At 41.3% G+C, this 144,179-nt stretch overlaps 2 protein-coding genes and 1 long non-coding RNA gene across 3 annotated transcripts; 1 reads left to right on the forward strand and 2 right to left on the reverse strand.

The window, feature by feature from the left end:
• Positions 1 to 3,637: 3,637 nt before the first annotated feature.
• LOC146655638 (zinc finger matrin-type protein 4) lies at positions 3,638 to 83,994 on the reverse strand. Its single transcript, XM_085428339.1, has 7 exons — positions 83,563 to 83,994; positions 67,100 to 67,216; positions 51,038 to 51,130; positions 29,479 to 29,656; positions 24,574 to 24,831; positions 18,352 to 18,448; positions 3,638 to 3,773 (listed from the first exon to the last, which is right to left on the reverse strand). Exons 2-7 carry the CDS (start codon positions 67,208 to 67,210, stop codon positions 3,752 to 3,754), a joined length of 759 nt encoding a protein of 252 aa, XP_085284465.1. The 5' UTR covers positions 67,211 to 67,216; positions 83,563 to 83,994; the 3' UTR covers positions 3,638 to 3,751.
• Positions 83,995 to 118,044: 34,050 nt separating this feature from the next.
• Positions 118,045 to 137,297, reverse strand: sfrp5 (secreted frizzled-related protein 5). The gene is made up of 3 exons (XM_085428128.1): positions 136,268 to 137,297; positions 125,015 to 125,092; positions 118,045 to 119,892 (listed from the first exon to the last, which is right to left on the reverse strand). Exons 1-3 carry the CDS (start codon positions 136,821 to 136,823, stop codon positions 119,564 to 119,566), a joined length of 963 nt encoding a protein of 320 aa, XP_085284254.1. The 5' UTR covers positions 136,824 to 137,297; the 3' UTR covers positions 118,045 to 119,563.
• On the forward strand, positions 131,075 to 134,103 carry LOC146655640 (uncharacterized). The gene is made up of 4 exons (XR_014914334.1): positions 131,075 to 131,660; positions 132,443 to 132,595; positions 132,965 to 133,055; positions 133,642 to 134,103. It is a non-coding gene; the product is annotated as an uncharacterized LOC146655640 (long non-coding RNA).
• Positions 137,298 to 144,179: the final 6,882 nt, after the last annotated feature.

The raw sequence follows: 144,179 nt of genomic DNA on the forward strand, positions 1-144,179 counted from the left end.
ATACACTAGTGTTTGAAAGAATGAAGTCAGTGTAAATAGTCATCAGAACAGTCATGATGCACATCGACAAGCAAGAAACAGACTTCTTGTTTTTGTGGTTTTGTTATGGTATAAAAATATCCAGCGGTTTGTAGTCCCACTTTGTTGTTTTGGCAGCTTTAGGAATCCACTGGCATTTCAGATGTTTCTCTGCAGGGACTGTCTTTATAGCGACTGCAGTTTTCCTCACGAAAATGACGGCTATCAGAATCCCTCTAAATGAATGTGATGACTCACTGGCTTCCAAACACAGAGTTTTGGTCCATCATCGCCGACTCTTTGAGTCACCATTACTTTATTTTCACTTATGTTTATCTATGAAAAACATGACCCAACAAAAGACTCTCATCCCAGTGCCAACATTTCGCTTATCATCTGTGGCTCAGTGGAGATAAACACTATGAATACAAAAATCCTGTACTACTAAAAACACGAACTTCACCTGTCGCTACTGCTTTATTTACACAAACCGCTTTTTTTGCTTTGTTGAACTATTTCACTTCAAACCCACATTGTATGGTTGTTACTATTAGCACGATTGCATAAAAACCATATATCTCAACCATATATCTGCAGAAGAAAAATAGTTTCTAATCAAGTAATATGTAGTTCACTCTCTTCACCGCGAAATAAGCAAAATAGAAAAGCAACAACCTTTTAATGTGTTTACAGATGACCAACAAGAACAAACAGAGGGTAGCTTTGCATTGACTGCTGTATTTCTCAGTCTTTTCCCCTGCTCATAGCCAATGTGATGTGCCAGCATGGGAAAGTGGAGCACGTCTTCTTGTGGTGCTACAGACCATTGTTTAAATACACTTTTCAGCCTGAAGACACTTACGAATGAGGTTGTTGTGCAGTGGTTACTGGACTAATATCTAAAAAGGCTCTCCTCTTTATTTTTTTGATGAATTGGTAAGATGTTGAGATGAAGGCAGTTCAGCACTAAAAGGTGATTTCTTTGTTCAGGTACAAGCATGTGCATTAATTCATTACCTAGCTATCACTACAAAGCAGCGCTATTACCAAAATGCGCGAGAAGTAGGTTTCAAGAAGGCAAGTGAATGCAATGTTCTACACTTTGCATGCATTGAATTACACCCCAGTTGTATTGTACAGTGGCTGCTACATAAGTGTGAAGTTTCTTTATTCTGGCAGTAACAGAAAAATAAAAAACATATCTAGTGGGGCAAAAAAGTATTTAGTCAGCCACCGATTGTGCAAGTTCCCCCACCTAAATTGATGACAGAGGTCAGTAATTTGCACCAGAGGTACACTTCAACTGTGAGAGACAGAATGTGAAAAAAAAATCCATGAATCCACATGGTAGGATTTGTAAAGAATTTATTCGTAAATCAGGGTGGAAAATAAGTATTTGGTCAATAACAAAAATACAACTCAATACTTTGTAACATAACCTTTGTTGGCAATAACAGAGGTCAAACGTTTACTATAGGTCTTTACCAGGTTTGCACACACAGTAGCTGGTATTTTGGCCCATTCATCCATGCAGATCTTCTCGAGAGCAGAGATGTTTTGGGGCTGTCGCCGAGCAACACGGACTTTCAACTCCCGCCACAGATTTTCTATGGGGTTGAGGTCTGGAGACTGGCTAGGCCACTCCAGGACTTTCAAATGCTTCTTACGGAGCCACTCCTTTGTTGCCCGGGCGGTGTGTTTTGGATCATTGTCATGTTGGAAGACCCAGCCTCGTTTCATCTTCAAAGTTCTCACTGATGGAAGGAGGTTTTGGCTCAAAATCTCACGATACATGGCCCCATTCATTCTGTCCTTAACACGGATCAGTCGTCCTGTCCCCTTGGCAGAAAAACAGCCCCATAGCATGATGTTTCCACCCCCATGCTTCACAGTAGGTATGGTGTTCTTGGGATGCAACTCAGTATTCTTCTTCCTCCAAACACGACGAGTTGAGTTTATACCAAAAAGTTCTACTTTGGTTTCATCTGACCACATGACATTCTCCCAATCCTCTGCTGTATCATCCATGTGCTCTCTGGCAAACTTCAGACGGGCCTGGACATGCACTGGCTTCAGCAGCGGAACACGTCTGGCACTGCGGGATTTGATTCCCTGCCGTTGTAGTGTGTTACTGATGGTGACCTTTGTTACTTTGGTCCCAGCTCTCTGCAGGTCATTCACCAGGTCCCCCCGTGTGGTTCTGGGATCTTTGCTCACCGTTCTCATGATCATTTTGACCCCACGGGATGAGATCTTGCGTGGAGCCCCAGATCGAGGGAGATTATCAGTGGTCTTGTATGTCTTCCATTTTCTGATGATTGCTCCCACAGTTGATTTTTTCACACCAAGCTGCTTGCCTATTGTAGATTCACTCTTCCCAGTCTGGTGCAGGTCTACAATACTTTTCCTGGTGTCCTTCGAAAGCTCTTTGGTCTTGGCCATAGCGGAGTTTGGAGTCTGACTGTTTGAGGCTGTGGACAGGTGTCTTTTATACAGATGATGAGTTCAAACAGGTGCCATTCATACAGGTAACGAGTGGGGGACGGAAAAGCTTCTTACAGAAGACGTTACAGGTCTGTGAGAGCCAGAGATTTTCCTTGTTTGAGGTGACCAAATACTTATTTTCCACCCTGATTTACGAATAAATTCTTTACAAATCCTACCTTGTGGATTCATGGATTTTTTTTTCACATTCTGTCTCTCACAGTTGAAGTGTACCTCTGGTGCAAATTACTGACTTCTGTCATCATTTTAAGTGGGGGAACTTGCACAATCGGTGGCTGACTAAATACTTTTTTGCCCCACTGTACATGTTGCCCTTCTCAGAAAGATTTTTTTTATCACCTCCAGACTGCATCTGACATCAGTATTTAGTGCTATGGGAATGTTTTGAGCAGTAAATGATTCACAGAGTTGCACAGACCCTCTTCAGAGCAGAAGTTCAATAGTTTCTTTGCTACTTTTCTCTCCCTTTTAATCTTCAGGTTTTGATTATTTTGGCATATGTGAAAATGAGTTTCAAAGTGGCACATCCGCAATTGGTAGACAACACTAGATTCAAACCAACAGCTTTTTGAAGTTATGGAAATTCATGCAATCTGCAATGGCTGAGGTCATCGGGAAGTTTCTTGTCCTTGAAAGTCTGGGCCTGAGTAGGTCTCAAGTGGTCTGAAAGTGAGCCGCGCTCACGGCACCGTCAGCATCACTGCATATTAAATACACGTTGAAACACAAGATTCTGGTCAGACTTGGTTCACGGTCAGAGCACTTGGGGGCGGGGGACTGCTAGTTACATGGTTACTGTAACTGCTGTTCTGTGACGATCATTGTCATGGTTTTCACCACTCCGAGCAATGCGCTGACATCATTTCAATTTCAGGATTGTGGTTCACACTGGAATTACATGGCAATACACAGCCGCAGGTCTTCTGACGGACGCCGGTGTTTAGAGCTCGTTGAAGGTGCTGAATAGATCTCAAAGATATATTATTTTTTGATCAAAGATAGAAATTAACACACTCACAATGACCCACGCACTCGTACTGCAGATGTGTGCATAAGTGCCTATGACACACATATAGGCTATATACACAAACACACGCATACTGAAGTTGCACTGCACGACTTTCGCATACTCTCGCATACTAAGACAAGTCCTCTTTTCGGAAGTTGTTTATTCCAATAATCTCTGTCTTCATCACTTCTTCTTTCCAGAGTGGCCTGTCTCTCTGACTTACTGCTGGTGTTGCTTCAGGCTGAAAACAAAACACAGAAAAGAATTTGTTAGTCGTGTTCTGTCTCTGACATAGGCAGATCCGACAAGACAGGGCTCTTTAACCACAGGGAATATCAAGCCCATGGGGCGAAAGATATTTTAGTGTCTGATATGTTTGGTCCCGTGGAAGCAATTTAATTTACCTGTAAATCCGCGTCTCGTGCCGTTTTTCATATAGCGCAGTCGTCATTTGTAATATAACGAGACATTGTAACCTTGGATTGCTGTTATTATATCGTATTATCTGCTGCACTGAAAAGAATTCCCTTTTACCGGGAGTGACAGCTCGACTTTATGTAAAGCATTAACCAATAATCCGGTTTCACAATCTTCTCATAATTACAGGAGCCTTCTATCTGGCTATACTCCAAATTGAAACAAAGAGGAAAGATACGAGCATAAACCCTCATGTTTAAGGTGCGGTAATTACTGTGGATTTAGCCTTTATCTTGAACCGCTGATTGTTTTTCATGATGACGGCTGCTGCGGCTGCATTCTGCGGCTTTATCGCCACGAAACAAAGCAAGTGTGGCGGCAAACATGCCGCATTTAATTAAAACAAGGAGATAAATCGGATTGAAGATCACGCCACGCAACACACACCTAACTGAGTAGGCATTTTTAGGGCAGGGTGTTCAAAGGACTCGATTCTTGAGAAATCCCACAGCTGATATTGAGAAAATGAAATGAGTGCTTGGTATTTCACTTTTCTAAATGTCATAGCAGAAATCTCAACAATAATGCGCAACACTTCCTTCATCTCGGCAACGCTGTTGTGTAATTGTTTCTCACGTCAGTTTGAGGTGCCTTTTAACTTTCATGATGCTGTTTTGAGAGGTTTTCTCTCCAGTATGAGCTAAACTTCTACAAACTGAGATAAAAGTCAAGTGAAAATGAGATGTTTGGCTTCATACGTCTGTATCAGTCTGAGTCTGACAACGTGTCCCCCGAAAACCACAACAAATTCCACCATTTTCAGCTCAGTCCTTGTTAAACTGTCATTCCTGTCCTAATTGGGCTGTTGTCCCCACCCACCCAGCATCTCCTCCGCTCACACAGAAACACACACACACGTTGCCAGCTGAAATGGAGTGAGAGAAAGAGAGAGGATTCATGGGCACCATAGCTGTCAGCACCTATTCCGGTAATGGCTGTTAAAACAGTGGCCTCTACACCCTGTCTGGTCTGTCAGGACTCATCTAGCACGTTAGATTCTCTGAAGAGTGGAGGGCACGACTCTGGTAGCTTGCATTGTTCTCTCTGAGGGGACAGGTAGCAGCAAGGAGGGGCGGGAGGGCAACAAGGTGGGAGGGGCAGAGCGAAAACACTGTGGGGAAGAAGAAGGGGTCAAAGAAAGTCAACAGAATGATGTAAGCTGATAGAAAAAAAGGGCCTGAATCCAAATTCTTTGTACATTCTACATAAATATGTAAACATCATACACAAAAGGTGTTATTGATACACAAAGTAATTATCTAAACAAATAATTTTATCCAGAGATTTTTGTTTTGACCATTCTACAAATCCCAATACAAGCACTTGGGACACTGAACAAAACAAAATGCAGCCGTTTAAATACAGCATAAACAATTTATTCTGAATAAATAAATAATACCCATTTTGAATTTGATGGCAGGAACACGTCTCAAAGGACCATGCTCACCACTGTGTAGCATCCCTTCTTCATTTAACATCAGGTTTAAAGTTTACGGTTGATTCTAATTAGTTTACATTTATTGATTCTTGCGACCACTCAGATGTGGACTGATATTTATTCAAGCAATCTTCATATTTTAGGAGGTTCCATCAGCATATGTTTAACATTCTTTCTTGATCCAGAGCATTATTACCGTTAATGATGACAATGTTTATCCGGCTGATGATACATCACAGGTTACAGGTTATTTTAATGTGTCAAGTACAGAAAGACAGTGATACGTTTTATTGTTGGTTGGCTGCATTGCACAAACTAATGAGAATCACAATTCATTAAAAAGTCAAATCCAGTACAAATGCCATTTTGCTAACATCTGACCAATCATTCTGTGGAGGGACAGACGAACTCACCTTGCTATCGCATAAGTTCATTGGTTGTTAGCTTCAGCCTCAGGTAGTTGGCTAAACGACAAAGCTACCAGATTTTTTTTAAAAATCTTTGTGTTAAATAAATCATTAGACTGGTACAGTTAAGCGGACGATGTTTTTTTTCTTCACTAGCAGGAAGACTCACGTGTTTTACAATTTACAACCTGTCAGCAGGTACACCTTTTAACTCCATCAACAGTGACAGGCTCCACCTGGTGGCACAAATATGTACTACAGCAAATCCACAATAAATTTCCACCCCATGTCCTTCAGCTTTTACAGTTGGTTTTCATATGAACGCACAATAATATTGCTAGCACCATGTTCAGTGATGCACAAGGTCAAAACATCCTATTTCACAGTTTTCTTGTGGTTGCCATGTGAAGGGCATGTCTCCAGTTGTTTAATAATGCAATATGGAGTGCAGCCTTTTAAAAAAATAAATAAATAAAAAATTAAAAAATGTGTGCATGCAGTGCGCAAAGCCGTGCCAAACATTTCACAATCACTTCAAAGGGAAGTCATGCCTGTACAAAAAATAATTAATACACACTATAGCATGTTTGAGCAATTCTATCACATCTTATGGTGAGAGAGGTACATATATATTTTTTACTCAAGGAGCTTTTTCCCCTGATGCTTGAAAGCCAGTGGCATACTTTATTTATTTCTTGTAAGTATAAAGCAATTTCATAAAGGGCAGTGTAATAACTGATTCAGGGAGCTTTATTTTCCATAAAATAATTAAGTAAAGTAAAGGCTGTGAATGGTTTCTAGGATTTATATTATGGTTTGAAATTTTCCCTGGGTAAATGTGAGGGAATTGTAATTGTGTTTAAATTCAGGTCTGTATGTTATGTTTGCTCAATAATATGTTTGAACTTGCAGGTCCCAGCTTCCATTAATTACCAGGTTATTTATCATATTGTTTGGAAAATGTCCCTTGGCGGTTTCTATAGAGCAACATGGTCGAGGGATCTGCTGAGTGTGTAGTGAATACACAAACACCCAACATGTTCCTCCCTTTTGCATAATGCCTTCAACTTTTACATTGAGTGCTTTTGACATAGTAAATTTGTAAGCGCTTTTCTGTTTCTTTTTAACGTTTACCTAACAAAAAAATATTTATTATGATTGAATCAATTTTATCCAGTCAAGAAAACATTTTAGTGGTGATGACTATCCTTGAAAAAAGCCCTGCCATACTTTTATTAGTCCAGTGTATGAGCAAGGTGTTACATGGTGAGGAATAGAACGATGAAGGCTGGAAAGATGACAGAGCCAAGAAAAGCAGCAGGACACTAGAAGGTGAAGCTGGGGAAGGGGTACAAATAAAGGTCACGGTCTGTGAGTGGATGGGGTCGTTAATAAATAGACTAATCCAATAATCTCTCCCAGGGCCACACATGTGGGATGTAAGATATATGGGGATGAGAATGTGTGTGCGAAAGAGGGCAGAAGCAGTGCACGAGCCTGTGTGTCCGAGGGAGGTGTTGGTGAGGATGTGAAGGTCACCTTGGCACGCTTTGGATGCGTGTGTGTGTTTTTGCATGTCAGGTATACAGTTCAGCAGTGGCAGTTGCAAAGGGAGCAGCGATGTGAGTCATGGTTCACGCATGATCCGGCTAACCCCATCCCCCAACACAAACCACCACCCTAAAAAAATAAAAATCAAATAAATAAAACTCACCCTTACCTTATTAAGTTAACGGACAGCAACACCCAGGGCGGTGTATGCGTAAGCTTGTGTGTACGTGTGTGTGTGTCTGCATACAAAGTCTGCCTGTTTGTCTGATTTTCGGGTGAAAGGTGTAAGGGAAGACAAGGACAAATACCTTTGGGGGAGATGAAAAGAGCCCAAGGCATGAGCCTACCTCTGAGTGTGTGTGTGTTCAAGTGTGACAGAGGGGGCATGTGAGACGAGAGCCAACCGATGAATCCTGAATTAACCTTTTCCTCGCCTCAAGCGGTGAGAGGATGCACACACACATTGATGGGGCTATTACACATGCATGCATATAGCAAGCCTGGCCTATTAGCAGGTCGACAAGTCAACCATTTGCATGGGATTTATCTTACAATAAGCACTGTAATCTCCAACTGTTGTTGCCACCCTCTCTCTGAGCCTTTCCCTTTTAAATGTGCATTAGTCTATTTTGTGTCTGTGTTCTCTGACGCTAAATAATTACCAGGGTGAGTAGGCTAAATGGATTGTCCCAGACCTCACCATCATACCTCTGGGGCCTACGGCAACATCAGCATAAACACACATTAAAGCAAGCCAGAGGTCGAAATATATCAAAACAAAGCGCCCAGAAAGCAAAGGCCATGCAAACCTAGTGGGTGATGTGAATGGAAACAATATTAAATGGGCAGTTAAAGTTCAGGCAGTGTCATTGGTCAGAGAATAAGTATATATTATAACCATACTGACAGCTCACATCAAGTGAAATACACTCTACTGCACTTGGTTTTCACTTGTGGGTTCCAAGTAGGTAATTAGTGACGTTTCTTTGTTTACTTTTTACTTTCAGTGTATCTTTACACACATAGAATCTTATCTGGATCTGTCAGTATGCTTTATATTTACTGGAAAATAGCCTTAAAAAAGCCTTTAAGGTAGTCTTTATGTCAGTTATGAGTTCTTTTTTTTTTTTTTTTTTTTTTTTTTTTTTTTTTTTAAATGACATCAGAAACAGCAGTATGCGACATTACGTGATGGCAGAGCTTCAGTTCATCCTTTGTCATTTTTTTTTTTTTTTTTTTTTTTTTTTTAATAAATAGGACAGGGGGAATGAATGAGAGAGAGAGGGGGAGAGAAAGAAAGAAAACCAAAGGGGAGAAGAGACGGTGAGAAGGGGGGGGAAGAGAGACAAAAAAAAAAAAAAAAAAAAACTCCTGGGTCACCTGTATGGAGAAAAACAAACAAACAAACAAACAGAGGAGACAGCAAACAACAAAGAGCAACATAATAATAGAGAAAACAAAGCACCATCACAATAAACTAGCTAGTCATAGATATCAGTATTTACTAAGTAATAAACAATATTGTGCAGCACGCAAGATAGACAGCGCACAGTGTGCTTTGAGGCAGCAGCCAAGAAAGCTTTAGTCCGCGTCTGTGAATACCCATGTGTGCATACCTGTGTGGATCAGCATGCTTGCATTCCAAAGGTTTCTCCATGTAATGATCTGCTAGGGAGTGTGGGGGGGCCTCAGCCCCGTCCTCCAGGGTGTGAAGCGGGTATGGAGGAGATCAAAACTCCAGACATCCAGAGGCCCCCAGAACACAAAAGACCATGGAAGACCAACAGAGGGGCAGCCGCGCCACAGTTATGAGTTCTTTAATAGAAGTTTTGCAAGCCCAAACCACTCAAAGTAGTACTGTTGATTAATATTCTAGATTTGATTATAGGAACTAATTAATATTTAAAAAGACAGACATTTAATTGTGAAAAACACGTTAAAATATATAATAAAAATATTAAAAAATGCTTTCTCTGCGACCTGCTGGAGCGGGGGGGCTAGGAGGAGGAGTTGGCCGTCCGACTGCGGTCTGGAGTGTGGGGCCTCCCTGCTGCTGCTGCGGAGTCGGGGCGGTCTGCCTCCCCCCACCGCAGGGAAAAGGGTAACACCACCTGGGTCTGGGGGCAGTTCCCCCCCCTCCAGGGGCAAGGGTACCTAGACCCGGTTTGTAGAGTACGCTTAGGGAGTGTGATCGTGTGTACAGCGTCTCTTTATGTCTGTCTCCACGTTGGTTGAGTGTGGAGTAAGTGTATATGAGAGCATGAGGGTGGGAATGGATGTTTGTATATGTGTGTGCCTGTATTTCTGTGTCTATATGTCAGGTTGGGTGTCAGGCGCCACCTCTCTGGGGACATCTCAGGCCCTCCAAGGTTTGGAGGCCTATCTCCCCCTACCACCACTTCCCCTGCCAGTGGCGGACTCCCTCAGGTGTCGGTGCGTTGGTGGTTCTTTGTGTCCGGGGGTGGGCGTCCGGGTACACACCGGCTCACTCCTTGGCGGCCGCTTATTGGGGCCTGGAGCCTGGGGCTTGCTCGGGCCACTTCGGAGGTGGGGTGCCCCCGGCCTCTCGGCCTGGGGCTCGGTCACTCAGGCACGGCTGGCTGCCGGCGGAGCTCACGGGCGCGTCACTGCAACTCCCCCTGGCTTCTGCTCCGCGGCTGCTGAGTGAGCCCTCATCTGGGACTCTCCTCAGCTCTTTCTGGGACAGTGGTGCGGCTGCCCCTCTGTTGGTCTTCCTTGGTCTCTTGTGTTCTGGGGGCCTCTGGATGTCTGGAGTTTTGATCTCCTCCATACCTGCTTCATGCCCTGGAGGACGGGGCTGTGGCCCCCCCACACCCTCTAGCAGATCATTACATGAAGGAACCTTTTAAAAAACAAAAAACAAGCGCGTCCATGCTCACAGGTGTACACACGGGTGATCACACCCACAAACTACACCCTTTTTGGCTCCTACCTCAAAGCACACTGTGTTCTGTTGATCTTATGTGCTGCACAATAATGTTTAATATTTAGTATTTACTGTCATATTCCCATATATCATTGTGATGTTGTTTATTCTATTACTCTTGTTCTCTTCTGCTTGTTTTCTTTTTTCTTTCTCAGCAGGTGATCCAGGTGATTGATATGCATTTTTTTTTCTTTTTTTCTTTTTTTTCTTTTTCTGCTCATTCTGTTGGTTTTTGTTTTTTGCCTTTCTCCCCCGTCCCTCTTCTCAGCTGTTTCTCTTTCCCTCTTTCTTTCTCCCCTTCTTTCCCCCAGTCAAGTCTGTCCCGTATTCAGTAAGTGAAAATAAAATAAACAATAAAAGGTGAATCAAATGGACCATTATGGCAAGGCTGGGATGGTCAATTTGGTAAAGTAAATCCATTGGGCATCTTTCTTTGCCTTTAGACAACAATTCTGATGGCAAAAGAGCCAAACGGGACAGGCAAAAAAAAAAAAGAAAAAAATATATATAATAAAAATATTAAAAAATGAGATAGAGGCAAAGTTTCTGGCTTGTTAACTGAGTGCTATCCTGCAACAGCACATACTGTGTTGGTCAACTTTGAACAACTGTGTGGTGCACACCTAATGCAGCTCTCACTGCTCCAGTCTTCAGACACATCTCAGCAGGAGTAAAGACACACACAGAGAGAGAGCAGTGAATAATTTAGCTGGCTTTAATTAGAGAACATAAGCTGACGAACTGAAGGTAAAAGGTGTAAACTCAAAACAGTTATCTGGCTCTAACCTTTCCTGGAAGTTTTTTATAAATAAATAATAGTTAATACTAAGAGTAAAGCAATTAAATACATGAGCTAACTTAATGGATGTAAAATAAAACAATTAAAGATTAAAAATATGATTTTGTTGCCAATTTTGACAGCCCTGAAACCCATCATAGTGAATTTTATTTATGTTTACTTACTGCGTAATATAAAATCTCTTTTGTGGAAACTGTAAATAATGCAATATTTGTATTATAAAAGGGTAAATATGACACATTAGTGCTGGTGTATTTGGCTGTTTCTTGCAATTGACAACTTTCTGAAAAATTAGTGTTTCTAGTGCAAATCCTTGACAAACAGTTCACAGTAAACAGGAAGTTATACCCGTAGAGTAAATAACTGATAAATACTATAGTGTGTCTGTGTACCGGCACATCTGGACCAAGATTCAAAAGTAGCTGACTCCTGCTTCTTCATGGAAAACCGTCCAAAGTCCGTTCACCCTGCTGCTAACTGGCAGCAATACAAAGAAGCCGTACAACCAGACCTGCTCAGGATGGGAGACTACTCAGTTCCTCCTGCACACTTCACAACAAACTATTTCTTTATTTTTACATCCTAGTTATTAATTCAGTCATTTATAATCTTCGGCTTTGTATTTGTAGCATATACAGGCTACATCTGCATTAGATTAACTTGTGTTGTATGTCAGCCATCAAAATGATTTTTTTTTTTGTGGGGCAAAAAGTTGCATAGAAGTTTTAAAAGTTGATCTCATATTACCCGTGCTACGAGTGCAGGCTTGCAGTCTCTGCTGGGAGCTGCTTCCCATCATGCGAAGACTTCCCAGATTTTTGCACAGCAGTAGGGCTGCAAAAAATCCCAGCTCAGCTTTTGTTGGCTGATGGCCTTATGTTCCTTCTTTAATTTTCACTTTTTTCTACTTAGCCATTAGCACGCAGTAGTCGAGTTAGAAACCAACACGGGGATCTAATGCTCATCTGTCTGTTTCGGTTCTGTCTGCTGCCTACTTGTGTCTCTATCTCCTGGCCAGCTTGGTGCATCAATTTAATTGCAACATACTGTAAAGTGTGGAAGCCTTCCATCCAGTTTATCAAGTTATATCTCTGCTGTTATCATCCTGTACAGGTCCAATTACAACAGCCAGTCTGAAGCAACTGCTTGGACTCTGCAGCATTTCAACTGACCTGCAGCTGACTGTGTATGAAACAGGCAGTACTGATAAGCAGAGCTGGCAGGTTGATGCATCCAGCTGTTTAAAGAATACAGAAATCTCTTGTTGTTTTACGGTGACACATTCCTAATGCCAAACAGCACACGCTCGTACACAAACTCCCCAGAAACAGACACAGACGCACACACGCATTTTTCATGGATGTTTCTTCGGTGAGAGCTAATCCCCTGCCGCTGTCAGCCGTGCTTTTTGGAAAGCTCCTTACACAAGCCAAAGCTCATCCTGAGTGTGAAATAACACACACACACACACACACACACACACACACACACACACACACACACACACACACACACACACACACACACACACACACACACACACACACAGATTTAAACTTAGGGTGTAAGATTGCACATAAGTTTGCCAAAGTCTTGTCCATCCAGTCCTGTGAAAGGAACAATCATAGAAGATTCCTTTGCACGGGTTTTTTTTTTCATATTTCAACATCCATCCATCTATCCATTCTCCTCTGCTCATCCTTTTTGGGGTCGAGGGGATGCACAAAAATATAAAAGACATTTCATCTTGACAGCTTCTTTTTTTAAGGAAACAGACTTGGTAAAAACATTTGTACTCAAGCCATGTGCCAGCCAGCCAACAAAACCAACTAAAGCAAAGGAAAAAAACGCACTGCCCTCATTCATATCTAAACTAGCAATTCCTTAGAAGTTGTCTGGTCTTTTATTCGTGCTGCAGCCTTGGTGTGTGCATAGAACTGCGTTTGCACTTTTATGTCAGCAGGAAAATACTTTTCAAACGTTTTAGCACAATAAAACCTGAAAGTGGAATATTTTCTATCATACTCAAACCTGATGCTACACTTTTATTGCGAAGGCTAAAATGGTAAGCGTGCTGATGTAGAAACAGTTAGGAGATGTGCGTAACAGAGATTTATTGGTTTCACACACACACACACACACACACACACACACACACACACACACACACACACACACACACACACACACACACACACACATTCAGGCGGCTGTTTTCTGTTTCATCTGAGTGACTGGGTGAAGGCAGAGGAAGTGAGACTGATGAGGTGGAACCTTCGGTCTTGTTCTCTGTTTCCCAGAGGATTGATAACAGCAGTGCAACAGAGCTGGCAGGACTCTTTTTACAGTACCAGTTTTTTGCTTTCATAGACTCCAGAATTTAGCATGTGCACGCAATAACGCCACAAGGGCTCACAGCTGTCACACTTTTAAATTGCTTGTGCTATAAAGGCCCTCTCGTGGACTTTTGCATACTTTAAACGGTAGCAAGAAAAAAACAGAAGATGGTAATTTCGAATATTTTTGCATTATAAATGGTCAAGCCGCTACACTTCTTCTGTTGAACTACACACACGCGCACACACACATACACACACTGGAGCCTGATCCTGCCAATCATATGATTGAGTGATTATCAGCAAGTGTGAGCACCTCTATAAAGTCAGGGGTACTTTGCTGCTCTGGAGCATTTAGGTGTGTGTTTGTAGCACAGTGCTACAATTTCTCCAGGAGTGGACGTTCCAGCAAATTCACAGCAATACTTAAAGAAAACCCAAGAGTGGCATCTCAGACTGTTCAGGCATCAGTTAACATGATAAATGTTAAACCTTATGACAGTACATTACAAGAAGACTGAATAAGTATGGCTTGTTTGGTAGGGCTGTCAGTTTAAAGCCTGTTCTGTCCAAAAAGGACATGGCAGCGCGCCTTAGGTAAGCAAAGTACAGAGCAAAGCACAGAACTTCTGGAACAATGTCTTTTGAACAGACAAGACCAAAGTGAAGAAGCCTGGTGAAAATCAAACACAGCATATTAGCACGACTACCTCATGCCAACTGTGAAACGCAGTGGTGAAGCAGTGATGATTGGGGTTTATTTTTTTAGACAGAGGACCTGGACAATTTGCAGTCTCTGTGTAGACCATGAATTCCCCTGAATAACAAAGTAATTTAGAGTCAATTGTGAGGCAATCCCTCTGACAGATAAAGCTTGGCCAAAATTGGGTGCAACAACAGGACAGTGCTCCCAAGCAAACAGCCAATGTATAATACTGTGGCGGAAACTTAAGAGAACTGTGTACTAATGAATGTCCACAAATTAAATTAAACAAATCAAAGCTGTAAAGAAGAGTGGGACAAAATTCCTCCACAGCGATGTGAGACGTGGATAAAATCATACAGAAAATTATTATTTCAAGTTACTGCTGCTAATAAATCGTGGGTTTTTTCACAGGACTACACGGTGTCTTATGAGAGATTTATTTCATGCCTATAGGATTAAAGCACTTATTGCATTATAAACTTTATGCCCTAATGTTTTGAACAAACCTGAGTAAATGCCTTTGTTCTAAAAGAAATGACTAAAGACGAACTCTGCAGACATATCCAGCAAACAACCTTCCTGGAAGCCTGTCAGATAAAATGTGTGAGGGACTTCCTCTGTTTCTGTTCAGTGACCTTTCAGTGGTTTCCCTGTAAATCGTCCTGGTACCTCTCCCTCAGTGGCTCATCTATCATGCCCTGTAAATCCATCACCTCCATCTTAAGCAGTAAAACCTCACAGCTGTCTGCAACAATGGGTTCATCTCACTGTCCACTATATATTTGCTCCACATATCTCTGGTCCCACCTTTCAGTTCAGTTTAAGGAGATTTACTCTGTTGTGATTTTGTTTTATTCTGCATCTTTCTGTCTGTATTACTTCATTGCTGTATGTCTGTCTGTCCCTCCTTATCAGTTTTTTTCCTCAGCCTTTTGTCGTGTCCTGTATACCCGTTTTATTTCTTTTTTCCTCTGTCCCAAACGTAACGTGTCTGTTTGCATCTCTCGTCCCATCTGTCTCTTGGTGTCTGTGGTGCGTGCTGTCTCTCTAGTACATATCTGTCTTGCTTACTCTCTCATTCTCTCTCCTAAGTATGACTCTTCCAGTGTGTCTGCCCGCTTCTCTGCTTTGCGACAGTAAAACTGACAGAAGGAGAGAGTTATGAGCCACTGGTTCCCCATGATTTACCGTCTCTGGACAGAGACATTATACAACTCAACAATTGCACATGTCAGGAGTTTAGCTTATGCTCTTATCAAGGTTGACTAGATTGAGTTACCTTGCTTACTGGTATGTGGAAGTAAATGAAGAGTGACTTCTGAAATCACTTCTGTGACCTTCAGTCTTACTACCAAGTATTAAAAAATACTTTTTCCTCCGAGTAGCATCTCTTCTGAAATGTAATCATGGAGTTACTCAAGGTTATTACCCGAACTTGTCATGAAAGTTCAACAACTACAAAAACCTGCTAATTCTCATTTTCAAATCACACAAGCCTCTGATTAGTACATCAGATACTATTTGTACCGCTGTGAGAAGCTTCTTTGCATCTCAGTAAATCACAGTAGGGCCAGACAGCACTGTGGGTAGGAAAAAAATGTGGTTAAACTTTGCCTCTATCTCTGTGCCTGACTTGTAGACACACGTTCTCCTTTTTTTAAACAGCCATCAGATGATTAGTGAGATTTCTAGGGTTATGGGTGGGTTCTGGTTAACATCCACTGGTTTTTATAACATTTTTGCCTGAATCATTCAAATGAAAAATCAGAAATTGCATGAAGACTTTATTTGAAATGTAACACCGTCTGAAAATGCGCCTTTTTTGTGTCACTACAACAAAGGAAAAACTGGTTGTTGCAGTAAGTAGTTAATGTGAATTTTTGTGCATGCAGAAGGCAACAGATTTACAATTTTTGCCAATTTATCATAGTTAATCGCCTTGTTATCACAAACCGATTACATGCATTTGCCAACTTGACCCCATTTAATCTCATACTGATGGTAGCAGCTGATACCATCTTATTGGAGTTTCATCGCTGCAAGTTGCTTTGAAGATGGCAACTGACTCCCAGTTGTCACAGACCTGGACCCATTTTTAACGCAACTATTTCAAAGGCAACGAGACTGCAAGCTCATTGCACAGACTTGCACCAACTTTTTCACCACTGTTTTCCATAGTGTGACTTAGTTAAGCAAAGTAACTGTGCAGGCAAATGGGAAAACATATGTCAATTATTTTAAAGTGTCCTCACACTGTATGATCTTTAAAGCTGGCAGAACAGGCCTGATGTTTCTCATGATAAACATACAGAGCATCATCTGCTCTTTATGCTTACAGCCAAATACATATTTTTTAATGGATTAAAGAAAATCTTTGCTTTCTGTTTTTCTCACTTCTTTCTCTCGCTGCCTTTCTCATCCTTGTTATAGCTGCTGCTGCTTTTCTCACTACACCCACCAGTCTCTAAGAGTTAACTTGCTTACAGAAGTTTAGTCTGTGCAGCCCAGACAGCTATATGCTCTAGGGTAGTTAAATACCAAAAAATAAAAAAAAAGCTTCAAATTTCTAAAAAAGGAAAAACAAAACAGCAGAAAGCTGCACTAACAATATAATATCCTCAAGCGCCCTTTTATCTGACAAATACATTCATAAAATACTTAATTTACACTGTATTCCTTTAAATACAGACAGATGCATGCACGCACACAGACGAGCACCATTAACCTGCCTATAACCATGCTGACAGCTATCTCATGGCAAACGCATGAAATGTAACGGTTCCATATCACAGTCTCATCCTGCGGGTGGATATAATTTCTCAGACACCAGCTGTGATTCCTTGGGATTTTCTAAAACCAGTAATGACCCAAGCCTAATTGTGAAAGACTCATTATAATAAATTCCACATTGTTATTTTTGTAATTCTCAAATCTGCTGGAACTTTCATTATATTTCATTTTACTCACATATACATCTGATAAAACAGAAACTAATGGAACCATCAGTCCTTACTCTTTGAAACAACATACCGCTTCTAATGTTGGAGCTTTTTTATAGTATATTTTGTGACAGTGATAAATACAGCCCCAAATGGTTTTCCTCACACAGCATGGTAAAGTAAAAGTAATGTAAATAAGTGAACGTCAGTTTTTAGGCATTTACAATACAAGTCAGCTCTTGTCATTAAATCTATGTTGTTTTCTATTTTTGTTTCAAGTAAAGACATGAAAGTGTATGATGCCACCCATTAGTTGGTTTCTGTTCTGAATCTAATTGTATTTGCATTGCATTTGTCTTGCTTTTACAAATCAAATGTAACCATATTTGGATAAGAGGGTAGAAATTGAGAGTTGTAATAATAATAATAATAATAATAATGGATTGGATTTATATAGCGCTTTTCAAGGCACCCAAAGCGCTTTACAATGCCACTATTCATTCACTCTCGCATTCACACACTGGTGGAGGCAAGCTACGGTTGTAGCCACAGCTGCCCTGGGGCAGACTGACAGAAGCCAGGCTGCCATATCGCGCCATTGGCCCCTCTGGCCAACACCAGTAGGCGGTAGGGTAAAGTGTCAGCCTATGCTGGCTAGTTAGCTCTTGGTTAGCAAGCCACAACCTTTGGGCTGTATCAGGAAGTATAACAATCCACTGTAGTGACCTGTTTCTGAATAAGGAAGCAACATTTAGCTTGAAAGTATATATAACTGGAATGCTAACTTTGGAAAGTGAAATACAAACTTTAAACAAAACGTATTAACTGAACAGCACTCACATGTGAGTCAGCGTTGCCATGCTCTTGATGATGTATAACTACAAACTGTAATATAGTTTCATATAACAACTTTTACAAATGGGAAAATCAGACACCAAACAATTGTAAAAATGCGTATTTCCTGCTTGAAAGTATTAGCACTGGACTTTGAGCTGGAAAACGAATCGTTCAAAGAAATCATTAAAAGCCCAAAATGACTATGACATTTTAAAAAAAATGCCTGAAATATACTTGCACAGTGAATCTTTATAGATCTTTATACCCGTGCAGGCTGCATTGATGGCGAAGTGTAGTTGCTTATCCAAGGAAGTGCATGCCATGTCATTAAGGTGTAGAGTTAACACAGAAGTATAAATCTGCTGTATGTTGTTGTACTCACTTGTTCTGGTGCTTGGAGCCCTGGAGGTGTGCATGATACTGCTCAATGGAGTTGAGGACCACACTGCAGACACTGCAAGAGTAACTACTTCGCAGCCCTAGAGAGACATAAACATATTATAGTTACTGTAAGTCACTTTCTGTAAGTATGATTTATAACAATCCCTAAAAGCTGTCATCATCATCATCATCATTTGGATCACCAGCTAGTAGTAGTGAGCCCAACATGAGCAACAATAAAAATCTGTACTGACACTAAGTAACAGTCTAATTTTTACCCTCAGTAGTGCTGGGTAATTTTCCTAATTAGAGTGCATCTGGAAAGAGATTTGATTAGACTGATCATTAGCAGAAAACCAGTTACATTTTTAGATCCTTGGATCAGTGCCCCCTTCTTTTTAGTGCCTGCGTGTGTGTGAGGGGTTCCTTTTTAAAACTTGCACTAGAAAGGCGGGTACCGCAGAAGAATTTGGACTCTAGGAATCAGAAACGAACAGCACAGTGGGATGTGTGCATGTCTGCTTTGTGTGCATGCACAGTTGTATTGTGTTGGTGAATGCAAGCTTGAGTTGGTGCAGCTCAGACACAGATGTTAACTAATTAGAGGGTTTGCAGGTGGTCGCGATGAACACCCAAAAATAGATCGATGAATTTGGAGATACTCATGGAGTGGGGAGAAGGGAGAGTTGGTGGTGCGGAGATGGGGATTAGGTAGAAGAAGCGAGTGAAAGAGAGGAAATATCCAGAGAATAATACGATGGTTTAAACAGAGGAGGGAATGGATAATGATTTATTACACTGCAGCATTGATGTAGCATTCACGCTGGTGTTTAATGACCACAAAAAAATGTGTATCCAAGCCCCAAAATAACGTCCCGTGGTAACTAGAGCACCGATTTTAAAATCGTCTTTCTTTTTCATAAAAGGAAGCAGAGGAAATGATCTCTCTGGGTAATCAGCAACACGCTATAATTGCCCGTGTTTCCCCTGTTAGAGATACAATGAAGAGCTATTTTTGTTTTCTCACTTTTTGCACACTGCAGAGCCATCACTGCAGAACTTTACTTTATTTTCTGACAATGGGTGTGAAATTTTAGTTATGCTGTGCAACTAAAAATTGGAGTGTGCCTGCTTGTGTGTACATGCCCTTTTCGCTGCTGTCATTATCGTCCTTGAGATTTATGACTTGTCTTAATATTCCTTTTGACCTTTCGTAGCAGTAATTGGTGAAGTACACTGGGAGATGAAGTTGTAATATAGTTAGGAGTGGTGGGAGGTCGTTTAGGCTTGGGCTAGAGCTGCATAATGTGGCATATCTACTCCCTGTTGCCTCAAGAGTCCCTTAGTCTCTTTCAGGGGTGATTAAGGATAAGCAGTCATTTACAAGAAAGCCAGGACTGAATTAGTTGCCTGAAGTAACTGCTGTCTTGGCTTAAATGTTGATATTTTTGCAACTATTAGGAGCTAATAACTAATTCTGTGTGTATGTGTGTGTGAAAGAGAGACAGAGAGAGTGGGAAAAAAGAGAGCCGGCACATCTTCCACTGCCAAAATGTCATTACTTCTGTTCTCTCTAAATGAGAAGGCTATTAATTGGAGAAGCGATAATTTAGAAAGAAAGGAAAGATAAGTCTCTCTTTCTTCTTTCCTCTCTCCTCCCCGTAATTCTATACTGCTGCAAGGATTACATAAAGAGGTCTATTCTTTTATGTGTGATTATGAAGTGTGTTACATGTGCATGTGTACACGTTCGCAGACAAAGGCAGCTTTCCTGCTTTTAGCCTGATTGATGTCACCTCCACACTGACTGCCCGAGTAGCAGAGATATACAATATGCTGCAGTTTGTGTCAGCACCAGCCTTTTGTAAACACACGCATAAACATATACATATGCACAGATAACGTGTTTTGGTTAATAAAGCAGTTCTGGCACAAGACCACACTGTGCCCTAATCCATGTTAATTACATGCAGGGAAAGTGTGTGTGCAACGGTAGTGACAGCACGTGGCTCAGGGTTGTGAATGTAGGGTTTTTTTGCGAGCATGAGCAGTATTTGTGAGGGAGTTCTAAGCCTTGTTAATTACACAAGAAGATATGCCAAGAAGAGAGAAAAGAGGGGGTGAGAAGCGCTAAGACAGTGGGTGTGGAGCTGTTTGTGGCTGTCGTTTAACGTACAGAGCCTTCTGGCATTGCTGGCACCCCCGGTGTGGAGATGCCTAAATGGTTGTCAAAAAAGTAATGAGCTACATTTTGTGCTTAGAAAATTGGGAAAATTATGTTTGTTTCAAGAGTCTTGTTGCAGCGAAATTCAACATCCTGCTGCAGTTTCAGTGTGTGATGAATTTTAGCTTTCAGCTTTTTCACTATGTCCCAACTCAAGCAACATTAATGACCCATTTGGAGCACGATATTTGTGGCTCGTTCCAATACCACGCGCTGCCAAGCTCTGACTGCAGCTCCTTTTTATGTGAGAGGCTCAGAGGAATTTCAGGTAGCGGTTAGCACTAGCAGTTGTGAAATCTAGTCTTTTGCACACACTTTTGGTGAACGGTGGGATTGTTTGAAGACAAAGAGGGAGGGAAATGGGTCGTGTACAACTATTGAACATCAAGTTTCCTATGGATAAATTCAAGGTAGAGTTTCCTCTAATTTGCACTCACTGTAGGGTATTCATGTGTAATGTTATTCATGCTTCTTGTAGGATATTAGTTTATGGAGCGCTTACTACCCCAGAGCCTTTGTGCTTTAGTTTACCATGTGCTTTGCAAGATTAAAAATGAACTGAATCCAAGAAGAGCCCATTGAGATGCAATCAAAACTAACAGTCTGCAGCAAATACTTGACAGAGCCTCTCAAAGGAATATATCGCAAATACCATAGAAGAGAGGGGTTGAGATTTGGGTGAGAGTCAGATTAAATCCAAGTGGAATTTTACCAGCAAACTTTGAAGGACTTAGAGAGAGACTAATTATTTTTTTGCAGCCAGTGTGACAGTAATTGGAGAGACCATCTGTTTCAGACAAAGAAAAAATTACCAGGCGCAGGAAACTATCTTTGTGAACTATTGCTTTTAAAAAAGGATTTCCAGATTCTCTTAGATTTTTCTAGTTTTCTAGTTTCTTCACTGTAAGCAACTAATAATTCTTAAAGGTAGCTTATTAAGATGGAGTTCATGGATTTTGGGATTATTGCCAGAGTCGTTCAGTAAAACTTTTGAAAGACACATTAATAATTATTATTGGTATAATTGATTTACCAATAGAAATGGGCAAAAGAAATGGAAACAGGAATGCATTTAGTGGCATCTTTCTCTTATCTCTAGTGTTTCATAGTCCAACATTTCACTTTATTTTCCTGTCTTTAACTGAGCTTTTGGTCGATAATAACTCCAGAGGGAAATACACAGGTCTTTAGCTGCTAAATGCTCCACTACATTCACTAGGGAGCTGCTTACTTCACATGATGTGTTGCTGGACAGGTAGTTGGTTTATCACTGGTGAGAACAGCTGCTTGCTGCTGCTAGAAATGACACCGTCGAGCGTGATGAGCCTAAAGAAAGATGTGCCAGTTGCACTGTTAAACAATAACAAGGAACTGAAAAAATGTTAAAATGCTGCACGCTGCCGAATCGAGCTGAGTGATAATTTTCCATGTTCTTCACTATGAGTCACTTTTCCACATAACACTATTATTTGAGCCCATTTTATCGGGTTAAATAAGACCTTTTGGGTACTTTTAACATAACTGAGGAAATATATCCTCAAAGAATACTTAAAAAAGCCTAAAAGTATATATTGGTTTTCGGTAAATTTACTGCTTTGTTAGATAAACTGTTTTTAATTCCCAGAGCGAGCTGGTATTCGGACCTACGGTGCTTACACTACATCTTAGTTATGTGTTTCTGCATGTAATTCTGATGTGTGACTGTGTCACAGTAAGTGGGAGAGGAGGTCAGCTCCGTCTCACAACTCTGGCACAGTCATCAATTACACACAATTTTCTCTCGGCTTTAGTGCTTCACCCTCTCTTGGGTCCTGCACACACACATACACAGACACACTCTCCATTCCTAGACGCTTATCTCACTGCTTCTAATTCTCTTCGGAGTCTCCAGAGAGCAGAGACAATGCGCTGGCTCTGTCTTAAGGGGTTTCTCCCCCGTCATGATTTATGTAAAGACACAGCCGAGTCAGCTGGGCCCCATCCCTCGTCAGTAGCTACTCCCTTGTCCACCACTGTAATCCATCTCCAAGGATTTCGCCTGGCACCTAGCTGTGGAAAGTCACGACATTCTTGCTTGTGTCCCGTCTGTGCAATTAAACCAGAGAAATACATATAAAAAATAAGAACCTGCATGTGTTTAAATGTCAAGAGGTCTTATGATAAGTTTTGTTCATGGCCACAGGGGGATGAGACAACACAAGTAAAGGTCAATATCATCAATAGGACACAACAAGAAAACACAGTAGGCAGACTCTGTAGCCATAGTTTGGAGAGTAAGAGAATATTGGCGTGCAAATAATTCACCTGCCTTGTGGGGGAGATAATAAGGATGACAGATGAGACATGATGCCAGATTGGACGCCACAGTGGTTTACACAAACACACACATTTAGACACAACCTAACCAAAACAAAGACTGAGTATGGCAGAAGGAAGGGGGTGGGAAAGAGATAAAACGAACGTAAAGAGAAAACTATTCCACAAAGGGAAAATGAGGACGAAAGGACATAGATGAATCTGTGCTTGGCAGAAGCCAAATTCCTCCTTTCTCCTCCCCCTCCTGTGCGTATTTTGCTTAGTTCAGCTGCCACCTCCTGTTCGACCCTCCCACTGTGATTACACTTGATACACCTGTGACTTCACACCTTAAGTGGTGATAAAAAGCCAATCTGACGTGAGAATCTCGGACCAATGGAAATTCGTCTAACTCAAGAACAAACGAGTACAAACAATGGAGCTGCGCTGTAGTGAACAAAGCGTTCCAGACTAAAGGCCTTGGAACAAACACATGAATGACAGCCCGTATAATAAATCACGGCAACAGCAAGCTCACTTAGAAAACTTCGACCCGTTAAACGTCTCCTGTTCAAGGGCAGTTAAAAGATTTTGCAGTGCAGCCTTGCTCTTCAATGAGGACGATTGTCTGAAAAATAAACAAAATTCTAATTAAATTAAAAAAATGTTTTCCGTGGTTACATTATGAAATTTGGAGTCTGTGGGATCTGGGTCACAGTATGTGAATGGGGGATGATATCTAACATGACACCACTTAAAGCCTCTGAGCCAGTGTAGGCGGCAACATGACTCATGCTTTTAATATGATTGGCTTCTTGAGATGATGATTTGTGTCATGGCACCTGGAGCATGCAGCAAATAGCACTGCTACGGCTTCACAAGTGGATTTATGTTTGTCACAGGCTGTGTGCTGTGTGGTACGAGCATGCGTCAAACTTGTATGTGTGCGGTAGAGGTGTCGTGTGGCACTCATGAATGCATGTTGGACTCAGCTGAAGTAGGATAATGTTTGGTGATATTGGATGATATCACTCCTAAGAACCCGAGAAGCGAAAGTGGTTTCTGTGCCAAATGCTATTCATAATTCAATTAAAGTACCCATCTGTTAGAAATATTTGTGTGAGTGTTGGAATCATTGCCCCATTATCTCCACATTTACTTGTTTAATTTACTAATGTTTGACCATTTCATGTGCCATTTTGTGTGAATCATCACACACATAAATATGCATGCATGTAATGTGGTGGATTTCACCTGTTGAGCCTTCTCTGCTCTGCACTGCATTATCTCTTAAGTATGCTTTTCGCAATGTGCCAGGAGACTTCACATACAGCTTTTGACATATACTGTTGTGTTGTGACCCTCAGTGAGACAGATAGTTGACTTAAAGAAGAAGCTTTGGCTAATCCTTGCAAAAACACAGCCATGTCTTTATCCAAATGCATGTAAGCTGAGATCTCAACACTAAGTAGTGCTGATGGTGCTAAATTTATCAATGAATAACTGGTTTGCCTTACCTCAGTTTAACATATGATATGTACCCCCACACTGAAAGGCATATCAGCATTTCATGAATCCTCATTCACTGCTGCACATCTTGCAGCATCTTGCACTCCCACTTATCGTCTTTCCTCTGACAAAGTCGCAACACCCCTGCTGCCTTTCATTTGCCACTTTTGCTGGGATTGGGTCCAAGAGGCTGACCTGTGCTCTCTGTGGCATCCAGACTGCCTGCTAGCTGCTCCAGGAGGCGTGCCCTGGCTGCATTCCTGCGGTGTTTCTTGCCCTCGTAATGCTGCTGGGCCATCAGAGGGTTGTTGAACCAGGCTCCACACAGACAGCAATATTTCCCAGCCTCTCTCCCACCATTTCCACTGACCACCGCCATGGGCCAGGGTAGGGCAGGTGGAGGAGGGGGACACGACGCGGGGTCTGTGGGCAGTGGGGTGGAAGGGGAGGAATCTGGAAGCGGAAGTGAAAAGATAGGAGTTAGAGACAAGTCAAGGGTAAGATACTGTAGAAGGAAATGAGAACAGGAGAAGGAAAGGTAGAGTGAGGGAGGGAGGATATTAACATGAATTCAAATGCAAATCAAGCTCTAATGTGAAAATTACATGAAATGAAAATATTTTCATGAAACTCGTTAACATGAAAATTTGATGCATTTGCACAGATTCTCACGCACATACTCTTCGCAGACACATGAATTCTCAAATACATGCTTGAAAAACCAAATTTACATTTAAAAACTCCGTAATCAGATTGTACTCATCAAGGCTGAGAGCAAAGAGCAAATGGATTGCTGCGAGCCACATATGTGGAGCATAGATGAGGGCTGGAAGGAGGCCATCTGCACTCCGGGGTCCAGTCTGCAAGTGTTAGAGACTGGCTTCTGAACCTTCCTATTTTATCTTTTTTTTTCAACCTGTACCATCTTTCCTCTCCTCTCTTCTGCAAGGGAATAAAAAAAAAAAAAAAAAGAAACGGCAGATTTCCAGGTGACCTGCTACTCATGACATGGCACTGGTTACCATGGTGATTGCCCATTAATAGCCAACAGGCACGGACATGTCCACAGGACGGGGTTGTAGCTCTCACAGCGAAAACTGCGTACATGCGTGTGGCTACTCGTGTGTCTGTGTGTGAATGTGGGTGTTTGGGTGGCGGACACGCTTACAGCCACGCTTAAGAAAACGTGTGATGTCTTGTATATGTGTGCACGTGCATGTGTGTGTGTGTGTGTGTGTGTGTGTGAAAGAAGCTCCAGAATAAGCTGTTTGCATGTGTAAGGTACAGTATGTGTACCAAACAAATCATCCTGAGAAGGGATGGTAGGGAGGGGGTTATGTCCACAGCCAAATTGCGTGAGAAAGCTTACAGTGCCAGATGGCATGTCCAAATGTGCCGATTTGCCATCCACAATGTGTCAATGACTCTCGAGTTATACTGACTCTGAGTACACAGCCCCGATGCCGCACGTTTAGTTCACATTTTATATCACAAACAAAATCCCACTCACACATGCTTTGAAGCTCAGATGAGTCATATCACTTCTTTCACAACAACCATCGTCTCACTGCTAACAAATGCCCGCATGAATCCTTGACCAGTGACCACGGGTGTGAGGTGGGTTCATTTATGTGTCTTTTTTAGTGTGGGGGGCCTGCGCCGGATTGACTCCAGCCCTTTGAGCTGATTGGCTCCTCATACCTTGATGTGTCTTCAGGCTCTGTTCACATAGTTACTGTATCTATGGCTGTGTCTCTGTTCATCTCACCAACCACACCCACTCATATTCCCTTTGCTTGTGTTTGCCATCGTCTCACTTTCAAAACTCAACCCTGCAACTCTCTTACTGTCATTTTATTTTATTGCTCAAAGCTCAGAGGCAATTCCATCATCAAATCTCCGGTGTAGCATTCATGTGTGCTTGCGTGTGCCAGTGCGTAAATGATACTCCTCGGTTCTGACAGCTCTACGGAACTGCATGTGATGAGCAGCAACAGGGAGAGACCCTGTGATGTTTTTTCTCCTCTCTTTCCCTTGTTGCACCACCACTTCTCCTCTCCTGACTGTGATCTCTGCACAGTGGAGCAGAAATAAGTGTTTTTCACAGAGTGGGGCACAGGCAGTGTGCACGATAGTGTGTGTTCTGGAGGAAGAGGTGTTGGGTTGAAGTGTATGGGGATGTGATGCGCATCGGGGAGGGAGCGCAGGTACGATCTCTGCTCTCCACCGCTCAAAGGCTTCTCCAACACACACGGACTCTACTATTTCTAACCTCACTGTGTTGTATGTTTGTGGGAATATGCGTTAGTGTGTTTGTTAGTGTCCAAGTGTCCTGAGATGCAAGTGAATGCCATGAGTGCCTGCGCCAGTCATCCTGCCATTGTGTTTTTCTAATAATGATTGTGCGTGCATGTGTGTGTTTCTATGTCCATGTGTGCTCAAGCCTGTCAGCTTGGCTGTGCATCTTCTGTGGCGCGCTCATCTCGGAATGATCATGAAGGGTTCTTTTTGACTCTAATCTCTCCTGAAATCCTCTTCTTCTCTCCCAGGTCACTCTTTCTCTCTTCTTGTTCTCTTGTTTCTTTTCCTTCAGGTCCTACTGTCACAAAACGAAGCAAACTGCACGACAGTGCCTGTACAGAAGTGACACTTTTCCCAAAAGTAGGCCAGAGTTTAGCAAAAGTCACTCAGGGGCTTGATTATAACACTCCATTTTGTAGCGATTGTGCCTTTATAGCTGTGAGAGTTTCCCCTTTGAATCCAATTTGAATCACATTATGTAAAGCTCCCCTGGAGTCAACTTAGCAGCACAGACACTTAAAAACACACTAATCTTGAACAATCTTGTGCTTCAACAAAAAAAATATCAATCAGCAGATGTCTTGATTTGATAAAAAACACATTTTATTAATCAGGAGACTTTTATAAATTAATGTTTCTCTGTGTGCCTCATCTGCTAAGTTTTACTTCTTGGGCCTCTGGCATGTTGCCATTTTCAAACACATTTCCCCCTGAATCCCAGGCTAGTAGTTTTGACTGAACCATCACTAAAGCTCTCCAAATCCACTTCAGATAAAAAAAAATAAAGCCTTTGAAGTAAAAATAGTTCTCAGTTCAGTAAAACATGTCACAAAGAGGGGATGTATACGAGCAGAGGTGAGAGTCTATTTGACAACTGAGTTATGGTCTCTAGTGACGACAGGCTTTTTGTGTTAAGATCAGGAATGAGAACTTATAGATGCATAGCTTAGCATGGAAGAATAATAGATTGTGTTCTGTCTGTTATGTATTGCTGAATGATTGAAAGAATGAATGCTATACTGGTGCATCAAATAGTCTGGTTGAGATTTCATGATTGAAAGGAATTTTTAACATACCTTTTAAATGCTAAAGAGACAAAATGCCTAGTGTAGCGGTCTAAGAGCTTTAAATGTGTTATTTTATTAACCAGAATAAAGTTAACACTTCTGATTCAAGGTTCTAATCATCCATCCATCCGCTTATCCTTTTCAGGGTCGCGGGGGCCTATCCCAGCTGTCATAGGGCGAGAGGCGGGGACACCCTGGACAGGTCGCCAGGCCAACACACAGAGACAGACAACCATTCGCACTCACTTTCACACCTAGTGGCAATTTGGATAATCCAATTAACCTATCCCCACAAGTTGCATGTCTTTGGACAGTGGGAGGAAGCCAGAGTACCCGGAAAGAACCCACGCAAACACGGGGAGAACATGCAAACTCCACACAGAAAGACCCCGGCCTGATGGTGGAATTGAACTCAGGACCTTCTTGCTGTGTGGCAACAGTGCTAACCACCTTGCCATCGTGCTGCCCTAATCATCTGATTCTAATCATATGATGTAAAAAAGAATATAAGCCAAAAATTAATGATTCAAACTGTCAAATTTTGAAACATAGACATGTATAAGAGCCCACGTGGAGAGACAGCATCCTGTGAAGCTCACCATTGACAGCATTTAAAGTTGTTGCCACAAAAAACACCATCAGGACAGAACATGTTTTTGCAGCTAGCTTGTTAGCTGGTAGCTGGTAGTCTGTTGACTGCTGGAAGGGGCTTTGTCTCTCATCAACAACAGTAAAGAAAGATGGAGGATGAGGCAAAGAGAGCAGAGATCCACCAAAAACAACTTGTGACCAAGAGCAGAGCTGTGTCTGCTGTTTGTTCCTTAAAGGAACAGTTTAATGCTCTTTTTACTTTGCTGTCCGAAGCTCAAAGAATATTTGGACACTGCCTTGACTTCTTCTGCTGCTGTGACTGCTGTAACAGAAACAAAGCACTGTGACTGGTTTTTTAAACTTTTTGAGGCAAGCCAATATTTCAACGCAAAACAGCTTCTGTTGTTGGGCACATCTTTTTTCGATTTTATTCTCAGTAATTTCACTTTTGACAATCTATTTGCTGCATCTGGACCTCTGACATGTAATTTTCTTTTTTTGCAAGACTCGCCTGTCCACTACCATATGCCTTGCCCCTTTCCAACTATCAGACAACAAAAGTCCCTGCTGCGTGTGGTTCAAATCCAGCAAGCTTTTGAAATTGGCTGCGTTTCTGTCAGAATGGTTGTTTGGTTTCCAAGAGCCTCTTTATCTTGCCTGGCACTTTCTTAGCATTAGCAAACTTCTCACAGGTGATGCATTTGAATAGTGTTGACACCTCTGTAGCCAAGAGACATGCAGCTTTTGTGATAGTGTCTGCTGACAGTTTTTCTTTCTCATTTCTAAAAGTTGTGTGTCTTCTGCAGTGAGGTAGTTACTCAACACAAGAAAATGATGCGTTTTTTTCCCCTTATTAACTTCCTTGGTGTCATTCAGGGCCTTTGATGTATCACACACGGATAAATCCCACCATCCAGCAACTGCAAAATGAGACTGGAGTTCCCTTTATTTATAACTATAACTATGGCTGTCATAAAGTCTCACAACACACCAGGATTTGGCTCAAAGGCACACTAGCGTGCCTTACTACACCATTTGCAAACTGCTGCACAGCTTTAGTACGTTAAGTTAAATATCTGAGTTTAATCTTTATGTAAAAGTCTAACACAGGTCAATATAACAACTAGACTGTGTGCGATACCTGTGTTTGTGGGGTTGGCTATGGCTGTGGGTACACTGGGTGGCTCCCCCAGCACCAGGCGGACTCTCTTGGCATGGGTTTTGCCCTGGTAGTGGGACTGTGCCACAATTGCAGAGGTGAAGAACATGTTACACAGGGTACAGCACTTGTTCCTGTCCACTTCTGTCTCTGCACAGTCCTATAGCAGAAACAGAGGAAGAGAAATGGTAAAAGAAAGTGTCAGAGGGGTGAAGAGAGGTGTTGAGAGAGAAAAATAAATCAAAGTACAAGAGAGTATAGCGAGTGGAGAGGTGTAGGCTGATGACGAAGGGAATGGTGTGAAAAAAGGCAGGGAGAGGTAAAAGTGAGAAAAAGAAGAGAGACGGGGGGGATAGAAAGATGTAGACTTTACACTGACCTCACTGGGCTTTTTCTCTCTCACTTCCTCTCACACACACATACACACACACACACTCACACACACACACACGTGCACACATGAAGGCAAAGAGAGGACTAATCAAATATTCATCTGTCTCTCTGGGCTGAGATTGTGGCTTCGGCCTTTCACCGCAGCTGGTTCATTACTAATGATGAGGGAGAGTTGCTCCCTACGGAAGAGAGAGAATACAAACAAAAAGACCAACCAACCACCTGATTGACACAAACATGCAACCACACACACACACACACACACACACATTCTTTCATCCATCATGAAGTATACTGATTTGCGGTTAGGCAATAAACATTTGCCTAACCCCAGTCTTGCCCTAAATCTAACCTAGCCTCAACCTTAAACCAATCCACACAGAGGGACTATGACGATACATTTATGTACTCACAGGATGAGTAATACATGCACGCATGTACTTTACTTTGAGCCTTGTCCTGAACACTCAGAAACACTTTAAAGCCTACTAGAATGTGCAACATATCACACATATGACATATGCTGCAAATAACTGTCAATGTCAGTCTTTGTGGTATCTCTCTCTCTCTATCTATCTATCGATACATATTTTAACAGGGACATAGAACAGGGACAGGTCAGAGTAATATCTGATATTCCAGAAACAGAGACACTGTCATTAGAAGTCTTTATGGTTTATATATATATATATATATATATATATACTACTACACCCAGCACGCCCCTGCGGGCGGTTTATCCTTCAAGCTCGGGTCCTCTACCAGAGGCCTGGGAGCTTGAGGGTCCTGCGCAGTATCTTAGCTGTTCCCAGGACTGCGCTCTTCTGGACAGAGATCTCCGATGTTGTTCCTGGGATCTGCTGGAGCCACTCGCCTAGCTTGGGAGTCACCGCACCTAGTGCTCCGATTACCACGGGGACCACCGTTACCTTCACCCTCCACATCCTCTCGAGCTCTTCTCTGAGCCCTTGGTATTTCTCCAGCTTCTCGTGTTCCTTCTTCCTGATATTGCTGTCATTCGGAACCGCTACATCGATCACTACGGCCGTCTTCTTCTGTTTGTCTACCACCACTATGTCCGGTTGGTTAGCCACCACCATTTTGTCCGTCTGTATCTGGAAGTCCCACAGGATCTTAGCTCGGTCATTCTCCACCACCCTTGGGGGCATCTCCCATTTTGACCTCGGGACTTCCAGATTATACTCGGCACAGATGTTCCTGTACACTATGCCGGCCACTTGGTTATGGCGTTCCATGTATGCCTTGCCTGCTAGCATCTTGCACCCTGCTGTTATGTGCTGGATTGTCTCTGGGGCATTTTTACACAGCCTGCACCTGGGGTCTTGCCTGGTGTGATAGACCCCAGCCTCTATGGATCTTGTGCTCAGAGCTTGTTCTTGTGCTGCCATGATTAGTGCCTCTGTGCTGTCTTTCAGCCCAGCTTTGTCCAGCCACTGGTAGGATTTCTGGATATCAGTCACCTCCTCTATCTGCCGGTGGTACATACCGTGCAGGGGCCTGTCCTTCCATGATGGTTCCTCGTCTCCCTCCTCTTTCTTGGGTTTCTGCTGCCTGAGGTATTCACTGAGCACTCGGTCAGTTGGGGCCATCTTCCCAATGTATTCTTGGATGTTCGTTGTCTCATCCTGGACTGTGGTGCTGACACTCACCAGTCCCCGGCCCCCTTCCATGCGCTTAGCGTACAGCCTCAGGGTGCTGGACTTGGGGTGAAACCCTCCATGCATGGTAAGGAGCTTTCTTGTCTTTATGTCAGTGGCTTCTATCTCCTCCTTTGGCCAGCCTATTACCCCAGCAGGGTACCTGATCACGGGCAGGGCGTACGTGTTGATGGCCCGGATCTTGTTCTTACCATTCAGCTGACTCCTGAGGACTTGCCTGACCCTCTGCAGGTACTTGGTGGTTGCAACTTTTCTAGCGGCCTCTTCATGGTTCCCATTCACCTGCGGGATCCCCAAGTACTTGTACCTGTCCTCTATGTCTGCAATGTTGCCTTCTGGTAGTTCAATCCCCTCAGTTCTGACTAACTTCCCTCTCTTTGTTACCATCTGACTACACTTCTCCAGTACACTATATATATATATATATATATATATCTATATATCCATCCATTCGCTTCCGCTTATCCTTTTCAGGGTCGCGGGGGGCGCTGGAGCCTATCCCAGCTGTCATAGGGCAAGAGGCGGGGTACACCCTGGACAGGTCGCCAGTCTGTCGCAGGGCCAACACACAGGGACAGACAACCATTTGCACTCACATTCATTCGAACATTCACACCTAGTGACAATTTGGATTAATCAATTAACCTATCCCCACAAGTTGCATGTCTTTGGACGGTGGGAGGAAGCCGGAGTACCCGGAGGGAACCCACGCAAACACGGGGAGAACATGCAAACTCCACACAGAAAGACCCCGGCCTGATGGTGGAATTGAACTCAGGACCTTCTTGCTGTGCGGCAACAGTGCTAACCACCGTGCCACCGTGCTGCATCTATCTATCTATCTATCTATCTATCTAAGCTTTGAGAAAGGTACCTTCTTGTTTCACTATGTCAATGACTTGTTAAAATCAGCTCCGTGCCTTAAATCAACCTAAAAATGGAGCTCGCACGACTGAATTACAAGTCAGCAGAGGAGAGCTCTTTATCTCTCATATCCAAGCTGTCCAACTGACCATTTTCATTCAGCTTTAACTAGACTAGGTCAAAGGGTCCCTACACACTATTACTACTTTCATTATTTGCCAGTCAAGAGCAAAGAATTCGTTAGTGCAGAGAAAGCAAAACATTTTAAGACAAGACAAGAATTGTATATCGATTTCTTTCTGTTACATGTTTGCTGGGAAGCATCAGGACCCATGCACTTAGAAAGATGCCCCCCAGGCAACCCCGGTAAGTGGTTTGAGTGATCTGTTTTTAATGTGCCTTCATAGTCTTATCTTACCCTTGTATTCAGTGCTGTCCACTTTTACAAAGGACACTTTAAAGAAACAGCTGTAGACAGTGTCTACGCATTAGTCTCTAGTTCTGCTAATGCTTTAGCATCTCAAACGAGTCAAATCCAGGTGCCAGAATTTGCGGATAGCCCTTGCCACACGACTGGAGGCTGTTATAGCAACGTTTCTATGTCTTCCTTGAACTCTTCGCATTGAATCTCCACCTTCTGTCTGTTCATCCGGGCTTTCTTTCTTTTTCTTTTCACACCAGTGCACATTTTAGTCCAGGTGTTAATTCGGGTTGGAGGAGAGAGAGACCTCACTCTCGGTGAGAGTACAATAATAGAAATGTGTCTGAGACACCACATCTGAGTATGTGGGTGCACGCGGTGCGTGTGTTTGTGCATCTGCATGTGTGCCTTATGTCAGCTCTGGTTAGCATCAGGGACACTGGATGTGAGAGTTAAGGACACCTTTACCTTGCAGGCTTAGCTTTGTCTCTCAGCTGTCCTATCTCTCTCTCGCTCCTTCTTCTTACTTTTTTGTCTCTCTGCCTTGCCTTCACTCTTAGCTTTTTTCTATATCTCTTTGCCTCCCTCCATCCTCTATCCCCCTCTGGGCTCCAGTCTCAGTGACTCTGTGTGTTGTGGGATGAAATATTTATCTGTATTGGCAGGCCCGCGCAACCGCCTCTCCTCCTTCCTCTTCCCTCCTCCCGCCTCGCCTCCTCTCCTCTTCACTGACTCTCCCTGCTGTGATCATGTTAAAGGCTTGCTATGAACTGTCCCAGACCTCCCCCCCCCCATCACCATTAGCATTAGACCTACACTGTTATCTTGCTCTGCCAATATCATCCGCCAATATTGAACTCTGTATTATTTACGGTATTGAACACACTAACGGTATTAGTTATACAATTTTTTATTTTTTATTTTTTAAATTAATGGAGCATATTTTAGAAACAGTGTCATCACACAGTTTTTCCAACAAATCAGGTTAGACTAAGACTCAAACCATTATCTGCACCACATGGAGCAGACTAAGCATTGCAGCTGAGCAGAAGAAGCTTGTGGACTATTTGACAACAGTAAGTTGCTAAATAAGCTCTAAAAATCTTATTGGAAAGCACTGTTAGCAAAGAATAACAGCTGATATTTCAATAATGGAATTTTAAGCTTTCTAGAAACTGATATGGAATTTTTATTAGTATCTTGGTTTCTTTACTAGCACATGCAGCACTGTCTAATGTGTATTTGCCATTTTGATTTTGTTGTATGTAAAGTAAAAAACAGCTTATCTATATTTATCCAGTGTTTTTTATTCATGATTGCAGCATGGGGCGACAGAGACTCTGTAAGGACAACTCTCCTCTTTTCTTCTCTTCTCTAGGAAACTTTTTTCTCTTACTCCATCTTTCCTTCTTGCCTACATTTCCCCTCCTTCCTCATTACCATATCTTCCCCACTGCCTCTCAGTTTTTGTGCCTCCTCTCATCTCCTTCGCTATTTGTCCCATTGTTCTGCTTTTCCACTTCCCCCTCACATACTCCCTTTTCCTTTTCCTTCCTTGGGCAGTGGTGTTGAGCTCTTGTTCTACTAAGATCTTGTTGTACCAGAAGGAGGAAGATAAACTGCAATAGGCTGATGTCCCATCCTTGTGTGTTTTGTGGTTTTTGTTTTTCCAGTTTTTGACTCAGGACAAAAAGCCTGAGCTGTTTCTCTGTGGCAGTCTGCAGCAGTCTAACCCGTCACAACAAGCACTAAAAAGTGAAGCAGTCGACAGAGATGGAACTGAAACACAAAGAAGCATCTACTCGAAAAAATCAAAGATGTTACACCAGGGATTTAGTGACAGTGCGGGGAATGTTTTAAACAATCTGAAGCATGTGTGGGTGACTGACATATGAATAATTGTCAGCTCATTACAGCTGCCACTCTACCAAACCACTTCAAACACTAAATAGCATCTCTGACTCACTGTTTTTCCTCCATCGTGCAGAAAGTCGTCACCTTTTCGCTTTCTTCGTTTTTGATTTCTAAATCTCTGCCATCGCTCATTACTGTGTTTCTCTCTGTTTTCCACACCTCACTGTCTCTACCTGTCGCACCTCGCGCATCTGTTGAGACCGATTTGGATGCGACCTAATTGTTGTGTGTGTTTTTGTTCGCACATGCCGCACATATGCCTGTTTGTCCGCTGCCTGACAGTGACGTCTGTATCGCAGATTTTGTTTTTTCTTTTTCATTTTTGTTTGGGTGGCTTCAATCTGCTCACTCACCTAACAATAGATTCCTAATTAGCTGTGTTTATCTTCCTCTCCTTCTGTTTTTCTTTTTTCTGCTCCTCCTCATTTCTCCCCACTGTTCTGTGTTGGGGCGCTGTGGGAAACATTGCTAAATATACTCGTGGAGCAGCTCAGGGAAACAGAGCTCTCATTTAGAGCTCGAGGATGCTCTGAAAGTGTAAATTAGAAGTAGTCACAGTGAAAATACAGCGGTAGAGGAGAATAAAAGGTCTGTCTTGCCCTTTGCGCAAGTGAAAAACTGCACAGATGGAGAGAGAGAACTGGGTGGAGAATAGGGCAGAAAAATGGATCATGTCTCCTCTTTCATCTGAGAGCACCTTGACGACCTACTTTCTCTGTTTGTTCTGTGACAAAAACTTTCACCTGTACACACAAGCACAAAAACCTTAAAGCATGGCATTTTACACTGACATTTCAATCACTCTGCAAAAAAAAAAAAAGGGGGGGGAAAGCATTTTCTGCAGTTCCCATTGGACTGCACCATGTCAATCAGCACAAAACAGGAGGGAAAAAACATTGGGATGAAGTCTAGAGAAAAGACGTGCAACGCTTCCCCTGGGAGAAAGAAAGATGAAAGAGATGAAAGAAGAAAAGTTTATTCCGAATTGAATGCTGACAGTTTCACCTCGGGAAATGAAATTAATCTCTGCTCATCTTACATCAGTTTTCCCGCCTTGTCAAATAATCAATGTCACATCTCTGCATGAAAGGTTATGAACAAAGTGCTAGCTGTGGCACTCACAGTAGGTTACAATATAGCAGATGTGGGATGTGTGTGTCTTTGTGCACACAGCCTATTTATGTGTGTTTAGTGTCCAATATGAGGTGAAATCCACAGTGGGCTGAGTCATGTCTTATTTGGTTTTTAGAGAGACAGATGGAGACGCAGGTGTGAATACATCCACAGTATGTGTGTGTGTTTGTGTGTGTGTGTGTACCCATAAGCCTTTGACATATTATATTATGCGTGTTTGCAGTGTTATGCGTTACCTTTTTACAACTTTTGTTGTGAACTATGGTTCCATTGGTTGAGCGAGGCCGAGGTCACACAGTCCTAGAGACTAACTAATGACCCTCTTAAAACCACAGGCCACTAGGGGAAAATGTACTATCCTTGACTGGTTTGTGAGTCAAATTGACAGTCTCTAGGTAAAATTGATCACAAAGAAGTATTTGGAGCTGCACCCAAAACCTCCTTGTGGTTCCAGTTTGCTTTCTACTTTTCCGTTTCACTAGTGCACCAGTATTTGGCAAGTATTTGCAGACAAGCTGGAGTCTACTAATGCAAATCGGCAAGTAACAAAAGCAATCACAGGGAGGTTTTTTTTGCGTGTGCAGCAAGCTTAGTGAAACCGATTTTACTAAACAACAGTCAGCAATCTCTAGCAACCACTTGCCATTCCCTAGAGACCGGTGGTTGCCACGGAGTCGCTGCTCAGTCACCGTCGCTGCTCGGTCTTTCATCCTTCATTACAAACCAAATCATAGTTAGTTTTTCTTAATTTCACTTTCCTTTTCAAAATATTGTCATACAGCTATTTGTGACACGTGTGTAGAAAGTAGGCAATATTTATAAAAAAAAATAAACAGGAGCTGGCCTTTATTTTTGTTCTAGTCTTTTGCCTATAAACTTCTTCAACCTTCTGACAGTTTAGATAACAGATCCTAAAGAGTGTATTTGAAATCTCATAGTTTTGGATTGATCTACTGATCTACATTTGATCTAAAAGAATGCTTCTTAAAATTTAAACGTATGCAATCATTGGGAAAAGAAAGACTGCATAGAAGGATAAAGGAAAAATGATCATGGCTCATGTGAAGGTAAACAGTGGGGGAACAAACCAGTCCATGGACCAAATAACGTAAGTCTGTCGAGAAGCATAGTTTAAACACCACCACTTGGTTGCTCAAGCTCTAGGGCTTGAAACTGTTAATCCAGGTCTGTTTTTATGTTTTAGTCTCGCTGGATTTATTTTCTGAAAACTTTAGAGACTTTCACCCTCTTCACCTCTCCCTCTCTCTCTCTCTGGAATTGCTAGATTTGTCAGTTAGTTTTAAAACCTTTATTTTTCCACCAGCTGTGTCCTCACAGTGTGCACGGTATGTGATTTTAGTGTGTGAGTGTATATTTTATGCCACATGGGACGAGCCAGATAATTGGGACACACAATGTAATATTGTAAATCTTCCTTTACACAATAGTCAATTACACACACACACACACACACACACACACAAATTAATCATTACCAAAATAGCAGTTATACTTAATGTTTGAAGCCCAACAATTCAATGTAGGGTACAAATGCCATCTCAGCATTTGCCACAGTTACAGAATGGGGCTCTAGAAACAGGGACACAATGGCTTTCCGACTGCACATGCACACGGACAGACACACAAACATTGGTAATGCACTGACCTCCTTTGCTATGGCCTGCAATAGTCAGATACAGAGCTGCTTGGCGCTGTTTGCCTTCACTAAATGTGACCAGAAGCAGGCATAACCTCTCTTGGGAGAATTATAGCCCACAACTGCATACAAGAGATCAAATATTCCCATGAGCGCTTGGACACAATGGTTAAGGATGAAAGTGGACGAGCCTTGCAAAGGATTAGACTAAAGCTAATCAAAAACTTAGGTTTTTGTCATACACATGTGATAAAGGACATTCAAAATAAATGCCTTTATTCATACTAGAGTTTCCATTTAACTGCAATGCAGAAAATTATTTCGATTTATTTAGTTCATCAGTAAATATTTAATACATTTTGACATACATGTAAAAACTACAGCAGCTATGGTGATAGTGTACCTCAAACACACTTAAATTTCTCAATCAAAACATTTTTTTTGTGTTTAAGCTCTTTATTTAAAACACAAGATATTTTGCATGGTAGCAAAATGTCATGCCATATATCCCATAACCTAATAAACAAAACAAAAACAAAAAACTGCAAATGGGACAGTGATTGTTTATTTCTAAACAAAAAATCCCAAGTATTCCATTTATCCAAATGTTTTATAATGTAAAAACAGCAATTCACATTATTATTTTGTCTTGTACTGACCTTCCTACAATCCATAATGAAATGAAAAGTGCCATTGTGCACAAATATGTAAAGTACTCAATTTAGTTTACACTGGGCCAGCCGTGGTTAAACTAAATATGAGCTTCAACATGAAACATGAAAAAACAGCACTCTGAAATGTGCAACTATGTGTTTTAAACCAAAACCAAAAGTCTTTTAGCACTCTGGTGCCTCAGTGCTCCAATTCTGTTTGTGACATAGACCTTAACTGCTTTCCACGTCCTTTGTTCAAGTTCTTTTGGTGAAGTTTCAATACACGCAATCCACCTTACCAGGAACTTTGCCACCTTCTAGGAACCTTTTCTCTTTTTTTCTACAGCAAGAGTCTCTGCTGCAGACCAGCCTCTCTTCTGTGAAGCTCCTGAGAACAAACAAAAGTATTAATAGTAATAATTAATTTTAATTGAAGGGGCCTGTGAGGTGAAGTGATATTTCTGATGCTAGTGATTTCGAGAGCATAGTGGTGAAACTAGTGTGAGGGACAGACAAGAAAATAGGAAACCGAACAAGTAAAATACAACATGTGAACAAGTGAAATAAAAAGTAGCCCTCATTTATTTTTGCCATTTCAGGGGAGATATTGTACTGCATGTACATATCTCAAAACTGACAAACTCCAGTCCTCGAGGGCTAGTATCCTGCTTGTTTTTGAGATATCCCTGCCCTACCTGCTGCCGATTACCTGGATCAGGTGTGCTTTGCCAATAAGAAGCTACAAGGGCAGGTTAGTTGGAAAACAAGCAGGACAGCGGCCCTCGAGGCCTGGAGTTCGACACCTGTGCTGTATGGTGTTATACAAATGCTGTAATATCTCAAACATACTTCCAGAGCTAAATAAAAACCTGTACAGTACCATAACAATCTTTTAACTGTGTTCAACAAATTCATCAACTGAAGATAAAATTGTTTCAGGCATGTTACGAACTGTCCGTGTGTTTGTTTGTGCAGGTGCTGTGTTTTTGTCTATGTTAATTTAGCTGTGCCAGGGCCCTGTTCCGATTGGTGCATGGACTTACTGCCCCGGCGTGATTGGATCCAGCTGGAGGACCCGCCCAATAAAAGGAGGCTGGAGTGCTACAGCGGGAGAGGTCCTCGCGTCTCTCCTCATCACCCAGCAGTAGTCCTGTGGTAGCCGCTGGCTGCAGTATACGTGCGAGAATTGTGGAAGTGGAGTGGGTAGGGGTGAGCTGCCGTTTATTTTGATCACCCGTTTTCTCCTGTTTTTGAGTTGGTTAAGGAGGTCAGACTCTGTTTTTATTTTGACTTTATTTTGGTGAGGTCAGGGGTGCGGGATTTGTGTAGGTTTGTTTTGTTTATTGTTTTGGCCTTGGCTCACCCTGAAGTGTTGACACTCCCGTTTTGGTTCTCTTTATTCACCTTGTAAATAAATCACTTCACATCTAACGGATTTGTTGCATGTGACTGCTTGGGTCTTGGGGGGGGAAGCGAGTGCCTCGCTCATGTTATGGCCTGGCCCTAGACGGGTCGTAACAGGCAACAGGGAACAATGAAATAATTAAACCGTCGCCTGCAAAAGAATTTGGACAGTTAGGCCAAGTTCTTTGTTTTTGAGTCACATGAAGAGGTTTAATTTTCTTTGCTGTGGACTTTTGGTTTGACTTCAAAAGCTGAATATCAGACAGCAGATTTAAATAAAATGTAAATAAAATATCACCCTAGCTCTTGAGGTGTACATTTGTTGTAACAATACCTTTCAAAGGAGTATCACCCTCTGACTCGGTCCACCATGTTGTTGTGATCAAAGGGCCTGTTTAAACAAAACAAAACATTAAATTCAAATGCATAAATCTGGTCATTTCAGAAGTGAAGTGTTTATTAAGTGTGTCATAAATTAACAAGGAGATGGAGTCAGGCCTAATACCAAGATGGCGGCCCGTGCATCACACTAGGTACAGTGTCTCTTCACATTTTACAAGTTTGCTGTATTATTCCTGCTTATTTTGGGTCTGTTCTTGTAGAACAGCTTCGCTTTTACATATTACACCCGACTAGAGGTTTTGGATTTAGGATTACACAACTTCGACTGTTTTATCAGCAACCTTTGACTCATCCCGGAAATAAGAAGAACACCGATGCTTTTGCAGGCTGCTCGGCCAGCCGGAAGTGCTCGAAGACGGCACAGAGACTGTAAACAAAGGCAAGGGAAACACAGAGGGCTAACAGTTAATCTAAGGCTAACACCTGGTGAATAAAATGAATGAGTTATGACTGTGGATCACTAACAACAGGACACTAATGGATTGTAATGTCATGATAATAATGGAAACACAACTCTATCGAGCTAGTTGGACGCCACACTCTCCGGCGACTTCAGCTCAGCATTCAGTACAGTTATTCCCTCCAAACTCCATCATCAAGTCTGCAGATGATACTACGGTGATTGTCTCATCAGTGACAACGACGAGTCTGACTACAGGGAAGAAGTAAAGCACCTAGCTGTGTGCTGCTGACAATAACCTGCTTCTGAATACCAGCAAAACCAAAGAGCTCATTGTGGACTTCAGGAGGGAGAAAACAGACACCCATGTCCCCATCTACATAAATGGAACAGCTCTTGAACGGGCCTCCAGCTTCAAGCTCTTGGGGACCCACATCTGAGAATCTGTCCTGGTCAACTAACACCTCCAGCCTGGTCAAGAAGGCCCATCAGCGCCTCTTTTTGTTGAGGACACTGAAGAAGAATCACCTGTCTGCTGACATACTGCGTAACTTCCACCGCTGTGCGATAGAGAGCATCCTGACCAACTGTGTAACTGGTATAAGAATTGCGCTGTTGCTGACCGCAAGGTACTGCAGCGGGTAGTGAAAATGCATTACAGGAACTCCACCTCCTGCCACTGAGGATGTCCAAGAGAAGAGATGTCTATGTCAAGCACGCATCGTTCTCAGGGACTCCTCTCATCCTGCCAATAATAATAATAATAAATATCATAATGTTAGGCAATGATAAGAAAATGAAATATCGCGATAGAAAATGGGTAAAACGCGTTTTGTTGTTTTCATATGCATATGGCGGAAAAAGCATGGCGGCGACGGAGAATGAGAAGGGAGAAAGCGGATGGCTGAATGAATCAGATGAACCAGAATTGGTTTGTAAAAATGGTGCAATTTCAGTGGTGTGGAACTGGTTTGGCTTTCGTCCGTCAGATACACACCAGAGCACATTTTTTGGTAGAGCATGCAAATTGGCCGTCGTTATTACCGAACCAATTTTATGTCGTACATGGCGCTCAAAAATCTGTCAAAAATGTTTTAGTACGACTTTGCTAAGCTACAGAGTCGCACCGCTTGATGGATTGTCAGAGCATTACGGCTACCGTCGTCAGGAGCCTCGTAACACGTACTGTGCTTCAACATAATATTACCACATTTTGTGTATAACCTCTTTTTAAGTTTTGTGGTTACTATACATGGTTGTGCTGAGTATATGTCGGCCAATTTCCACTGGAAATTAGTGATGGGATTTCCGGCTCTTTTTAGAGATCCGGCTCTTTCGGTTTGGCTCACTAAAAAGAGCCGGCTCTTTCGGCTCCGAACCGGCTCTTCAGGTTGTTTTGTTGCTTTAATTAATTTATTATTAACAATAATATAAAATTATGCACAAAAGGAATTACTAACGTAAAAAAAAGGGGTTTTATTTGTATATGTTTATATATAAATATATGCAGTGGCCCCTAGAGACAAAACACGTACAAACTCCAAAACACATTTCTAGCATGAACGGAACTTCCAAAGCAGAGCTACTAGATCACTTAAATTACACAATTGAAAGCATATGTGTATTGTTTGTGTATTTATACACAGGCACTCATATATATTCAAATAATTTTAAAAAAAAGTTCATTTACCTGTTACTACCACACACCAAATCCGGTCGTTGGTACTTGCTGGCTTGTGTAGCCACTAGGTAACAAAAGCTCAACACTACGCCCAGCATCCTGGAGCACTTCTGTTGTCTTTTGTATGTGTTTTGAGTTTTTATGTGCTTCTGAGTTTTTTGTACGTGTTTTGGAGTTTTTACGTGTTTTGGAGTTTGTACGTGTTTTTACGTGTTTTGGAGTTTGTACGTGCTTCAGAGTTCGTACGTGATTTGAAGTTTGTATGTGCTTTGTCTGTAGGGGCCACTGTAAATATACTTTTATTTTTTCACTCCACATAAAATGTAATAAATAAATCATATAATACAAAAATCAACTATTCACATTTCAACTTTTAACTATTTAAATTTTCAGCTTTTTCCTTTTACAAATTTAAAGTGAAAACAACACAAAACACTGCAAACCACAACACAATTAAATATAAATTATAATATGAAAACAAAAAGAAGATGCATATTCTCTGTCATATGGGCCTGCATGAATAAACTTTATGAATCCTTTATCATCTGCAACCGAAAATAGTTGTGGATGATTACTATACCTTTCTAATGTGACGTTGTTGTCCCTGGCTCTCTTTCTCTCTCTCTCCCTCTGGCTCTGTTCCTGTGCTACTGAGTGTAACTACCGCCCCTCCCCCCTCTGCCCAGCATAAAGCACAAGGCTCAGGTGCGAAGTGAAGCGGAAAAAAAGCGCGAGAGAGAGAGAGAGAGGGTGAGAGAAAGAAAAAAAAAAAAACCCACGTGACGGCTCGCGATAAGGAGCCGGCTCGCATCGTTCACGTCAAAGAGCCATTTCGTTTGCGAATGACCCATCACTACTGGAAATGCCTTTTGTTAAACTGTCAGCAAGGAATTTGCATTTGCAATGTTAAATTTTTATATAACTTTAATGCACATAAAAAACAGCTGCTTGTTTAAGTGAAAATTTATTGATGAGGTTTTTTTGCACTAATAAAGTTGTGGATTTGGAAAGTATTTTGTCTAGTGTCAATTATATCGTCAGTTATATCGTTATCGCAAATTTTCAAATGTATATCGTGATAAATATTTTTGGTCATATCGCCCTGCTCTAGTTCATATGTTGATTAATGGTTTTCTTTCGTTTTTGATCTACTGCAGAATATTTTTATAAAATCCCAGGCCAGGAAAATCGCCTTCATGTTTTTCTGTGTTTTATCCTCATTTACTTTGACACAAAGGCATCTGATGTGATGCTCACACCTTTGATAAAGTCAAGTGTCAGCTTTCATGATCTGAATTATGATATTTCTGACTATCTGAGGCAAAATTTCCCCAATTCAAATCAAATTGAATCGAAAATAATCGACGCGGGACCTTGTGAATCGGAATCAAATCGATTCTAGAAATCAGTGACGATACCCAGCCCTACTGTTTTACCTCTATGGCCTCAAATTGTGGTCATAATTTTTTTGTACCAGGATTTGTTTGTGCAAAAAGAATCCCTGTGTACGTAAAAAAGATTTGTGTGTGGACATAGCCAAAAAATCTCTGCACTCAAGTTTCAACTTACAAGTACGAATTTTGACCCTATTTTTCTTCCTTTCAGCTGATTGGTCAATGTCATGTCAATCACAAATGGAACTATCCAATCAGAGAACAGATTGGCTGTCGGAGGGAAGCTTTTTTGAACTGCAGGTCCTTGAAGGGTAATACAGTTGAAGCTGGAGGATCTTTATATAAATATCCCATAATACTCATAAGGTCCTTTAACTTTTGGTAGCTGTTGAAAGCATACAGTTGTGGTATACCAGTCTTCAGAAACACCATTATTACTTTAGTATTACTTTAACACAAAATCAGGGTTGACCCGGGACCACTGCTATGAGTCACACTATGCAGCATAAATGCAGTTTCACATCGGACGCAACATGCGCTGTGCTCACCGCTAACTAAGAGCAAAGGATCCAGAATTTGTTGCGCTGGCTGCTGAGCTCTGCTTGTATATTGTTTTTTAGCGACTGCTTTAGGTGTACTAAATGCGCCTGATCCTTGTCGTTTCAAAACATGTACCTCTCTGACTTTATCTCCTCTACGAGAGTTTATGTTGTATTATGTTCAAATGTTTAATAAAGACAATGCAGCTCTGCAGAAGGAAGAGCTGCAAACAGGGTCTGCAGCTGCATGAAAAACCCATGGTTCTGTCCATGTCACACGCCAGGCATGGAGAGCAGAAGCAGCTATTTTGTTTCAATAAAATTGCTGAGATGACAGTAGGTTGACCAGACTCCATGTTTCTACACAAATATAATTTTACTGGGCCTCATGCACGTGACCGTGGTCTACAGGCACGTGTCCACCGTGTAACATTAAAAAGCTATATGGATTTAAAACAAACATGAACTCATCAGAATAATTTAGAAGATAAACTGCCCAGAATCACTGCAATGGAATATGAAACATGCTAACAAGGTTAATGCGTGTTCGTATTCTGATCTTCAATCCCCCTTCACCACCTCCACCACTGCATACTTGAGCATTTCAATAAGACTTCAGGCTTTTAAAGTTAGTACAAATGTAATATAGGTCAAATTAAGCTACCATGAATAAACAACCAAACCAGTGTCATCCCTCAGTAAGCCTCCAGGCCACAGAGCTAATCAATATTAGCTAACCACACACCATGTATGAAAAATATTGCAGTTAAAAACTCATAAAAAGCTAAAATATATATCTGAAACGTCTCTGCATCTATTGAGAGCAGCAATATTAAAGTTTTGAGAGGACTTACCTGGTTTCCATCATGTAATCAGTCTCTGCAGAAATTAAAATTGCTTTGCTCCATCCAACATGGCTCCTCGTGCTGAGTGTCTGTGGGGGAGGGGATAAACTGATAGGTAACGTGGGGACCGCAAAATTCAGGAAGTGTGTAACCTTTGCAAACAAGATTCTTTCCTCCTGCTGAGGCACACACTTTATGGGGGGATGGGCATGGTCATCATGGGGACCAGAAAAGTCTGGAAATGTCAGCTTACTCTCATCTGCACACATTTGTTTCATGTAGGCTTGCTTTTGTTACACTGTTGATTGTTTTTGTGTATTTTTCATATTTCTTGTTGATCAAAAATATATTATTAAAAAAAATCCAAATAAGGAAAATGGATCACTTATTTATAAAACAGCAGTTTAAGCACAGGCATATGTACTTCTTCAGCAATCACCGGGCTTTTTAGATGCTAATCTAAATAGTGACAGATTTCAGTCTGGGTTTAAACCACATCATAGTACTAAAACGGCTCTGCTGAGAGTTGTTAATGACCTTTTAATGATGCCGTCATTCACCTCCTACATCGTTCCCTCGCTCACCTGGAGACCGCTGGAAGCACTGTGAGAATCATGTTCTTTGATTTCTCCAGTGCCTTCAACACCATTCTTCCCTCGGTTCTGAAGGACAACCTGGAGAACTCTGGAGTGGACCATCACCTCACTACCTGGATTTTGGACTACCTCACCGACCGACCACAGTATGTGAGGACTCAGGGCTGTGTGTCGGACAGCATTCTCCACTGCAACCACTGAACATCCAGGGTATGGACATTGAGGCTGTGGACAGCTACAGGTACCTTGGTGTTCATCTGAACAACAGACTGGACTGGACTCATAACTCAGACGCCCTCTACAGGAAAGGGCAGAGCAGGTTGTACCTGCTGCGGAGACTCAGGTCGTTTGGGGTGGAGGGCCCACTCCTGAAGACCTTCTATGACTCTGTGGTGGCTTCTGCTATCTTTTATGGTGTGGTCTGCTGGGGCGGCAGCATCTCTGCTGGGGACAGGAAGAGACTGAACAGGGTGATCCGAAGGGCCAGCTCTGTTCTAGGATGCCCTCTGGACCCAGTGGAGGTGGTGAGTGACAGGAGAACGGCGGCTAAGCTGTCATCCCTGTTGGACAACGTCTCCCACCCCATGCAGCAGACTGTGACAGCACTGAGCAGCTCCTTCAGTGGGAGACTGCGGCACCCACGGTGTGGGACGGAGAGATTTCGCAGGTCTTTCCTCCCCACTGCTGTCAGACTCCACAACAAAGACTTTAACTGAACAAACACACACATCCACACATGTGCAATAACACTAAGTGCAATAATCCTTTCTGGCATCGTTGTATTTTTACTCAGTTGTATATAGCATTCGTATTCTATTTTTATCTTATTGTATATTTTTATTCTATTTTATTCTACTGTATATAGTATATTATTTTATTCTATTCTGTACAGCTGTGTACTGTATTTATTCTTATTGTATTCTAATTTTTGCGTCATAACTTTTGCACTGTCCACTTCCTGCTGTGACAAAACAAATTTCCCACGTGTGGGACTAATAAAGGTTATCTTATCTTATCTTAATTGCAGATTTATGGAGCCCTGAGTTCTTGGTTTTACTGAATTTGTCTTCAGCCTTTGATGTGGTGGACCACAGCATTCTGCTAACAAGACTAGAATATTTAGTAGGCATTAAAAGAAGCGCCCCTGAATGGTTTAAATTGTACCTTTTGGATAGGTCCTTTTGTCATGGTCCTGGGTCCAAATGCGAGACTCAGACCCTAAATTTAAACTCAGAACGTCAGCTTTATTGCTGGAGAAAACAAAATGGGAACTGAACAAAGAATACTGGTGACAGAGAACAGAGACACACAGGAATAATCTGATGATACGGACACGGAGCAAGGGCAAACACAGGGCTAATATACACAGGTAGGAAGTAGGAAGTAATCAGGGAATGGAAGACAGGAGGGAGACACAGCTGGGAGAGATCAGGGCTAACGAGACAGAGGGAGCGAAGCTAGACACACTAACATAAGACACAGACCTTCACAACAAAACAGGAAACAAGAAACCACACTTTACTAAGACACGGATTAGACAGAGAGACGGACTTGACACTGAACAAAACCTACTAATATAATGATAAACACAGTATCACAAAGTAAACAGCATATAAATCCTAATCCCGAGAAATACCAAAAACATAAGAACTAATCCCTTAAAAAGAATAACCGAAACATAGCTTATAATAATAATCAATAAAGCACCAGAGAAAGAAGACAGTCCATCATTCAAAAATAAACCAAAACATAAGAACTCAAAATGCTGGGTCGAACCAACCCAGAACCATGACAGTACGTGTTTCCTGTTTTACTTTGAAGGTCCCTGTCTGATGTCAGTGCGTTCTATTTACGTTTCCCCTGCCTCATCAGCTGTGATGTCTCCCAGGTGTGTTCCCCTCCTGTTTCCCATCCCCTGATTCCTGGTGTGTGTATTTATACTGTGTGTTACCTCGTCCTCGTTGCTGATTCGTCTGCGTTTTTCCCCTCCGTCGTTCAGAGTGGTTTTCGCCACATCTCCCTGCATCTTCTTTTGTGTCTCTAGGTTTCAGGTTTGTTTTCTATGCTTAGTTTTCCCAGTTTACTCGGTTCTGTTTTTCGCCACTCTCACCTTTTGTTGTATGAGCACGCTCCACCAATAAAGCTTCCTCACGTCAGGTGTGCCACATCTTGGGTCCTTAATATTTTCATACGGCTCACCTCGCGAACCGTGACACCTTTTCTGTTACGATGAGGAGCTACTCTTCTTCTGTTACCCCTTTTCGTTGTGGTGTGCCCCAGTAATCTGTTCTGTACAATTTTCTCATTGTACATGCTACCCTTGGTCTCTATATTTGAGAAATATAACGTTTCTTTTCATTTTTATGCTGGTGATATTGAAATCTATTTTTGTCTGACTGACAATACTTCACTACACTGCTTTCTTGATTGTATGAGGGAGGTCAAAGGCTGGTTATCGAGTAACTCCCTAACTAAAAAGATAACGGAAATTATTGTCTTTGTTAGCCACATGCCGCGGGGACAATTAGCTGATATATTTGGGCCCTTTGCTACCTCCCTCTCTGATACAGTATGTAACATAGGTGTTCTTTTGGACAGTTTCTTTAAACTTGTTAAACAAGTGTCCTCTGTAGTACAGTCTAGCTTTTACCAACTACGACAAATCTCTAAGGCTAAGCATTGCATACCGCAAATGGATCTTGAAAAACGTATCCATGCCTTTGTTACTTAAAGATTAGACTACCGCAACTCCCTTTACCTGGGCCTCCAATCTGCCCTTCTTCCTAAACTACAACTTGTCCAAAATGCAGCGGCACGCCTTTTAACTGGTACTAGAAATGGCTGACTTTAATGGCTGCCCATTAAATATTGGATTGATTTTAAGATTTTATTGCTTATATTCAAAATCATAAATAATATTGCGCCTTGCTATTTAACTGAACTTCTCAGCCTGTATACTTCTAGGAGAGCACTTCAATCATCGAGTCAAATGCTCTTGGCGCAACCTATGTCCTGGCTAAAAAAACAGAGGTGATCGTGCCTTTGACATTGCTGCACCTAATATCTGGAACAGTCTTCCAGCTGATATTCGCGTGTCGGAATCTATTCAGTCTTTTAAAACACGGTTGAAAACGTATTTATTTGATCTTGCATTTTCGGTTAGTGATTTATCGGATGTACACTTTGTACTTTTATTGCATCTGTATCAAATTTCAACCTATTGTCTTACTAGTTTTTTTTACACTAGGAGTGAAATATTTCTTTTAACATAGTATTCCCAGGTTAATTACTGCTTTGTTTTTTTTCGGGAAGTGTATATATACTCTGCTATCATACCCAATTAATTTTATTTCATATTTTACTATTTAGAAGCACTATGGTGTACCTCTGGTCTTTAATTGTGCTATATAAATAAAGTATTGATTGATTGATATAAAAATTTTTTTAAATGAAATACCCCACAGTCCACTTTTGAATGCAAGCTTGAGTTTCTCCCCCCTTACTTTTAAAGATATTACCTCTTTAACTTTATCTTTATAGTATTAACAAGCTAAAGACAGTAAACATATAAAGGAAAATTACTTCTAAGTAGGGCTGGGCGATATGGCCGAAAATCCATATTGCGGTATAATTCGAAGCATGAGCGGTAACCATATATATAGATATATTCTTTTCTTCTGTATAATGTATTTTTCACACTATAAAGCACACTTAAAATCCTTTAATTTTCTCAAAAATCAACAGTGTGCCTTATGTATGAATTCTGGTTGTGCTTACTGACCTCGAAACGATTTTATTTGGTACATAGTGCTCAAAAATCTGTCAAATTTTTTTTAATAACACTTATGTCTTGAAGAGGGTGATTTGGCGATGAAGTGACCCGATTTCTGACCCTGTACGCCTTTCCTGTGACTCACAGCATGACCGCAAAGTTAGTAGAAAAGGCAATACAAATGTATAGGGGATTTTGAAAGTACATTTTGGGGGGCCTAATCGCGTAGGAGTGGCGTATCAGAATGCAAACACTTAAGTCTTGAAGAGGGTGATTTGGCGAAGAAGTGACCCGATTTCTGACCCTCTACGCCTCTCCTGTGACTCACAGCATGACCGCAAAGTTAGGAGAAAAGGCAATGCAATTGCATAGGGAAGTTTGAAAGTACATTTTGGGGGGCCTAATCGTGTAGGAGTGGCGTATCAGAATGCAAACACTTATGTCTTGAAGAGGGTGATTTGGCGATGAAGTGACCCGATTTCTGACCCTCTACGCCCCTCCTGTGACTCACAGCATGACCGCAAAGTTTGTGGAAAAGGCAATACAAATGTATAGGGGATTTTGAAAGTACATTTTGGGGGGCCTAATATGCGTAGGAGTGACGTATCAGAATGCAAACACTTAAGTCTTGAAGAGGGTGATTTGGCGATGAAGTGACCCGATTTCTGACCCTCTACGCCCCTCCTGTGACTCACAGCATGACCGCAAAGTTAGGAGAAAAGGCAATGCAATTGCATAGGGAAGTTTGAAAGTACATTTTGGGGGGCCTAATCGCGTAGGAGTGGCGTATCAGAATGCAAACACTTATGTCTTGAAGAGGGTGATTTGGCGATGAAGTGACCCGATTTCTGACCCTCTACGCCCCTCCTGTGACTCACAGCATGACCGCAAAGTTAGTGGAAAAGGCAATACAAATGTATAGGGGATTTTGAAAGTACATTTTGGGGGGCCTAATCGTGTACGAGTGACGTATCAGAATGCAAACACTTATGTCTTGAAGAGGGTGATTTGGCGATGAAGTGACCCGATTTCTGACCCTCTACGCCCCTCCTGTGACTCACAGCATGACCGCAAAGTTAGTGGAAAAGGCAATACAAATGTATAGGGGATTTTGAAAGTACATTTTGGGGGGCCTAATCGTGTACGAGTGACGTATCAGAATGCAAACACTTAAGTCTTGAAGAGGGTGATTTGGCGATGAAGTGACCCGATTTCTGACCCTCTACGCCCCTCCTGTGACTCACAGCATGACCGCAAAGTTAGTGGAAAAGGCAATATAAATGTATAGGGGATTTTGAAAGTACATTTTGGGGGGCCTAATCGCGTAGGAGTGACATATCAGAATGCTCAACCCTTCAAAACTGCACCCAGATCATTAAGAAATGCTTTTGATGTAAATGCATTCATAAAATATAAAGTTATACTTAGTTTAAAAGTTTACACTTTGTCAGGAAAATGGCCCCACCGGTCCAATTTTACACACTTGCAATACCACATTTCAACAGTAGGGCGTCAAGTCGACACACACATTTACACACGTTGTCAGGAAAAGTCACTTAAAGGGGACCAATTTTACTTTTCAAAAAAAATCGCACTAGGCATATCAGGAGGCTGTTTTCTATCCATTGCAATGCTTGTGCCTGTGGGGACCCCACGAGGTGAGTGAAATCTCAGGTTGTGGATCCCACCAGGTAGTAAATACGAGAGAACACACACACACACACACACACACACACACACACACACACACACACACACACACACACACATGCAAACAGTGAGTGGAAGCATACTGGATTATCTGGCCTCAGTCTTTTGGAAGGTGGTCCTCCATCTTCAGGATGAAGCATGTAGAACAGACGTACCTTGTTGGCATGTTTCTTGCTCTGGCAGAGAGAGAAAGAGAGAAACAGGGGGTCAACTAGGAAGTGAGTTTTTTTTTTTTTAATCAACTGTGCCAAGTGGAAAAAAATCAATGACTGTCACTCTATCTTAGCAACTCCCTGCAAGCTTTTAGCTTTCTTGCAGCTGATGATGCTAGTAAACATTTTGCTCCTGGCCAGGTGACTAATGGACTGGGCCTGCCTTAGCTTTGTGGATCCCTGACTAAGATGTGGAGAAGTGTGTTAGTGGTAGAGGACTGAAGACTCTTTGCTTGATCTGCACACATTGAACGCTGTAAAGTGCTAAATGTTGGAAGTGAGGAAAGACTTTTATATCGGAGAGGAGAAATCATATGCTAATATTTAGCGATAGGTACAACTCCACCGTGTGGCAACATGAAATGACAAGCTTTATACTTTGATATACTCCTTTTGACAGGCTATCCATAGCCACCTCAATTGCAACCCAGTATCGTGTGTACTAGACAAGCCAGTCCACTGTGGCCATTTCATGCTTTGCCTCTTGAAAACATAAAATTGACACATGCAGAAGTTGCATGACCAGCAGAGGGCGATAGTGAGGGAAAATACGTATGAAGTACATTCCAGGGTCCTTAATCACCAGACACGGTTAAGCTAGACAGCTAATATATATTTACATGTAAATGTGTTAATAATGTCTGTTTAAATGCTTTTCCGTGATTATTTTCATCTTGGCTTGAAATAAAATCTCTCTCTCTGCTGTTACCACATCTTACTGCAACTTCTGCATGTGTGTACATTTCATGTTTTGGAGAGGCAAAGCATGAAATGGACACTGTAGGCCGACATGTCCATTACACGATTTGCATGACAAATGTGTTCAGAAGAACTTTCAGACCCTAATGATGGATATAAAAAAAGAAAAGAAAAGTGGGTCACAGTGGGTGGGAAAATTCATGAAACCTGGTAACCTCAGATGTAATTAAAAACTTCTTGGCGATACTAAGCTTTTCTGTTTTGTGGACATGGTTAATGTCAAGCATAAGCACAAGGAAATTAACCGTGTCTAGAGACCTGGTCTGGAGATATCTAAATGTTGATACTGAGTCACTGTCATAGTCTCTCAGGGCAAAGGTAAATCAATCTTGTGCAACAGACACCATGTAGTAAGGATTTGCATTGTTTATTCAACACATGATATACAGCAACATGATCCTACATGATTCAACATCCTAAAAACTCTAAGTGGTGCAAATTTTATTTATATGTCATCCACCTGACCTATGGAGTTAGGGTTGTGGCCATGTTGACCAACAGACCAACCAGGGGCATTACTAAGTGGGTGGTGGGTACTGGCCACCCCCCAAAATTTGTTGAAGAAGCAGCAGCTAAGCACGGGATGCACAAAAAGGAGTGAAGAGGCTGAAGCTAACGCCACAAAACGGCAAAACATTTTCCATTTATCTATGTAGTGCAGCGAGCAGTGTCAGGGTAATAACGTAGTAACGAAGCGCTGTGAGGAGTTAGTTTCTAGACGTTTTTTGACATCCCATGTTCGCACTTGCTGTGCGGTCGGTTGCAATGTTAGATCGCACGACTGGTAAGGGAATAAGCTTGAAAATGCTTTATCTTTTCATTCTTTCCCCACCTGGAAGCAACATGAGGCAGCTCTTGTATCAGATGTTACCAAAAGAAGGCGTCTAGTCTGGATAGCAGCTGTGAGACGAGCTGATATCCAGTTCTCTTCCATCTCCAAATATCTGTTGGTGCTCCAGACGTTTTCATTCAGGTAAGTTCTAAACAAGTTTATATCACTCTTTATAGCCTATTAGTTTTATTTTCGATGCACTCTGAGGTCATAGCAAATTAGAACAAGCATCCTAATGAGTGATTTTGCAGAACTACGTTCTATTTATAGAGTTGCTAATTATTTGGCATTATTGCAGGCAAACCAGCCTATGAAATGGATGAAACACATCGTGACTGGGTTCCAGCGCTACACAAGGGGCACTCCGAAATCCCTGCTTCAAACATACCATCTTGAAATGCCTATGTCCATCTGTATTGTCTATAAACCCAACATGCACCATGGTGCAAGGACATGATCACTGCTGCTTGCAGCGTTCATTTTTCTTGTATTTCCTTCTGTTCTGCTCTAAACAAGGTGCACTCCAAAACAATTCAATTTGCTCTTCTTACTTTATTGTGTTAACCTGAATATAAAATACTGTAGGAGGCAATCATTCTCTCCTAAAACACTATTCATCGAAGGTTCTTTTACTTTTTTATTTCATTTACTTGTATTTTTTTCAATAAGCAGTGAATTAGTTTACACAAATCCAACTGTGCTAACACAAGGACAGTAATCAATCAAGCTACGTACTGCACTCCTGCTGTCAAAGCTTCACTAGCATAAACACGAATAAACACAACAAGAGCAAAGAAACTGTAAACAGGTATTTAACAACCCTAGAAAAACAATTTATTACATGATACGTACGACATTTTAGCCAATGTTCAGCCACGAGGAGGTTATAATTCAAAATATGCTTGTCATGTAACCATTTCAAATGACAGTAAAAGCCATTTCAGTTGAAAGAAACCTTTCATTTCAAGGCTTTTGCTGTGGAAATTTGCAGGAATATGCAGCACACACGCTCCCCATCATTATCTGAGACTCACCTCTTAATTGACTGTAGATTTTACTGCTGCGCTTGACTATTTTGTTCTGGTTACTAATATGTTATTCTCGCTACACCTAAGCTTGTGTTTCTTTGTCTGCATTTATTACTGTACTTAAGGGTATAACCAATATAAGCTATAATAAGCCAGAGTGGTGTTTACATGAAAGGACAGCGAGCCGTCCTTGAAGCTGCTAACTGTCACTTTAATGCGGGACAATGAAAATCCCCCGAAACACTGCAGGGTAAAGATTACAGAGTGTGTATGTGTTTTGACAATGCTATCTTGGTTGACACTGCTATCTTCCTCCATACACATAATTTTACTGCCATACTCTGGCTTTCATTCCTTCCTACTATATAACGTATATCATTATCTATAAATTCTAGGGCTGCCATTATTTTTTCAGTGTTGGCACGATCAGAAAGATTACACCTTTCCTACTCCATATGCAGCAAACACAGATTGTTCAACCAAGTGCAGGCACACAAGTAAAGACGGTGATAATGAAATGCGTCAAGAACAAAAAATGGGGAATTTTTGGATTAATGAGAGATTAATGTGATTAGATCAAAGCAAAAAATATTTGTCAAATGCTTTTATCTGCCAAACCTTTCTATATGACATCATATCCATATGATATGAAAGTAAATGACAAGGCATTGTAGTTGATGCTCCAGTGCTTTGATTGGATTCTTGGCCCTGAGGAAAAGAACCCGACCACGAACTCACGTCTCTTCACTTGTCAGACTACTGTTGATGAATTTTGTCAGTGCCTGTGTGTGTGTCTTGTGTTCATAGGTGTATAAATGGTCATGTAGTTGATGGCTTTGGGATATGGGCTAAAAGCAGGACCTCATGTCACCATGGTTACCCTGCACTGACCCTCCGTGCTCGCCCTTCTCTAATGGACTATCCATGTCTCTCTGTGTTGTCTTCCCCTGTTTCTCTGAGTGTAAAATCAAGTTGGAGGAGATAGACAGGGCTGGAGACAGCTACATAAAAATGTCTCCCACAAAGGCATTTAGAGCTGTGTTATGGCCAGGAGTGACATGGGCAGAAATCAGCCCCAAGGTTGAAACCACTAAAGTAAACATAGTTGCAGAGAAGCACTGTGCCACCAGAACACTTAAAAACCTTCCTACCACTCTGGAAAAACTAATTGGAATGGTTTATGGAAGATGATAAGCCCCAGATGTTGATCCAGCTTCCAAACTCCACAGATCCTAATCTGGGCTGAGAACACTTGTGATGTGCCTGAACAAGCCTAATCGATGGAGGCCCATTCTGCAACTAACTGTGCCAGTGCCAGACAGCAAAGGACATTCCCAGGTCTTATATTCATGTCCTGATATGTCAGAGATGCTTTGGCCATTCCATGGTAGAACTTGCAATGTTAGGCATGGCACAGTTATATATGTGTAGTGATGGGAATTACGGCGTTACAAGTAGCGGTGTTACTAGCGGCGTTACTTTTTTCAGTAACGAGTAATCTAACTAATTATGATTCCTAGCGTTACAACGCCGTTACCGTTACTAACAAGAAAATGCGGTCGCGTTACTTTTTTTCAACAAACAGAAGGTTGAAGCTGTCTTCAGCTTACCGCATCTTATATCAGTTGCACGGAAGTAGCTGTCTACGTAAGTAATCTGGGCGCTACAGCTTTAAGCAGCTGTGCGTGCTCCTGCGGTAGATAATCACGATCACTTTTTGGCACAACACCTGGAGCTCAGGGGGCAAAACAATCGCATGAGTGCTGCTGTTTGACTGAGGAAGATTAAAGTAGTCGCGGTAAGCCAATCACATGACCACTTCAAGATGACAAGGCAACAAGGTGATATATACCAGTTTTTTAAATTGTGTTGATAGGCCACGTGGTGTAGATGATAAACAATATAAATGCGGCGTTTTTTCCTCAACAGTTTCGTCTCGTCTAACATCTAAGGACAGCGCTAGCAAGCGCTCTCTCCTTATGAGCAAAAAATAAAAAAACAAAACAAAAAAACTTAGTTTCTCATGTTGGTGGAAAAATGCACCATGTCGACCAATCAAAAATGATATGGCAACATGACATTTGGTTGTTTAGGAAGAGGGGGAAGTTTTATGAGTGATGGCGAGAGAGAGGGAGAGAGAAAGAGAGAGAGAGAGTGAGTACGTACACATTGAATGCAGAACACCTGATTGTTAAATAAATAGTTTGAAATGGTTATAAAAAAAGAGGGTAAAAGGTAAATAGCTGCAAATAACTTTGTTGTTTGCAAAACTTGTGCATATGATTTTAAAATTGTAAAATTTATATTTGCATTTAAAGTTATGATTCAATAAACATGTTTGTGATTGTTAAAAAACTATAACTTTTACTACTCGGATTTTATGTTTTTTGTCTGATTTCAGATCAATTGTGTTAAGGCAGTATGTCAAAATGAAAACATAACTGTAAATTCAGAAACGTGAGGTTGTGCTGAAAAGAATGATACCAAACAAGGCAAAGTAAATAGTTTTTAGAGGTAAAATGTGGAGGGAAAATCAAAAATGGTTAAAAATGGCCAATTATACCCTGGAGCCAGGAGGGTTAAACATTTTTTTTTAAAGTAAAGTAATAGTTACTTTTCAAGTAATTAATTACTTTTAGAATCTTGTAACTCAGTTACTAACTCAGTTACTTTTTTGAAGAAGTAACTAGTAACTATAATTAATTACTTTTTCTTTTCCAACAACATACAAAGGTAGTTTCCAATAATATGCTGTTGTAATAGAAACCCTTTTCCCCCACCCTCACCTCCCACTCTGCTCTCTTCCGAACAAAGAAAAAAAAGAACAAGCTCACATGAAATATATATACAATTGTACCATATGTGGCATTTATACATAATTCAAGAAAAAAAAACAAAACAAAAAAAGAAATAAGAAAATATAATCAATAGGAATAAACAATAAAAAATAGCATGCACATGCTAAACAATTTCCTCCTACTCCACTCTCCTACATAAGTTGTTCTATATTTACTACTTTTAAATTTTTTTTAAATGGCTTCCAAATTTGATGGAATCTGAAAAGGCAATTACAAAATTAGAAAATTCAAATGGTAATACTATAGTAGACCCATTAGAGATAAATAATGCATTTAAAAGATTTTATGAAACGCTATATAACTCTGAACTCAATAATGTAACTAGAATGCAATCTTTATTTCTAGATAAACTTGAAATACCAAAAATTTCAGAAAAAGACAAAGTAAATGTTGATAGGCAAATTAGTATACATGAAATTATAGATGCAATAAACTCCTTAAATGCTGGCAAAACAGCTGGTCCAGATGGATTGCCAATTGACCTTTACAAATATTTTAAAGATAAATTAGCACAGCCCCTCTTAGATATGTATATAGAATGTTTTAATAATGGCAATCTTACTGACTCATTAAGGAAGTCCCTGATAATACTGCTTCCTAAACCTGGAAAACTAAATAATAAGTGTGAAAATATGCGTCCTATAAGCTTAATCAATACAGACACTAAAATTATTTGTAAAATTTTTGCTAAAAGATTAGAAAGTATTCTTCCAGTTATTATAGGGGATGATCAAAATGGATTTGTTAAACATAGACAGGGTTTTCATAATGTAAGACGAGTTTTAAACATTCTTCATAATCAAAGTGAGCAGGACGATACAGCCATTCTTTCGCTTGACGCGGAGAAGGCTTTTGATAGAATTGAGCGGTCATATCTTTTTGATGTCATTGTTAGATTTGGGTTTGGAAAGGTATTTCTGCATTGGATCAAGCTATTACATTGTCACTCTGTGGCTCAGGTTAAGACAAATGAGATAATCTCTGAACAATTTGATATTAAAAGAGGGTGCCCGCAGGGTTCACCCTTATCTCCACTTTTATTCCTTTTAGCTATTGAACCTCTGGCAATAGCTGTTAGAAACAGTGGACAGATACAAGGTGTTAGGATTGGTAGAAAGGAACATAGAATTGCTTTATTTGCTGATGATATCATAATATTTTTAAAGCAATTAAAAAATTCTGTGCCCGCTGTAAAGGATTTATTAGATCAGTTTGGGGTTTTCTCAGGGTATAAAGTTAATGTAACAAAATCATCATTAATGTTACTTAATCAAGGGTACAATCAAAACGTAAATCAGAATGTATCTGGCTTTACTGTTAACTCTGAATTCATCTATCTAGGTATTAAAATAGTTCCTTCATTAAAAGATGTGGTGGTACTTAACTATAATATAATACTACAGAAAATTTCCAAAGATTTGGAGCGTTGGATAAGTCTACCACTATCTATTATTGGAAGGATAAGTGTTCTTAAAATGAATGTATTACCTAGACTGTTGTATATGTTTCAAAATGTCCCACTGGCTCCTCCTGCTGGATTATTTACTAAATTAACATCACTAATCAGAGAGTTTATCTGGAACAAGAAGCAGCCTCGTATTCGTTTGTCTTTGTTGTACCTTCCCTTTGATACAGGGGGGTTGAAATGCCCCAACTTTTACTGGTACTATTTGGCTATTCAATTAAGGACAATAAGATTTTATTTTTCATCCCAAAATACCCCGTCATGGGTGGGGATGGAAGCAAATGCTCTTAAAATGCCATTAAATTTGTACTTATATTCTGCGAAATCCAAACAGTTAAAGAAAGAAACAAATAATCCTATAGTTCAAAACATGATTGAAGTCTGGTTTACAATAAAAGAAATGATGAATATTAAGAACAATCTCTCTCAGTTTAGCCCCATCTGGGGAAATGCCTTATTTGTACCAGGAAAGTTGGATGCAGGGTTTCAGGATTGGGCAGTAAAAGGTGTTAAGAAAGTGGGTGATCTGTTTTGTGATGGAGTAATGGTCTCATTTGAGGATTTAGTCTCAAAATTTCAAATCCCCCAAAAACACTTTTTTAAGTATTTACAAATTAGAAGCTTTATTTCATCTATGCAAAATAAATCCCTTAATTTTCCCCAGTTAAGTAAGCTAGAGGAGTTTATGGTGAAAAAAGGTGGTAATAAAGGCTTAATTTCAACATTTTATAATTGGATTGTTTCTGCCTCTTCAGAAACATCAGTTTCTAAGTTGGAAGCTTGGAGAAAGGACCTAAATATTAATATTTCTGAGGAGACATGGAAGTTAATTTGCTTAAAAGCACAAAAACAATCGATTAACAGTAACTTAAAATTACTACAATACAATTGGATCATGCAAACATATGTAACACCGGTGAAACTGAATAAATATAATAATAGAATACCAGATACATGTTTTAAATGTGGAGAAGCCCGTGGAACATTTTTTCATTGTATATGGGAATGTAGAATTGTTTGTGCCTTTTGGCAGGAGGTGATGAACAAAATAAACCAAATTTTAAATAAAAAGATCACTTTGGATGTAGAAATGATGCTACTACAAGTGTATCCTAAAAATATTAAATTAACAACCTATCAAATTAAGTTTATGGATTATTGTACATTACAGGCAAAACGTATGATTGCAATAAATTGGAAAACATCAGTTCCTCCTGCTATTGGCGCTTGGATAAACTCCTTGACACAGTGTATGGAAATGGAAAGGATTACGTACTTTCTGAAAAATAAGTTAATATATTTTGATGAAATTTGGAAGCCAATTAATTACTTTTTCAAAGTAAATTGCCCAACACTGTATATGTGTAAGCAAAAGAATCTTGAATCTGTGAATCTTTGAAAAGTGTTTTGAATCACATGTAGGACATCTCAAAATGGAAAGCAGTATTGATTGGCTCACAATTAGAGAAGTGTCTCATCAAACAGTGAATAAAGCCATCACACATACACTGTCTTATGCTACGGAAGAATAAAAATGTGCCAAGATAATGCTAGAGTTGTCTCTATTCAAATCCAATAAAAAGGACATACTTGTCAGTGTCAGTGGCAGCTGATGGAAATTTCCCCTCTGGCACACACAAAGCGGAGGGGAAAAGTGTCATGGTCCCTGTGCCCTGCTGGTCAATCCTCTATTGGGCAATATGTTTGTGGTTTGTTTGCTCTCTCGCCCTCTCTCTCTCTCTCGCCACGGCGATGCTCACTGCGGGCTCCCGCTGCTGGCCCACACACCTGCTCATCACCACACCGGCCGCTGATCCCAGCTGATTACTGCACTACTTAGATGGCGAGTCTGCACTAGTCTTCGCTGGATCGTTGAACTATCAGCGTCAGTCAAACTTGTGTACCTGCCAACCTGTATCTTGAAAGCCCTTTGTTATTATCCCGCTAACCCGACCTTTTGTGTTTAGATCGTTTTTGGAACCGGATTCTGAGAGGAGTGACTGAGGAGGAGCTTTTGTACAGAAAGTGTGGAGCACCTTTTCCCCTAACCCTGTTTCCCACGGACCCTGGCGACCCGGACCCGTTTCCCCTGCACATTGTACATAGCCACTTGGTGATTGTGTTCACTGTGAATAAACGCACTGTTCTTCGCTTAAAGGGAAACCCTGGCCTGCGCCTGAGTCTCTTTCGGAACCCCTAACAGAACGATCCAGCCATTATGGACTCAGCAGGACAGGACCCCGTGGGCCGGGCTCTGGCCGCCCAGGAAGCCGCGCTGGCCCGCCATGAACAAATGCTCGGGCAGCTACGGCAGGATGTCGCCGCATTGACCCTGGCAGTGGCGCAGTTAATACCGCTGGAGGGAAATGCGCAACCAGGGAATCCCCAGCCGCCCAGCCCGGCTCCCCAGGCGGCACCGCCCGCCGTAGCGTCAGGTAGCTCACCGCGGGTCGGTACGCCGTCTGACGGACCTTTACCCACACCGGAACCATTCTCGGGTGAGTCTGACAAATGCGCCGGATTTTTGGCTCAGGTGTCTCTGACGTTTCGCGAGCTGCAGCGTTTTCATGGCAACGATGGGGCGAAGATCACTTATTTCGTTCAACTTCTGAGGGGCCGTGCACTAAAGTGGGCCCAGGTTGTGTTAAACTCTGATCCTGTCATCACCTACGCTGACTTTCTCTCCAAGTTTAAGAATGTGTTTAACCCAGGCACCGGGGCAGAGGCCGCTGCTCTCCGTCTCCTCAACTTCAAACAAGGTAGGAGAAGCATGTCTGATTACGCTATCGACTTCTGGATTCTGGCAGAAGAGGCAGGGTGGAATCAGGAGGCGCTACGGAGCACGTTGCTGAACAATGTCAGAGAAGAATTAAGGGACGAGCTAATCATGCGTGATCTCCCTGCCTCCTTTAATGAGCTAATGTCCCTGTGCATTAAGGTGGATGAGCGGTTACGGGCTCGCCGGTCGCAGCGGAACTACAACTTCCATGAGGCTGCGGGAATCTCTGGCACCGGCGCCATGGCGGATGCCGGCCCCTCCCGGACTCACGAGAGCGGGGACGGAGAGGAACCCATGCAGCTGGGCGGCTCCCATCTCACCGCGGCGGAGCGTCAGCGCCGGATTACCGCCGGTGAGTGCCTCTATTGTGGTCACAGGGGACATGTTGTGGCTACCTGCCCTTCGCGGGCAAAAGGGCGCGCCCGCCAGTGATGGTAGGAGTACTGGTGGGCGAGCTGAGCCAGGAAGAAGCTCCTCCCCGTTTAACACTACCGGCCACGCTTTCCATTCACTCTAAGAGCCGCTCCCTATCGGTGTTAATCGACTCTGGGGCGGAACAAAACTTTATTGACTGTCAGTTAGCCCGGCAACTTGGGTTACTATTGGAGCCCCTGCCTCATGCATTACGTGTTACGGCATTGTCAGGTCAACGCCTTCCAGACATCACTCTGGTGACGGAGCCTGTCGAGCTCACCCTCTCTGGCAATCATTCTGAAGAAATCTGTTTTTTGGTGTTTAAAGCAACTCGCACTCCACTAGTTCTCGGCCATCCTTGGCTACAACAGCACAACCCTCACATAGATTGGCTGAAGGGGCGTGTCACTGGGTGGGGGGAGGACTGCCACATGACCTGCCTTAAAGCAGCCTCGCCTCCAAGCGTTGAAACGCCCTCTTCTGGGGTATTGGAATCAGCTGATTTAACTAATGTGCCCTCTGTTTATCACGACCTAGCTGAGGTGTTTCAAAAGGCCCGCGCCCAGTCACTCCCTCCGCATAGACCCTATGACTGTGCTATCGAACTGCTCCCGGGAGCTCCTTTACCCACCAGTCGGCTATATAGCATCTCACTTCCAGAACGAGACGCTATGGACAAGTACATCACGGAATCCCTGGCTGCCGGCCTCATTCGGGCCTCCACCTCTCCAGTCGCGGCAGGCTTCTTCTTTGTCGAAAAGAAGGATAAAACCCTCCGGCCATGCATTGACTATCGCGGATTAAACAACATCACAGTAAAAAATAAATACCCTCTGCCGCTCCTCAGTTCTGCCTTCGAGCTCCTCCAGGGGGTTACTGTTTTCACCAAACTGGATTTGCGAAACGCATACCATCTGGTTCGCATCCGTGAGGGCGATGAGTGGAAGACCGCCTTCAACACCCACCTCGGCCACTTCGAGTACCTTGTCATGCCCTTTGGTCTCACTAACGCCCCTGCGGTGTTCCAAGCCCTGGTGAACGACGTGCTCAGAGACTTCATTAACCGTTTTGTTTTTGTCTATCTAGATGACATCCTGATCTTTTCCAGAAACCAATCCGAGCACGAGACCCATGTCAGACAGGTCCTGCAACGACTCCTCGAAAACCGATTGTTCGTCAAAGGAGAAAAGTGTGAGTTCCACGTCTCCACCGTTGCATTCCTGGGGTACATAATCGACCAAGGAAACCTCCGCCCGGACCCTGTGAAGGTAAAAGCCGTTGTTGAGTGGCCGGAACCTCCTAATAGGCACCAACTGCAACGTTTCCTTGGATTTGCCAACTTCTACCGGCGGTTCATTCGGGACTTCAGCCGAGTTGCCTTGCCGCTGACCCAGCTAACCTCTCCCAAGCTTCCTTTTCAGTTGAACAAAGAAGCTCAGGCAGCTTTCCAAGAACTGAAGAAACGATTCGCCTCAGCCCCCATCCTGATCCAACCCGACCTCACGCAGCCATTTGTGGTCGAGGTCGACGCATCCGACTCAGGGGTTGGAGCGGTTCTGTCGCAACGGAAGGACGGTAAGCTCCACCCTTGTGCCTTCTTCTCCCGCCGTCTGTCCCCTGCAGAGAGAAACTATGACGTCGGGGATCGGGAACTGCTGGCGATAAAACTAGCCCTGGAGGAGTGGCGGCACTGGTTGGAGGGCACGGCTCAGCCTTTCCTCGTCTGGACAGACCACAAGAACCTGGCATACCTACAATCAGCTAAGAGGCTCAACGCTCGACAGGCCAGGTGGGCCCTGTTTTTCACCCGTTTCCACTTCTCCATCTCTTACAGACCCGGTTCCCGGAATGTCAAACCCGATGCCCTGTCCCGTCAGTTCTCAGTCTCGGAGGACACCACTGAGCCCGCTCCCGTTCTCCCCGCCACCTGTGTCGTGGGCGCCATCTCCTGGGGGATCGAAGCAGCCATTCGGGAGGCTCAGGTGTCGGAACCGGATCCGGGAGGTGGGCCAGCCCAACGGCTCTACGTCCCTCAATCAGTACGTTCTCAAGTGCTTCAATGGGCCCACACTGCCCGCTTTACGTGCCACCCAGGGGTCCACCGCACTATCAACTTCCTCCAGCGCTACTTCTGGTGGCCCTCTCTGACTAAAGACGCTCGGGAGTACGTCTCCGCCTGCGCGACCTGTGCCCGGAATAAACCATCTCATCAGCCGCCCGCTGGACAGCTCAATCCCCTGCCGACTCCGTCCAGGCCGTGGTCCCATATAGCTTTGGACTTTGTAACCGGACTGCCGCAATCAGCAGGCAACACTGTCATACTTACCATCGTGGACCGTTTTTCTAAAGCTGCCCACTTCATAGCTCTACCCAAGCTTCCCACGGCCATGGAGACCGCACGACTGCTTACCCGTCATGTGTTTCGTTTGCATGGGATCCCGGAAGACATTGTGTCTGACAGAGGCCCCCAGTTCACGTCTGGCGTCTGGAAGGAATTCTGCTCCTCATTAGGAGCAAAGGTCAGTCTGACCTCCGGTTACCATCCCCAAAGCAACAGTCAGTGTGAGCGAGCTAACCAGGAGCTCGAGGCAATGTTGCGGTGCACAGCGTCCTCCAACCAGTCCATCTGGAGTGATGAACTACCCTGGATTGAGTACGCCCACAACAGTCTGACTTCCTCCGCCACTGGTCTGTCTCCCTTCGAGGTCTCACTGGGTTTCCAGCCGCCTCTCTTCCCCTCTGTCGAGGGTGAGCATTCTGTGCCATCTGTCCAGGCCCATCTACGGAGGTGCCGACGAGCTTGGCGGGCCGCACGGACGGCGTTGCTGCGCACGAAGGACCGAACCAAACAGACCGCAGATCGCCGCCGCACACCAGCTCCAGCATACAGCGTGGGACAAAAGGTATGGCTGTCCACGCGCTTTGTTCCTCTCAGGACTGAGTCCAAGAAGCTCAACCCAAACTTCATTGGTCCCTTTGAGGTTTCGGCACTGATCAACCCCGTCTCTCTGAAACTCCGGCTGCCCCGCAACATGAGGATTCACAATGTGTTCCACGTCTCCCAAATCAAACCTGTACAGAATAGCCCCCTGTGCCCTCCTTCCGGGCCCCCTCCGCCCGCCCGGCTTGTGGACGGCTTGCCCGCCTATTCCATCACGCGGATTATGGACTCTCGCCGCCGCGGGCGTGGCTTCCAGTACCTTGTGGACTGGGAGGGCTATGGCATTGAGGAGCGGTCCTGGGTTCCGCGGGCCGCTGTCCTGGACAAGCGTATGCTGCGGGCCTTCCATCTGTCTCATCCTGGTAAGCCTGGTGGGTCGCCGGGGGGCTCCCGTTGAGGGGGGGGTACTGTCATGGTCCCTGTGCCCTGCTGGTCAATCCTCTATTGGGCAATATGTTTGTGGTTTGTTTGCTCTCTCGCCCTCTCTCTCTCTCTCGCCACGGCGATGCTCACTGCGGGCTCCCGCTGCTGGCCCACACACCTGCTCATCACCACACCGGCCGCTGATCCCAGCTGATTACTGCACTACTTAGATGGCGAGTCTGCACTAGTCTTCGCTGGATCGTTGAACTATCAGCGTCAGTCAAACTTGTGTATCTGCCAACCTGTATCTTGAAAGCCCTTTGTTATTATCCCGCTAACCCGACCTTTTGTGTTTAGATCGTTTTTGGAACCGGATTCTGAGAGGAGTGACTGAGGAGGAGCTTTTGTACAGAAAGTGTGGAGCACCTTTTCCCCTAACCCTGTTTCCCACGGACCCTGGCGACCCGGACCCGTTTCCCCTGCACATTGTACATAGCCACTTGGTGATTGTGTTCACTGTGAATAAACGCACTGTTCTTCGCTTAAAGGGAAACCCTGGCCTGCGCCTGAGTCTCTTTCGGAACCCCTAACAAAAAGGCTATGAAAAAGAATGAAACCAAGAAAAAGACCATGATGGCTGGTGCTGGTGATGGAGGAGCATGTGGTCAAAAAAAAGTAGTCAGACATGCAAAAGACACTGCAATGTGAAAAAAAGTGGAAGGGGAACTGAGAAAAAGAGGCTTACTTAAAGGGACTTAATGAAGTGCTTAAATATATCTTTCTTATAACCTTTACAATCAAATGCTTAAGTGTGTGACAAATGAAACTGAAGATAAAAGAAGAGCTAGTGCAATGGCCCTCAATGCCCTAACACACAAAGCTAAAAGTTAAAACCTTTCATATAAGGTGCTAAAACCTAAAGCACTCAAACACTGGCAACTTAAGTAAAGGAAGGTCAATACTGATTGATGTGCCAGATTCTTACCAAGTGAAACTGACATTACTAGTCTGAGACCAGACCTGGTCATCTGGTCATGTGTTAATCGCTATGTTTATGTTGTTGAACTGACAGGCCCTGGGAAGATAAAGTAGAAGTACCTGTACAAGAGTGGAGGGCACTTTGATATTTTGGCATTGCAGCAGAGGGTGAAGACTGAGAACAGATGTGTTACGTGTGTCACGATAGAGTTGCTATAAATTAAAGGAAGGGCTGAAGGAAATGAGCATCTCAGGATAGACGCTCAAGAAGGTGAAGAATTCACTTATTGATGCAGCAGACAGAACCACTGACTGTGACTGAAACAAAGGGGCACATGCTGGGCTTATAGTTGACAGACAGGTCACACACCTGGGTTTGTTCAGCCTTTGGTTTTAACCTTCGATAAAGCACTGGAACATAATGCATTTGATGGTCCTATTGACCAACAGCAACACCCCTAATTGGCTAAAGACAGCCTGATATTGACCTGGATTTTGTTTATTAGTTAAGTCCATTTTCATTAGTCAAAGCTGAAGCAACTACCTGAAGTTCAACAATTTAATACATATAAATTATCTCAACTCAAAAGAGGATGCATGAATTATTTAAGTGAGACATTTAGGGATGTTTGAAGAACAACTGTGGGACTTCTGACATTTTTTTTTCCTTTGGTCGGAAATGAGAAATTATTTTTGTTTTTGAAATGTGCTCCTAGTAAATTTGCCCATCTTTGCCCTCAATCTGATTAGAATATAACATTCAAAATATTCCTGCTTGCAAATGATTTGTTTCCTTGTCTCCTTGATCTGCTAACCTCTACAGAGACCTTTTGGAACTGATGAAATGCAATGACTCAGCTTGCCTATTCATCTGCTCTACTCAAGGCTGTGTGTTTTTGTCAGGCTCGGGAGGGACAGAAATAGATTACTGACAAGTGAATGACGTACTGTAGGTGCACATCTATGCAGAAACCTACCGTACACACCATCATTGCCCTTGCTTTAGTCTGCCTAGATAAGGGCCTCACCCTCATTAGTCTGCTTGTTAATCCCAATTGTATCTTGTAATTAAGTACAACTTTAATGCAGTACACTCACGCAAGCACACATTCACATGCACAAACACACACATTTAGATTCTAGTTAAATAATGCAAGGGCTGAATGGCCATCCAATAAATTACTCTGAGAGAGTCTGCTGAAAGCTATACTACATTAAAATAAAAACTGTGTGTGCACATTTGTTGTTGTGCAAGTAACTAGCATTACAGTGCTGCATTAATACTATGTTTAATGGATGAGCACTATTTTGAACGCCACAAGCAGAAATTGGTACAAATAAGGCATTTGCAAAATGTACCACGCAGGAATCTGCCTGAAAATGAAGTAAACGTTGCAACATTTTGGCTTGCTTTATGCATAAGAACCTTTGTGTCTTCTTCAGTTGTTGAACACATGTTTATTCTGGAATAATATGAGAAAATACCTCAGAAACTGAGCAGAGGAGATGGACTCACCTCATAGTGAGCGGTGCGCTGGGACTCGGAGATGAGCTGGGCATTGCAGATGTTACAATAGCTCTCTGTGAACAAGCCTCCATCCACAACGCCCGCAGACTTCATCTTCATCTGAGACTACAAAAACACACACACACATACACACCCAAACATATGCAAATATGAATATGATTAAAATGCAGGACGGAATAAAATGTCAGTGAACCTTACTGTGTGTGTTTGAGATGCATGAGCATGCAAATATCTCAATTTAGAAATCGTTTTTCCTTCAGAATGACAGATTCATTATGACAGTGCAGCCTAAAATATGTTGATCCTCTCTGTCACAACATCTTCTCATGGATTTTGGCTCTAGACTTGGAAACAATGGCCTGAGGCTCTTGCGCGAGTTTTCTGCATTTTACTTAGTAATAAACTTTTAAAAAAATATTCAGTAAGCTCTAACATGATGTTGAGAGCAAAAGCTTACTTAGATATGGTTTTATTGATGACAGACACAGCAGAAAAAACAGAATTGGTTCCTGACTTTTTTAAATATCAAAAGTGCAAATACTCAAAAACAAGAATCTGATTTACTAAAGTGATTTATTTTCGCCCTAATCTTAACAAATTCCTAATTTGAGGTATATTTTTATTTTAATTGACTAAATCAAACCTGGTAATAAAACCAGTAATGTAAGTTTTTCTTTCAAATCTGGAGCAGAAGATTTAAATTTTTAAATCCAAGCCTCACCATGCTGGCTCAGCTATCACAGTTATCTCAGTGTTTAAGGTCGATAATCTCATACATGTTTTCCATGTAATGTCAGAATTTACTGTGAGCATTTTAAAGGACTCTTAAAATTACTTACAGTATTTTAGAGACAAAATATAACCATATATAACAGACCATAAAAATACAGTGTTGTTGTTCATTTTCTGATATCATATGTGTTGTTATTAGTTTTATTACAATTACTATAACTCTGCACTGTTTTCTTTAGAAATTAAACACCATAGTATGGATTTGTTTGCATATAGTTAGTGGACATTTATGCAAAAAAAAAAAAAAAAAAACCCACCAAAAAAACCAAGAAAAAACCTTTTTGACTACCTTCTGCTTTTATTTTTATTAGCATTACAGGCCAGACAAATGAGAATGTGATGACTTCAGAAATAATGAAGCACAAATGTCTGCTTCTTTGCACAAATGTGAACAGGGAAAGTACAAATGAGTCACGACTTTATTTTAGACATTAATGAGCTTGTGACATCATAGATGTATTCTTAAAATGTGCGCATTAATTTACCCCAAATCATTTGGGCAGAATTTTTACTCTGGGTGAAGTTTTTTTTTTTATTAATATCCCGATCATATTGTGAACCAACCTCAATGAGAGTTTGCATGGTTCAGTAAAATTCCTTACAGTACACAGTTTTTCTACCTTTTAATTACACACCCAAATTAAGTACATAACACTTATGGTACTTAATAATAGGGTAATAATCATTAAGCTTGGCTTCTAATGACTGGTTTACGATAGATATTTGGAACCATGCTTTCTTTTTATTCTCGTGCTTGTGTTTTTACTGCCTTTGCCACAGACATGAGCTAAATTAACGCGCTATCTTAGACTGCTAAACTTAGATTTTACTATATTCATCTTAGTCTGCTTTGTGCCATTTAGAAAGTGCAACTTGTGGAGGTGTTCTTGTAAAAATGAACCAGGTAAAAAATTTCAGCTGTGCCAACCATAATAAGCAGTAGTGTATGTAATGGAAATGCTGTAAGCAACTGAAACTCCCAGGAAGTTTTGAACATTGGAAGGAAAGTAATAATGTTGTAAGGCAGAGAGAGGGTTTAACATCTCTGTGAACCTGTTTCCAGTAACATTTCCCTGTGAGAAAAGGTGTGTTTATACTTGGTGAGCGCTGGGAACCGCTTAAACCATAGAAACGTGAGCATCCTACTGGGAGTGATGGCTCGAAGCCTAGTACAGTGCTTTGCTTATATACAGAGTACAATAATAGAAACAGCTTAATGATCTGCTCTGGGGTCTTATGTTCAATTTTCTATTCTCTTCATTATGTGCGCCCTATAGGCACTGCTCTGACATGTTAAGAGTGAGTAACTGGTCTGTAGGGAATAGTGAACAAACCAAAGCCATTAAAACCGTCTGAGGTCTTTTCGCAAAGGAAGTGGCAGGTCGGGGTTTGTAGAGGCAAAGTTATTCACAGCTACGAAGTACAAGGATCCTGTCGAGGTCAGCTCTGGTAATTTTGAAAGAATAGGGCCCTTTGTGTATCTTGAGAATTACAACATTTGTGATGAGATCAGACAAAATGTACTCCACGTGTCAGCAGGGAAAATGAATTTTCTTTGTTTCACACCTAGTGTTTAATTCCATTTAGCCAATATGTTTGCACAACGCTCCACACACACACACACACACACACACACACACACACACACACACACACACACACACACACACACACACACACACACACACACACACACACACACACACACACACACACAGAGTAATTACTCCTGTCTGTTAATCTTGTCTGTTTAGTGCACCCTGGACCTTCCAATTAACCGCAGACACGCTGTATGGACATTTCTTTCATTATCTAATTGAAGCTGCAGTGAGACCCACATAATGCACGTTAAAATGAAAAGGCACTGCATTTGATTTACAGTAACAGAATTTACTATCGTCTTTACTTGTGTTCAGTAAGTTATACATGCTTGAGAGGCACAATATTCAATCTCATATGCCACAGATGACAAGCTGTAAACTTGTTTTGTCTGGAGGCCTAGATGCATTATTACCTCCACAACGTGAAGTATGAGGCATAATGGAACAGATATATCTTGGAAACTGACACATTAAATTTGCAGCAGAATTTACAGGAAAAGACCTTGCACCGCCAGCCTGGACGTCAGCCAGGCGGAAACGAGTCTATCTTTTAATCTTTAGGCTAATTAAAAATGATTGTGACTGCAGAAATATCCTTATCTTCCTAATATCTCAATTACCTCTGAATATTACATGCAAGATGGGGGATGTAGACTAATTAATAGAGGCAATCTGTTAGCAAGATTAATAGAATGGCAGACCCAATGAAGCGAAAAGATGGAGAGACAGATAGTGGGATACCTAATTGAAGATGGAAGGAAAGAGGGAAAAAAAGGTTGGGGAGGCAGCAGGAGGGTTAAATAGATGCGCTCTTCCTGCTTTAGTATCAATTTGAACCACAGGGCATGTATTATATATGTGTTATATTTAGTATCAGTGGAAAGTTTACCTTCAGCTCATCTTTTGATTTTGTCTTGTTAGTTTAATTTAGAACCTTTTTTTTCACTTGGATGCATGCAGAAGTCATTGCAGACGACGTGATCACTTGTGACAAAATAAAGAGAGTTTTTAAATAGAAGGGGAGTGGGAGTGAAGCTGTTGTATAGTCAAGCCCAGAAAAGCTATTTTCTTAATGAGCTACTTCTTAGTAATAAAACCGTTTGGTAACTAAAATAGTGTGAACACATGGATTTCCTGCCAAACTTGCAAACTTGGGGAAGTTCATTAATAGACTCTTACGTCAAAGAACTGATCCATGACATATAGTTTGGTGTGTGACGAATGGTATGAATTATTGCTGCAACCCAATTAATTCATACAGTCATTAAGGACTTAACTGTTCTCAACTTGTATGTGCATGAGCCAATAACACTTACAAAAGCAATAACAATTGCAATATAATTCGTAATTCACTTTTAACTATTTCAATTTTGACTTAAAAATGCACAGTAACATTATAATTTTGTCATTTTTAATCAATATTGTTTAAAAGAGCTCCATCAAACACTAATACGGTGCTGGTGCCCAATCTAGAATGGGTGGAGATGATTCTACATTGGCCACTAACTCTGCATCAGCAGGAAAAGGGGAAAGTGCGGTGGTAATTTCTGGCAGCACCAGCACAGCAAAACAAAATTCCTGGGCCAAAGCTTGAACTACTGATCGGTAGCTATCAGAAGGGCTACCACAAGAAACTGGACAAGGATTAGAAGAGGCAGCTCAAAGATTTCATCCACTGTGATTTTCTTCTGACAGAATTTGTAAAAAGAGAAGTGGCTGACGCACTGCACTGTACAGAGTCAGCAGAGAGGTAATGTGTTCTGTTGACATAGGAAGACTGATTAAGAACTAGACTTAACTTCTGGTGAGAGTTAACAAATTGTGCATGTTTAATAAAAATGGCACACACAGTCTGCCCAGCTCACAATTCCCAGCATGCTGTAGCTGAAGGACAGCAACTGTTGTACTGCCAAAACTTTCCATATAGAGCTTGCATTTTAGAGTTTTCGCTCCCTGAATTGACATGAACAGACAGAAATGCAATTTAGAAAGTAATTATTTGTCTTACACTTGCATCAAAAGGTTGTTGATAGTGCATACAGTTTCAGTGATAACTTAAATGAAACATGTCATTTTTTAGACTTGATCCTGAAAAAGTGTTATTAGTGACAGAATCTCATCAGCTAAATGCCACCATATCAGCAAAAATGGTATATTAGGGCTCATAAAGGACTCATTGTACTAATCATTATGCTTCAGTTCACCTCATTGTTGCAAACTTAACTCATTTAGTGGCTTTTCGTAGACTTGCAGTGACTTTGTCCAATAAATAATTAAATAAAGTGTTGAAAATTCTGCAACAGTACTGTTTCACAGTCATTTTACTTATTAAACCAAAATTCAATATATAACCCTAATTCCAAAAAAGTTTGGAGACTGCAAAATATAAATAAAAACAAAATAAAATGATTTCAGAATGACAATGGTTACTCTAGTTTGTATTTACAATAGAACCCTGAAAAATAAAGAAATAAGAAAAAGATAAAGTAATTTTAATTCAATGGTTGCAACACATTTAAAAAAAAATTGGGATGGGAGCAACAAAAGGCTGTACATTTGATGACACCAATAACTGTCCTTTTAGAAGTCTACCTATTCACAATCTACCTGTTCTGTCCTCCAAGTATAAAGTCATGCTACTACACAGGAAATGTATTTGAAATATATTATTTCTCTTTTATTGCTTTGGTGTAGGACAGGGGTGGGGAACTCCAGGCCTCAAGGGCCGGTGTCCTGCAGGTTTTAGATATCACCCGGGGTCAACACACCTGAATCAAATGATTAGTTCATTACCAGTCTGGAAAACGTCAAGACATGTTGAGGAGGCGATTTAGCCATTTAAATCAGCTGTTGGATCAAGGACACATCTAAATACTGCAGGACACCAGCCCTTGAGGCCTGGTCCTCCTACACAATGGAAATCTCATTGTGACATTCTAGAGAAAAGGTTCTGATGTGAAGTTGTCAGATGATCTAATGAAGCTGGATACACACTGGAATTGATTTGCTGTAACCATGAAAGGGAATGACATTCTGTGACATTCTCAACAAGCGAGCCACTGTATCAACTACCAATGAGAGTGAAGAATATTGCTGATTGACACAGCATCTGCACAGACAGGATGCTGGCCAGGAACCCAGAGTGATGTTAAAACTAAGTAAATGCCTACCTCAGCCCAGCAGCCAGGCCCTGAATTTCAACAATTAAAAAACTGATGAGCAGTCAGGCTGCAGCCGCTGTTTTCTACCTCTTCATGTTTCTGAAGTAGAATCACTGTCTTCGTGCTGATTTTCACCTTTGCTTTGTGTTGTTGGCTTTGTATTATACTATGAAGAAGATCAGTTAATTTGGTTTCGATATTTCAAGAGAAAATCTTCATTTTCTTTGTCCAAGATGGAACCTTTCAAAAACTCTTAGTCACCTAAAATGCAATGAATGTGTGGACCAAAGGCCAAAACACATAGAAAAGATGTGTTTCAGAATACCCATGCAGATGTGGACAGGGGTTTGAAGGGTCTGCTAGAGCAATAGATGTGAAGAGCTTGGAACCTGATAGGGTAGCACACAAGGTTTGAGAAAAGTACACTATATTGCCAAAAGTATTCACTCCTCCATCCAAATCATTGAATTCAGGTGTTATAATCACTTCCATGGCCACAGATGTATAAAATCAAGCACCTAGGTAGACTGCTTCTATGAATATCTCATATAAACAATCAGTACAAACCCCCAGACTTAGTGTGGCCTTCAGATCGACGAGTCTGGGTTTGACGGTTGCCAGAACAGTATTCGTCTGACTGCATTGTGCCAAGTGTAAAGTTTGGTGAATAGGGATTATGGTGTGGGGTTGTTGCAAGGTCCATAAAGACATGGATGAGCAAGTTTGGAGTGGAAGAACTTGACTGGCCTGCACAGGGTCCTGACCTCAACCATATAGAACACCCTTGAGAAGAATTAGAGTGGAGACTGTGAGCCAGGCCTTTTCATCCAACATCATTGCCTGACCCCAATAATAAGCTTCTTAAGAATGGTAAAGAAAATATCCCATAAACACACTCCTAAACCTTGTGGAAAGCCTTCTTGGAAGAGTTGAAGCTGTTATAGTGCAAAGCATGGTCTGCCGTCACATTAAACACTATAGGTTGAGAATTGGATGTCACTCAAGTTCATATGTGTGTGAAGGCAGACTAGGCAATACTTTTGGCAATATAGTGTATGAAAGCAAAAACAAGGCTTAGAATTAAAATGTGAAAGAAAGTTAAAAGTCTTTAAGAGTTAAAGTGAAGACAGAAAACAAAAACAGCATCTCCAATTAAAAATGAAAAAACCTCCAAACTCCATTGGACAGAACTATAAAAAGTAAATGAGTCTTAGCCGGCACATGCACAAACCTTCTGTCTTCATCGGAAGGAATATAAAGACAAAAGGGAACGCTCTTTTAAGACCACATCAAGTATTTAACATCGATGTGAACTTTGAAACTTCCTTAGAATCTCAGCCTCTGGCCCACTCTTCATTAAATAGCTGGCCTTGGAATAGAAGGAACTTTTTGTTCTTTCTAATAAATGCAGCTAGTGGGGCTGTTTTTGTCACATAAGCTTAGAATATTAATTAGGTTGTAATAGTACTTGCAACTAGATAGTGTAATAAAGCCCTACCCTACTGTAGACAAACATATAGCATCAAGTATTTGCCCAGTGGGGAACTTTAGAGACACTACTCCTATCACAGATACATAAAATGTGTCCTTAAGATGAACTTAGAGGGTGAAAAAGAAAAAAACTGAGACATTTTTTACAAGATCCTATCTTCCCTTCCCCCATTTCTCAGTTTATTCATTTATGCTCCATCAGGGGGTAGCTGCTGTGAGCTGGACTGTCTCTCCTCCTCTTCCATTTTCTGTGCTCACATTTTCATACAGCTTCTATCTCATTCAAAATAAAGTGCTCCCCTCATTTAACTGTCAAATTATGCATACGGACGTTGAAATATTGACATCAGCCTGTGAGCCAATGGCCTGTCGAATGAGTCACAAGCCGTAATGACAAGAGCAAGGGTTGGAGGTTAATAATATGGAACCCTATATCGCAAAGGCACTGTGGCGTCACTTTGATGTTCCACATTACAGTTTTTTTTCTTGTTTCACGCCTGGTAATGTAATCTTTCCCAACACTGTCTCCCCTTTGTCAAACCCCTACACACACACAAACACACACAAACACATGCACACACGCTCCAAGATTCATAACCCTCCGCTTTGTACAGTAGCAATCAAAGGTAATAGACTGAGGGAACAAAGTCTTCAAAGGAGCTGAAGCCAGAGTCTGAATCCAAATACACATTCATTCTGTTTGCACTGCAGGAGCTTACTTTGTACTATTCTTGTTAAATACTGCAAACTGCATACGTACACAACCTCAAATACAGCGTGGGTACAAGCAAATGGATTTGCTGTCAAATAAAAAAAAATAAAGCCAAAAGCTTAAGATATGGAAACAGAGGTCCCGTCTGTTCCCCCAGAGTTAAATTCAACAAGTTCAATCAAGAAGTAAAAGAAGAGAGTGTGTGATTGCGATGCAGAAAGAAAATCAACAATGCTTTATTCCAAAATTGGCTGTGTGATCTTCTAAATTTATGTCTGCATTTTTTCTGTGCATTTGTGCCTTTTAATACATTTTACAGTTCTCACACATCAATTTGCGTTGCGAATCTGAGTGACAATTGCACCGTCAACTCCTGAAATCTTCTCGCAATAACCTTGGTGACAGCTCTGAGATGCTATACTTCTTGTCCGAGTTTCCGTCTATAATGACTGAGGAGTGAATGTTACCTTGAACCGAGGTCAGTACTTCAGCCAGTTTTCTGTATAAGTCAAAAAAGCTGGACTGCTCTAGATTTATAAAATGTCAGGATTTTAATCATTACTTATTATTAATCTCTGGCTGTCTTCCAGGTCCTATCCTCCTACCCTCAACCCCAGCCAGTCATGGCAGACGGCTGCTTCCTCTGAGCCTGGTTCTGCTGGAGGTTTCTTCCTGATAAAGGGGAGTTTTCGCTTGCTCGTAAAGTGTCATCTAATTGTTGGGGTTTTCTCTGTTTTTCTCTGTGTTATATAAAGTCTTTATCTTTATCTTACCTGAAGCAACTGTTGTTGTAAATGAGCAATATATAAATTGATTTGAATTGAATTGAATGTTGACCCTGTAGGTATTACACTGTTTGCATGCACATAATCTTTGAATTTTTTTCTTTCCTTTTTTTAATTCATTTAAATTGTTTGTTCATTAATTAAAGAAAATACCAGACTTTTAAAACAATCTTCTCTGTCAGCCATGACCAAAGAGCACACAATATAAATGCACAACAATCGTGACTGCTTGACAACTGCCACTGCAATGTTAAAGTAAGAAATTTCATAACATCAACTGTTTAAAAAAGTTTAAATGACATAAATACGGATCGCAGCACCATTTTTGGCCACTTATTTTGGAAAACAACGAGTGTGTAATCACTCACATGGTACAACCAATCTCATCCCTAATTCTGATACTGTTAGTCAAAGACAGTCACAGTATGCTTTTTATCTCACTGTCTCTTATCTTCATCTCATTTGCCTCTTTTCTCTCCCAGTGGTGGAAATATGCCCTTTAGGGCAGGGATTATTCATGAAAGATGGTGTAGGCTCGACTTATCCACTCTTGGGAGAGAAGAGGAGATAAGCTGCAGTATTATGCACCTTACTACTGGAATGAATTTTAGTGAAACTTAAAGTTGAAGACTCACATTCGTCCAAGAGGTATATACTGGTATTTTATGTAATATTTGAGATGGATGTATATGTGAATTCTGAGCTTATCCCAGCCAAGGAGATGATCATTATAATAGTAATAATAACAGTAATAGTGACTTAACAAAATAAGCTTAACAGAAACAAAACAAAATTGTAAAAACACATTTTCCTGATTAGTCAGCCTTTAGCATACAGACTCAATTACGTCTATTGTGCAACGCACAAGAATTTTTCAGTGTAACTTATTAGGGGTTTGGCAGCTTTGACAGATGGCTGGCAGCTCAGGTAGCTGTAGCTGATTTGAGCTCATTAGAATCACTGAGCCTTTTAACAATGTTTATGGTTTTGGTGTTATGTCTTTTTAGCAGAATACACAATATGGGCTGCTGTCTATGACAAAAACACAGTGAGCCAACCACCACCAACACCAGCAGATGCCATGGCAGCCCAAATCATCATAGACTGTGGAAACTTCACATTGGACATCAAACACTTTGGATTCTGTGCCTCTCAATCCTTCCTCCAGTTTCTGGGACCCCGATTTCCAAATGAAATACAAAATTCTTTTAAATCTGAAAAGAGGCATTTTCAGACGAAAGCACAGTTAGCACAGGTAAGATGCATCTGACGATATTCAGTTTTTTAAGGTACACTGGTACATAGATATTTACTTCTATTAAATGCACCAATCCACACAGACTACTAGAGTTTAGACTCTGATTATGCACCTGTTTTCTGGCTTTGCTGTCAATACAAAGCGATCAATGAAACGACTAAATCTATCAACACTGTTTATTGCTTCATTTTAGTGTTTCCATTAAGAATATTTATGCTGTCAGTCAGCTTGGTGAAGACAGTTTATCTGAACGCTCTCCTTTCAGCTCCTCTGTACTTCTGAGAGACAGACTGGTTCTGAAGGCAGTGATACTGAAGGCAGATCGGTACTGGTGTGGATTGAATAGATCAAAAGCTTCAGTGGTGCTTTTGTGTTTTGTGTGTGTCTGATTTTCCATAAGTGAAAGTGTCTATTAGTCATCTCTATTTATCAATGCATTTATATTTTATAACCTCTCTGGCTTGATGAGACCCTTGTATTCATGAGGGTACTCTGTTAGTTTTATCTCTGAAAATCTCTCTCAGTGGACCATTAGTTGTTAATGGTATTAATAACAGATCTAACCCTTTAGGCCATAATATGGGCTCATTAGAGGGAGAAAGAAGACCATTATCCTGGGCAAAGTTAGGTTTGCAGTTTAACAGCTCACATTTCCGCGTAGTGTCTCTCTGCCTGTGTGTGTGTATTCAGTAACAGACTTCTAGGCAAACTGAGTTAATGGTGGGAGACCGAAGGCAGCCTGAAATTTGAATGGGGGCTGTTAAGTTACTTTAACATATGGGAAATGCCATGTTAGAAAGCAACAAAACTGTTGGGGTTTATCAGTTTCATTAGCAACTGATTGGATTTTCCTTTTATATGCTTATATAGTTTGCCCCCTTTTGGCCAGATGTTCTTTTTCTATGTTATGGGACTTTCTGGACATGTTTTCATTTTAAAATCTCTATTTGAAAAAGGTAAAACAACTTTTGACAAAATGCAGACTTGGTATTTGGATGGCACCCCCCCAAAAAAACTATGTGACATCAAAGAACAGTCTGAAGATCCAATATAAGCACGAAAGTGGAGAGGAACTTTGTACAAAAGAACATGCTGCAAGGATTTTGGCTTTTAATGGTTGTCTCAGTGTACATTATGGCAGCAGCTATACACACAGAGACCTGTTCTGACAGGCAGTGAATGGAAGTGGGATCAAGGCACTAAAGATAAGTCAGTATTTTCATGAATATATTTTCCCAAGTCCAAACAAAAAGTCATTCAGGAATAATATTGTTCCTTTTTTTCCACCTAGAAACCATATTATACAAGCAGATTAGAGCAGAAGTGAGCAAGCAGACAGATTTCCCAAGAGCACCTCAATGCGAAAGATATACATTTGAGACCAAGCAGGAGGGAGATGCACACAATATGAGAACATACTGGAAAGACACAGAAGTAAAAAATTAATCGGGCATAAAATTTAGTGGAACAACTAAAACGACACAAGCCACATAACTCTGACATGATTTCATAAAGCTAATTGCCAATCGCTCTTCCTAATTACCAAAACAAGCTTGTTTAGCTTCAAAATTCACAGAAGCATCAATACATACAGATTATCCCACAGCATCATTCAGTTAAATAACTGCATGTCTTCTTATCGCATGTCTGACTATGAAGCAGGTGTGTGAGTAGATACAGTACAATACAGCTGAGAGTTGATTTTCTATTTACATCCTCAGAGGACGTTACAAAGACATCATGGTACGATCATCTGTCAGTCACAGGGCTTCTGTTTTACATATGTGTGTAATGTGTGCCTGTGTAAAGTGTGTGAATGCAAGCTGAAGTGACAAACCCATTGATGTTACTTTTGCGTGACAATTTTACTCTTGCATGTCAGCAGGCAATATTATCTGATGCAACATTAAAGCGTACAAATACTGTACACCACTAATTGCTAGTGTATGCGCAGAGAGCTGTTCAGTTGCACAGAGCCAAGCCTGGTAACTGCAGTTGTGATAAAGGATGCTGCCTGCAACTTCAAATTTGACAATTAATTTTGTATAAATTTTGCACTGTAGAGATTTTTTTTCAGTGTGCTTTTTTTTTTTTTTTAATTTTTTTTAAATTTCAGTACAAATAGAGGCTTGACTTTTAGAGCTTGCTTGGCCCTTGGGTGTTTGTTTGAGAATTGTACTTCCATCAGCTGCGGCTCCAAGATCAGGGAAGCAATTAATGAGATTGATTACTGCAACTAGCTCAACTCCTGAAACAAAGGGAATAAACTCCATGTTGAAATTAACCAGACAAGAAAGCAACTAAAACTTTAAGCCATTTTAAGTTGAGCTAAAACTTAAACATTCGGTAACTTTTAAAATAATGCTTTCCTCCACAAGTCTGCATGATGACACAGTGGTTAGGACTGTTGCCTCACAACAAGGTCTTTCTTGCTTTCTGTTCTCCCTGTGTTTCATCTAGGTATTCTGGCTTGCATCCAGTTAGTGGGGTTAGGTTAGGCTGAGTTGGTGATTCTAAATTGCCCATATGTATATCTCTGTGTTAGCCCTGCAACAGAGTTGCAACCTGCCCAGAGTGTAACCCGCCTCTCCCCCTATGGCAGGTATTCATTCAATCTAGATATCCACGTTTTGACACTTCAGTATGTGCCAATAAAGATGTGGATATATGAGCAATAGAATTGTTTCCTGGTTTTTTTCCAAGTCAAACTCCACAGGCAGAGATCACTCTTGTTAACTAAATAGGCCTGAAATATGACAGAATCTGCTCAGTTGCAAAAAGAGCTTCAGTGGTCAAGCAAGCTTTCAGGAGGTAAAGCATTAAACGTTAATAAACACTCACTTCCATGGCATTTTTGGAGTGAGTGTTTTGGTTTTGGGTCAAAGCCAAAGACCTAGTTTAAACATCAGTGGTGATCCTTCATATAAAAGCTAGGTAAGTTTGACCAGAGAAGACGTTTTCTCTCTGTGTCACTTTGATGGTAAATTTATAGATGTGATCAGATCAGAACAGGGCTGCAGGCAGTGATCAAAGAATAACAGCTGGGAGCGGTGCAGCCCTGCAATAAGAGATGACCTTGAATGGTCATAACTTTAAATCAAGCAGAGTTATGGAACTTTGCAGTTGCACCTCGTGTGAGTTTGGGAATCCAATTAAAAATGAAAAGCTGGTTTTTATTTCGCGTTTGAGAAATATTTTCAATACAGTACAGCACCGATTCTTTTATAGAGCAGCAAGGTTATAGGTATATGAGTTTGTACAGCCTCCACATGAACATTGTACTGCTATCGACAAAGTTAGCACACTCGCAGCACTGTGGTCACGCTGTGTGTGCATGGATGGCCACACACACGTCCTCACAAAGCAACGTGATACTGATATGACTGAATGTAAAAAACATGCTGTGCATCACACAAACAGATGTATACACACAGAGACACACACTGGCATGAAGTAAATAGGGTATGACCTTGCAGCACCTAGCCTATATAAATAGCCTGTATAAAGTGTCTTTGCTTCTTCGACTTGCATCTGTTCCTTTTGGTGTGAGTGTGTTTTTGAGAACTGAGTCTGAAAAAGAAATAAAAAGCAAAAGCATGAATTCTACATCTGATAAGCATTTTTTTTTCTTTGCTCATTCACTAATGCACCCACAATATTCCCCTCTCCTCCCCATGTTCCCTCCCTATCTGGCAGCAGGCCAGTTTCCTAACACGGTGATGGAGCAAAAGAAAATTGATTTCTAAAGAGCTGCTATGCCCGGATATGAAATACGTAACCAGTTATTAGTCTAACCCCGATATTAACACAACACGACAACCATGTCAAGATGTATATTTGAGATGTCGCTCTTGTTTCCTTTGAGAGATACATAAAAAAGGCTAAAAATGATAAACTGCCACTTGTTCAAAGCATTACAAATCAATGTCAGTATTGCATAGTTTTGATGATATCTACTTTGTTTGAGAGAAAAAGGAGAACAAAAAGCTCTAGTTGGCAATGCATTGATGCTGCTATGAGACGGACTCAGTATCTTGATTGTGTAGACAGTCAGAGCGAGCGGGTCCATATTACTTACTATGCTGCTATTAATGAGAGGCCAAATGGCCCACACACTGATGTACTGTACATGGTCTCTCTTGCACGTACACTTATTAACACAGAAGCAGATGCACCCGTGCAAAGACAGCACACAGTGAGCAGTAAGGTCAGGGCTCACAGTGACTGAGAAAAAGATATTTGAAGAAGATATGCTGCCTGTTGCTATGGAGCACTCTGAGAGGAAAACATACACACAAAGACGCACACCTACACATGATGCTCTATCAATCCTAAAGAAAATGGACCAATCGCACACCCGGGAAGATAAACACACATATACATGCATGTATATACGCACACGCTCAATCAATCATTGTCCTATTACAGAAAGTAATGAAGCTGCAGCGTCTTTCAAGAGCATCACAGCTTCAGTTATTGCCCTCGGACTCTCTCTGTGTGTGTGTGTGTGTGTGTCAGCGTTTGTGTCTTTTCCTTCATATGTTTTATTTATATTTAGAAAGGAAAAAGGGGCCATTCTTCAAGAACAACATTGCTCTTTCATTTGTTCCTTTAGGACAGGGTGAATTATGCCAGTTGGTTAATCAGATTCTTCACCAGAGAGGCTCAGACAGAGGCACAGCAAGGGGGAGAATGAAATAGGCAACCATACTTCTAGACGCCTCAGAATTGGGAAGAACAAGGGCACGGCATAATGTGTGGCATAATGAGCATGCCTGTTAATTTGCTTTATTTTTTGAAGGGTGATTTAAAAACTTTAATTAGACTATGAACTCTGTTGTTCATCATAGAGGGAACTGGCACAAATAGCTGGAACAATTCTATTCACGTCAATAACAATACGTTAAATGAGCCATTATACTCTTCATGAACCCGAAAGAGAAGAATACAATAGAATGTAAAGCATAAAACATATTTACCATTGTAAATAAATGAATATATTGTAAAGCAGTGGTAGATGATTTAGCACTCTATGTACTTTAAATCCTCTCAGACACTTTTTTTTTAAATCTATGTCCATAAACTGGCACTTTGCAATAATTCATTTGCTTTAGCTCTCATATTTTTGAACTGGGAACCTTTTACTGTAATTATTTAACAAATTTCACAGTGATATGAATGATTAGTTAGTTGTTGCCTTCAGAGGGTGTTTTTCTTTTCCGTTCCAGTGCTCAGAGACCCAGCCCACCTGCCTGCCTTCCTGCTGCACTGACCTAAAGTACAGTAAAAGTCAGTGCTGGCTGAATCGATCACAGTGTAGGACTGAAGATCACTTGCGATGACTTGTGATCGATAGTGTAACTCCATGTAAACAGAGCATGAAGGTTCAGTGCTGTTCGGACAGTTGAGGCAAATGTGGGAAAAACTGAATCAGTGCCACTCAGTGGAAGTCATATATGCTCATTTTAGGGACAAAACAAAAGACTGAAAAGGACACTGAGATGATGGCCGCATGTGATATTAGTAAGTGTAATTGTCCAAATTCATATTTCATCACATCGTGCTTAAGTGAGGGATTTTTAAGGAAAGCCTGTGCTGTTTATGTGTGTCTGTATGTGTGTGTCTGTCCTGTTGACGGGTAGGTGAATGCCTGAAAAGACCATAAGCTCTTATCACTCTGCTACAGACACCCGGTATCAAGCTGACTGGACATTCCTCCCAAAGTGACAGATGCTAGCAACAAGAGTGCTCTAAATGAGAATGGATATGGAGCAGTGAAGCAGCATCAAAACTAATCCATATTACATCCGACGCGTCTCATTTTCATGTTTCACAGGAAGTCATTGAATGTGGACCAGATGCTTTGAACAGTTTCAGAATGAGAAAATTTCCTGCACACAATTTAAACTCAAGCTCAACTTTCTGTAACTTAACTGAAAAGTGAACTCAACCAGGGATGTTTAAATCATTCCAATAAGAAAATTAATCTAATACTATTTCAGCAATGCACTTTTCATTAAAGTCATTTAACCAGCAGTCCATCTGTTCTCTGGTTTCATGTTTTCTAGTGTTGCATGCTCTCTTTGTGTCACTCCACTCTTTAGATTGCAAATGTTTAGACTCTGGCATGCTGTGATTGACGGCTTTTCTGATATTTTGTAGATCAGACAAATAAATTAACAACCTAGATTAACCGGCAATGAAAACAATTTTTAGCTGCAGACCCAAATCAGATTTCTCCACATCAGTTTAACTTATCATGTTCAACACACTCAGAGATGGCCCCAGTGGATGAATGAATAATAAATAACTCAAAGTGCTGCTTTTTTAAATAATAAAGCAGCTAAGAAAGATGTTATGAGCATTAGATGAAAACCTGTGACACCATGCAGCAGCATGGCTGTACGTCAACATACACTGATACCACGTTTCTGGTTTGCCTACAGTTAGAGAACAAAAACAAAGTTTGCAAAGGTTTTCCCCAAACCGACGATGAGTATCCCAGCAATTCCACGTGATGCTCTGAGTGGTGTAAGAACTTAGGTATTCTACAACAAAAAATCAAACAAGGCCAATCAATACAACAAGTCATCCAATGAACAAACTGATGGGGGGACATAGCGACGGTGGAGTTTAGAGTCCATCGCTCACCTTCCGCAGAGGCACTGACTCCTCTCCGCGAACCCGATGCACCTGCGCACCTGCACCGCGAAATCCGTCAAAACTTAGCGCCAGTCCTCCCAGTGTAGCTGTTTGATTTGTTCCTCGTCTTAAGCTGCGATGTCCCCCTCCAAGAAAAACTCCCTCGCGCCGCCGTCTGTCGTGATGCGCTTGTCCCCTAGCGACTCCTCTCCAATCCTCGGTATCGCGGAGGTAAGAAGGAACGAAGCTCTGTTGATATCATCCACCACTACTCCGCGCGAAAGGCACCGCGGAGAGAAAACAAATAGAGGGAGAGAAAACACACACACACACACAAAGCGAGCTATCCCAGCTTGAAGTAAGCGAGAGGGGGGACAGAGAAGAAGAAAAAAGTGTGAGCAGCCTTCACTGGGATGAATGAGAGACAGAAAGCGCTCTCGGCTCACGCAGCGTGTGAGTGATACACGGAACGCTCGATTTGTAGAGTGAGTGAGTGGGAGCACTGGTCGAGTGAGTAGGTCTTCGCACCCACACGCATGTCATATTACACGAGCATAACCCGAGAGAGCACCCAGATTCCCTGTCATTCCAGTCACTGTAATATCGATGCTCTGTTTCCATGACCCCCCTTTACAAAGTAAGGCGTCTTTGCTCACACTCACTTTTTAATCCCCATCATTTCATTATAAGGCATATCATGCACTGTTACTGTCTTGTTGAGAAGATGTAGTGTAGTTTCCAGCTGTGTGGTCTTCATCAAGCACTCAGAAGAACCACAGGGTTCATGTGCAGAGGTGCCCCGAAACCGTAATCAAGGCTGGGAATTTGACTTCATCCCAGGCCTCTCTGTCAAACAAACCACCAGACTGCAAATTCCATTTGTAGGCTAAATCAATGCGTTGATGTAACACTTACAAGACTAGTCATGAATATGTCCACTGTGCTCGTTTGAGAGAAAAGTTATCCAGATTTTTTTTCATTTTCAAGAGGAAAAAAGTATACAAAATGTACTACTTACCAAGAAATGCATCTGAATGATAACTTTTAAAGGTTTGTTAGGGCAACTGTGTGCTGCAAACACTTACACCTGCGAAGAATCAGAAAACACACAACTCATAGCATAATAATCTCTTTCCTCCACCTTTACTTTTCTTCTGACCACCTGTGCAGCCGGGCTTCTATATGCATGTTTGCCACATTTGCAGCAACAATGGTGAGATTTTGAGACGTGCGTCTACTCATCTACCAATAGAGTTTGAGATGAAGCAGCACTCTCTATGTTAAAAAGTTTGTTCTCTTCAACCCAGAATGGTCCTCTGAATCTAAATGCCGTGAGGTAAAAAAAATAAAATAAAATAAATAACAGGGATGTCAGTCTTTTGTTATATTGCTCACCGTCCACTGATGCAACTGTTTAGGTGGGTTGACATCCTGCAGACCTGCAAAACATAGAACCAGTGTGACTTTTCTTCTGTGAACAGGTTTTTGTTTGTTTTTTTTTTCCCTCAGCCACAGAGTCCATAAAATGATTATCTCAGAAAAAATAAGAAAAAGAAAAAGAAATTGCTGCAAATGAACTCAATGTTTCAAGAGGAATTATTTTGAAGTGTAATCTGAATAAACAAACCGTGGCCTTTGAATCCCAATCAAACCGAGGCAATTTAACACAGTCGTGAATCCCAGTGAAACTCACAGGAACCCAGTATCTGAAGCCAGAATGTTTACCACAGCCAACAACAGAAAACTCCCCCGGCTCTTGATCTATTAGAAATGGCATTAATTCACTGTGGCCTGCAAACAGTTCCCAAAGCAATCATGCACCAAATTTAGAGCTTAGCTGAAAAGAATGACATTGCCATGCCCCCCCTATCCTTTCTTTTTTATAATTTTTCTGTTCGATTATCCCGAGTCTTTTTGAAATGCCACATTTTCTCACTAGTGTATGGATGTGTATTCATTCCGGCAGAATGGGCGCCTATTACACGCTTTCAGAGGCTGTGACAGCAGCCCTCAGTGAGGAAGCCAAACACTTCACAGCTCAGACAATGTACCCAGGCAGACGTGCATACACACACACACACACACACACGAATGCATGCACTCACAGTTTCAAATACACACAAACCCACTGACACAATGCACATCGACGAGATGAAAGGGCCAATTTATCAAACCACCAGCTAAGGCAGGCCCGAGGACGTATAGTGTCAGCACTGGTCTGTAGAAAGAGGACAGGATGTGCCTCTCTTTCTGTGTTTGTGTGCAACTTTCTGTGACTTTCCTTGACAGTAAAATCATTTTCCTAACATAATGTGCATTTTTGCCATGGGCTAATTTTCTCAGGTAAAATGCATCAGCGGCTGATGCCTGCTGACACGGCTGCACGAAGCGGGGAATTTGTCGTTCTTTTGATTGCCAGGTGCTTTAATGCCAAGAAAAGAAAGTGTGCACATGAATTTGTTAGAAAGAGCCGGGGTGCTAAAGAGAGGGAGGGAGCGATGATAGAGGGGTCTGTCCCATGTTATTTCTCATTAAACTGCAAGATCGATGTTTGTTGTCAGAGTTTTACAGCATTTATAAGCCCAAATGAATCCACTATTAGACTGCCGCAAAGCAGACACAGTAAGCAGTGCTTGGGAAGAGTTTGTGTTGAAGTGACAAGCAAAAGGGAATTTCACGGCATTTTGCCGTGCAAGGATGTGCTTGCTAAGTGGCACTGGTCAGCTCTGAGATGAAGTGAATTCTGAAAATGTCTTTCTGTTTTTGCTTTTTAGGTGAAACAAGAGAGACATAAATACAAAGTAATTCAATCACAAATCAATCATGATGTAACTGCACTCTTAATTCACTTATTTCAATGATTTTGTGCAGATCGTTGATCATATAGAACAGGTGTGGTGGATGTGGATCATTGTGACTTGAGGAGAATTAAATATAACACACACATGTAAATCAGTCCTGAGGAAGTTCCTGAGGGTACCATGGATTAATACAGGTGTACTGCAATGCCCTTTTAAAGCAAGTATCTTCTTTTTCATTAAATATCTGAGACGAAGTTGTGATACTATCATTATTAACTCTGACCTTTTCAACCGTACAGTAAGACCCTCATCTAAACAAATGAAGCTTTTTTTTTCTTTTTTCTTTATAAAACAGCGAAGCACCTGCAAGGACAAACAGAAAACAGCAGAGATTAAACTCTGAGACACCAGATTTTATTTCCACTCATCTGCTAACTCCCTTGCTGAGGCAGTGTTTATATTTAGCTCAGAATATGAGTGTGTTTATGTGTGAGGGAGAACATTATAAATGTAAGTCCCCTGATTTTGTGATGTTGTCTTCAGTGTGGTGCATCTGTTGGGTTTTGGCTGCTAGGATACTGGCCCGGTCTGCTTGATACCGTTCCAAGGTCTGGGGGCAGCCTGCTGGCGCTGCCAGTTGGTGGCAAGCCGAGCAGGGTGGATTGCCCATTATATCTGGAAAAAGAAAAAAGGAGTGAGGCCAGCTCCAAGAATTGTGGTCCCCAAAGAATTTGAAAAAGTGATATGGCTGTTTGTACACCACAGGTCAGAGATGCAGAAATGCATCAATAGAAGCTTGAATGTGCAGCGTGCCTGTGTGTGTAAGGAGTTAAGTGAATGTAAAACTAAGAAGATACCGGCAAATAAAGGTCCGATGTTCTCTCCAATAAGGTGTTTATTGGCAACAGGTGAGAGCAAATCCAGGGAGAGAGAGATATTTAATTTCAGGAGCATCAGCAGCTCGTACACTTACAGCTTGGATCGCTTACAAAAAGCCATATATAGAGGACAGCTGACACTGAGGGTGTACAGAGGAAGCTAAATCAAAATTAACATGATCTTGTCACCACCCTGAACACTGGGATGGGAAGATGGAGTGAGAACAGAAAAGTAATTGATTTCTACAAAGTCGGCTCCACTACAGATTTATCTTTGTGATTGGTGTCTTATTCCTTTTACCAACAAACCTGTTAAAAGCGATTCAAAGATGAAGCCCCATTTTTGCCTCTAAGGCAAATATTACAAGTGTTTTCACCGTCAGCTCTACCCGTTTATTTACTCCACTTAATATTCGGCTTTTCTCCTCGAAACCCATCACCGAACACGTGTGACCTCCGAGTGTGTGAAAATGATTTACTGTGAGGTGACAGACAGATCTATGTCAGCCCCAGTGTACAGACCCGATACTTGTCATCAGATGCCAAGAGCTGTATTTTTAATGGTCTAGAATATGCATGAGATTATGTCATGAACCTGATGTGTGAAAAACAAATTAGCTGGACTCTTGCGAATCAATTTCTGTCATATTTGTTTTTATAAAATATCAACGCTGCTCATTTTATAGCCTCCCACAGCTCTCTAAGTGAATTTCCTCATTTTCTTCCTTGTTTTTGTGCTCTTTGATGAAATAACAAGCACAAATCTGGAGTTACAGCTTCTGGAATGCTGATTAGTATATAATGACTGGTGTGCTGCAGTTAGAGAACAATGGCTTTTGTTGACCTTCACACATTTTTAATAAGTCCTGTGGTGCTGCAAATGCTGTGTCCTTCTATCAGTCTAGTGTGTAGTTGGTAGCTGTCTCCATCTAGAGGAAAAATGAGTACAGTGAGGGTTCACATGCCTTACACTAAAAGCTCTCACACTGCATTAGTGGTTTTCACCTGAAAATAATCACTCACTTCCCAATGTTATGATGAATATGTGAACATATATGTGATATATTTCATTTTTAGTGTATTTTTTTCCTACAATCCTGTTAATTTTCTGACATTTATCGTATGATTATGAAATATATATATATATATATATATATATGTATGTATGTATGTATGTATGTATGTATGTATGTATGTATATATATATATATATATATATATATATATATATATATATATATATATATATATATATATATATATATATATATATATATATATATATATATATATGGATGTAACCGACCTAAAATCTGCCTCATGAAAATGAACTGCTGTTCCCCAAGAATGTCAGTAGGTGGCACTATGAGATTGTTTAGTGCTTGTGAACTTGAGTTGAGAACTATAGAGAAGGAGAATAGCGCTAAGGCTACGTATGCTGGTCGGAGCTACTCACAGAGTTTTTCCTTAACCTTTTTCTTGAACAAGGATTGTGTGTGAAGACACAAATTGGATTTTACTTTTCCGCTTGTTGGGAAACGCGGACACTTTTTGTTGATGCTGATGTACCTCTGTTTTTGTGTTTTTTGTTCATTTCCGGTGAGTTGACTAACTGCGCTAGCATAGCAAGCTAATCGTTAGCTCAGTATAATGTAAATTTCATGTGTTCCTTTTAAGTGCTGTATTATCTTTTTATTTCTTCACTTGTGAATGTTTTAAGCCAATCGGAAATATTTCTTTGGAAGCTAGTAGGTAAGTTTTATTTATTGTAATGAGATGATAAATATGAGCAGTCTATGGCTAAATAGTACTGCGACCACGTTTTGCACTTTCCTCGTGCATCAGTAATGTACATTCTCTCAATTCATTGGATTGATGTGACTGCTGTTCACAAAATATGAGATTTGAGTTAAATTTGTATGATGTGGAAATTGTTTTAAGGTTCTTTGATTAATTTTATTATTGATTGCATTAAGTCGTTATATACAAAGAGTGAGAGACATTTGGTCACTAGTGTTGATTAAGTTGTTATATGATATTCATGTAAAATATGTTCACTGCCCTGTGCAGGTTGGTTTTTTTGTTGGAGTCTAAAGTTGCGAGCCAGGATTCCGGATCCCCAGCTGCGATGCAGGAAAGATTTCCAGCCTACTTAGAAGTGACAACTGCGTTACTTCTTGACAGATAAGCTTATGAGATCTCAGAACAATACACTACCCGGGTAGTACTACTAACATTAACACTATACACACACACTCACACACCTGAACTGAAAAGACTGAAAAGAACTCTGAACACTGAACTCTGAACTCTAAAACTGAATACACAGACTGACAAATATGGACAATTGGAACTGTTGTGAACTGTTGAATGACTGTTTTTGGTTTTGTTTTGAATAAATGTTGACTGTTCTTTTAGCTGTGTGTCATTCGCTCCTTAGTCGATTCCTAGAGGCCATAAGCCTAAGATCCTAACTTTCTCTACATTCAGTAGTGGTAAAGTATCGTGTGTTATATATATATATATATATATATATATATATATATATATGTATGTATGCATGTATGTATGCATGTATGTATGCATGTATGCATGTATGTATGTATAGCTTATTTTTGAATTAACTTTCAAAAATAAGCTAAAGAAAAATTACATAAACCAGCATTGTCACATTTTAAGATTACCAAAAGAAAATGAAAGTTTATCATTCGTAGCACAGATGTTGTATTGGACTGCATTCAGTTTTTTATACTTGTGCCCCAACCCCAAAAATGTAATCATTCAAAACAAGTGCAGAGGAAAAGTCTCAACTGTTGTAGGGGTAATTAGAGAACACAAGGTGGCGCTAGAGAGCTGCAGTTTCACTCCATGCTGGCTGAGCTGAGATTAGAGGAAAGACAAATTAGAGTACACGAGTAAGAGAGACAGAGGGAGTCAAGTCAAAACCTCAGCAATGTTTTATGACACACAATAGGCCGAGCGCTTCCATTTAAACCAACATTAATTAAATTTATGGCGAACTGAGTTTACACAGCGGAATTGAGTTTTTCTATACTGAAATCACTTTGAGTTGATTTACTTCATCTTTTCCACTTGGTTGCCTATAATTACATCCAAATGACTCAGCCCTCATTACACATGTCTCCTTGGAATTTAGACGGTTGCGTTCAGTCGCTGTGCATCTCCCTCTGCCTGGGTTTGTGTGTGTGTGTGCTCGTCTGTGTGTCTATACCCAGATCATTTTTAATTATCTTACAGTACATGTAGGTATTTACATTCTGTGTGCACTGTGGTGTGTCTTCTTTGCCATACCGGTTGAAGAGCATGTTTTTGCAATGCATCACTGACGTTCCCGGCCATGTAAAGTACTTTGCTCCTTGCCAACAATCTGTGTGACTCATGATCTGGTTCCCCTCTTGCTGAGGAAGTGGGGACATTTTAATCCCTTTTGCCCCCACTTTCTACCTTTGGACTTCCCAATCCAAACGTTTCCCTTTGCACATCCAGGTCTTATCTAGATCTCTCTGGGATATTTAAGCTGTACTGAGGTTGTACAATGCACAATTTATTCACATGCACTGAAATCCATGTGTTTGCATGGCTCAGAATGTAAATAGACACACCTACAGATGTATTTGTAGATTAATCTTACCATCATCTTTTCCAAACATGCCTAACCACAAGTTGTACCTAATCTCTGTGAATTTCCATTCCCCGTGTATCCATGCCACTCTGAACAATGACATGATCCTCAAATGGCTTTATTCTAAATCCCCAGAAATCTGTAACAACCACTGGCATGACAGTAAAGCATGGTAACCCTTTCCAACAAGCCATTATTCTCTTTCTTCTGAACAAAAGGGACTCAGCTTTCCAGCTAACAAGACTGAACTCATGGTTTCGTGGTTGTAACTGAACAAAAACATTAACAGAGACCGTATGCCGCGGGGTCTCTGTGTAGTCGCATCCATGTATTTGTGCTGGTGACTGTGTGCATGTGTGTGCGGTGTTACTGCATATTTGTTGGGGTTTTGAACTGTACCTTGACAATTCGTCTCAGGCAGTTCGTCGTTCTAGCAGATGATAGGATTACAGTCTACTGGAGACTTAGAGCAGAGCAGCCTGGGTGAAAGTGAAACTTTACACTGTGACCCTTCTCCTCAGTTGCACTTAAAACCAACAATAAGAACATACCAACAAATACAGTTTATTCACAGGCGGATTATAGCTGTTGGACACTCATCCCTGCAGAATAAGGGCTTGTATATTTCCAAATTCCTTTGGAAAGATAAATCCCCGCGTATTAGCTTAAAAACGCTACAAAGAACCAAGGATAGAGGAGGATTAGATCTGCCTAATTTTCACCAATACTTCTTAGCCAACAGGCTTCAGTTCATCTCAGAATGGTTAAAACATACCTTCTTAGTTGAGCCCTGGCTAGATGTTGAACAGGCACTATGCAAGGATCTAGAGATTTCAGACCTACCATTTATTAGCTCAAACATCAAAAGACATGAATGCTTTAAAAGTATCAACATCAGCTTTTCTCTAACAGCATGGTGGGAGTTTCTAAAAATAACGGAGTCTTCATTAATCCCATGCAAACGTACACCTATCTGGAATAACCCTGACATATTACAAAACAATAATATGATTAATTTCCCAGAATGGAGTTGTAAAGGAATTAAATACTTAGAACATATATTAGAGGGAACAGAATTTATTCCATTTGACAGACTAGTTGAACAATATGGGATCAACAAGACAAGGTTTTTAGAATATCAACAAATTAAATCCATAGTAAAAAAGAAATTTAACCTCAGTCAAGTTGAATTACAAACACCACTAAGTGCGGCACATTTTCTTACTCTTAAATCCCCCAAATTATTATCTAAAATATACAGAACACTTTCTAAATTAGATGAATCAATATCCCTTCCTACTGCAAAGTGGGAAGCAGATTTATCAGTCAACCTAGACCAAAACTTCTGGTCTCAGATTTGCTTAAAAACTTTTAAATTAATTAAAAATCCCAGTCTGCAATTAATACAATACAAAATACTTCATAGAGTGCACTATACAGGTCATCGGATGTTCAAGATGGGCTTTACATCTTCCAACAACTGCTCACACTGTCAAGGCAATACACCAGACAATTACATCCACGCTCTTTGGTTCTGTCCACCAGTGCAAAAGTTTTGGCGCGAGATATGTGAAGACTTATCAAAGTGTCTGAAATGTAACATTCCAACTTCCCCCTTAGTGTGTCTACTGGGCAGCTTAGATAATGTCACTTCAGAAAAGAATATAGCCCATATGATCTTCACTGCCCTATGCATAGCCAAGAAAACAGTCCTCATGAACTGGAAAAATAAAAATAATCTTAATTCTAACCAATATAGAAATTATCTATTAGATTACATTAGTCTTGACACAGCCTCTGCCACCACATTAGATCAATTGCTCTGGGCCCCTTTTATCAGCTCCATCACCTAGTGGGGGTGGGGGGTCATAGTTTGGTCCCGCCTTCACTGTTGTGATTGGTGAGGGGGTAGGGACAGGCTTAGGGCGTCGGGGGGTTCCCCGGAGGCATCTTCCTTGGGGAGCTCAACCCGGGGTAGCGGTCACGTCCGGTTGGGGGCTCTGTTGGCTCTCAGGTGACTGTTTCCTCGCGGCTGCGTGCAGCGGGGCTAGGGGAGGGTCTGTGCTGACGGACGTGGGTTACTGACCTGGCAACCTGGCTGCCCCTGGGTGGGTCCGGGATGGGCGTGAGGTTCTGGGGGCGCTCCGTCTCTGGGCTGGGGCCCGGGCCGGGCCTCGGGGGCTTGGGTCCTGGTTGGTGTGTTGCCGGGGTTGTGGGCGGGTGGGTGCATGGGGGCCCGGCCCTGGAGCAGGGTGCCGCCGGTGCGTCGAGCCGCCTGGGGGGCTCTTCAACTGGTGGGGGGGATGGTCACATCTTGCAGGAGCTTTCTTCTCTTCAGGAACTCTCTGCAGGAGGGGGAGATACAGGAGAGGTGGAGGAAGATCTCAGCCTGGGCGTTTACCGTCTTATGTAGTCTGGAAGATGTGTGGATGGTGGGGTGGGTGCAGTTTTCTCTGTGGTGGGGTTGGGTGGACTGTCCAGGGCTCTGTGGAGCCGGGGGGCGCTACTGCACTGGGCCCCGGTCTGATGGGCCTGGGCCCCCCTTCCCTGGCGGGTCGCGGAGGGTGGGAGTGCCTACTGGGGTCAGCGGGGGAGCTGGCCCCAGGGAGGGGTTACCTGCCCCTCCCTTCCTTCCCTCCCCATCTCCAGCTGCCTCCCTCTTCCCGCTCCTCCACAACCACCCACACATGCAGGGCCTTGGAGTGGGGGTATGTCACCAGGGTGCAGAGGAGGCTACCCCCCCGTCCCCTTCTGGCTGCCTCTGCCTCAATTTTATCCAACAACTTAGACATTCACATTATTCACACTCTCATTACACATACATATAGGATCTTGGGGGTGGGCACAATCACGGAGTCCAAATCACCATCAGGGTGTATACCTCACCCCTGACGTCGTTGCCCACCTCTCAATTTTAAATACACTTAGTCATTAAGGGCTAGCAGGAGGGACTATGCGCTTACCTGCTGCTCCTTGGCAGGTAGCTCCATGCCCTCCTGGGTTTTAATTGCACCTTAGAACACACATGCATCAACACTACAATGAGCGGGTGGAGGGAGGTTTGGAGTCTTCTCCCACCCCCATTCTCTGCGGCCTGCTGGAGCGGGAGGGCTAGTAGGAGGAGTTGGCCGTCCGACTGCGGTCTGGGGTGTGGGGCCTCCCTGCTGCTGCGGAGTCGGGGTGGTCTGCCTCTCCCCACCGCAGGGAAAAGGGTAACACCACCTGGGTCTGGGTGCAATTCCCCCCTCCAGGGGCAAGGGTACCTAGATCCGGTTTGTAGAGTACGCTTGGGGAGTGTGATTGTGTGTACAGCGTCTCTTTATGTCTGTCTCCACGTTGGTTGAGTGTGGAGTAAGTGCATATGAGAGCATGAGGGTGGGAATGGATGTTTGTGTCTGTGTGTGCCTGTATGTCTGTGTCTATATGTCAGTTTGGGTATCAGACGCCACCTCTCTGGGGACACCTCAGGCCCTCCAAGGTTTGGAGGCCTATCTCCACCCACCACCACTTCCCCTGCCGGTGGCGGACTCCCTCAGGTGTCGGTGTGTTGGTGGTTCTTTGTGTCTGGGGGTGGGCGTCCGGGTACACACCGGCTCACTCCTTGGCGGCCGCTTGTCGGGGCCTGGGGCCTGGGGCTCGCTCGGGCCCCTTTGGAGGTGGGGTGCCCCTGGCCTCTCAGCCTGGGGCTCGGTCACTTAGGCACAGCTGGGGGCCGGCGGAGCTCACGGGTGCGTCACTGCAACTCCCCCTGACTTCTGCTCCGCGGCTGCTGGGCGAGCCCTCATCTGGGACTCTCCTCAGCTCTTACTGGAACAGTGGCGCGGCTGCCCCTCTGTTGGTCTTCCATGGTCTCTTGTGTTCTGGGGGCCTCTGGATGTCTGGAGTTTTGATCTCCTCCATACCCGCTTCACACCCTGGAGGACGGGGCTGTGGCCCCCCCACACTCCCTAGCAGATCATTACATGGAGAAACCTTTGGAATGCAAGCATGCTGATCCACACAGGTATGCACACATGGGTATTCACAGACGCGGACTAAAGCTTTCTTGGCTGCTGCCTCAAAGCACACTGTGCGCTGTCTATCTTGCGTGCTGCACAATATCGTTTATTATTTAGTAAATATTGATATCTATGACTAGCTAGTTTATTGTGATGGTGCTTTGTTTTCTCTATTATTATGTTACTCTTTGTTGTTTGCTGTCTCCTCTGTTTGTTTTTTTTGTTTGTTTGTTTGTTTTTCTCCATACAGGTGACCCAGGAGTTCTTTTTTTTTCTCTCTCTCTTCCCCCCCCTTCTCACCATCTCTTCTCCCCTTTGGTTTTCTTTCTTTCTCTCCCCCTCTTTCTCTCATTCATTCCCCCTGTCCTATTTATTAAAAAAAAAAAAAAAAAAAAAGAATAAGGGCTTGTTTCCTGTTTTTGTGTTTGCTGCCAAATTCATTTGGACATTACAGCCAAACAGTTTAAAGTCTCAAAACTGTGTCAATAAGCTGAACGCACATGATGCTTCCTTTCGCATCTGGACTTGATTTGATTAATTATATAAGAGAGAGGGAAAAAAAGAAGAAACAAAACAAACATGTTTTTCACAAACCTCAAAATGTTAGACACGTTTCGACCAAAGGAACTCGGGACAAATGTGGTATTTTCTGAAAAGCTTCAAGATTAACTGAGTCAGAAGAGATTTAAACCTTCACATGGCAATGTTCCAAGGCTTGGACACTGGTTTATGTGGGATAGTATGCAATGTTTATTTCAGTGAAATATGGTTCTTTGTGTGTCTTGAAGCAATGCACAGCTGGAACAAATACTTTTTAGAGTTATATCAGACTTCAAAAGGACAAAAGACAAAGAAAGCAGAGGAAATGGATTAACTTTAAGTGCATTTATTTATGAGCAATATATGGCACAAACTTGATAATTCACCGTGCAGCCGTGCACCACCATCTCATGCCTCGTCGGCTTCATGTGCTGCAGACAGTGTTGAGAGTCAGTGGAAGTCTGACGGCACCAGTTCTAAATTATTACACACTTGTTTTTTTGTATGATCTGTAAAATTTCATACATCGCCAGTTATGATAGATGTCTATAATAGACTTCTATTTACTGATATTATTATCAGGCCAATCTTGCATCTGTCTCTACAGAAAATGCAGTCTCAGACAAATTGACCTTAGGTTAAAATTTGCTTAAAGCTTTAAGCAGAAGCAGTTATTCTATGTTAATGACAGGATCAACTTGCTTGTCAAGTATTTTTGTCCCAAGGAAGTGGGGGGAAATGAAGAAAATCTGATATGGAGAAATGTCTTAGACATGCAGAACAATTTGTGAAGTGAACCCTGGACCGATGTGAGTGCAAACCCAAATCTGTTCTGGGCAGGTGTATTTAAAAATGATTTTAAGTCAAAATACTCAGTCTTTTTTCCTCCCATCACTCCTCGCGCATTAATAAATGTGACAATATCACTCTGCGAGGGTACTCCAGTCTGCTGCGCACACTGGAATCTGCTGTGCACACTTCTTACCTTGTTCCAGTTTGGCCTGAACAAACATAAAATTTAATATTACACTGCAAGTGTTTAAACAGACAGTCCAAGAAAAATGGAAGTGGTGACTTGTCGAAGTCATCAAGGAGAATTACCTGTGAGGCCTATACCATTTGTGTATTTTGTGGTGTATGTGTCTGTGAGTGTGAAGACTGTTATTCCACTAATTCGATATCCATCATTTCCTACATTTTTCTTCTCCACTTCTGGTGTGTTTTGCCAAAACATGATTGACTGCTGTGCCAAGGTGGCTCTCTTGTGTTTGGCGCTCACTCACTAGGTCTAGTGGCAGTGATTTATGTCTCTCAGATGGACACACAGTTTCTGGGGGAAATATCAGATGGTGCAGACATCGGTAGTGTTGTTTTTCTCTGTTTTAATGCCCCAGTGATGTCTCTTAGGAGAGTGTGAATGTAAAGTAAACAGGGGAAAAGACTTTGGGACTGCACTTTACAGCCGTTACAGCTTCTGATAACAGGCTGTTTGTTTAATCACACCTGGAGATCCATCACGCAGAAGACTGCTGGCCACGCCATCACATCACAGCACCGTGTCTCTGTGGTTGCTCCTCTGCATCCTGTTGCTTCACATCTGCTCCTCTGAAGCTGTTCTCCTTGTTTCCTCACTAGCGTAGCAGAAAGACCCATTTGTCTGTTCACTCTTTCCTGTAACTGTGGGACAACTTTTTTTTGTATTGTGCACCTCTCTGCACTAATGACTTGGCATGTCCTGTGTGTGTGTCTCTGTGTGGGGATGCTGTATATATAAATGTGTCCCTTAATGACGTGGCATTTGGAACAAGTATCCTTTTGGAGCAAGATACTTAGTGAGACACAGAAATATGTCATCAGGCAGGGATAGGGTGGGGAAGGAGATTTATGAGGTGCTGAGGCGGACACAAGCCTTACTCACGTTGGTAATGCTCAGTCAGTTTTTTAGATAACAAATAATCATAAACACTTATAGCCAAGAAGTTCCCAAGGTACACATACATATTCAATATGTAGGGCAGGCGAGTGCATACAGTCACATACGACCACACACACAGAAACGCTTGGAGAAAATGTCCTTGCCATTCTTCTGTCTGTCAAACAGTAACACATTCTAAATGAACAGACAGGGAGAGGGAGGGTTTGACATGGATTTTACACGTGATTTATAAGGTGCAGATGGATCATTAAAATGTTACCAATCCGAGAAGAGCATTTAAGGTGCAGACTGAAGCTTCACTCTGTGCTGTATCATTTGTCTGGAGGCTTTGAGCCCGGGTATCCTGAACCCAGGTGCTTTAGCTGTTCTCCTGCAGCATGTGTTGACCATGACGAGCTACACTTTGGCTCACCTCAGGCCCGGAGGGCTCAGTTAGCTCCAGATGTGGATTCCGGATAATTAGGCACATAATGGAGGGCCAGTTTTACCTGCCCGAGGGTTCTTACAGGGTCAGAAGTGAGTGCTGCGCAGGGTTATATATCATACATACAGTATGTGTATAATCAAGGTAGACCACGGTGCCACTTCTTTTTAAGGAGGAAGTGGGTAGTTTTGTCATTGAAGTGGTCCAGTTTGTATACAAAACATGCTTTATGTGTCTGTAAAGTGCACTGAGGTGTGTTTTATGGGTTGTGTTTAAGCTACCAAGTAGTAACCAAGGAGCTAGTTAACTTCATTTCAAGCCTTTTCTCTCTGTTGCATTTCATATCCAACATGGAAAGAAAAACATGCATGGCAGCTCAGAAGAAAAAAAAAATAGGTGCCGTCCAAAACACCCAATATGAAAAGGTTTGCACAGTATTTAGCTTCAGTTGATAATTCACTTCTTGTATATAAAGAAAACTTTTTGATCCATAAGCTTTTCTTCAGGAATTTGTCTCACAGCAAAAGCCCCAAATCTTTTGAAGGTGCTCTGTATCGTCTTTTCAGTGCTTTGATGAAGCTGGCATTCTCACAATATATTATATTAATGTACACTTAAGAGTGGCTGGCATAAGAACTGAGACTTCAGAAAACTGACGAGATTAAGGGATCTAAAATAAAAAGTATGGTAAGTAGGCCAAACTGAATCAGAGACTATTTCAGATGAAACCTGATATTTGACACCGCTGCATCACAAATGAGTTAAATCCCTAAAAGACCAGAGCGATTTTTGTTTTCCTCTGCAGTGCTGCAGTTAGTCAGTCACTTTATATAAGAAAGCCAGTGCACATACAGTCTGCACCTGTGATGAGGCAAACACTGTACCATGCACAAATACCATACACTGATATAAGTGCATGCATGCACTATGTGTACATGATCAGAAACTGACCATTCAACAGGGAACCCACAGTGAACATTGGACAAGTAAGGATTAAACTTTCAGTAAGCAAATTCCTCTGTTCATGTCTTTCATCAGTGTCTAATTGGCATTTAGCTGCTTCAGTGGAGCTGGGTCAGATAGAGAGGTAAAGAGAAAGAAGGCGAGAGAGAGACAGAGAACATGGGTGTGGGATTTTTTTTTTTGATGTCTGTTGGTGTTGATGTTTTAGACCAATCCCAGCCAGAATTACAGTACAGCGTTTTTAATGAGGGACCCGACAAGCAACAAATGCATGTGTTTGTGTGTATGAATACATATCTGAACATCCACCACGTCACTTCTTCACCATTTTATTACAAACGTGGCATCTGATGAAATTTCAATAGGGGTGAGTCAGATAACAATCATCGTCAATCGTCAAGCGTGCTTGTGTGTGCAGTTATTTATGTGATTTGTAATTAGTATCTACCTGACTCATACTCTTAACGTGCTTTGTGCAACTGGACCATCTGAGCTGCTTTCATTTAACGTGACGTCGCATTTAGAGGAAATTAGAGGGGAAATACCATAACCAGACTAAACAGGCTTTACCTGCCTGTTTGCATGCGCGTGTGTGAGACTAAACAGGATTAAGAGTCAGAGACAGTAGATGTGGTTTATATCAGAATAACAAGTAGCCATTCTGTAAACAGACATCCGGAAACACGCAATTGCAGTAATGAGCGCATGTGGTTCAGTGGTGCACATCTGCTTAACATTGACACCAAGTAAATGACCATTTGTGGTGGAGTCAAGGATGAGACATGCATGGGTTTGTGTGTGGCAAGTTGGGATGTCAGTGTGTGTTTGCACAGACTACAGTGATGCTAACAGGCAGCTCTTCCAAGGGGCACTACAGTGGCAAAAACAGACACATGCACATACTTTAATGTCCACCACCACATTTAACACTCTCGGGCTCTAAGGATATTATTCCCCTCTCTGTTATTTACTTATGCTGTTAGCACTGCCATGGCAACTAGCAGTGTTTTGGAGAGTGCTTATTCAGGGAATGTGAGTCTGGGGATGGATGAAAGAATACATGGGACCCTCTCTGCTTCTTCGGGTTCCTGAGAGGGGGAGGGAAGTTAAAAGAAAGACAAAAAGGCAAACAGAAGACTTAGTAAATGACCTTTTATGTACACCTTGAATGGTATTTTACATATTACTGAACATGTCATTCAAAAGCATACATGCTCTGCGTAGTCCCAAGTGATACACATTTAAAGAAAGAAAAGGAACATCAAGTAGACATGTTGTATGAAAAGGTGCCATTTTCGTGAGTAAATCATAGTACGAGACAAAAAGCACACTAAGACAACTGGTTCTGGAAGAAAATTATATTAGGTGAGTTTTCAAAAGCACCCTAGCCTGGAGCACAGTTGCGTTATTGAAATAAAACATATTTTGTGCCTCTTGATGGCAGACAGGAGAGTAAAATTTTTAAAATCAAACCTTTCTTGTTAGAAATGGAGAAAAGGCCCTGTTTGGCAGAGCACACGGGGTCTCTCGCAAGCAACAGGGAAAAATAAGTTTTCTGCGATGCACACATTTCTATTACATTATCTGAGCTTTAATAATAGGTCCACTTGAGCTTTAAGTGGACCTATTATACACTTCCTACATTCTGTCATATATATACTGTTACAGTGATGGATGGCCATATTAAATATTGCCAGAGATTCGAATAATGAGGTCAGAGTAGGTGCAAGAAATCCATGGGAGCCAAAAACTCAGGCTGTAGACTGCTTTAATTGCTCAGTTTTTCAACTCCTGTCAAAGAGTGAGAGAGTTTACAAGACAGTACTGAAACTTGCTATGATGTGTGGTTCGAAGATGGTGGCCCTCGCAAAAAACAAACAAACTTGGAGGTTGAGCTCGAGGTGGCAAAGATACTCAGATTTTCATTTGGAGTAACCAGGATGGACTGGATTAGAAATGAGTACATCAGAGGGAGAGCCTTGGTTGAATGATTTGGAGCCAGTGTTAGAGAGGCAAGGCTGAAATTATGGAGGAGTATAGGGAATAGAGTACAGACGGATGTTGAAGACCGAGCTGCCAGGTGGAAGGGAAAAGAGGAAGTCCACTGAGAAGATTCATGGATGTGGTGAAGGAGGACATGCAGAATGTTGGCGCTACAGAGGATGCTAGGGATAGAAGTCAAAGACAGAAGCTATTCTTAAATATCTCAGGCACACCACTTTGGCTCTTAACATAACAGTCCCAACTCACATGATGTTCAAGTCTTTTGTTTGCAAGGAAGAGCTAATGAGAAGGAAGGAAGAGGAACTGAGGGGCTGCACCAAGGCCCAGTATGTGATAAATCACTATTGTTTCTTAACTTTGATTTTTTTTTTTCGTTTAATATTTTAGGGTCTATAGTGTACAATGTAAAGGATGGCAACAGCTGTGAATTGGTGTCATGTGAATAAAACTGAAATGAACTAAACTGACAAAATATGGAGTTACCTGTCACAATTTTAAAAATCTTTTGATTTTTAGTGCAAAAATCACAGAAATGAATAGTAATTTATTGCAAAAAACGACATCAGTAATTCCAAACTTCCCTTAATTTAATAAAGGAAAACACTTTAAGCCATTCAATTCAAGGTTAAAAGGCCAGAAGAGGGCAGTCATGTGCAGGATAAATAAATACCGGCTATGTTTACAGATAAAGCTTTTTTTTTGCGTGCTAAAATGTCTTCTGTGTCCGTATGTGTGATTTTATCTGTTGTGGGGGTGGAGGGGTTCATGCAGTGGGTTTCCCCTGCAGAGCAAAGAATCTGAGGAACGTGTATGACCTGATGAGTGAACCGGTCCAGTGGTGAGGGTGTAAATCCTTCTGTCACATACTCAGCAGATACACAGTGGCCCTTTTCCTTCTCAAATAGCCAGATTCAACTGTTTTTGCTCATCTGACGCTGTCCATAACTCAACTTCAAAGAAGGGGCTGCTTTGTGTGGTTGGAGTGATAAAACTCCCCTTGAATGTAAGAATGTTAATGATCAGGGCTGCTCTGCTTTTGATGGAAGAATATATATATAGAGTCAAGTGAAAGCGTGTGAACGGGACTAAGTGGGTGTCTATGGTATTTCACAATAAAGGCAATAAAGTGCTTGTAATACTTAACATGATGCACAGCAGAATCACAGAGATAAACAGCACTGTTAGAGTTTAATGACGTATCAGAGGAAAGAGTCCAGTGTGGCTGCTCTGGGTACTGGGCAGGCTTGTACTGTAAGTTAAAGCCGGTTAAGTGTGTGACCACAGACACTGATGAATAGCCCGTGTGAAAGTGAGGCCTGCTATGCTGTGCTGCACAGGGGGGGGGGGATTATGATTCAGTTCCTTTTGACACTACAACTAGAATTTGGGCTCAGAGAGAAGGAGAGAGATAGAGAGAGAAGGGCATGGAAAAAAATCAGGGAGGATTTACGGTGTCTGAGCCCTGCTGTGAGAGGGCCTTTCCTCTGAAAGGCAAGGAAATACTTCTTCAATCTGTCTCCCTGCTGACACCGGTGCGTAACAGACGCATACATGCCCCCTTAACCCACCCCTTGCCTTTCACTTTCCTGTGCTGCTCTTCATCTGCCCTGCCTTTAAATCTGCTGGTAATGATGCAGCTCATTGAAAGTGGTGAGAGGAGGGGAAGAAAGACTGTGAGTGGAAAAAAAAGTGAAAAGAAAGAGAGGAATACGTCCAGTCCCCAGAGCCTCAGGGAATTCTCAAACTGTGGAAAATGTGTGCTCGTCGTCTCTTCATCCTTCTCCAGAGAGCACAGTTTCCAGGAAGCGCAGGGGTTATGCACACACAGTTTTTTAGTGACCTCCCACCTCTGATTAGCCTTGCGTAGCTGCTAAGTGGTTCTCTGTGACTCCTCTGCTAAGCCTGCCAGATCTAAAGCATTTTCCACACAGTAGCAGCAAGCATGATCTATTTCTAAAGTCATGTTGTCCCAGGTATTGTGATAAACTGGTATGGCTTACTAATTAAGGTAGCTTGGTTTCACTTATGGTGCAAATATGCATGCCCACTCTACGACAGATCTACAGCCAGTCGAGTGGAACTGAAACATGCTACCAACAGGCTTTGGTTCTGATGCTCTGCACAAACGCCTAGAGGCAATAAGTCCAGCTTGCTTGCGGCTTTGTATTGTGTGATTTTTTTTAAAAGCTCTAATGCTGCGAAGCATAACCACCAGCTTTGCCATTGTTTTTTCCTCTTCTCCCACAGCTGACCCATTTCTGACCCGTTTTTTCTTGTCATGCTTGATATTAGAAAAGTTTAATCATTGCTGGGAGACATACAAAGAGGATTAACATTCCTAGGTCTCCTAAACTCAGACATTGCCCTTCTCCCTCCCATTTCTCTTTCACCCCCAAGCACCCCTTTCTCCCTCACTTCTCCAAACTTTATGCCTGCTTTCATTCTGCTTGTTACTTCTGTCTTGCCCTTTTTATAACTCTGCTAACAGTCTTGTCACCAATCAGATATCTATTTGTCTTCAGTCTGAAAATGTTAACACTTCCGTTAATGTCTGTAAAAGCATGTGGACTTGTCAGCATCAGATGTTCTTGTGTCTTTCCTCCCCCTGTCTTTGTTTTTATCTGTGCAGGATATGACCAAATTGTTTGTGTTTGTGCTGCATACTTAGGCTGCAATTACAGCTTTTCACCATGGAAGCTACTTTTGCTCTCAGCCTGAGGGCAGAAGACTCTGTGTGGGCTCCCCGGTGCCATGTCCTGTATAATACTTACAAGTTTTGTCTGCTGTCTATGTAGACTGTACTCAAGTGAGCGTCTGTATGCTGTCATCTAGTGTATACAGTTCTCTCTGTGTGGACAATAATAGATGGTCGGTATATCACTTTTAATGAGTTTGAAGTGAGATTAGTGAGGTTAGAGTGCACAGCTCTATATTTCTAAACATCTCCGTGCCTCTTGCATCTACAACTTATCGTGTGCACGTTTGTCTGTGGTGTGTGGTACATGTCTTCAGTACCACACACCATCAAGGTTTATGTTGCTGATTTTTCTTACATCAGACAAAATCCAAATTTGCCCTTATCAAGTGTGATTGAGCAAGGGGATGACCACCATCCCGTTCTCCCTCATTTTGGGTGTAACTCCTACTCCCTTTTGACACACCCTCCAACTATTTACCAAAGGAATGAGTGAAGGAGTATTGAATGTTCAAAATACTCCTAGCAGGCATGCAGCAGTTGTACATTAGACCTTTGATTTTAAAGAAGAAACAGCTGTCAGATCCTGTTTTACTGTGTACCCTTGTAGCATGAGTTTAAAATCAATACGTAGGCTCAGGGTGCTGATTGTGCCGCGAGATTGTGAAGCGCATGCTGAAGCTGGATGTTCACAGTTATAGAAACTGTTGAAGTATATTGAAACATTCCACATGCATGCTTTCCATGGAAAGCCTTGTGTGGGCTTAAACCAGATCACTTTCTACTGCAGCCAAAGAGCAGGGTTGTATTTCCAGGGTTTGTTTGATGTATGATGCTATCGACTGAATGTATAGCACCACCTCAGTGCTGTCTCCAGACTGTTGAGTAGTCTGCCTTAGGCTATACAGTAGAGACTTGGCTGGCCTTTGATGCTGATGAGGTCAGTCATCATTTGTCACAGCGTTGTTCCAGCCGCCCTCATCATGCTTCAAGAAGTTAAGTATTTTCTGGAATCAGGTTCTCAAAAAAGAATTTTTAAAAGCTACACTAAAATGAAAACAATTTGGGTGAGACATAATAATTTCACGGATATCTTATCATCACTGGCGACCTGTCCAGAGTGTACCCCGCCTCTCGCCCTATGACAGCTGGGATAGACTCCAGCGCCCCCCGCGACCCTGAAAAGGATAAGCGGAAGCGAATGGATGGATGGATGGATGGATCTTATCATTTACACTCGTGATATATTTAGCAATACACTACTATCTTATATTGATATTTTTAGTAAACATGAATGAGCTCCCCCCATATTCTCATTCATTAAATATCACAAATGTAGATAAAGTGAACAGGAATAACTGGCATTTAAAATAAGAAATTTAAAAAAAATCATTGGGAAAAATGATAGAAGATTCGAGAAACCACATCAAAGAGCTAATTAACTTAATTGAAAGAATGAAAAATACTGTATTGAAATAATTCAATACAATACAATACAGCAAAAAGACAATGCAACAAGCAAATAAAAAATGTGGCTCTTTTTTCTTCTCAATTATATCCTGTTGTATCATAGATAATCTTTTCTTGCAATTTATCAATTATCGAAGAATCACACCATCACGATACAATGGTTATCATGTAATACTGGTTACAAAGGTAAATGATTCAAATCTTCTTGTCATGCTAGATCTGGATATGACAATATTTTTTCCATAAGAGTTAAGAATGTTTTTTATTCATTGCTGTTAAGAGTTGGTTAAATTTGCCTCTGCACCATGGCATACCTCATGTTATTTCCATTCTCCTAACATATTTTTGAGATCAGCAAGACCTGATGGTCTGACCAGTTCCATCCTGCTTGCCATCACTCCCTGGTGGCATGGATCTAAAACACATGATGAGAGAGTGGCATGCATCTTCCTCAAGACTACTGACACCCGAAAAGACCAGATTCTAAATAAACTCGTCTATTAAAAAACTAACAAAACAACCACAAAACTGCTGGTCACACATTGTGATAAAACACAGACATAAACAGTGTGTTAAGAGTCAGTCACTCAGGCCTAGAGACCAGTGAGTGACCCAACTCTTGGCAAAAACCGGTCAGTAAGTGATGCAGGTTGCAAAGAGGTATGTGGACTTGCACTGAAAATCTTCTTGCAGATCGACTGGTTGCATTAAAGATGTTGACTTGTCTGCAAACACTTGTAAACAATTTATCAAGTGTGGTCGAACTGTGAATATGTGACAGAAACCATAAACAGAGACCATTTGACTTTAAAGCAAATGTTTTGCTTTTTGGTTATTGGACTTGTCTCTGCATAGTGCTTTTGTGCTTGCACTCAAAGTGCTTCATACAACTTCACCCATTCACACACACATTCATACAAGAATATTTGATAACTAGCAAGCTCCAGCAACCAAGTACATTTCTTTGGTGACCAAAGGATTCCAGGGGGTATTTGCGTCTTAAATTTGAAATGTTATGGTTAAGACCTGTCTATTACTGACTCTTAATGCATTTCCGTTTATATATATGTTACATAATTATTTAACGCACACAAAATAATTTAGACAAAAACACAAACATACTAGCATAGCCACTTTTTGTTTAGTCAAAACTTTTCTAATTTTAGGACACTATCTATCACATTTGGAAAATAGGTTTCCAAGTCCATAATCTAATTTGGTCATTGGTGCGGCTTTTATTTTTCTTTGTCAGTGTGTTGGCCAAGCAGTAAATAGTGAAATAGCTCTGTCATTAGTGTTATCTTGCGTATGCTGCGGTGCACCCTACCACAATCTGACCCCTTCCTCTGCTTCTGCGTCGCAGCAGCTTTCATCAGTCAAAGAGCTGTTCTTCTCAGCCTATCATCAGCTGCCATTAGTGCTCTGAGAGGCCCATGCTGTTACTCACACACACACATTCACACACACATGCACAGGTGACACACTGCGAGCTGTTCTTCAAGGTTAGGTCTTAATGCCTCACCACATGGGAGTCTTTAATAATAGTTGAGTCACATGTCTCAGTGAATAAAAGACATTTTCATCATTTAGCCATTTATTTGTTGGAAATGACATTATTAAATGAAACTTTGTGACAATTTTCATCTGATGTTTTTGACCTTGTCTAGGAGGAAGAACCTTTACCTAGAAACCTCAGCACACACCCTAATTGATTGCTATTTGCCATTGACCATGACCGGTCATAACACACCAACACACAGACGCATAACTGCCCTGCTCTGATACGGTATCTTCTCCAAAGGCATTTCTTGTTGACAGGTGGCCAGTAAAGCCATCATTTTCTGGGGCGACAGGATGAATTATTGTAACCATTCTGTCCCCGTCTCTTTCTAAATACACACATTCTTCTTCCCCTGTAGTTCCTTTGACAAAGACGTGACCCACTTTGCATTCTTGAAGCCTGCAACCAGCCTTTATCATTACTTGCTTTTTATTGGTACATCCACATCCCTTCAAGCATGCTGTTCCTTTTCTTATGTGAGTGTTTTTAATCCTTGAAAAAAAGTCTTTGAAACTCTCAAACATTTGGCTTAGCTAATAAAATATGAACAGTGGTAGTATACGCACCGCCTGCTGGTTAAATCCACCAGATATTTACATGCCATATTATATGCTGTTCCTTTGGCTGTACTACATTTTAGAAACCAAAGAAAGTAGAGGAACAGATGATAAGCATAGCTATGGCTGTGTTTTTTGTGTTTGAGAATCCCCATGCTAGGAGCTGACTTAGTTACAGTAGCTCTGGCTTTTACTGGAATCTCTGGCTGATGTGAATGACTCTCAGAGCTCTTGTTGTTGTTGTGAAAATGTGTTGGTGTTTGCTTTGGCATAGGGCAAACTTGTAAAGGTCTATTCTAAGCCATTGAAAAATTAAATCAGGCAGCTGCCAAGCTGCTGGCTGTGAAGTGAGGTACTGTGTCATGTTTGTGCAGGGTAAATATAGATAAAAACATATCAATGACAATTCTGTGTGTTTCAAGTGTAACCGTGAGACTAATTACAGGCATTTGTATTTATTTGTGCTGCTAGTATGTATACGTATGTGTGCAAACTCCTGTCCATGTGTGGATGAGCCAGTGGAGCACAGTTTGAGTGTTGTATGATGAGTTCAGCACAGGAAGCTGCTCGTTTGTTGACTTGTCCCTCTACACCAACAGAGCTGCCAGCAGTTGATCTACAGCTAGTGAAATGGCAGAAAGAGAGGAAGAGAAGTTGAGGGACGCAGAGACTGGGCTGGACCACAGTGCGGGACTGGCATCACACGGATCATAGTCTCCTGTAAACTGTGTCCTGAGGATACACGCACACACCAGACAGCAGTCAACGTATGCATTAATCATTCATTTAGGGCTGCAGTTTCTAAGAGTGCAAACCCGTTTCAATATGAACATCCTCGCATTGCAGTCTGGTGCCAGCAAATGTCACCCACCGTGTAGTTCATCAGTCATCCGACTCTAATTAATTCATTTTCCGTCACTTAACCAAACGTTTTGGCATTGTAACAGCTCATGTGGTTTAGATCACACTTGTATGTGTATAACAATGCTTTCACCACTTTTATCACAAGAGCTTTCACCGCTAACAGTACACTGCAATAACATTATCCATGTGTCATACGCTGCATCTATTTTAAACAACTTTGACAGAGATTAAACACATGTTAATTGCATTTGGGTATATGGGGCATATGTTGATTTAACTGATCCTTATAATTCTATTCAAACTCTTAGCACGCAGAGAACAAAGCATATGACAGAAGCTGCTCATGTGAGTGAAACTTACACGAATAGGGTCACTACACATGAATTTTTGAGTGGTGAGTCTTGGCTTGGAATAAAACCTGACGCCGTGCCTTCCAGGCAAAGGGTCGGTCCCCTGGGTAGCACCAGTGACACATCCAGCAAGTACAGCTCATCCAAGCCTTTGAGTGGTGAACACAAGGAAAGTTGCTTGTCAGAGCTGGTCATAGTCAGAATGTAAGGATGGATGGAAATATTTGGTGAATGTATATTAGTGGAGGGCTGTGTTTCCAGGAAAGGGGTCTAAGGGATAATACAGAACAAGAAGGGGTAAGGCAGTGGGGTGGCAGTGTTTGTTCTGCACCCAAAGCAGATAACCCTCTTTTACTGGCAGCACACATTCATAGGCTAGGAATCTCCCTTTTGATTGTGCCAGTCTGTTATATCTGAGAGAGAAAAGGCAGCATACCAATGCAGGACACAAACAGGCTTCAGAAGATGAATTTTACTGAAATAAAAACAAGCCGGTGCAGAATCCAATAATAAAAAATAAATAAAAGCCAACGAGAAGCACAGAGAATGAACAGAGGCAGGGTACTAAACATAACGAAATGTACAACATCTAAAAAAAGGCACCAACTTGAGTCACTCAAAAAACACAGGCAACCACCAAAGGCAGCCAGGGAACACAAACAAGCTGACAACTAAAGCAGGACGAGACAAGACTATAAATATACTAATTGCAAAACAAGATGCTAGTGAAACCAATGATGGGAGGGCAGACAATCAAAAATGAGTGTATGTTTGTGTGTGCTGTCGTCCTGTGATGACTTTTCATCTTTATAAGCTGGTGTTGACAGACAGAGACAGAGGTTGTTTAGAGTATGATTAAAGAACCAGGGAAGCTCTTTCAGATAGCTGAAGGTCAAAACCACCTTCTAGGGTTTCACATCAACTACACACACCAATGTGCTTTTCCTTACAGTACTTATAAGAAAATACAACTACAAAATCATCTCTATGCTTTTTATTAATGCTTTCTAAAAGGACATGTTGCTTTTAACATGGAGAAAAAAAGAACAAGACTTAGACAAGACAAGAACAAGACAAGTTAAAATATTTAGAAAGTCATAAACTAGGATTTCAACCAAGCTCAAGATTATAACCTTGTATCTGCTTCTTTAAACTCGTAGCGGTTGAACTGTTTTCACTGTGAGGCAGCCATAAGCATGTAGATCATGCAGATGAGCCACTGTACATGTAGGATCTAGGAACTAACAGGAATAATAAACATATTCTTGTTCTGCCCAACGCCTGCAGTTGCAGCACATGTAACCAAGGTAACAGGAGCATCTTGTACATTTTGTGGTGCAGCGTGCCTTAATGTAGTTCCCTCTCAGCGAATGCGACAGGAGAAATCTTTAGACTGTATTTAAAAGATGGACATAACACCAATGAGGATACCCCATTGGTTTGTGTAGTCTCATTCTGAAGCCTCAAACACAATCATCTTGGTTTCTTGGACCCATGTATGACAAACATGGGTCTGAGTAACACTGGTAATGAGTAACAATCACAGGAAAACCACAAAGTGCTTTATGATCTATTTTACACTACTTATTTTACAGGCCTGCAATTTACTTCATCATTTAATAAATAAGACTTGAAACTAGTGATTGAGACCATAAATATGGGAAAGTGTTACTGAGGTCATAGATCATGCCAGCAGCAGTGCAATTATTACCCTGTGTTTATAGTAAAAAGACAATTAGAGGAGTTGCCCCCTGCTAGCCATTAGGAACAATGCGGGCTCAACATTAGCCTAACTTTTCAGAGTCATCTTTCATATACAGTCTATATATGATGGCTTTATTTAAAGTGCTTCAAGGTGATTCAAGTGTTCCACTGCTTCTTGTAGGAGATTGATGGCTCTTTTTTTTAAACTTGCTATAAAGAACATTGTAACATGCCATGTGTTGAGTTCAGTGTTTTTGCAACTCATTTAAGTTACTGAAAAAATCCCATGAGGAATGAATTCATGGCTATATATGATTGACATAAATGCTTTCAGCTGCACTTGCCTTTACTGTACCTACACATAAAACGTGTGGACGTTTTTAGAGTCTGTTCCGCTGTTTCATATTTTTACCACATGTGAGCGGGGTCGCCAGTAGGTCATGCAGAGAAAGCAGGTTTTACGCGATTTATGAATGATTATATGTAAAACGTTTTTGTAAAGAATGTGGCACTTGATCTGTCCTTTTAGACCAGGGATTTTAAACTTTGTGTTACCAAGTTGCACAAGGTGATGGGCCAAGATTTCATGGCACACCTCTATTCATATCTATGCAAAATAGCCTGTGTTATCTGACATCGTATCCCTTTTTCTTTTCAGACTAATGCATTTTTGACAGCCCATTTGTCATGCTAGGTATAAGGTCCTAGCACCTTGACACCTACTTTTTTTTTTTTTTTTGCGAGCATGCCACAACTACATTACCTCTACTGACTTGTCAGCTTTGGTTACAGATCCAGTGCTGTTTGAAGTATCCCAAGCATCTCATAAAGGATATTTTGTTTCCATTTCCAAAAATGGGTCTTACAGGGGAAAGGTGTGTGTACAAAGTACTGATAAATACTTTAAGTTATGAAATAAATTAACAAGTTATGGGTTTTTGTGCAGTTGTATATTGCAATAGTAATACAATAATTGTAATGAACTCCCATGGTACAAATGGACTTGCCACACCCCATCTGGGAACCACTGCTCTAGACGACCACAAAACCTCCATGGTAGAGCCGAATGGCGTGCCTGTACTGTTTGAATCTCATGGCTGCATACTTTCTGTATGTGTGTTTTTTAACATATAAAAAGGTTTCGGGTTAACTATTTCATTATCTATGCATACAGTCCACTAGAAAATAAAGTCTTACCTCTTCAAACAAGTTAGTAGGGTAAATAGTAGCTAGGTGCTGCTGATACTAAACCTACTAACTTAATGTGAGACCTTATAATGGCTTCTTTCCCTGATAAATTCACGACGACACAGAAAAGGAAGCAAAAATAAAATATAATATAAAAAGTTCCTTTTGATAGTCTTTCTATCAACAGAATAAAAATCATGATTGTTTTGAGTCAGTTGCTAAATGCTACTTTACCAACACAGTATCCCATTAAAAACTTGTAATAGCAAAATTCACGCTTTGCCTCTCCAAAGTGTCAAATCGACACGCATGTAACTAACTAATTAAAACAAGATAATTCTGTCTTGCAGTTGTGCTCAATATTTTGCTATAAATTTAAAATTAGTTGGTTTTTTATGTCATAATTTCAATCGACAAAACATAAAATGGACCAAAAAAAAAGCAGTTTGAAGATGTCATGTTTGGCTTTTGGGAAATACTTATGAGGCCACTGATCAGTCAAGAAAATGCTTAACAGACTGATTGATAATGACAGAGGAGAGAATAGTTGTATCCCAGCAGCATATATCAAATGAAGGAGCAGATCTGACAAGAGGGGAGCATGATATCTGTAAATCTGAAACCTGTACTTGTGTCCAAGAAGCTCTGACGTCTACTTAAACACCTGTTTTTCATTGGTCGTCTTAGATGTCGCTGTGGTTGGACACTTGATGTTTTGACATCCCTGGGGTACTCACACAACCTAGACCACACAACCCTCATATCCCACACCATAAAACAACACAGCTCTTCTGATGAAACATTTTCCCATTGATGCACGCTCTGTCTGCTTACCCAAGTGCTCCACTATGCCAAACATGTGCTGGTCTTTTGAAATGTTGGACCGTTAATGTCCATAAACACTTCAAACACTGAAGAGCAATTTCTCTGAAACCGAGCTACATTTGCTGGGGTTATTGTTTTAGGCAGCAGGGGAAAGTACAGATTTCTATTTTTTTCTTTGGGCAAGTGATCTGCTCATGGAAAGGATTCAGAAGTTTAAAGATTTTGATGATTACAGCTTTGCAGGCCGTATTCACACCAAGGACAAATAGCAGTGGGAAACATTTAAGAACCTCAGTTAAAACAGATTTGTGTGAATATTTACCGCTTTACACTTTATTGTAAATTTTCTGGCAAAGATTTCCAGGTCTTTGTGATATATTATGAAGTTCAGAGTACTGAAAGAAAAGTGATACAAAAAAGACTGTGAGTAAAACATTAATTATATGGCTTGTCATCGGGGCAAAGAGAAGCAAAAGAAAAATAAGAAGAAGTGAAAATAAAGAAAAGGACTGAAAGCCTAACAAGATGCAAAAACAGGGTTAGGTAGGGTTTAAAACAGCTGAAACAATGCTCAACAAAGCTGATTACCATGAGAACACTTGTGCAAGTAAATCCAGCTTTTCTGTTAGAATGGTGCATACTGCACAATTGTTTCAATAAGATTACAGAAAGACAAACGTGAAGGAATCCATTTGCCAAGTTCTTTGTCTGCCTATAAATCATAAGGAAACTACACTGTACATGTTCTTTCTCTTTTCATTTCTTTGCATTTTAAAAGTGACATCTGTTATGGCTCATTTTCTGCCTTCCAATTTGAAACCCTTTAATTAGTTTTTAAATCTTGGACCACAACACACCGCACAAGCCTCCCCATAGTTGGCCTGACAACACATGTCGGCAACATTTCCAGAGTTATTAAGGAAACCAAATCTTACTAGGCAATTTATTTTCACGATTGGTTCTGATTATATTGATTTTTTCTAACCAAGCGATTCAGTAAAAAGTCTGCTCAGATTCAGGTCCGTTAAGGAAGAGAAGGAAAGCTCCTGACAGCAGAGTGAACAATAACCCAGGGACTATTTTCACTGCACAATAGTGGTATGCCACCCAAAGACACTCTCCCCGAGACACACTGGTCTGTTTGAAAAGAGACTGGCAAGTGGGAGATGGGAGATTATGTCATTTAGTGGCCACAGTCCCACCTGACCAAACTGCCTTGTCTCTCAGGGTCTGATGGGGTCAGAGTTCATGACCTCGCTGCCAAAACATGGGGGCTCCTAACCCCCAGCTGCAAATGAGGGCTTTGACTCTGCACACAGTTTTGTCAGCCTCCAACCCCCCCACACACAAACACACTCAACAACACACTTTCACCTCCCTCCGACCTTCTGACTGACCTTGACCTCTGCTGTTGTGCGTGTGAAAAAAAAAGAGTGCCACAGAGGGTCAACAGGTCGCCAGGGAAACAGATTTATTTATTAGCCGATGCTTGTCTTTCCAAACGGGTGTAAATCTCCACTCCAGCCAAGTGTTTGTGCACGCACGTGGGCGTGCGAAGAGCATGAGCATTAGTTTCTGCTGATGTGTTTATGCCAATATTTGTTTTGTCTGAGCCATTGCATCCTGGCAAGAGTTTGTATAAATACGCATGGATGCGTGTTTGGCTGCACCTGTGGGTGGATCCTCTTTGATGTTTGTATGTGTGAGGGTGTCGGTGTGTGGGCGTGTGTTTATGTGCGCGCTTTCCATGTGGCAGTAAATCTCCAGACTGACATGTTGGTTCAGTAGTGAAACAGCAGGTTTGGGACACACTGATGGCCTTCACAGATGGCGTCAAGGCCCTGCCCATGGGAGGCCTTCTACTCCACCTATTAATTTATTCATTTTCCACTGCAGAGGAGGCATTGAGGCCAATGTGATTGTTTCCGATTGCCAAAGTCCCTTGAGAGCACCTTGGTTGTTTTCTTATCCAGTCATGTCTTCCCCCTCATTCTTTTCCCAAGTCCCTGTCCCCTGTTTTCTTTTTCCTACGTCAGTGTTGTGTATGTGTGTGATCTGTGGATGTAATCCCTGTGCTGCAGGCTAGCTGATAGGTTGTGAATGTGATTTTATTAGTATTTTTGTGTTGGTGAGTCAGTGTGGGAGAAGCAGCTCACACTTGTTCACATTCTACATTTTTGGTTAGGTTTTTTTTTAAAGTGCAAATTCAGTCAGCACTTTAGAGGAACTGCTGTTGAATGGCTCAGAAGTAGTCGGCTTCTTGTATTCTAACCAGTTTAAAATATGTGAATGTGCTTTTATTTTATGGATTTTCTATGTGCATTAGCCCTATACATTGTCATCAGATGGCATTTCTATTAAGGAGGACGAAAGAAGAAAGAAACTACTAAATGATCAGAAAGTTTCTGACAGATTGTTTTTAGCAGTCACACCTTCAAGAGTTGCAACGCGTACAGGGAAAACAAAACAGATGCAGTCAGATGAGTTATCTAAAGTTATAATACACGTTTTATCTTTTTATGAAAAATGGGACCCGGTACATGTAAACACACGTGAACACCTTTAAATAATGACGCATAAATGATGAAGCGTGCAGCAAACGGAACTGGTGTGTTAGCATGAGCGAGTATGCATGTAAATAAGAACAATGCTGTGGAAAACAGACTTCTCACTGGGAGGACCACATGTAAAAAGTTTCTTTGACTTTATTAAAGGGAGAAAATGATTCATTGGCTTGCTCTAGGCCTTTTTAAACAAGTGTTCTTAGTAAATTTATGCACATGCACAAGCACACAACAAAAACATACTACGTCTTTATTGCATTTTACTGAACAAGGCAGGCCGGAGCTCTGAGACAGTGCAGTGCTTCTGTCAGAGCGCTGCTGTTTCCATTCTCTCCCTCTCTCACTCTCTTCTTCTAAATGAAAGAACAAGTCTGTGTGTCCACCCTTCCTGCAGAAAGGTGGTCTAGTGCTTCAGACCAGAAGGATGTTGGCTTACTGTCTAATGCTGTTTTAATGGTACCTTGTGTGGTGGTTAGAGGGAGGCATGCAGCACCTAATAGAAATTATTCTGACTCTCCAGGATGTTATATAATGGTCTCATTCTTTGCAGGCAGACTAGTCAAATTTGATTAACCTGTGAGCGTGTGCGTGTTCATTCATATGCTGACTGGTCTGAGAGTGGATATTTGAGTCTGCGTCATGTTTGTGTTTAAAGAATTTTAAAAACCTGAACAAATATTGAGATTATTCATAATTGTCCTGATAAATATGAGCGTATGAGACTTATTCTTGTAAATACACAATTTCAGGTGTGAATGATATTTTTCAGTACTTTCGCTTTACAGCAAGAAGGGTCCTGGTTTGAACTTGCATGTTCTCTCTGTCTGGCTTTCTCACAGTCCAAAGACATTATATTAGGGTAATTTGTGATTCTAAATTGGCCATAGGTATGAATGTGAGGGTGGGTGTAACCCACCTTTTGCCCAATGACAACTGGGACAGGCTCCAGCCTCCCTGTAACCCTAAATTGAATAAATGGTTAAGAAAATGGATGGTATTTTTGTTTTATTAAGAAAAAATGTTTCCTGTTGCCAGTTCCCAGTTCTCCAGGAGCATTTAATGTGAGTCTTTTTGTTGTCAGTTAAATTGAAGAGTGATGATTTCCATCCGAACTTTCCTGTAGCTCTCTCCCACCCTGAGTATTGGATCAATGGAGGTTTTTTTCTTTCATTGCCCATAACTCAAAAGGAAATCAGATGAAGTTTAAGTAATAAACAGTTTTAGGATTACTTAAAAAAAAAAAAAGAGTCAGTACTTAACAGCCACCGACTTCACATACATTCATGCTTCGTAAGCTCATTTCCCAAATGAACGTTATCACATATGCAAAATATTTTTTCAAATGTTGAAAGAAAAAGTGGTTGTAAGTCGATCACATCCAGGTCTCTGGGTTTTGTCAAAAGAAATTAGTGAAAACTTGGGAAATCAACAGCCTAAAGAAAACAAGTGGGTGGATGCTGGAAAATGTTAAAAAAATATACATGTTTTTTTTTTTTTTAAAGGAAAATCAGTTTGCAATGCACACTGTATGACAGGGTGTGAGGGGCCGTGATCTAAGATATGCTTGCACGTGTGTGCCTACAATTGACAGCCTAACAGACTACCACTATTTAACTGAAAAAAATGGTCGTGCTTATCAGGACTCTGCAATAAAAATTCTTCTATGGTGTGTATATGTGTGGGCACGCACGTGTGTGGTAATCCATTTTTTTCCACAATTTTTTTTCTGGACCCAATCAAGTGTATTTGAATGGAGGCCTCATTAGAATAAGGGATGTCAATGTAAGTTTGTCATCTTATTGCATATTCCCAACATATGTGTCTTTTGAATGGATGTGCGCATTTTCCACGTGTGTCACTGGTCACTCCCTCATCAGGCCCTCATTAACTACACAAGTGACCTTTGAGGAGCTGCTGATGGATGTCTTTGGGACTCAGCCAAGCTATCCCTTGTCTCTTTTTCCACCTTCCCTCTGCGCCTTCCCCTGCTTTAACTTACGTCTTGATTAATGAAAGCTGCTCATCATTTTCTTTGAAGGTACATTTTATCTACTGCACGTGTGCTGATTCACTTCTAAAGGAGAGGTCAACACTTTCCAACAAAGGCTTCCTCACTTCAGCTTCATGGCATTTAAACTTTTATCTCAGTCTTTAATCGGTTTTGATTAAGTTTCCAGTAAAGGAACTCTTGTCCAGCATATTTCTACCCAATATGCCTGTCCCCTCCTGTTTCTGTCATTCCACAGCCTAGAGACTGTGCTCTATCTCAACAATCACTTGGAAATAGGTCACCACTCCACTGGCATTTACGCTTGAAACAGCCTCCAAAACTCTCCACATTCCGGGAAATATGGGTGGAAGACAATAAACACTGTAAAGTGTCACAGTTGATCCGTTTTGCATTTTGGAGAACAAAGATTCCAAATCTTTTTTTTTGTAGTAAATTAGTAGTGTATGTGTCTGGAGTGTTCAAGCTATGTATGGTTTTGATAAAGTTGGTCAGTTTCATCGCAGCCTGCTGTCTATCTGCATCACCCCTTCACTCTGTCAATAAATACTGGTGGCTTTGTTGCCCAGGCTTTGCTTAGAGCTGAGGGCCCAGTGTGGATCTGAAAGGTTTTGGAATAGAGCAGCGCAAAAATGAGATTTTACTTCTTTGTTTCCTTTTGCAAATAGAAATGAAGGTGTGTGGCAGCCCATGCGCACTTTCACGATCCTTATCCCCTGATGTTTTTGGAAAAGCTGCAGCTTATATTGGGTGTGTGTAACACTGCCTTTGGTAACCTAAAATAATCTCCAACCTGTTCCTCAAATGACCACTCGCCCCACAAGCAAGCCAGTACACATCAGCTTCCATGTTTAAATGTCCACCTTACCAGCGGAAACAAACAATCAAACAAACTGTCAGTTTGTTACCGAAACTGTTTGGGTCTCAGTGGCTAATACCCCCATTCACAAAAACGAAACAGATTTGCTTATTTTTGACTCACTTGCTTTAAATGATGTAAAACTGAGATTGTGAATCACTTGTACTAAGAGCTATACTAATAGCTCAGTCACACTATAGTAAAAATAGGATGAGAACCTATTGGTGGTTGCCCTGTTTTGTTTTTTGTTTTCACTTTCAGAGACCAATTTCAAAACCTAACACAAACTCTGGATGACCACTTTCAGTCACACAGTAATTACGAGTCCCTGGTGGAAGGAAACCTGTCTCCAAATAATTGTGGTTGGATCTGGGACTGACTGCAATCAATCTCAGGCACATTGTTGAATATTTGCAGTGTTTTTACAGCTATGTTGCAGTTAAATCACAATCCTGCAGTAGCTACGTCACTGTTTGTGGAGAAATCTTCTTCTGTTTTAAATCTAGGAGGTTCTGGCTGGAATGTGAATTTAAATGATAAATAGACAGTGTGCTTTATGTCAAACACATCATAAGAGAATAGGATGGCCAAACCAACAAACAAAAATCCCTGTTTTTGATTTACAGCCTACAGTGAACATTGAGAAACATCAGACCAAGACATTTTCAACTTGTCAACTTTATTTTATGCTTTGACAGTTGTTGTGGTAGATTCAAAAATTTAAAAAGTGTAAATCAGAGTAGTTTCCTTTTCTATTCGCCCCATTTTATTGCATCTAATTGGCCAGTGAGAAAAGTATCTGTTTAATATGAAAAATGTTAAAAAATAAATGAAGTCGTAAAATACTGAGCATCCTCATTCAAGTGTGTTAGTTACTTACGCGCTTTTTTTTTTTTAAACCAATCGAACATTTTATGCAGATGATAGTCTGAAAATAATTTTTTTAGGCATGAATATACACTTTGTGGTTTATTGGTAATAAATGTGAAACATGACATTTCAAGCAGGTGTTCTTTATAAAAATTTAAAATATATTTTATTCATTAACTTTTTCTGTAAAACAAAGATCTATTTCAGTAACAGAACTACTTACAGGTTAATAGGTTAGAAAAAAAATCTCTCATTGTTACAGCAACAGTGTATTCAGGTGCTCTGTGTGTATGATTTTTTGTTTTCATACCATAGATGTTTAACTGAAGCGTTTAAAAAAAAAAGTACAAGAAAAGAAACATTTGAAGACTGATAGTGAAAAATAGCGAGTACAAGAGACTTATGAATCCAACATTGTTGGTTGTGTCCAGAGTCTCTCTCTCTTTCTTTCTCTTTTATTCTCCACTTGTTTTCCAGACGATGCCTTCACTGCCCTAACTTTATTCTCTTTCAAAATTAAAAAGTAAAAAATATTCAAGTTTCCCTCTTTCAGGCCACAGAAATGGTTCTGTACAAAGTCAGTGGAAGCATCAGTCAGTCTGTCTCATTCCATCAGTCTTCGTTCCCAGCATGGATAAGAAAAAAAACAAATCCCAGTTTTCTAAGCATTTAGTATTGGTCTGAATTACCTACTTTTTACAACATGCAGTTAAGTGGATCATCAATATTTCTGTGCTTTGATGTTGTTCCTTGGAGCACTGTGCCAGCGTGTGCACTGGTACATCACACAACCCACATACGTTCACTCTCTCATTGCTCTCAGCACTTTTTGCACAGAAACAAACCTTCCCATAATTTTCATTTCACTACAGCGTCGAGCGTCTTTTCTTTCCAGTAGTTAAATTTCCATTTCTTAATGCTGATGTCTAAGAAGATTGCTTTAGGATATGATTTAAGTGATTCTATAATATCAGAATAGGCAAGCATATTAATGAAGAGTACATTAGATTCCAGGATGTGAATCAATATGAAATCATTCTTATTGTCTTTTTTTTATGGAAGGGAGGGACTTGACTTATTTAAAAAGCAGTTTTCCTCTCTCCAATAATAATAATAATGATCTCTAACATCAAAGGAGAAAAGGACAACTACCTGATTCGTGTTTAGCTTCGGGGCTGGTAAAAGATTTTATAGGATCCATGACTCAGGGATGCATTAGTGAAATAACTGCTATAATCTAAGTGAAACAAAGGTTGAATCTGAAAAGCAAAGTTGTGGAAAGTTCAGCGAACACTGCAGTGAAGCAGGTCACTGGAAGACGGTGTGGTAGGTGGGGCACTGATGGGACTTCATGTATTTGATGGCGACCTTGAGCTCCTTGCTCTTCTTGTCCCACTTGTGAATGGATGTGAGAAGCAGTTGTTGGTCCACTTTGCGGCCCATGATGAGGAAGTTGGAGCCCAGGCTGTCCAGCTGGGAGCACGGACAATTGGCACCATTCTTAATGTACAAGGTCAGCTTCTTCAGGTCCTTCTTCCTCAGCACGCCCTGCTTCAGAACTTTCTTCTTCTTTTGTGCTGCAATCAGCTTCCGGTCACCCTTTTCCTTTTTCACCTCCTTGATTTTCATCTTTAGGACTAAAGGAGAAGAGAAGAAGATATTTAAATTTATTTTTATTCAGTAAAACCCTAAAGGTCTTACAGTTTTTTCTGAATGCTTAAACCCTAACTGTGATTCCTGTAGCACAATCTCTAAAACTATTCAGACTTATAGCAAAACCACTCACTGAGTTTGCAAAACTAAAAGCACAAAAACTGCTTTGCACTCAGTTTGCAATTTTGTAACACACACTTTGCAAAACTGTAGGCACAATTCACTGCACAACACTCAATTACCAAATTTCCAACACACTCCTAGCAAAAGTATACACATGTATGGCTATCATTAACACTAATTTGCCAACTGTCTGGCACACTTTCACATGTGAAAACTTTTTTAGATAATTAGTTCACTTTGCAATCAGGCTAAGCACTATAATACAGGTAAGCTGTGTGTGCGGAGTACAATGGAGGGAGCAGAAAGAGTGAGAAGTAGAGGAGGCCGAGGAAGAGGACGTGGAGGTGAAGAAGTAGGATGAAGAGGACGACAAGGACAAGGAGGAGCAAGAGGAAGACGAGGAGGGGGGAGAGGAAGATGAGGAGGGGGGAGAGGAAGGGTAGGAAGAGTAAGAAATAGAATTGCTGATGACATCAGAGCTACAATAGTGGACCATGTAATCAACCGTGGAATGACCCTGAGGGTAGCTGGCCAACGGGTCCAGCCTAACTCGAGCCGCTACACTGTAGCAAGCACCATAAGGACATCTTGAAATGAGAATCGGTTAGTACAGTCACTTTGCACAAAGATTTGTAGCACTGCCATATGCCAATGAGAAACACACCAATACCATTGATGTAAAAATACTGAAATTGTTACTTTAGAGAATTGCTAGATGACCAGATGCTGGGGGCAGAGGAAGCATGTTCACTGCAGACCAAGTAACCCATAGAGTCATTATGGCGATTGCAAATAATCCTATACTTGGAAATAAACACTTGTGTTTGTTTTGATGTGTTTGAATAAACACCAGTACTTGAAGTTTGGATCCCTCTATGCTTATGGATCTATGACAGAAGTATGAGCTCAAACTGACATAGCCTACCTTGTGCACAGAGAAAGCAAAAGCCAGATGTGTTTTGTATTCATACCATCAGTGTGCAGTTGGCGCATTGTGTGCTTAGTAGACGATGGCTTGTGTGTACTGTTTGATACGGAAACACCATTTTTACAAAGGTGTGAAGAGTTAATCTAGCTGTGTTTGCTTTTGCAAGAGAACTACAATGTTTTGATTATTGGGTGACAGGTTTTCTTATTTGTGTGAAGAGTTTTGCAAAATTAGCCAATAGTTACAAAAAATGTGCTTAAGCAATCAGAAAAAACTGTAATGTGTCACTCTGATCCCAGTGTTTCACTATTATTTAAGCAGCTGTGGTATTTTTTTTTAACTTCTGGAAGTCTAGTACTGAGCTCTGTACTGTTCTAAAGCAGTAGCTATTTTACACCTCCCCCGAGTATCATCATTTAGACTTTCCTGAGCAGTGTGCAAAAACTGCATCCTTGTGAATGTCTGACTCGGGAAAAACTCCACAGTCCAACATCTTTTTGGAATTTGGTGTACATATTTTGGCAATATAAATCACAAGTCTTCTCTTTGTTGTTGTCGGGCTATTCCTGAGCAAAAATCATCTTAAATGATTTTGCTTTCAAGTCTCAGACAAAGTCAGATTTATAGTGAGGTTCAGGGCAACATCCATAAGTCTAAAAAACTGCTTGCAGCATAAGATTAATATTGCTACATGGAATCATTATCATCTGTTGTCATTCTGCCCTGCCTGTGTCATTGTTTACACACTTGCAGTGCAGTGTTTTGCGACCAGCTGTGTATTTTTAGGCAAAACATATGTAGAACAGAGAACCTCTGTGCACAGTTTTATTACATGTAGGATCTGGTTACAGCAAACTCAAAGTTTATCAGCCTAATGAAGTACTGACTTGAATCTCCCATTGCACCTTCTGTTTATAAGTTCATATTTTTATATGCGAGAGATTAAAATTGAACTGCCAAACATTCAAAAGAGGAATTCTCTGGGTGAGAATTTTGACAGGTGAAATTAATCACGGGTCGGGCAAAGGTGTGGGGTCGGTATGAAGCATCGCTATGTACCCCGGCCTGCTGGAAGATCGCCATTTCACTTCTCGCCTGCTTGTCTATGGTTGCATAAACATCCCTCGGTACGCTCAGATAGGTATACAGTACATGTGAAGTGATAGCGTGTTCAAAAAGGAATGCGTGCATTGAGTTGCCCCTTGTTCACATCCTGTTTCACATCCAGCTCCTTCGCCGCGAGTATGTTTATGCGCTGTATTTGCCTGCCTACATGTGTTTTTGTGAAAGACTGCATTCATGTGTATGTACGGCGTGTGTTCAGTAAAGGTACGGAGGATAATTCATCTCCCTCTGCTTCACTTTAAATGCCCACCTGTAATCAGTCATATTTAGTCATAAGTGATGCAGTGGGGCCCTCTGTGCGGCCTGGCCAGCATCTTTGTGACAAGCTGTGCCCACGTCTTTATACAAAGTCGCTCTCTTTAAAGTGAGCAGAGGAGGGCGTAGAGGTAGAAGCAGCTGGAAAGAGAGGGAGTGAGGAGTGTGCCATCGTTTTGAGGAGAAACAGGTTTTCTTCAAACTGAAGCAAGCAATCTACTTTAACAACAAGGTGTCGGCTAAACAAGACTCTTGTCATTTGTACAGCAGCTGGATAGTGCAGTAAGAAACGTCATGAGATCGTCCATGAAAAGCAGACCGTAGCAAAAACAGTGTCCAAAGATGAATAGGTAGCAGCATTCATGGGGTATGAGCTCAAGCTCTCGCACTACAGAATAACATTGTAGAGTTGTTCCTTCCTTGATCTCCAAATCCATATGTCACACTTATCTTTTCGACGCATTCCCTTGTGTCCTCCAGCCACATAAAGGCTGAGCCAATAAAACGTCTTTCTGCGGCTATCTGCAATCATGTTTCATATTACAGTTTTTTCTGATTGCTTAAGCACATTTTTTGTAACTATTGGCTAATTTTGCAAAACTCTTCACACAAATAAGAAAACCTGTCACCCAATCATCAAAACATTGTAGTTCTCTTGCAAAAGCAAACACAGCTAGACTAACTCTTCACACCTTCGTAAAAGTGGTGTTTCCGTATCAAACAGTACACACAAGCCATCATCTACTAAGCACACAACTAACCGATTCTCATTTCAAGATGTCCTTATGGTGCTTGCTACAGTGTAGCGGCTCGAGTTAGGCTGGACCCATTGGCCAGCTACCCTCAGGGTCACTCCACGGTTGATTACATGGTCCACTATTGTAGCTCTGATGTCATCAGTAATTCTATTTCTTACTCTTCCTACCCTTCCTCTCCCCCCTCCTCATTTTCCTCTCCCCCCTCCTCATTTTCCTCTCCCCCCTCCTCGTCTTCCTCTTGCTCCTCCTTGTCCTTGTCGTCCTCTTCATCCTACTTCTTCACCTCCACGTCCTCTTCCTCGGCCTCCTCTTCTTCTCACTCTTTCTGCTCCCTCCATTGTACTCCGCACACACAGCTTACCTGTATTATAGTGCTTAGGCAGATTGCAAAGTGAACTAATTATCTAAAAAAGTTTTCACATGTGAAAGTGTGCCAGACAGTTGGCAAATTAGTGTTAATGATAGCCATACATGTGTATACTTTTGCTAGGAGTGTGTTGGAAATTTGGTAATTGAGTGTTGTGCAGTGAATTGTGCCTACAGTTTTGCAAAGTGTGTGTTACAAAATTGCAAACTGAGTGCAAAGCAGTTTTTGTGCTTTTAGTTTTGCAAACTCAGTGAGTGGTTTTGCTATAAGTCTGAATAGTTTTAGAGATTGTGCTACAGGAATCACAGTTAGGGTTTAAGCATTCAGAAAAAACTGTAATGAACAGAAAGAATCTGTGTTTTCCTTTATGATCCCTGAAGCAACCTCATGTTAAAAGATTGAGATATATAATCCTGCAATTAATCAGACAAATAAATATCCCTGATTTGGTAACGTCACGATGAATTACAGGAGACGTGTCTGCGTTTTGGTTGCGGCTCAGAGAGTCAGGAAGGTGTGCACAGACGTGTTTTGTTGTTGTTGGATGTGGTTTTATCATTTATTATGGGTCATGCTCTGTATATTCTGGCTCTTTTGTACATGTGGTTATTTTGTAAAACTGTTTTATACTGCAGGCATCTCCTCTGCGGGAAACATGAAATATGCAGAGAAAAAAATGATCCTGGCCACACATGCTTTTGTAATTTCACAACTTTTTGTCACCCTTCCTCATTTGGTGCTTAACGTGTTTGGAACAGAGCAAATAGACAGCAGTTTATCATTAACTGTAAACACTGTAAACAATTCAGCTGCTGTGATGAACTCAAATAACAGAATATTTATATAATTATACTCTGGCATCATCTTAAGGTCATTACTATTGTGAAACACGAAGGTTGGAAAGTGGAGAGTTTGAAATTGGGGCTAAGAAATGAAGTCATTTATCAGCTCATGTGAAGAAAAAGCCGATTCTAGCAGCGAAATTAACGCGAAACGGCTGCAATAAAGATTTAATCGAAGGGAGGATCAGAAGTGAGAAACAGGGATGTGCAGGTGAGATTCTCTGTGTGGTTGCACATGCTTTTTAATTCATAATCAAAGGAAAATAGCGTAAATACCAGTTAATCTTCATATTATGTAACCACTGACAGCTCAAAGTTAAGCTTTCGTTTTAGGTGATTTTGCTATTTTGCTATAACTTTATGCCCATGGCATTTATGTTGATGGGAGTTTTTAAGGACACAGTGCTTTGACTTTTTAGTTTGTTATTACAACTTTTCAACACAATATTAAAACACAGATTTTATTATTACGTCATGAAACTTGTAAATCCAAATCAACACCGTGGTGAAATGTTTTGCTTGCACTCTTGTACTTGGCTGACTGTTGTACACAAAGCAATTGCACTTTTCTGCTGTGTTGTCAGTCTCTCGCAAACTCCAGTTTACCAGACTGCAGATAGGTAAGAAAGTTTCCATAACAGTGCTGTATGCTAGTGACCGTTTGTATCCATAGTCAGGTACTATGTTTTTCAGTTTTTTACTACTTACCAAAGTCACTTGCACAGTAATGCTCCATGATGTTGTCTTTCTTCAGCTCATTGTCACACGGTGGGCACACCTTTGACACTGAGGGGAAAAAAAGAAGGAAGAAGAATTTGTCGTCACCTGTATTCAATCTCGTTTCATTTGGTGCTTTTAAAACCAGATTAGCTCATATCTAACGGCAGCGTTGAGGTCAAGTGCAGTGAGCAAAACCAAAGTTGTGTCAGTATGAAATCGTTAAGCCCTGAGCACTTCTGAGGCACTTATTTGCCCCCCCCCCCCTTGTCAGAGACTATTTGCTGCTGAGTGAACGCAGAGTCCAGTAGGCTGACTGATGTTTGCCCTGCAATTACACTGGAGAAAATGTTTTTATTCTGGCCCGTTGTATATTTTGGTGGCGCAGGCGTGGTCTCGGCTGTTCAGAAAGGTAAACGGTGCAGCGGGAGCTGCTGAACATGGTGAAAAGTGATTCAGTACACAGACGCAGCCATCACTTAGGCCACACAGCAACCGCACATTGTGAAAGAGCGAGGGGGAAACCAAAGCAACAAGTTCAGTTTATTTTTAACTCAAAATTTACGGTCATGCATGCTTTACTCAAGAGCGTGTTTGGCCTGTCTAACTTTGATATGGGACTTTGTGATTGTTGTTGTTGTTGTCTGCCCACACAGTTGAGACAGAGCACATGAGGGAAGAAATACAAGCCCTGCATAAAATCCTTTTTATGTATTTTTTGCATGTTCCCATACTTTTATATTTATATAGCTGAAATGGACAAATAAGGCCTTGCCATTCAATTAATAGGATTTATAAAACGTCAGAGACTTCTCTGACACACGCATACACGAAAACGCACCACCTTGTAATTTTCCCCTCGATATGAAACATCATCAAAACAATTACTGCTTCGATTCCATGTATTTTCAGAGTATTTCCAGCTCTACACATCTAATATCAGGCCACTCATCCACCAAACAGAGCCGCAAGCCAAGAGAGCAAAAAAAAAAAAAAAGTATAATATTAGAAAGGGCCACAGAGAGAAGGATGTGGTATAGAAGCATTGCCCTGACAACATACCTATACACCTAGGGGATAAATTTGACAACATGAAGGGAAAACAGTGCAGAACTTTTGCTGAGTTGGCAGCCTTTTTTTTCTCGAGATAACTGCTTATAGGAGAGTTTAGTTTTTCTGACATTCCCTCATTGCAAGATCCAAAATATGTTATTCCCCCACTCCCTGAGTTCCCTGTGCTTTCTCTTTCCTTCTGTGTCTCCCACTTTCCAGAAACACACCTATGCAAAACGACACGCCTCTCCTTGCACTGTGCAGGCCCTGGGTTAAAAGTCAGGGTTCAGAGGTTATCACCTCAGCCCAAACCTCAGCGTCTGGCCAGATAATGAGATGGGTCAAAGTTTAACATGCTTCGCTGCTTGGGTCATGGGGAGGTGAACCCCCTAACCACCAGTGAGTGTATGCATGTGTGTGTCTGCCTATGTGTGTGTTGGAGGTAGCTGAGCCATGTTCTTGTAGAGCAACTGCCAGTTTTTTCTCCTCTGAGGGTTCCCATGCTTTCATAGGCAGGAGACCTGTGAGGCCTGCAAGGTCAGGCTTCTAATTGTTTGGTGCTGACATGCAGACTGGGACAGAAGCATGGAAAAACACACACACAGAAACACACACACACAGAACAAGAGACAACAAAACTTCTCTGGATTTGTCCGTCTTGAATGGTTCCCTTGAAGCCGTTCGGTCTTATTCAGACTCGGTGGTAATTCATTCTGGTTTCACAGGGGTGGTATTTTGGCAGAAGGCCCGGTTGCGCTGATGCCAGAGCATGTGTCAGGAGAAAGCAGTCCCTCCATGAAACTTAGTTGAGCTTGGACCGAAAACCAGCGTTTGGATGGCGCTTAGAAATCACTTAAGGGACGACTGCCCTCATCGTCGGTCTCTGTCGAGGGAATCACCGTCATGTTCTGATGGGAATCACTGCTGCGTGGCTTGGTACTTTTTTTCCTGGACACATTTCTGCTCAGTAAATATTTTGACTTTGAGCTCATTAATATATTTTTTGCCATCATCTCAAAGCAGCTGAAGAATTTTTTACCATGCGATTAAATTGTGAAAATCTTGCTCTCACTCTGGTTGACTTTGGACTTGACCACCTCTTGTGTGCTACTTTTGGCATTTACCTACTGGGTTACGAACTTAATTACAGAAATTTTAATGTTCCAATTTATTATGACAAATGTTACTGTCTTACAGAGCTTACAGAACCTGTGGAGGATGAGGAGGTTGGGAGTTGATGATTGAGGATAAGAGGAAAGGGATAATGGGAATGGGGTGAGTAGGGAGGAGGTCTTGTGGAAGGCCCTGCTGTTAATCTTTAAACAGCAAGCCAGGGTGGAAATGGTGCACAGCAAGAGAGGGAAACTTCTCCAAAACTTCACTTACTCATAGCTCCGAGGTTAATAACATTTCAGTCTTTCTGCAGTGTCTTTTGTCTATAAAGAAATCTCCAAGAAAAACCTATTAAACTTATGAACGTGAAAACTCATTTGCAAAATAAATTTGGAATACAAAGCAGTGGCACCGTGTACCACTGCAAAGGAATATCTGTTCTCTTTAATGACATAGTCATTCTTATTTTGTTTTACTTAGCTTAGGAAATTGCTTTCTGGCATGAAATTTATTGGGCAACAACACAAATCATCGTGTCTGTTCACAGTGAATTCCTAATAGACACCGCTTGTCATCACATGATATTTAACAATCTAATTAACTTACTTTAAACATGCAGCTGAAATCACAAACACTACAAATCATATTTTATGTTTGTTTCATTTGACTGATTCGCTTGGAATCATTTTTATAGTTGGGTAAAAATGCAAGAGGTTACATGCCGCCGCTGCCTCTTTCTCTTATGTGCACTTTTGAATAAACACAAACACGTGTCTTCACACATCTGACGACCACATCTAACAGCACCGTCATCTGGTTCTCTGACATTTCTTGTACCTTATTGCTCGTTGCCCGAGCTTCACAGCGACTTTTATAAGAAGAATGTGCGCCGGTCACTATCTCATGCCTCATTTGGGTCTTTTAAGTCATGAGCAGCAGCACTTATGACATAAAATGGTACAATCCCGGAGATGAAATTCAGCGTGATTTACATCGGAGAGCCAAACATCTGTTGAAATGCGGGGCGAAGGAGGACTAAAGCATGACTCGGGGAACCCACGGGGCCCCTAAAACACAGCATGCTCCTTGCATCTGTAGGAAGCCTACACAGAAGAGAAAATACATCCTCATAACGCCTCGGCAGCGCTCCATACCCAGAGCATTGGATCATATTTTCCTTTTCATATAGTAACCAAGTTCATATGAGCAGTGACTGTTGTGCTGCTGGGGTCCTGACAGTGCTGCCTGTCTCCTTTAATGTGGTTGTAAATCACACTAGTCACATTTCATCACAGATTTCAGCAAGGACAGACCTTTCCTCCCATGCAATTTCACTGTACATATGTACATATCTTGAGTGTTCATTTCTGGTGCAAACATGCAAACTAAGTTAAGAAACAAAACTAAGAAACAAAACCAGAATCCAGTCTGTGATAATCATGCCTACTGATTTACAGATGCTGACAGCAGCTAAAAGTGGCATCATTAAAACAATGAGGTGTAGTTGATGGTGTGGCATTAATTGTTCCCTGTCTGACAGACTGAGCTCGGCTGGCCTTTTCCGCTCCCGGGATGCCTGGGCCCTCTTTTGTCAGCAGTCAGCTTGTCTTCTGTGGTATAATATACAGACTTGTATTTCACATAATCACACCCCTTGGGCTCTTCTCACACACACACACACACACACACACACACACACACACACACATGCACGTAAAGGCACAAGTGCCAGCACAAAACCTGAGCTCAGGTGGTGGTGAGTTTCTGCCAGTTTTGGCTGTGACACAGAGGTGGAAAGTGAATCTTGCTCTGTACTGTTAGTTTCCACAAGAGTCCTCGAACCGTGCTATATCATGTAATTGCAGAATAGCTCAGATAGCATCGGGGCCTCCCGGACTGGGAGATCAGCGAGTAAAGCTATACTAATTCTTGTGATTGATCCAACTCCCAAAGATTCACCTTGATTACCACAAGATTCTTCATGCGATCCCGTGTAAAGAAAATCGTCAGTGTCCTCCAGTGACATAGAAGCTTCCCGGGAAACTCACTTCTAAGAGCTCTTAGCTGAAATTCCTTTTTATTATTGCTGGCTGTGTTTTCATGTGTGTGTGTGTGTGTGTGTGTGTGTGTGTGTGTGTGTGTGTGTGTGTGTGTGTGTGTGCGGGTGTGCATCGGTGCGGAATTAGAAGCCAAAAGCTTGTCCTCGGGATGGCCTCATCGGCACATCTGAGAATCTCTGGTTCTTAGCGAAATGTCAGTGGCTGAGCCTCCGGGCTAGAAGTGATATGGGTTCACTCTCAGTGTGAAACACTCACAAGAATACACGCACATGCACACGCCTAAAAAAGCACACACCCAAATTTAACTTTACCGTTATTTCATTTTTGTTTTTGAGTGTCATTTTATTCTTTAAAAATTAAAATCAGCATATTTTTTCTTATGTTCTTTGTATGTAAAATTTCCTAACACTAAAAATCCTTATTTCCACTGATTCTTAAGGACCCTCTGTAATCTATCCTCCTCTGATCATTATTTGAATAGATGGGATCAACAAACAGTTGGCTGTTTGGGGAGGTGGCAGATGAACGTCAAGCCGCCTCCTTCTCAAAGTGCATGTAGAAGAATGAATTATAACTCCGCAAACCAAAATGTCACATACTTGATACGAGTCCTACAAAAACAGAACGGCCATTTTCCCTAATGGAAAAAGTCAGAACTGCATTAATTCACCCAAGAATCTTCCACTGGTCTTTTTCCCACTGCATTTTGCAAATCAGATTAGATACTTAGATGTCAGTATGCTGTGACCATTATTGATAAAAAGGAAAGATATGTCACACAACTGACTGACATTGTTTTTGTAATGATTGGTTTTCAGCGCTTTAGGAAATGTGTTTATCTGTCAAAGAACGTCTCAAGTAACAGAAAGGACATTTCAAGTGAAAAAAAGACCTTTACACCATAAACGAAAGAAGATGAAAAATGAGATTAAACGGTTGAAAGCAAATCGTAAAGTAATGTGAGCAATATGGCAATGACCATTTTATTTATATAGCATTTTTCAGCACGTACAAACTCAGTGTCCTTAACATAAAAGATAAATTAAGGCTTAGTTTGTAAAAATAAAATAAAAATAAAAATTTAAAGAGGGTTTTTGATTTTGGACACAGTTTTAATTGACTTTGGCTCAACAGGCACCTGCCCCCACCACCAACCCACACACAACCACAGTAACTGAAAGCACCTTCAGCACACTTAGATCTAATTCTAGGAATAGTTAAGAGATCTGCACCGTTTTCTAAACCGGATCTAAACCGTTTTCTTCAGGTTCTCATTGAAAGCAGAGGCAAACACTTCTTATGCTGCAGGAAGCAGCTTTTCTCCTCTTTTATTCGCTGTGTGCCTGTCTTTACTCTCCTGCTTCCCTCTCCTTTCACTCCTCTTCATTCTGCTCTCTCAGGGACAATCAGACTTTAGCGATTCCCATTCTCTGCCTGCGTCTCTTGTCCTGTCATGTCGACTAATTAGTGGGAACTCAGTAATTGGCCTTCTAGCTAATTGGCCTGCTGGCTGCCAGACCCAACAATGGCTGAGCAGACTGGGACACAGTGGGGACTGTCCCCCTCCACTGTCTAAAGACTCTCATCAACTCCCTCTCTCTCCCTCTCAGCGCTGACTGCTTTTGTGAAGAGGCTGCTTAAGTACACTGAAAAAAAGGGACTGGCCATCTCTTGGATTTATGTAAGCATCTTGCATGCATTTAACACAATTGCCTCATGTTTTAAAGTTAAATGTAACTATATAGTGTAAAAACTACATGATATGCAGAAAGGGTGTATTAAATTGTTCATATCATGTTCAGGTGAAGTCGTCAATAAGATAGCAACGTTAAATCTCGTGAAACCACACGTGATTTCATCTCGCGGGCTTTGGATCGTGGTTTAAAAAAGGCATCCATCTCAGTCAAGTCGAGCAGCCAACTCTACGTTTTTGGTATGTCTTGATTTTTTGAATTCATTTTTACCATATTTCAGCCAAATGTAGTTAAACGTCTAGAGTGTCGCCATGTAACATGCTAAAAAAGAGCCGTTAGCTTATTTGCTGTTTTATCTGTTGTCAAAGAATTGGCGCTTTTTCATTTGAATTTGTCTTTGGCACAAGAGCCGTAATATCACATTAAACCTAATTACGAGGCACTCATAACATAATTTGGTTTTCTGTGTGAATAGATTTGTCAACTGACTCTTCAGTTACATTGTGTATTTACTGCACCGTGGTGTTAGTGAGATTTTGGACATTGAACAGCTTTAGCTAATATCATCAGCGGCATTATGCTAGCTTACATCCCTACCCCTCCTGCCCTCACCTGCTGTCCTTTTGTTTTTGTTTTTTTTGCTGCACATTGAGAGATGACCTCTATTCTGCATTTCACCAGGAGTCAGCTGATGGATTGTGGGTTCAAGGTGTTATGGTAAGAAAGTATATTCTATTTTCGTTTCTGTAACTTAATTATAATAGGTTTTTTATAATTATTAGGTGCATGCATACTCACCCTATTAATACAACTGAGAGATCCAAAATAGAATAGAATAGAATAGAATTCAACTTTATTGTCATTGCACATGCACAGGTACAGGGCAACGAAATGCAGTTTGCATCCATCCAGAAGTGCTTTAGTGATATAGATATATTACAATATATATTAGCAATAATATAGATATGTGAGTATATTACAGAAATGGGTCTATTATGGTATGTTATAATGTACACGGTATGAAGTATGTTGTGAATATTCTATAACTATAAGTATGTACAGGCTGTAGTGAGTACAAGCTATGTACAGGATATGAACAGGATATAAATATGAAAAACTATACAGAATATGAAATAAATAACTTTACAGAATCTGGGATATACAGCTATACAGAAATGGGAACTATGCAAGTTGTAAACAGTTGTAGGATTAAAGATTATCGAATGTACAGAATGATTATTTACACAAAATCTGCCATAGGTTTAACTTATACCTGTATGTATTGCCAGAAAGGTGATTACTGGACTCTCATTAATGCACACTTGAACTGAAATGAGGTTGTAACTTGTGGGTTGTTGGGTTGCAAATCAGAAACAAACATCTTTGGATTTTTTTTAATCCCATAAGATCTGGAAACACAGTTTTTATTCAACAAAACATTACTGATTAACCAAGCACAGTGCCTGCTGTTATTTCAAAATAATTTTATGTCATTTCAGATAAAATGCAGCATTCCAGTGCATCCCAACCATGCCTTTACAGTCAAGGTTTCTGACGGAGCTGAGTTTTTCTCTGACAGTCTGCTGAAAGTGTTTGCAAAGTGATCAGGGGAACAGGGCACAAAGCTAAAGGATGTAGCTGCCATAATGACAGTAAGAACTTTAAAATTCTTTAACTACAAAGTGTATATGTATTGCATTAGGTCAGTAAAAGATTTTTATGCTACATCCATTGAAACAGTCAACTATTACCTGTGAGTAATGATTCCACTAAAAGGATGCCATAATTTTCGTCATGCATTTACTGGCCCACTGAGAAAAAATTATCTTTTTTTTTTTTAAATAAATGTTCTGGAAACTATATATCCATAAAGTTGATGTCAAACAGGAACTTTTGATATTGCTTTGTAGATGCTGGTGTTGCATGTTGACTGGTTTAAAAAGTCAAGAGTTTTTGTCTGGGATCATTTTCTTCTGTGCTACTGAAAAGTTCACAAATCTCTGTTTTCTTTGTTATAATAGTCAAGGATGACATTAATGCTCGGAGTCCCTCATCAAAGTGCTCCGCATCTGTGTGAAAGACAATTGCAACATCTTGGTGCAGGAGTTCATGGTGAGTGTTTTATGAGTAGATTGTGGCTTTGCAACATTTAAAAATGCATTTAGTTATCCACTTGATCCTCATTGGACTGGTTAGGACCAGTAGTCCTCTTTAATAATTTGAAGTTCACATGAGGCCTGGTAGTGAACTCGGCCGCCGGCCCTTGAGGCCCCATCCCCACCCCTGTATTAGGGGTCACATCAGTGTGAAAAAACTTTAAATTTGTCATTCTAATGAACAAAGGAAAATCCCACCAATATTTATATTAGCTTTTGTTTGAAAAAATGACCAACAGCTAACCAAATTGTGGGGCTGAAAGTCTAAATTCTAACATCTTCTGAGTGACATAACCTGGATTTCTGATGGGCCGGTGTCTTTCTAACAAAAACTAATGTAAAGCATTTGAAATTATTATGTTTTTCACCCTCTCTTAGAAACTCTGTTAGACCATGAATGGCAGCATGGCAGGCCACTCTTTGGCTATAGCTATTTACTATGTTGCTTGCATTGGTTTAAATTACTCTAACATTAGAACTGGTAGATTCAAAAGAGATGAGTTTAAAAAGGAATCTTAAAGAAATGTTTTGTGTTTAACCAGGACTTGACTGAGGCCACTGCACAGATTGAGAAAACCACAATGAACATCTGTCTCCAGAGGATGCGCCAGGCAATGACTTTTCTGATGTTGTTCTTCAAGATCTGGATAACGTGACCTTTGCAGTAGCCATGCTGTTTGGACCTTTTTTATTCCTTCAACATGAGTTACCCATCACAACTCTGCTACACTTTTGAGGTGATTCAATGGGTGGTAATGGAGTTGGATGCAACTCAGCTCTCAAGAAAAGCTCACAACTAAGACAAAACTGCTCCTGCAACGAAGCTCACTGTTATGCATGTGAGGTGACCAGCTCTAGGTGAGAGGACATTTAAATCTCACACTTGTTCTGCTGCATTTTTGAAGCTCAATTCCAGGAACGGATCGCAGGGTTCATTTTTATATACTCTGCAACTGCCATGAGGACGAGCCGTTTTTTGTTGTTGTTTGTTTTTCCTTTTGCTCTGTACAAGTTCTGTTTGTCTGTTTGGCAGCATTTTTAAATTTCTCTTTGTATTTTTTCTTTCTTTTACTAGTGAAGAGATGTAGCGTGAACAGTTATACAGTCTAAATATCCCATATGGGTCGTGTGAAATGGTATTTTCAGTTTCATTCAGTTGAAGTAAAGAACGTTGAATATTTCTAAGTGTGCTGTTTTGAACCAAGATGTCACAGTATGATCAGTGCTGTAATTTTTGACAGTCACTGTATCAATGTTATTTTTGCGTCTCTGGAATAAAGGTTTTGACCTGCAAGTGCTAATTTCTTTAGTTATTGGGGTAAAATGGGTAGTGTTAATAGGAAGGTGTTTGCCAATTCAGTAACCTAATTTAATGTTAATGGAAACTAACATTACCTCAAATTGTTTAGTCATAATTGTTGTTTAACTGAATCTTGACGTTAGAGGCCTTAAATAGAATGTTTTGATTTGTTCTTTCCCAACATTTTTCAAAAGAAACAGTCCAATTTCTTTGCTGTGATTGATTCCAGAGAACACGGAAGAACTGACATTATTTAACTGTTGATTTATATAGATTCAGTAGAGGAGTAATGTCAGTTTAATTCTTTACCTACTGCAGTGAAATTAGACATTTTGTTTTGAAAGGTTACTGGTGGATGCCAGCAACCATCTTGGAAGAGAACAATACAATCTGTTATAAGGCCTCCATTTGAAAATTGTGTATTTGATACTAGAATATAATAGCAAAATGTAATTTGAAGATAACATGTAGTATTTAAGTGACCAAGTAGTATTGGGTAAAAGTTATTGAATCGTGTTGGGATAACGTGAGAAAATTGTGAAGGATTAAAATATTCCAAGAGCTCAAATTACTTCATCAAAACATGTTTAAGTCACATTTTATCAACACAAATTGCACAAGTTTATTGAACATGAATAAATTGTGTTAATTTAACTCAATTGTTTAAGTTGCTGCCAAAGCAAAACATCTGTGTGCAACAAATGTCCACCATTGAATTAAGTAAATCCAACAACATATTTTTTTCAGTGTAGTTGTGCTTCTCACACACATGCACACACACACATACACACAGGCATTTGCACACCTCTTTGGATTTAGTTCCCACTCAGTCCCACTATTCACAATTGATACTCTTACTCATTGCTTGTGAAGAATAATATATTCTCCTATTTTTGTGAATCAAATTACTCTCAGAAACCCTTGATAAAGATTTGTCCTTTGTTTCATCCAGCTAAGGTTAATTTAGTAATTTGACTCTGTGCAAACCATGAAATAAAACATAATTCATTCACTCTTTGACTGTTTCGCTGTAGATGGATGACTACTGATAAGGGTGTGTGTCCATGCATGTGCCTCTGTGTAACTTTCAGTTAATACCCCCACAGTCCATCTATCTTAACTCAATGCGCGATCTGGCTGCTGGAGTCTCCAAGTCTCCTGGCTCTCTTGGTCTGTCTCCGTGCCTCCCTGAGGCATATGTAGATGGCCAGAGCCATCCTCAACTGTCCACTTAGGACTTTCCCCTGCAGCATCTTCCTGCTCCCGTCTCTTTCGCTGACCTCCTTTGGCTAGTTTTCCACTTTATCTCTTGTCTGTCATTGTGGAAATGTATGGAAGCCATCTGATTCTCTCATCCTCACAGTTTACAGACTCTCAGTGTATCCGATTGCAAGGACTTGAACGATCATTTGCTAAAGTGATATTATGAAAATAATGAAAAATTCAGAACTTTATCTCTTCGTTTACTTTCTGCTGAGTTTTTCATCTCAGCGCCTGCGTCTGCAAAACACAACATATTTTTCGGGGCAACTTTTCCTTCTGTCAAATTTAAAACATATGCGCATTCATATATCTCTTGTTTTCAACTAGATCTTATCAAATATACCAGGACAGAATATTTAAACACTGCTTTTTATTTTAAAAAATCTCAAAGATTTATTAAATGAGTATTTATTGAATTATTAAATCTTTCTAAAGAGATATTTACATTTTGTGGAAATCACCAGATTATCTTTTTGCTGCTGGAAAAGCTGTAATTTTAACCAGTAGCCTCTTCAGTAGTTATGCAAATTAAAATTGGTTATGATTTCATTGACATTTCTCTTCACTGTATTTTGCATAAGCATGCATGAATGAAGGTGGCCTACCTGGTGGCTGGGTCGCATGGTTCCCGGTGAACTGCATGGGGATGCACAGGTCGTTATCAATGGGGAACTTGTCGCAGGTCAGCATCTCCGGCCAGGGAAAGCCGTAGGTCTCCATCACCGGAGCACAGCTGTCCCTGACAGCCTCGCACAGTGAGCGGCAAGGGTAGATGGGCCTGTCTAGGCACACTGGTGCAAACAGTGAGCACAGGAAGACCTGCGTATCAGCATGGCACCGTTTGGCCAGGAGGGGCACCCAACTGCCTGCCTGCTGCTTAACTTCGGGCATGGTCTCATGGTCCAGGAGGTTGGGCAGCCTCATCTTCTTGTAGCCCACATTGTGGCACAGGCGCAGGTCAGCTGGTATGTCCAGACACTGGGGCTGCTTGGTGTAGAAGCGGCCATTGTGGAAGTTGTCCGACTGCCAGCTGTAGTAGTCATACTCATCTGCGGCCGAGACGGTAAGGAGGAGGAGGAGGGAGAAGGGCGACAGGCCCAGTGCCAAGCTGAAGGAGCCCTGGGTCAATGCCCACCTGGGGCTCTTTTGTCCGTTTGCCATGCCTCTACGAGTTCAGACCAACAATTCAAGAAGGTTATATCCAAAGTCTCCAAAGTAACTCAGTGAAGACAAAATGCAAGGAGAAGAGAGAAACAAGGGGGGGCAGGCGTGAAAGCTGTAATCCCTTTTTTTCTCCTGAGTATGAACGCAGCGGATTGAAAACAAAAGTGTTTAATTCCCTTCTTCCCTGGAGAGTCGACCCTCTAAGCCTCCCTGAAACACCTCCCTGTGTGTGTGTGTGTATGTGCCTCAGGTAGTGGAGTGGGGAGGCAGCAGTCAGGGAAGAGTGAGCTTACAAGTAGGACTTCTTACTTTTCCTAACTTTCCCTGTTCACAGTTTCTCACTTTCTTTCCCTGGTGCTCTCCTAGAACTGCCTCCAGCTCTCTCCTGCTCTCTGTCTATCAGTCTGTAATGAGGAGTACCTAGGTTTTAAGAGGCAGTGGTAGCTGCTCTCGTCTGCTGCCTGCCCCCTAGCAGGCGTCCAGACCATTCACCTTCCTACTGGCCTCCCCTGGACTCACTCAGAACAGCTCCAGCCAATCACAACCCCAGGGGGAGGCTCCCACTGGCCCTCAGGACACTCCTTCTGCCCCTTATTTTCACCAAAAGCCCTCCTCCAGAAGAGCTTAACGGGAAAGAAAGAGAGAGCAGCCTGTGGCAAGTTTCTACAGCTGCATTTTTATATTGATCTCTCGAATATGCACACGATTCTTTAGTTGGAAACACACCCAGAAGACACTGCCATCCTCTTACTCATGTTGCTTTTGTGATGGATTTCTAAACTCTTTAGCCCACTTCCATTTACTTGTGAGAGACAGACTCTACGGGCTCCCTGCAGATTGCTCCACGTGTAACAAAGGATGCGTGCTTGCAATTCAAGCACGCTCACTTCATTAGCTCAAAACAGTCTGGCAGCAGCTTTGGCTGGCATCAGCAGTGAGAAAACTTACAAGTGCGCACATTCACATGCATAACTGTAAACGTGAGAGATGCAGGAGGAGAATATGAATGAAGTTGAGGGGGGAAAGGGCATCAGCATGGGAGAAGTGAGGTTACTGAGTTGTGCAACTACAGGTGGCTAGGTGGTTTATCCGCGCCAAGGGAGTTATGCTAATGTGTATGTTGGCTGTGAAAAGAGGCACGCTGCATATCTGTCTCTTTCTATCAGTGCCACTGACACAGTGAGGGCCTTCATCTTTGGAGCAAACTCCCTAGAAGGGTCACATTCAGATTCAAAAGCCTGTAGCATTGTGAACAGGATGTGGGATCAGTGGCTCACTTGGAGGGTGTTCCTGCATTTGCTATTTGATCTGCGTCACGCATTAATGCTTTTCCTCACGTGAATAGACTGTAAATGCAGGCCAATACAAATGATTTTAAAGTGACTGTTTTCTGTACTATATCAAGATATATGTGGATTGTGAAGACACCATATAGATCATCCTGCAGCTGGATTGTGGAGAGACTAAGACGAAGTAAACAAACTGTATGTGGCAGTACAAACAAGGGGACCGGGAAAGTGCGTGCATGTGTGTTTTGCAAACAGCTGGTGGTGTACTTGGATGGGAATCAGGAACAGTATTGTTCTGCGCCTGTAGGGTGGAAGATAAAATTCCAGAAACAGCAGTGAGTCCGTAGAATCTAATTCAATAAGATGATATGAAATCATGTTTTAATAACAGTTAACCAAGCACATCAATAAAATAAGTCCAAGAGCCCGTAGAGTTTTATAGTATCATGACCAAACATTCACTTATTTCCAAACCCGGGGCACTGAAGAAGATTACTGCACCATCAAATCGTTTTTTACTCGACAATGGAGTTGAATGTGTTTCAACTTTATCATGCTGGGCTGCGATTCAAATCCCTGTTAGTACGCCCTTAGTGTGTGCGGATACTTTTTTCGGTGGATTGGAAAAGCTGCCAACAGAGCGAACAAAATCTGCAGTTTGCATAACCTTCAAATGAAGAAAGATAAGATGGTTGTTAGCTGATGTAGCCATTTTTGAAGGAAAATTATAAATAAAAGCATTGTTGAGTGAGCATAAAGCACTTATTTTGTTTTCAGAACCTCACAGCCAAGACTTATTTGACTCACTGTGTCTTTCCCAGCAGTAACACTTTCATCCATCAACATGCTGTACTGACTGCTAACCTTTGCACTACAACTAATCAACGTAGCTCACAGCTAATGATCTCTGGACCTTACTTTTTTAACAAGGGGTGGTGGGACTGTCTTGTGCATACCTCACTATCTTGGTAAAGGATTTTGTATGCACGTTAGCGCACTGGTGACCTATTTTAGGCCTGCTAGTGTTTCCTCTCGATGCAAGCACAGTGTCCTACCTTCAAGTCAGTAACAAAAGTGTCTTTCATGGTAATCAATCAACAATGCTTGTCTCCTCTTGTTCTCTTTCCCCTAACTGGCCCCTGTGGCCACCGGCCAATCAATTCCACTCTTCAGTTTCCAGCCTTCTGATTGGATGGAGGTTATAAGATTAGGTCCAGCTTTCATTGTTAGGCCGAAAGATTTAGCATGGTTTGAAAAGAGTGTCTCGGCAATTGTGTGAGTATGCCTGTCTGTTTGGAGATGGTGGTAGTGGGTATAGATAGTTGTGTGTGTGTGTGTGTGTGTGTGTGTGTGTGTGTGTGTGTGTGTGTGTGTGTGTGTGTGTGTGTGTGTGTGTGTCACAGTGATTCTAAAGAGGAAAGGCTTGAGAGTGAGTGAGGTGGCTAGCCGCCCAGATATTCCCTCCAAGCAGAGTTTGAATACCAAACCACACAAGAAGATGGAGGAGATGATGTAAAAGACAACAGACATGCCAGCATTTTGCATGTCTTTCTCTGCACACAAGCAACAGAAAGTGCAGGGAGTGTCTTTAACAAACCAAGTTCAGTACTGCGTTACATCACTTATACTCAAGTCAGCTGAGTAAAGAAAAGCTCAAAAGTCTACCAGAATGTTTTTCAGTGCTGTAGAGCATGGGTAATTCATCAGATTTTCCGTAACCTTTCAAAAATGTATTCATGCATTGAAATGAGCAGAAAGTAGACAAATTCAAACCTCTCAGCAGATGCTCCTCTGCAAAATATGTTACTTCAGTGAACAAGAAGTAAATCTAATATCAGCGGAGGAGACTTTATCTGTGCAGTAACAGGTTTTGAATGAACCCGCTTCTCCTCACCCTGCTCACACACATACACACTCAACCTACTCTTGTAAAGCGACAACAAAGATTAGTTTGCAGAACTGTCAAAACACGCGTGAAACACACAAATTAGTGTCCAACATAAATTTTCTCTCTCTCTCTTTCACACATACACATTCACACAGATGCACACACACAAATGCCTTCATTTAGCCTGATTATTTCTTTAAACTGCAAAAGAAATGGCAACTTGTGAGACTTTTTATTTGCTTTCTGAGTTCACACTTAAAGATGCAGTGTGTGAAATCTTGCCATTAGATGTCAGTACAATGAACACTGCAGTCAACTGAATTCTGAATTATTATGTTTTTACCACTCCCAGTTCTTCTACTGTTTTCGTATAGAGCCATTTTTGTACACACTATATTTGAACATATTTAAACAATGTCAACATTCAAGATTAAATCAAGAATAAAACATGAATATGTGTCAATGAAGTATTTTTGAGGTATTTTATGTTTTTACATCTGAGTCACCTCAAAAACTCACCAAATTGGTGGAGGCTGTCAGTCCCCTCAGCTGTCGACATGTCGGGTGAGAAGCGTTTTTGAAAAGTGTCCCCTGCAGGCAGATGAGACAGTGGAGCTCGCGTCTGTCTGATAACAGCGATACTGAGTTAAATTGTTGAGGATATCCTGAACTTTTTATCAGCAAGGGCTGCTGTTTTTGCCACTGTTAACTGCTGTTAGCCTGTTTTCGTTGCTGCTAGCCAGCATTGATAAATCTTTCTTTGAATTGGCTCTAACTTTGTTGGATTCTGAAACCTAGAGAAGGCACAATTACACAGTGATAATGTACATTTATAAATACCTTTTTTTCCCTATTAAATAACCTCAAAGGATGACTGACTGTAGCTTCAAGTTTTAATGTCACGTATTAAAAAATTATCAGCTTGGTTGCATGCATCATTTTAAGTAATAATAGACTTAACTTTGGCCTGTTGACTCAGCTTCTGTTGACAATGACCAATTTTTTCAATACAGTTTTTTCATATCATGCCAAATCACAACAGCAGTCACCTTAAGGTGCTTTATATTGTAAGGAAATACTCTACAATAGTAAAGAAAAATCATCAATCAAACAAACCCCTTTGGGTAAGCACTTGGCAACAGTGGGAAGGAAAAACTTGCTTTTAACAGGAAGAAACCTCCAGCCTTCTGCCACAACCATTGGAGGTGACAAAAGCAGGGCAAAAGACACCCTGGGGGCACACTGGCTTGAGGTACAACTGACAGATTTGGGACTCGCTCTTCTTTGTGCTGCCAGTGCTTACAAAATAAAATAACTTGTAATTTATCTTCATAAAACAGACTATTTACCTGCACAACAAAAGAACAAAATTTTCACTTGTTCCTTGGCTACAATTCTACTTATTGATATGGAAAATCTGTAGGTAACACACTATATTTAGAGGTTAGTCATCTACAGACCACAATGGAAAAAGAAAAGCGAACCCCAGACAAGCAGACACAAACCCAAACAAGAGAAATAATCGGAGAGTGTTAGTATGGGTTTGCACAATAAGTGTCAGTGCCACCAGGAAATATCAGGCTTATGAGATCTGATCGAGTTCTGCTTCAGTTCAGACCTCAGTCAGTATACACAGTCACTCCACTGAGCCTGAGTTGAGGAACAACTTTGTCAGAGGGTACTGTTGCACATAGCTGCTGAAATGTGATGAAATTATGTTAGAAGATTTTAGCACCACAGAGCAAAGTGCTATAACCGCAAACAGCCATCGCACCGGGCAGTGGTAAAAAGACATGCTGTATATAGGTGATTGCCATCGTCTTATGAACTTTCTTACACAACTTAATTATTATTTCAAATATTTCTTTTCATTTTTGTTTTTTACTTTGTCTGTTTCCATCAAAACTCCTCCAACTGTTGTACCGTTATGGCACTGGAGGCTTCTTTAGATGTCAGGGCTGACGTAGGGGGAGTCAGAAGGTACATTCACTCATTCAGTCAGACAGACAATTACTCAGTTTCTCATCCTTTGCCCACCTGCTACACACTTAGACACTGACACGCACAGACCTCAAACTCTTAACAACTCGCTCCAGCTTACCAAGTTGGACTCTTTGTAAAGGAGCGTTGACCAGCTCACCGTCATGGAACCAAATGTAAAGAGACAGAGAGGAGAAAGGGAGACCCAAACGTCAGCTGAGGCCCTTTCTTTTTATGAGTGACGGGAGATTTCCTCTGAACCTTTTGACACACATACACATGTACTATAAACACAAGTAGCAGCACATCTCCAACAGTGTGTTATTGTAAAAGAGTCATAAATGATGGCTCTTGTCAGCATTTTGCGTAAACTTGCTACCACCGTGATACATTTCACACATTTGGTACATGTGTGTAAGCGTGAGCATGCTCGCATATCCAGTTTGCATTTCTACCTGGAAAAATGCGATTCCTCCAACTGGGATTCGCAAGTGACACCTTCAGTGTCCCATTTAGTTTATTTAGTATTTTCAGAACTTTGTAGTCAGCTACTAGAATAACAGAATCGGAGAGGAGAACAGCAGAGACAGTGAAAAGGTGAAAAGAGCACTGGCTTTAAGAGTATATATCCCACAGAGAAAATTCAATTTCACAGACAAAGCACATTCATGGAACATTTAGTCTTAACTCAAAAAAGCAGAAACTCCTTTTGACTGGTTTGACTAACTTGATTATGAGCTGGACCAAGTTGAGACTAATCGTTACCCCCATGACATTTTACCACTCGATCTGTGCATTTTTGAGGCAATCAGATGGGAACACTTCAAAGCAGAGATTTTATTAGTTTTGAAGAGTCAACAGAGGCTCAGCACGTTCCATTCAATGAAACCTGACTCAACTATTAGCAGACTTCTTTTGGTGGGAGAGATAAAGAAAAATGATATGCTTAAAGCAACCACAATTCCGGCTTTATTCGGGCATTCAGAATAAATGTATGTGGAGCCTTAGTCATGTGTGTTGAATGTTTTGGAATTGACTCGTATTGTCTTTAAATGCATCGGTTTTACTCACAACCTGCAGGTGAGCTGGTGCGTTGTAACGAGGCTTTTACTCATTGGTGTCGTTCCAGGAGTCGCTGTTCGTAATGTGAACCCAAATGTGAGCTGTGTGTTTAGGCTGTTGCTGCAACATCGGCTGTGATTTATGAGCCGTAGTTGTCACGTCAGACACTTTCCTGTCACTTGATCTATTTGCTGTGTGTGTGTGTGTGTGTGTGTGTGTGTGTGTGTGTGTGTGTGTGTGTTCTGTATCTATCGACACATCTGCTTGTCTTTCAACATTCATTCCCAAGTATGTGAAGCAAAGACAGTCAGAAACCATTTTTCCTCTTCAACTCTTTCTCTTCATCTTTTTGTTTATGTGCATGTGTATCCACATGCCCTCTCTGATTATCTCAGTAATGGCCAGGGTCATCAGTTAGGGATCAGGCCTCACCTCTGTTGGGAAATAGATAGATATGAGTTTCAACAAATGGAAAGGATTTTCCAATGATTGCATGATAACATTTTAGTCTTACACGGGAACAGGTCTTGGCATTTATGTAAGCATTTAGCAGTCATTATTTCCATAAAATCATCAAAGTTGTATAAAATCCTTTAATTTATAGTCTTGTCTTTGAGCCTCAAGCCTACTGTACAACAGAAAAATAGTTCATGAGGGTCCTTTTTATAAATGAGCTGGAACAAGTGATAAACACCACTGGAATGCATCGGATACCTCAAAGCTTGAAATGTGATTTAATAAAGTGAGCAAACCTAGACTGATGCTTTGGTGTAATGGAATAACAATACAATAGCTTCTTGCCCAGTGCTGTGTGCGACTGCATGTTTCTGTTTTCCTTCTGTAGTGTTTTATGGGGGCTTTGTTATTGAAATGTTAAGCAGCCCTCACAAGGTTATTTTCACGGCCATCCACATTTATCAAAATGAACAACGCTGACACAAAGTCAAAAGCAAGGGAATAACGACTCTTTAATGATGTCACTGCAATAAAAAATTCTGGTTGTTCTCCAGTAATCAGTGTTATGGACACAGTGACAGCTCTCAGGGTTATTTCAGTCCAAGATCAAAATGAAATGAACTTCAATCAGATGGCAAAAAATAAACCACAATTCCAGCTAATTTAAGTCATCTAGTT

Source organism: Rhamphochromis longiceps, linkage group LG13 (assembly GCF_057381845.1).
Source record: "Rhamphochromis longiceps isolate RC_006_pf linkage group LG13, R_longiceps_female_GT1.1, whole genome shotgun sequence".
NCBI classification, from domain to species: Eukaryota; Metazoa; Chordata; class Actinopteri; order Cichliformes; family Cichlidae; genus Rhamphochromis; species Rhamphochromis longiceps.

Bases quoted from the DNA above. Each gene is read 5' to 3' on its own strand.
- LOC146655638 (XM_085428339.1), bottom strand. From the start codon at position 67,210: ATGAAGATGAAGTCTGCGGGCGTTGTGGATGGAGGCTTGTTCACAGAG. The intron at 29,657-51,037 runs GTATGCTTCCAC...TTTCTGCTATAG, and splicing joins GACTGAGGCCAGATAATCCA to GACTGTGCAGAGACAGAAGT. The intron at 24,832-29,478 runs GTATCGCACACA...TTCCGCTTCCAG, and splicing joins AGCCAACCCCACAAACACAG to ATTCCTCCCCTTCCACCCCA.
- sfrp5 (XM_085428128.1), bottom strand. From the start codon at position 136,823: ATGGCAAACGGACAAAAGAGCCCCAGGTGGGCATTGACCCAGGGCTCC. The intron at 125,093-136,267 runs GTAGGCCACCTT...TTTTCCCCTCAG, and splicing joins CCATGCGACCCAGCCACCAG to TGTCAAAGGTGTGCCCACCG. The intron at 119,893-125,014 runs GTAAGTAGTAAA...CTTCTCCTTTAG, and splicing joins TTACTGTGCAAGTGACTTTG to TCCTAAAGATGAAAATCAAG.